The following is a 144179-nucleotide window of genomic DNA, read 5'->3' as shown; positions in this document are numbered from 1 at the left end:
AGTGCAGACCCACAATGGGTAGGCATCTGAAGCACAGATAGGGGATACTATGACAACACAAACAACATGCCACACTGGAGGCAAGAAGGCACCATGTGACAGCAAGGCATGAGAAAACAACCACAATGGCAGTGTGGAACAGCAGGTCTGCACAGTTCCCACAAACAGCCACCAGACACATGGATGTGCAACAAAACACAATACTGACTCGCCACTCACACACTCTGCATACTCACAAGTGACAAAAACAACAAATAGGAGTCAGACAGAACTGCAAGGATACACCAACGCACTGCACAGTGCACTACATACAACTCACACTTGTGCATACAACCACATCCACAGGGCTGAATAATCAAAACAACAGACATACAACTCCTGGGTGACACATGTGTGTAGTTCACAATGCAGGGACATGCACACATCAACACTCCCTACAAACTTACCCCTTCACACTGCACACCACCTGACCATCCAAGAGCACACATGGAAAGTAAGCCATGGGACTACGATGACTGGCCATCACAAGATGACCACACACATACACCACTGGGCAAACATAAAGGAAGAACACACATACATGTTGACCCTGGACAGCCTGCCTGCAAAACCGTGTGCAGAAACCCACTCAGTGCCGGCAGTGCCCCACAACCTGACATGTGTACAATATAGCCAACATGAACTAATCAAGTAAATGACAACTGCTGCACATTGTAAAATTACAGCATTGCCCCCACAAGTATCTGGTTCAGGAAGAACTGAAGACCCTGTCACCCCAGAAAACTGATTCGTAAGTGAGCCCAAACATTGACCATGTTTGAAGTGGCACGCAGAGCATGTGGCACAGTAAACCATCTACACACAGCAAAAGAACTTTATTCTGTAAGGCTACTGACAAAATAGACAACAGGAGCAACTGTCTTTATTCACATATTGCACAGCTAGGAACCATGACAAGAGAAGAGCAAGGCACAAAATGCAGAGCATGTCCATGAGAAGCTGCACAGGCAAGGCCAAAACAGCAGTGAACGACAAGTCCAGTGGCCAGGGCAGAGTGCAGAGTATGTCCATGAGAAGCTGCACAGGCAGGGGGCAAAGCACAAGGCCAGTGGCCAGTCCAAGGTGCAGAATGAGTCCATGAGAAGCTGCACAGGCAGGAGGCACACAGCAGTGAACGACAAGGCCAGTGGGAAGGACAAAGTGCAGATCATGTCCATGAGAAGCTGCACAGGCAGGGGGCAAAACACAAGGCCAGTGGCCAGTCCAAGGTGCAGAGTGAGTCTATGAGAAGCTGCACAGGCAGGGGGCACACAGCAGTGAACGACAAGGCCAATAGGCAGGACAAAGTGCAGAGTGAGTCCATGAGAAGCTGCACAGGCAGGGGGCACACAGCAGTGAACGACAAGACCAGTGGCCAGTCCAAGATGCAGAGTGAGTCCATGAGAAGCTGCACAGGCAGGGGCACACAGCAGTGAACGACAAGGCCAGTGGGCAGGACAAAGTGCAGTGAGTCCATGAGAAGCTGCACAGGCAGGGGGCACACAGCAGTGAACGACAAGCCCAGTGGCCAGTCCAAGGTGCAGAGTGAGTCCATGAGAAGCTGCACAGGCAGGGGGCACACAGCAGTGAACGACAAGGCCAGTGGGCAGGACAAAGTGCAGAGTGAGTCCATGAGAAGCTGCACAGGCAGAGGGCACACAGCAGTGCATGACAAGGCCAGTGGCCAGGCCAGAGTGCAGAGCATGTCCATGAGAAGCTGCACAGGCAGGGGGCAAAACACAAGGCCAGTGGCCAGTCCAAGGTGCAGAGTGAGTCCATGAGAAGCTGCACAGGGAATGTGTGCGACTGTACCTTTCCATGGTCAGCAACACAGTCAGGGGGTAACAATGTGCAGTACAGGCCCACCTGTGTGAGAGACAGGTGTGTGAGGGTGACTAACACTCAGACTTGGCGGTCAGGCAGACTGGCAGCTGGCTGAGTCTTGCGGACTGTCGGGGCACCTGAACGGGTAGAGAGTGGGGTAGAGCTATCAGTGGCTTGGCAAGCCAGAGGGCTCCTTGGACCAGGTGGCGTAGTGGCACGTGGAGCTAGAGTTATGCAGATGGGAGACATGGTGTGGCTGGGAGATTGTGGAGGGGTGCCTTTCCACTTCTTGGGGTTCCTAAATGGCTTGCCTGACTTTGGATCAATGGGAAGTGGTGTGGGCACAACAGGCACACTCACCACCAAAGCTGCATTAGGTGCAGGCGCTGGCACCCCCTCTGGAGATGCGCTGGACCCAGCAGAACGCTTTGCCTGGCTTCGCCTCTGCCCCCCCTTCCCCTGTTTACTAGGTGTTACCCCTACAGTGCCCTCCGGCACCTGCTTCACTGGGCTTTGAATGGGAGTCGAGGTGGTGGGTGAATCTGCCTTGGAGCCCTTCCTAGGTGTACCCTTGGCATGCACCACCTCCTTGGGGGGCACAGACACTGTATGCTTCTCTTTGCGCAATGCTTTAGGGGCATCCTTGGATGGGGATGCCTCTGAGGCATGTGTGCCTGAGGCCTGCTGCTTTGCTTTTTGTCCACTGGTGTAGCCTGACGGGCTTTTCTCCCTGCGCTCTGGGGTGGCTTCGGTCTTCTGTGGGGATAGTATCTGTGGCTGGGACAGCTTGGGTTGCTGCTACCGTGTGCTTCGTGTGCTGTATCGTGACTTTGATGTATGTGGACCGTGATCACTATCACTGCCAGGGGGGTGGACAAAGGGACTGGAGCTGGACTGTGAGTATGTGCCTGTTGAAGGGCAGACATCACTGTTGATGACCAAGCCTGCACTGTTCAGTGCAGCCCACCCACGTCTGAATGTATGCCCTCCATGAAAGCAACCACCTGGGCCAATTTCTTGTCATGGTTAATGAAGGCATTGAGGAGAGCTGTCTGGCCTACACACAGCTGGCACAAAAGTTCCACAGACTCAGCACTGAAGGCAGCAGGGGGGACAGGGGCAGGGGCAGCATTGCCAGGGGTGAAGGACACTCTTCCCCTCTTACTGAGGCGGATATGGGCAGCCCCAGAGGAAGTGGCTGGGAGGGTGGGCACTGGCCGCTGTGTGGTGAAGACAATGCAGAGTCCCCGTTCCCTGTGCCCTCCAACATGGATGCATCCCCGCTGGCATCAGATGATGTGGTGCTTTGCGTCTCAGGCTGGGATTCCTTCAGCAGACTCCTGTCCCCTTCTGAGGTGCTGGTGACATCTGTGTCACTCGGCTCCTGTGCAGCTGTTGTGCTAATATCACCCCCACTGGTGTCTGTCTCCTGGCCCTCCGTGACCACAGGAGATGCTGCATGAGAGAGAGAGAGATGTAGGGTCAGGTCAGTGACAGCAACAGAACAAACATATGCAAGCAATGCATTACAAAAGATGACCAAATCTACATGTTGCACACCACCCTGTGCAATCACATCATGCCAACTCACTACATAGACTCAAGCAGTGCGTGGAAACTGGAAACTCAGGCACGAGTGAGCCATGTGATGACCACACAGCACAACACCCTGCTTGAAGCTCTGTTCAACCAGACACACAACTAGCTCTGAGCACACCTAGGGACATGATGGGGGCACACTACTTGTTGCCAATGACAGATCTGGATGGAACAGGAGGGGACAACACAGACCCAGACTACAACATGACAGTCCACAATGGACATTAGCCCATGCCACCCACCATGTTGTACTGTGGGGACAATAGAATGGTGCACATTGTTGTCAGATGTGTAGGCCTCCCCAATCTGGGTGCATGCAATGGACGCATTGATGAAGGCACAGTCAGATCAGGCACACTGCCGTTCCCTCCCATGGGATTACCAAGACTACCCCAATGCAGAAGAAACCTGAAGAGCACAACTCAGAATGTAATGTGAATGCACAGCATCCAAATCACCATTGTAAATACAGATAGAGCAAATGCTTGTCACCGGCACCCAGCCCAGCAGCCACTTACATGCCACAGCATCACATTACCAACATCACATAGGCCAGCACTGGCACAGGCTCTGTACACATGCAGCCACTCCCAGCCAAAGTCACCCTCCACAAATGCTCACCCCTGGCTTGCTGCTGATGCTCCTTCAAACGTGCATCCAGCTCAGGCTGTGTCACCGCCAAGATGCGGCCCATTAGTGGTGTCATGCTGCGCCGTGACAGACACCCAGTGCGAGGTAGACGGGGGCTGTGCTACAGGGACACACACAGCCATCCAGCCAAGCAATCACTGTCCTGACTACAGCATGTACAACCTTCTGTGTCACTGTATAGCTGACAACACAACACAGGTCACTCATACATACATGTGCAGGGAGGCAAACCTGTGGCATTGGGTGCACACACCCTCCCCCTGGAGACAGCATGTCAGGCAGTGCATGACACTACCCCACACTCCCAGGCACATACTGCATCAGTCCAACTACATGTGTTGCCGATCTGCCCTCTCCCCCACTGTTGACAACTTACCACGACATTTGGGGCACCATATAGACGTGGGTACTGTGTGAGCACCTCATCCACCAGGACCTCCAGCTCCTCGCTCGTGAAGGGACTGGCACAGATCTTCTCTGTCCTTGCCATCGCTGTGGACATGAGACAACAGCGGCGGAATTGGGTGGTGAGGGGTCTCAGGCAGCAGTCCCTGGAGACAGCAGTAGGTGAGGGGTCACAGGCAGCAGTCCCTGGAGGCAGCAGCAGGTGTGGGGTCTCTGGCAGCAGTCCCTGGAGGCAGCAGCAGGTGAGGAGTCTCAGGCAGCAGTCCCTGGAGGCAGCAGCAGGTGAGGAGTCTCAGGTAGCAGTCCCTGGAGGCAGCAGCATGTGAGGGGTCTCTGGCAGCAGTCCCTGGAGGCAGCAGCAGGTGAGGAGTCTCAGGCAGCTGTCCCTGGAGGCAGCAGCAGGTGAGGGGTCTCTGGCAGCAGTCCCTGGAGGCAGAAGCAGGTGAGGGGTCTCTGGCAGCAGGCTCTGGGAGCAGTGGAAATGTGAGGCTCACTTCCACACATATATAGCCCACTGGGGTCGTTTCAAAGGTGCCAAGCTGCCGCAATTGGTGGTCCAGGTCTGCCTCTTTCAAATGCATCCAATGACTGCCCCCGCGGTGGCGGAGATCGCCTACCGTGATTTTCAAAATTGCATCATGCCACCGCTATCGAGCTTGCCATTGGCTCTAGGGCAAGCTCCATGGCGGTGACACACCGCAGTGGCCCGGTGTGCCCTAGCGCGATGGTGCATCTTTCAAATGCATCCAATGACCGCCTCCGCAGTGGCGGAGCACGCCTACCGCGATCTTCAAAATTGCATCATGCCACCGCTATCAAGCTACCCAATAGCTCCAGGGCAAGCTCCATGGCGGTGACACACTGCCGGGGCCAGGCAGTAGCTACCGTGATATGGGTGCCATACATTGACACGAGGCACCACAATTCAGGCAACGGAGCATGCCAACCGCCATTTACCCATGTCCCCATGCCTATCACTACCGTACTTGTGTGAATGGGGGGTGCTGGTGACACACCGCCGGGGCCAGGCGGAGCTACCGTGATATGGGTGGCGGAGCATGCCAACCGCCATTTACCCATGTCCCCATGCCTATCACTACCGCACTTGTGTGAATGGGGAGTGCTGGTGACACACCACTGGGCCAGGCGGTAGCTACCGCGATATGGATGGTGGAGCATGCCAACCGCCATTTACCCATGTCCCCATGCCTATCACTACCGCACTTGTGTGAATGGGGGTGCTGGTGACACACTCCCGGGGCCAGGCGGTAGCTACCACGATATGGGTGCCATACATTGGCACGAGGCACCGAGATTCAGGCGGCAGAGCATGCCAACCGCCATTTACCCATGTCCCCATGCTTATCACTACTGCACTTCTGTGAATGGGGGGTGTTGGTGACACACCGCCGGGGCCAGGAGCTAGCTAAAGCGATATGGATGGCGTAGCATGCCAAACGCCATTTACCCATGTCCCCATGCCTATCACTACTGCACTTGTGTGAATGGGGTGCTGGTGATACACCGCCGGGTCCAGGCAGTAGCTACCGCGATATGGGTGACATACATTGACATGAGGCACCGTGATTCAGGCGGCGGGGCATGCCAACTGCCATTTACCCATGTCCCCATGCCTATCACTATTGCACTAGTGTGAATGGGGGGTGCTGGTGACACACCGCCGGGGCCCAACGGTAGCTACCGCGATATGGATGGCGTACAATGGCAATGGCCATCTGACAAACATCAACAGTGCACAGTGCCCACATGGTCAATGGCACATCATTGTGCTCACAATGCCAATGTTCCATTTACTCTCTGTTGACTATGCATGCCATGTTTGTGTATGTGATTTTGTAGATTGGCCTGCACTCCCTCACATGTCACTTATGGATTTGATGGTCGGGTAGGCAGGATAGTGTTGGCCTGTGCTCTACAATGTGTAAACATGTCAAAGTGTTGAGGTGCAGTGACAATCACAGCAATGCCAGGCGGTAGCTACCGCGATATGGATGGCGGAGCATGCCAACCGCCACTTACTCATTTCCCCATGCCTATCACTACCGCACTTGTGTGAATGGGGCTGCCGGTGACACACCCGCCATGGCCAGGCGGTAGCTACCATGATATGGGTGCCATACATTAACACAAGGCACCGCGATTCATGCGGCGGAGCTTGCCAACCGCCATTTACCCATGTCCCCATGCCTATCACTACTGCACTTGTGTGAATGGGGGGTGCTGGTGACACACCGCCGGGGCCAGGCAGTAGCTACCGCGATATGGATGGCGGAGCATGCCAACCGCCATTTACCCATGTCCCAATGCCTATCACTACTGCACTCGTGTGAATGGGGGTGCTGGTGACACACCACCGGGGCCAGGTGGTAGCTAAAGTGATATGGATGACGGAGCATGCCAACCGCCATTTACCCATGTCCCCATGCCTATCACTATCACACTTGTGTGATAGGGGGTGCTGGTGACACACCGCCGGGGCCAGGCGGTAGCTTCTGCGATATTGGTGCCATACATTGACACGAGGCACCCCGATTCAGGCGACGGAGCAAGCCAACCGCCATTTACCTATGTCCCCATGCCTATCACTACCGCACTTGTGTGAATGGGAGGTGCTGGTGACACACCGCTGGGACCAGACGGTAGCTACCGCGATATGGATGGTGGAGCATGCCAACTGCCATTTACCCATGACCCAATGCCTATCACTCCCACACTTGTGTGAATGGGGGGTGCTGCTGACACACCGCCGGGGCCCAACGGTAGCTACCGCGATATGGATGGCGTACAATGGCAATGGCCATCTGACAAACATCAACAGTGCACAGTGCCCACATGGTCAATGGCACATCATTGTGCTCACAATGCCAATGTTCCATTTACTCTCTGTTGACTATGCATGCCATGTTTGTGTATGTGATTTTGTAGATTGGCCTGCACTCCCTCACATGTCACTTATGGATTTGATGGTCGGGTAGGCAGGATAGTGTTGGCCTGTGCTCTACAATGTGTAAACATGTCAAAGTGTTGAGGTGCAGTGACAATCACAGCAATGCTCGGCTCAATGAATGATGATCCTTTTTGCATGGCCTCTTCTGTCTGCTCATGCACACATTCATCATTTCTGTGCTGACTGTGGTCATTGTGTTGTGGATGTGTGCCATGTCAAAATGACGCATGAAGGTTTGGCAGGTACAGCAGCTATGTAGGAGACAGTGGGGTTGATTTGTTACACATATGCTAGATGCTATACTAAATGTGGCCATATCCCTATGTGCATTCACATTGACCAAGGTGCTGTTTGAGCTACTTGTTTTGTGTAAGTTGACAGGTGTGCCCTTTGTGTAGCTGACATTGTGTCCCTACATGTAAGCTGGTCTGTAACTCAATTTTGATGACAGTCATTGTTGTCGTTGTGTCATCCAGAACGTGAGATGCTGTGCCTATCTCATGATGTATTGCATTGACATGTGTCCACTTTCATCTCAAATAGGAGGAGGCCAAATCTGATTCATCACTTGACGGTGCTGGAGGACAGGGAGGATGTGGCGATCATCCGGAAATGCCGGCTGGATAGAGCCACCCTGAAACCCCTTTATGACCTGTTGGAGCCCCACCTGCAGCCTCGCAGGGCATATCCAACAGCTTTCACCCCTACTTACAATGTCATGGCGGCCCTGCATTTTTTAGCCACAGGATTGTTCCAGGAGACAGTGGCCAGTGCTAGTGGGATGTCAAAACTGATGTTCAGCGTGGTGCTGCATGATGTACTGTCCACCATGATGATACATGAGGACAGATACATCCATTTCCCTAGGAATTGCTAGCTGTGAAGGGAGACTTCTATCCCCTTGGACACATCCCCAATGTTGTTGGTGCCATTGATTGCACCCATGTTGGGCTTGTGCCACCACAGGCAAGTGAGCACATTTACAGGAATCGCAAACATTACCACTCCATAAATGTGCAAGTGGTGTGCCTGGCAGATGTGATCATCTCCCACGTGTGTGCCAAATTCCCAGGCTTGGCCCATGACTCCTACATCCTGTGGAACAGCATTGTGCCCCAGTTGATGGCTTATCTACTTCCCGAGCGTGGATGGATTGTGGGTGAGTATGCCTAGTCGTATGGCGTGCTGGGTGTGTGACCTGCTGCCCTCTGCCTCAGCGACATTGCAATGTATATTTCTGTTTTTCATATCTAGGTGACTCTGCATATCCCAACTGTCCCTGGTTGCTGAGCCCACTGTGGAATCCCAGGACCCCCGCTGAAGTCCACTACAATGAGGCACATGGGAGGACATGTTGTGTGGTCTGTTAAAGTCACGTTTCCGTTGCATGTACAAGACCGGAGGTGCACTGGCATACTCGCCCGGGAAGGTGTGTCAGATTGTAGTGGCATGCTGCATGCTCCGCAACCTAGCCATTCGCAAGGGGATTCCTCTGCTCCTGGATGATGGTGAGGATCCAAGACCCCAGCCTGCAAACCAACAGTGATGAGGTCAGTGGAGAGGAGGAAGGTGTTGACCTGCGTGAACAGCTTATCACACGCTACTTCACTTGAAGGTGGATGACAATGTGCAACATACCTATTGTCTGCTGATATTACTGTTGTTGTGAAGGGGCATGTGAGAATTGTAACAGCAGCCAGTTATAGACTCAGCGGTGGTTGGCAATGTTTCTGGGACAGGTCATTTGGGAACATCTGCAGGACGTGTATGTTGACACTTGTTGCCCATTGTGACATGTGCATGTTGGGTTATCCTGATGGTAGGGGTTGTGTGATGTCTGTGATGCCACACCCAGACCAGTGAAAGTAGTTCTGTTGTGTTTCGCTAGGTGCCTTCAACTTCTCCTTGTCTACATGCAGCCCATGCTCCTGGTACATTGTGATCATTAACCACCACAGGGGCAGCCCAAACCACCTGAACCAGGGGCATTCAATAATTATTCCAAACAGAAAGGTTCAGAGTATACAAATCAAAGAAAATATCAAAAATGCAATAAAAGCATAAATTTATATAATCAAAAAGAAAAAGAAAAGGAAAGAAAGAAAGAAAAAGACCCTAATAGAAAAACATACAAAATGTATTCAATAAAACAGCTCAGTGTGTTAAGCTGGTACATATAACATTAAAAACATATACATAACCAGACAAGTGGCAGACAAGGAGAAAAGTACATAACATAGGAGTTTACACCAATTTTCATAAAACTCCAGTAGACAAAAAGTGTGTCCTCCAATAGTTGCAGCCACAATAGCGTCGACGGCGTTTCGACCTTTGGTGTTAATCCATGGTCATCTTCAGGACAATAAATATACTGAGCATCCTAAACAAATAATCTAAAATTACATTACATCATAAACATTTAAAAAAGGGCCAAAAAACAGTATTATTTTACAAAGAGAAAAGAAAAAAGAAAAAGAAAGAGAAAAGAAAGTCAAAACTTGAGGAAAAATATTTTAGAAAGATCCAAGCAAGCCAGGTGCCAAAATTAACAATAAAAATAAAGAACCACCGGTGCAATAGAACTGATTCGGTTAACCGTGCAGGGAATATATAATATCCAACTTAAAACCAATGTGCAGTCAAATCCTGCCACCCATTAATATCAGAATGTCAGAAATAACTTACTTCTGTATTAAACAGATTGGATACCGCTGTTATTTTTTATTTCAGCGGTCGAGATATCAAAAGCCACTTGAAGAAATATCGAACCGTCAAGGAGACTGCGGCAACCTCAAGTTAGGGAGCCGATCATGAACGGTAATGAATTCAAGGAATAGTGGAGCGAACAAATCGTCCTCAAACTTCACCCTATTAAATCCATGCTAAATAGCACGAGAAAGGGAAGTAAACAAAAGGAGGGGGGGCGGGGGGGGGGGGAAAGGAGAAAAGAAAAAGGAACAATAAACTTAATTTAGTATTAAAGCTCATTACATGTGTAGCTTAAAATACATAGTCATGTGGGAAAGGGGTAGGAAGGGGATGTCGTCCTAGTATTAGGAATGACAAAGTCGACTATGACCGGCAACAAAGGGTAAAAAATGGCAAAAAAATATCTAAAGTACGAATATTTAATCAATCCTACTTTGAGACCTCGTGCCTTTCTTTTCTCTTCTTTTCTCTTTTTTTTTCTTTTTTCTTTTCTCTTTGTAAAATAATACTGTTTTTTGGCCCTTTTTTAAATGTTTATGATGTAATGTAATTTTAGATAATTTGTTTAGGATGCTCAGTATATTTATTGTCCTGAAGATGACCATGGATTAACACCAAAGGTCGAAACGCCGTCGATGCTATTGTGGCTGCAACTATTGGAGGACACACTTTTTTGTCTACTGGAGTTTTATGAAAATTGGTGTAAACTCCTATGTTATGTACTTTTCTCCTTGTCTGCCACTTGTCTGGTTATGTATATGTTTTTAATGTTATATGTACCAGCTTAACACACTGAGCTGTTTTATTGAATTCATTTTGTATGTTTTTCTATTAGGGTCTTTTTCTTTCTTTCTTTCCTTTTCTTTTTCTTTTTGATTATATAAATTTATGCTTTTATTGCATTTTTGATATTTCCTGGTACATTGTGATCATGTTGGAGACTGTACATCCTGCAATAAAGACGGAGCAGACACAACAACATGTGTGTAAGGATATTTTATTTGTAATGGTGAGATGTGAGGGGGTATACATTTCCATGGGGGGGTGGAGCAGTGAGTTGACAGTTGTGGAAGATGAGATAATCGAGTAGTCACCACATTGATGTGGTGACCCAGTCCAATAGAGAGATGCCATTCACAAGGCAGTCTGGGGAAGGACAGTCCAAAAAGTCAATGCAGTGGTGGAGAGGTTTTGCCATCATGGCTGGCTCTGTGACTGGTGTCTGGTAGGTGCTTTGCCTCCAGATACTCCCAGGGTCATCTTAGGACGGCTCCTTCGTCGTTTTGCAGGGGGGCCCTGCTGTGGGGTCTGAGGACTCACCCCTCTCTGTGGGCACAGAGGAGGATGGTGAACTGTCATCCTGCGGCCCACCAGAGGGAGGTGGAGGTGTTGTTTGTGGCGCAGGCCTGTCCCTCAGTACCACCACTTGCTGGCCCAAGAGGTCCACGATTTGTCCCATGCGGGTGTCGATGGACCTCATCAGCAGGATGAGCTCATGCAACAGTTCGTCCGACTGACCAGTTCGTCCCTGGGCCTGTTCGTATGCGCCCAGGACTCTGGTGATGTGTTCCAGGGATTGGGTCCCAGTCCCCTGGTGTCCGTGGGTGACTCTGCCCCTCCCACCTAACCTGCTGCCATGGACCTGTTGCCTCACCACTGTGGGCACCCGCATCCTCTCCCTGCCCTCCTCCGTCGGTGGTGTGTGCTGGTCATCCTCTGGGACAGAGAGGGTGTTGCAGGCAGCACTGGTGGTGGTGGTGGTGGTGGTGGTGGTATTGGCGGTGGCCGCACAGGCCATGATAGAAGGGGTCTGCTGTAAAGTTGTTGTTGCCTCAGATGTGGTGGGGGGGACGATGGGGTCCTGGGATCTGTTGCTCCCTGGCACACCAGATGGGCTGGCTTCGTCCATGGAATTATGGGAGTCAACATCCGAGAGTCCATTTACCGGGGGGAGACTGGCTCTGCGGGTTACTGGTGTTGTCCTCTGCATTGAGTTCTTGGTCACCTGTGGGTCAGATGGGAAATGGTCATAGTAGTACACCCGGAAAGCTTTGTGTTAGCTGTGTGTCATTCACTTTTTGTACACTGCACAATTGACAGATCATCACATTGTTTACTATGTGCACTACTGTGCTTCTTGGCATGATGCAGTGGTACATGCATTACTTGTCCATGGTGTTAGGTGTCAAAGCATACCATGCGACCCGTGCACAATTAATGATTACAGGGACTTGTTGCCATCTAGGGCCTGGCACAACATGTTATTTCATTGAGGACTCATTGTTGATTTGTCTGACCTGGCAGGCGTCACATCTGACCATGGACTGGCCATTGTCATCTCCTGCATACCTTTGTCCTGTCATGTGCATATCTTGATTTGTACCACAACGCATGCTTTCGTATTTTTTGAATGGTCCTTGTTGCACTTGCCCCATGGCGATGCACATGTAAATAGGTGCTGTGCATGATTGCGCCCTGACTTTCTTCTACTTGTGCATTGGTGTGTCACACTTTGGTAGGTCTGACAGTTTCCTTAGCTTACCTGTGTTGGCTACCTTCCTGTAAGTTTTTTTGGTGTACTGCAATGGCTTCCAACTGCTTCTGGGTTGGGTGAGGGGAGGGCTCCCTCCTGCTGAGGTGGGGAGCAGGGTGGGAGTGGTAGTGCAGGCCTCCCACACCCAAACACCCTCCCAGGGAAGATGGCTACCTACCGTTAGTTTGTTTGGTGTACTGCAATGGCTTCCAACTGCTTCTGGGTGGGGTGGGGGAGGGTTCTATCCTGCTGAGGTGGGGGGCAGGGTGCATGGTGGGAGTGGTAGTGCAGGCCTCCCACCCCAAAACACCCTCCCAGGGAAGATGGCTACCTACCTGTTAGTTTGATGAGGGTAATGTAAGGGATGCCACATGCTTCTGGGTGGGAGTGGGTGCTCCATCTTGCTAGGCTGTGGGACAGGGTGCATGGTGGGAGTAGTGGTACAGGCCTTCCACCCACAAACACCCTCACTGTGAAGATGGCTACCTACCTGTAAGTGTGATGTGGGTTGTGTAATGGCTGATACATGCTTCTGGGTGGGGTGGGGGGAGGTATCCATCTTGCTAGGCTGTGGGACAGGGGGCATGGTGGGAGTAGTGGTGCAGGACTCCCATCCCCAGATATCCTCCCAGGGAAGATGGCTACCTACCTGTGAGTTTGATGTGGGTTGTGTAATGGCTGACAAATGCTTATGGGTGGGGTGGGGGGAGGGCTCCATCTTGCTGATGCTGTGGGACAAGGGGGCCTGGTGGGAGTTGTAGTGCTGGCTGCCTGAACACATTACCCCATGGTAATGTTGTTAGCTACGTTTGGGGTGAATGGGAGTGGGTGAATGTTGGATCTGTGAGACATGTTTTTGTGAGTGTGTGGTGCAGATGGGTGGAATTGGTCCTAGGTGGTGTAGCTTTGTAGTTGTGCAGGACTGTACATAGCAGAGTGGTGGTAGTCATTTGTTTGTACTTACCAGCCTCCACTCCCCCGGCTACTCCTGTGAGACTCTCTGGATGCATTGTGGCAAGCATCTTCTCCTCCCGTGGTGTGAATGGTTTTTGTGGAATGGGAGGGCCACCGCCAGTCCTCTGAGCCAGCTCACGGTTCTTGCTCCTCCTCTCCTTGACCACCCTCTTCAGATCATGCCACCGCTTCATGATCTCCTTTTTTGATCTTGGGGTGGTCCCTACTGCATTGACCCTTTGGACTATCCTTGCCCACATTTGTATCCTTGTGGCTAATGGTGTCTGTTTGACCAGGCTACCAAAAAGCTGTGGTTCCACTCTGACTATCTCATCTACCATGACTTTCAACTCACTCTCTGTGAATTTTGGCATTTTCTGTGTGGCCATGGTGTGTGGTGTGCAAAGTGGTTGTGGGTGCAGGAGTGTGAGTGGTGGTTGTGGCTGTGATGTGTATGGTGTGTGGTGTGCAGGGGTTTTAGTTGTGCAGGTGTGGAAGTGGTGGTGGTGCTGTGTGTGGTGTGGCTAGTGATGTTGTGTCCTTTGCCTCTCCTGTCAGCTGGGGTGTGTGTCCCTTCTCTCCTGGAGTATTGCAAATGATAGTGGTCAGGGAAGGGGCTGGTTTTATAATCAGCTATGTGGTTGTGTCCAATTGGGGTATTACTGTCAGGTGTGTTGTCCTGGGATTTGTATGTTTCTTTTTGCCATGTGGTTGTGTCATTGGGTGTGTTTTGTGTATTTGGGGGGCATGACTAGTTTTCTGTGTGCACTTTTTGGCCTTCTTGTGGGTTTTTAGCTTTGTCCGCCATATTTTTTACAGATCGTCCGCAGCGGTGGCTATGCTTCAGCTCTTCCGTTGGCTCTCTCATTCATCCCATTGTGCTACCGCGGCGGTCGGAGACAACGGTATGTACTGCGGGGCTGTCGGGGATATCCTAATTTCCCGTGCGGTGTCTCCCCTATACTTGCAGCGGGTTGGTGTTTTTCCGCTGTGAATCCGACCACCACGGATGGATTTTGGCCATCTCTGCCCGCTACAGGTGGTTTTCCTTGGCCCCGGTCCGCCGCGGTTGGTGTTTTTGGGCGGTGTTTCCTATTTTGGCTGCCGGTTTTTCCACGGTGCCGGCGGGTAGTTGTTTTCTACTTCCGTGGCGGTTGGGGTGCTTTTCCAACCGCCATCCCAATGGGCCCCTAAGTCTGAAAGAAAAACTTCCAACTGGGTTGAATCTGGTTTCTGTATCTGACCTGTGCTTCATTGTAGGTGGCCTTAAATTATGCCTAGGTCAATAGCAACCAGATCACCACGGTTGACGCATAATGCTTTTTGGCACCATTTTCACATTTAAATATTTGTCATTAATAACTCCTGTTCCCCATTTTAGATTTTTGTTGTTTCTGTGTGATTTTATTTATTAAAATTGACTCTATTTTTCTAAATTGGTTTGGGATTTTTCTTGTGTTGTGTTTTGACTTTATTTCTGTTTTGGTACTGCATAAATACTTTACACATTGCCTTTAAGTTACAGGTGTCTTTTCTATGCGATAGCTACCAGGGAAAAGAGCTCAAGTTAATTCAGTGATTTTTGAGAGTTCACCCTAAAAAGAGCATTGGCTATTACTGGAAGTGTATATTAAATTGTGAATTACTCTTTTTGAATGTTGGCCAGTGGTTTCATAGCTCATATTTCACAATAAAAGAGGTCTAATTGTGAATTACCCCATAATTTAGTGTGCTGAGTTAATTTGCAGGATATTTAGCTTTCCCAGAACAAATAGAAATGGTAAATGTATGTCTAACATAGCGTTTCAGCTTTTACTGGTAAAGTTCAAAACACTTTCTCAATGACAGCACAGCTCTTAGAGAATTAATTAGCACTTCTGACAAGCTCACCTTGCAGGCCCATCCTTGATGCAAACATTTACAAGTGAATCCTTTTCAGTGTGAGATAATAAACGTTGTAAACTTAGAATCCTGTCAGCAAAACGTTTAACTGTCCAACATTACACTTTATTTTCTTTCTTTATATATGTCTTGCTGAACCTATACGATAGTGTCACTGTACTGCAAAAGAAAAGCACATTTTAGAATGCACCCATTCATTTGCTTACAATGTGCTTTGCATTTAATATGTGGCTTACATTAAATGAAACATTTGTATATATTATCACATTTCTCAAAACATTGTTAGATACCTGTGCAGTTATTCAAATCTTTCCAAATAGTACTCCAATCAATTAAGAAATCATATACAATAACAAATACACAAGAAGTAACATGTATAATATGATGTTTTGAGGGTCATGTAACATTTATAAACCACTCGGCCAAGTGGTTTATAAAAGTCATAAGACCCCCCTCAGCAGCTACATGGATCCATATTAAACAGTTGCCCGGTTTTACAAACTGGGTTTTTGATTGAGGGGGGTGAAAACCCTTCTCAAGCAACAACCATGGTCCTATTTAGTTTGAACCATAAAAGTCACTAAATTAATCAATGCCTCTGGTAGCTTGGCACAAAAGCAGTCAGTACTGTGTCATATATTTATGCAACACAAACAGTAACAAAGTGAAAACATAACACCAGAAAAATCCCCCACCAATTAAGAAACATAAAAAAAATCCAAAGATACTTCCAAATCAGAAAACTACACACAAGACTAACACCTAGTCAAAGTGCCTCAGCCTGCAATAAAAAAATCTTTATTTTATTTGACACCAAAAAAACAAAAATCCAGTAAGTAGACTCAGAGTTATGAATTTTAAATTTTTTTGTAAAAACTAGCACAAAAAAAGATCAGAGCGCAAACTTCCGTAAGGCAGATCAGGCTCATTCAGGTGCAAGGAAATATACTCTCCCTACTCTAAATGCTGCCCAGGTCTATTCAGCCAGCCCTGACTCATCCAGGAAAGGCAGGAACATGTCCACCCTGCCTCCCAAGTGGCTGTCTAAGGCAAATGCATATCCCGAGCCCCTGTCACTCCAAAGCCAGACAGTCAGCCCACAAACCAGCAAAGGCACACAGGATGACTAAGCAAGAAACACACATTTCTTGCTTCACATTCAAACACACAATATAGAAATCATCTTTACTAAAAGATGCATTTTTATATTCTGAGTTCAGGCATACTAAACTTTATCGTATCATGTTCCCATGGGAAGTTATACTTATAAGATGTTACAAAGTATTCCCCATGCTATCATATGGGACGGATAGCCTGCCCACAGTGAAAAACAAAGTATACTGAGTGTATTTCACTATCATGGCATGTCACACACACTAGTACATGTCCTACCTTTCACATACACTGCACCCTGCCCACAGGGGTACCGTGGACCTACATTAGGAGTGACTCACATGTAATAAAAGGGAAGGTTAGGGCCTGGCAAGTGGGTGCACTTGCCAAGTCGACATGGCAGTAGAGACTGTGCACAGACACTGCAGTGGCAGGTCTGAGACCCCTTGGCAAAGATGCTTGTGTGGGTGGCACAATCAGTGCTGCAGGCCCACTAGCGGCATTTGAGTTACAGGCCCAGGGCACACACAGTGCACTGTACTAGGGACTTAATAGTAAGTCAAACAAGCCAATTATGGAAAAACACTAATCCATATTCACAATTTACAGAGGGAGCACTGGCACTGTGACACTGATCAGCTGGGTAAATGGTATACCACTTTATTAGGGACTTACAAGTACAGTAAATATGCCAGGAGTGAGCACAAGCACCTTAGCACTGCTCAGCCATGGTAAAATGCACAGAGTCCTAAAGCCAAAACATTGGTTCAGAAGATAGGAGGGGTGAAAGCGAAACATTTGGGGGTGCCCCCAGCAAAGACAGTGAAGTCCAACACCCCTAAATGTGAAATAATATCTAGAAAACATAATTGCAGTGAAGAGGAAGTGTTTGAAGCATTAATAAACAAAACAGCATTTCAAGCAGCTTAGAACTCACAATCATGAAGAAGCCTTGATCGCTGTTTGCATGTGCTGTTGCTAAATTCCTGGGTTACGTGTAGGGTATTAGGAGAAAAGTCCAAAAGTCTGGATTGTGCTAACTTTATTATGTGTCTTTTAATTGTATATCTTTGCACTTTATCTTTTTAGATGGCTTATTGCTTTTTTCTTTCTCCTTTTTTCTTTTTAGGACGTTTTTAATGCTGTGTTTTCCCAGCACTGTTAACCAGGATATACGTTGTCATGTTTATGTTCATTAGCTTAGACGCAGCGCACATGCGCTGCTCTGCGAGACTTGTTGTAGTGGAGTATGGAATAGAAGGCCCACTCACTCTCTACCCAAATTTGTCATTGGCTTGTGTCATTGTCCTTCGTAAATGCTGGCTTTTGATTCCTTAGCAGGCTTGTTAGTCCCTCCTTAGTACCGCCTCATCTTCATTTGTTACCTCTCATGGCGACTGCCCCTTTACTGTGATTGATACATAGTATGCCTTCTATGGTCTGTCAGCACTATTTTCAATAATGAGTTGCTCTTACTGCAGGCAGCACATGGGCACCCACTTTCTATAACAACACAGGCACCCGCTTTCACTTTAACATGGGCACCCGGTATTATTTCAGGCCCCCACCCACCCCGTCGCTGCTTAATCTATCTCAGTCGCCTGCGTGTCTGTCAGAGGTTGTTCTCGTCTCGTTACCCCATCGTTCTGAGGGTTCTGAGGGTAAGACTTGTCAAAATACCTTTTGATCAGTTTGCACTAGATATTTTTGTTGTTGTTGAAAACTGTAAATTATGCAGCAGATTGTGAATTATGTGACAAGTATAACTATAATAAATATAAAAACTCTCTGATTGCAGAATTAGGCATAATGTGAATAAATACTGTAGTCAATTGCACAGTAATGAACAGACTTAATCGGTCCTACATTAAAACTTTCTGCAAAGTTATAGATTCCCAGTAGGCCTTCAAGTCTCTAATCTCAAAAGAATGAAAGGCCGAGTTGGCATGGTCGAGACTAGAATGTTTTACATTGAGTTCTCATGTTACCAACCTCAGACCTCTTACCCTGTTCAAGGCTAGAAGTTTTAACCTTGAGCCCTCACGCCACCAGCCGCCTAAGGATGAATGCCAAGTGTGCCCCGTGGAGGCTAGACCCCCCACCCTGAGATTATTTGTAGCCCTGGCTCTGTGGACTGATGTGAATGCACTTGAATAGCTCCTCACCTGTCCTTGGTGCTGCAGGGCCCATTGTGGCACGGCTCAATGGTCTTCTGCACGACCTGTGCCCGGTACAGGTAAAGTGGCCTGCACATGCCCAGGTGGTAAAGGAGACCTTCAACGTGGCGAGGGAAGAGAACATGTAACTGCGGTTGGAGGGGCAGCAGGAGAGAGACAGAGAGGGAGAAGATATCAGAATAAGTGCCTCGGCTCACTGCGGATGAAAAAGCAAGCGTGAAGCATTGGTGGCGCAGAGCTCACTAGTGATGCACCAGAGCACCAGCAGTGAATTGACAGAAAAAACATAAAAACGGACAGCACACAAACAGGTCTGACTAAAATGCACAACCAACAATCCACACTTTTGGCAGGCTCTACACCAGATTTTCAGATTACTTTTAACTATGTAAATACGTTCCATTTCAAGTCACTGTATTAAAACTTGCGGTACCCTTAACATCTGGCGTGGATGCCTCCCGCCCTCCTCGTCTGGGTTGGACATCTCTACTTCTGTAGGTATGTGCCATGGTCTATGCTTCAGTGTGAACAAATCCAAAGAGTGTCTTCTTCCTGGGGCATCTTGTCTGCCCGTTTCACCGTCCCTTCTGCCCCACCACTACACAGCCTTCTCCACTTCATCTCTTCTTTTCAAGGGTGTCACTCAGGCCCTTTTAAATACATGTTTGACAAGGTGTGTCCAGCTTAGGTCCTGAAGGGCCGGATTCATGCTAGATTTTCACGCTATCCACATCAGACAATTAAGATACAATGAACCTAAGAAGAACTTATTTGCATATTCAGTGGTTGTTGTGAGAAATAAATGTGCCATGGGTCCTGCCCTCCTGTAGCTACATTGGACACCCTGGGTTGTAGCTGTTGTTTTCTTATCAAGGCGCTGTGGACTTCATAACATCTCCTGGTTTGAATTTTATCAGTGCGGGTGCCGTTGAAGTGCACTCACTCCCACATGTCATGGATGACCAATGTAGGTGCAGGGGGTGCAGCATCCATTACAGTTTTCATGACAAGCACAGAGCATGTAGGGGACTTCCTCTTAGATGCTCCACCTCCACATCATAAAACAGACTCCCAGTCCATATAACAAGATACGCACAGTTTCGGTGAAGAAAGTCTTATGCAAAGGAGGGATTCCCTCTGGAATTCTTACTTGGAAACAACTTACTTACATTGAGGAAAAACTTGAAAACACATGTGTTTTAAAAGGCCCGGATCACACCAGAGGGGTTGACCCTCATTTGCTTGCGTCTAATTTGATGGCTTTCCTTCCTCTTTTGTTTCTCACGTCCTAAGAAGCATAGTGCTTTACTTTCATCCTAATTGAATGGCTTGTAACCTTCCATTATTTTTTTTTGCAGTTTTATATAGCACAAACTTAACCGGAATCCACGCTTTACATAAGCACCAGTTATATTACACAAAGACACATTGTTTTTTTAGGTGGAGCCTAGGCAGCTCATGCGCTGCTCAGTGAGTTATTTGTATTGGAGTATGGACTTGAAGCACACCCACTCTCCGCCCATATTTGTCATTGGCTTTTGTCATTGTCCTTCGTAAATGCTGGATTCTGATTCATTAAGAAGCTTGTTTGTCCCTCTTAAGTACTGCTTTGTCTTTATTTGTAACATCCCATGATCAGTGGCCCTTTTACTTTTGTTGTTAGACGGTACATCTTATTTAGTCTGTAAGTACTATTTTCTGTAATGCGTTTCTCCTACTGCAGACACCACATGCTCTCCTGCAACATTCAACGCAGTCAGCATGCCAGTCTAGGCTAGGGGCACTTTTGCAAAAAAATAAATCATTTGTTTGTCAATTTGATGAACACATGCTTTTTTGGTAAAAGCGCCCCATACCGCGCTTTCACTTTAATAGCGGCCGTGGACCTTTCTTTAGACACGACTAGTTTAAAGAAAGGGGCGCGGCCTCATTGAACGTGAAAGCGTAGTATGAGGCGCTTGTAAACAACAAGCATTTGCAATGCAATAGGTCTAGCATTTTAGAACCTTTGACCTATTGGTATTGTAAAGGCCAATGCCTTTTACTATTGCAGGTTTTTTAACCACATAACTAAAAGACATTGACATTTACAATGCCAATAGCTAAAAATCTCGTAAATGGGAGACCTATGCATTACAAATGCTTGTTTTAATTGTTATGTGTTTATGGATAATGAAGAAGAGACAACTTTTATGGTATATATATCAAAAGAAAGTTATTTATTACTGTATTGCATTTCAAATCCCTGACACAAGAACATCTGACAAAAATCAAGACAGATTACCCTTCCTGGCCATCATGACAAAAAACATGGCGAAAAAGATAAATCAGAGCTTTGCAAACTTTTCATGTTGTTGACACACTTTTTCAGACATGCATCATTTCGCGACATGGTAATTCAATTTTACTAACAAATCTGAGGGTAAACTAACCGCATATAAGAGATACGGACAAAACATAACATTTATGTCATATAAATGGTAATATTTAAATGTATGGGGAGGGGACGCAACATCTCTCATGAAACCCTTTCATGTATATTTTTTTAAATATATGATTTGTAAGATAGTACATACATTTCCAAGACTGTTGTCATTTATAAGTAACAATATGTAAATATGTGCAAGAATTTAAAAAAAGTATTTAACCAACAACACTTACTATTTTAATGAGATGTATGAGGTTGATAGAATGAACACAGCTGCTCAATATTTGGTGGAATATTAGATAAAGACACTCGCATTTTGTCATCAAGCATTTTCAAGCATCCACATTTCAGTGTCTTTAAGTCTTCATCATTGAAAAGGATACTTCACAAATGTATGTAGTAGAAAACTGCAAAAGCATTTTTAATGCTTTTTTTACCTATTTGGATGCATTTTTGAAACACAAATCTAAAAGATGTCTGAGTCACCCTCTTCATGCATCATTACCAGACTTTGATCATTTTTATTCCATCTAATTCTTCTTCTTCAATACGTGAAAAGTTACCAGTTGCAGTTTAAAGAAATTGATTTCTGATCCAATCATGGTCTTGGATTTCAACATTTGGGAAGTAATGATGAACTTTCTCTCGGAGCAATGTTAAACAGTTAACAATCTGACATCACATTTCAGCTCACACTCAGCAGTTTTGGAAAACATTTTAGAGTTGCCTTCTTTCACTTTCTTTTTCCAAATTGCTATTTTGTCTCTCATAGCACAAATATTGTCTACCACTGTTAACATATGTTCTCCTTTTCCTTACATATTGGTGTTAATTTTATTCAAATGTTCTAATATGTCTGCAAGATATGCCAATTGTGTGCACCAAAGTTTGTTTTGAATTAGAAGCAGAATTTGTTTTGCTGATTTTCCTCAAAAGGTTTAAGCATCATTTCCCGCAATTCGTATACACGACAAAGCACATAGCCTCTTGAGTGTCTGTGTGCAGTAGAAGCTTTTTTAATCTGGGCCCCCATTTGTTCACAAATATGAGCAAATAATCTTGATTTAGGAGGTCTGCTTTTAATGTATTTGACCATTTGAACCACTTTGTCCATAACCTTTCTTAATTCATGAATGATGCTGACTGCTTCTTTATAGATTTTGAAAGCTCAATAAAGTATTCTACTGGTTTTTCTGACAAGTGACTGTGTTTTGAGGTAAAATGTTTTTTAAATGTATGTGTCCCATACTTTCATTTGCAAGTATAGCCCCGCAAACTAAGCAATGGGGACAAGGATTGTTTTCATTAACAGAAAATGCAAACCCCAGTTTCATATAAGCTTTATTGTATAAACAAGGATTTGAGATTTTTCCTTTACACTTCTTACATACTGAGGCAGACTGTTCAGTTGATTCTTGTGTACTTTCCTCAGTAGCTGCTACATTTTGTTCATTGCAAACATCATCTTCCCCAGCTTTTTGTTTCTTGATTATAAACGTATCCATGTTGTGTTTTTGTTTGCCGCAAGTGTCAAGGCATGGACCGGTCCAAAAATGACTACTTAGAATGAGGTCACAGAAAGAATTCAGAGGATAGCAGGAGGTGAGGTAGGAATTGGCTGCATTTACTATCACACAATTGGGGAGTTTTATTTTTTCACTTTATCTTCAATCAGGTGATGCCCTAGCTGTGGTCTGAAGAGAGCCACTGGGCATGATAAGTGCGGGTGTCAGACATAGTTTTAATTTGTTCATGCTCTTATGATGGCCTAGAGTTTATGATGGCAAAGGAAATCATTAATAGTCCAATACCAAGATGGTCTTCTTTTGTGGCTCCCCGGGTGTGCTTGTCAGGATGCACCTCAAGAGAATATGGCTGTACAAGAGGGTCACTCTTCAAACATTGGTCTTCCCACAATGTTCTGCTATGTGAGGTAGTTGGAGTTACAACAGGGTAGTAGTCTGTCGGTCAACTCATGCTTCAACTTCCCAAGCCTACTCCTTTGGTGTTCCAACATACACACAGGCACTGGATGGTGACACCCCACACCGCTGGCGATGCTGCTGGTGCTGGAAGCTTGAATGGGTCTGCGGGGATGGCAGGAGCGAGCGCAGCAGGAGCTACAAGCATGTGGAGCTGAAGGAGCTGCCACATGGTGATACCCCATGCCACTGGCAATGCTGCTGTCACCCCCCCGCCAGAAGCTTGAAGAGGTCTGCGGGGGGCAGCAGCAGCGAGTGCTGCAGGAGCCGCCGCAGTCTTTACTCACTGCCACTGCAGGATGCTTCAATGGGTCTGCGGGAGGGCAGCGAGCGCCGGATTGCAACACACCACGCCTCTGGCGATGCTGCTGCCAGCCTCCCCCTGCCGCTGCCAGTAGGTTCAATGGGTCTGCAGGGGGGAGGCAGCGAATGCTGCACTGCAGGAGCCCCTGGCTGGTGACACCACAGTCTGTATTCACTGCCACTGTTGCTGCCAGATGCTTCAACGGGTCTGCGGGAGGGTGGCAGCGAGCAGCAGAGATGCACCAATTCTAACCACAGCTCACTGCCACCACAGGAGACTCCTCCTCTTCCACAGGAATAGGTAGTGTATCAGTAGCATGCACAGTACCGTCCTGCATGATGCCTAGACCGCATCGAGTGACACACTTACACATGGCAGCTGACACTCTAATGTGTCGCAACACACTATTTGGAAAAGCTCTGGGATGAGTAATTAGGTTCCTACAATTAATCATGACAGCCACCACAAAATATGGAAACACTTTAATATGATATACCATCTTTTTATCAGAATACAAACATCACAGAAAGTCATATTTAATAACCCAGAGAAGGGATTTCTGAAGGGGAGCTGACTTGAAAACCTTATTAGGTCAATTAGAGTCAACAGGTTTCTACAAAGCAGTACGGTTTAATCTGAAAACTTGGGAAACACAACAAATGAGCTTCAAAATAAATGTAACAAGACCCATAACATTAAACAGGATTACATGGAACACCACATGTTGTACATCTTATACTGTTCCCTTGCCCACTAGCTTGTAGGGGCACCACTAAAACATTAAAGATCAGGCATCGGGACCAATACAGAACATACACAAAGATGAAGACAAATTTTCGCTTTCAGATCATTTCAACAAATACCATGAACATGAGTAAACCTTAATGGTTTTTGGAATAGACAATATCCCTAAGAAGAACAGTGGGGATAATCAGGAGTTATTACTGAGACTGAGAGAAAGACTTTGGATTTTTAAACTTGACTCAGTCAAGAGAGGTCTCAAAAAAGAAATTGAACTACACTAACCATTTCCTATATCCAATGAGAGACATTCCCTTAAAGAAATACATGATCTTTAATTTAAAGATGTGCTCAACGTACACAAATACAGACTCTTGAATGTTTTACCAGCAACTAATTTGATGATTCCATCCACAAGAAGCACATCCGTAGACTATCTAGAGATACAGCTGTAGGAGAATTAACATGCTCTACTTGCATCCAATTCTTGTTTTTAATTGTGCCAAAGTGTTATCCAAATAAAATTTAAGACATTGGGAATTCCTTTAGGCAATTTTAATTGAATAGCTTTGTAGATCCACTATCAAGATCGCTATCCAAAGAGCCTCTGCCTACTACAAAGGTTGACCCCATCCGAATGTATTTAAACTCCCCATGACGACTCCTTGATGAACAATGCCACAGAATTTTCGTGGGTGAGATTCATTTAAAATACCCTGTTCCTTTACTGAGGGACACAGATTCTAGGGACAGTTAAGGACACTGATGATTATATGTTATTAATGCTACACAAATCATTCACCAATTTGGATAAAAATCGAGAGTGGGCTATCTCTCTATTGATTTGCTGAATCATGCCATGAGCCACCTGCCCCTATTGCTAAATTGGAGCAGGGTGCAGGGGTGCGTGCCCGCTAACCCCCTCCTCTGACCCACAGCACTGTGTGGTGGTTATGATATTGTTGGTAGCATTGGTAGTGGAACTAGGTATGGCATCATTGGTATTGTTGGTAATATTGATGGTCTTATTGGTGGTGACATTGGTCATATTGGCAGTATGGGTAATGTAGGTAATTATAGTGGTATTGAAGGTGGTGTCAGCTGTGATATTAGTAGTATTGGTAGTGGTGGTATTAGTGATGGAGGTATTGTTGGCATGTGATATAAGTGGTGATATGGCACTGGTCGTGTAATTGATGATGGTAATGTGGTGGTGATATTATTTGTCTTGCTATTGATAGAGCTTACTGCAGGAAAAAATATTGTTTTCTGTATACAAGGCATTTAAGAGATATTGATGGTGAGGTTAGCAGTATTGGTGGTGTATGACATTGGTGGTGTGTATGGTATTGTGATGGTTGCGGTGATGGTCTTGACAGGTATTGTTAGAGGCATTGGTGGTGTGTTAGGCTTGGTTTCCCTGGTGCGGTTTCCCCAGACTTTATGCCTTTATCTCCTGCTTTTTTTTTTACTATGTGATGGATTTCGTTTTCGGCTGGCTTAGATGCTTTGGGCACTTTGCCACTGCTGATCAGTGTCAAAGTGCAGTGCTCCCTGTGTAAATTGTAAATGAGATTGGTTATCCCTGATTGGCATATTTGATTTACTGGTATGTACCTAGTAAGTAGCCCAGGGCCTCTAAATCAACTGCTTCTAGTGGGCACGCAGCCCGGGCTGTGCCACCCACATAAATAGCTTTGTAAATGTATCCCGGACTTGCCACTGCCATGTCTGCGCACACAGTTTTAAACTGCCATGTCAACTTGGCAAGTGCACTCACTTGCCAGGCCCCAATCTTCCCTTTTCTTACATGTAAGGCACCCCTCAGGTAGGCCTAAGATACCCCTGGGCAGGGTGCAGTGTATGTAAAAGGTAGGACATGTGCACATTGCTGTCTCCACCTCATGCTCATGTGGTCATGCTGCACCAGAGAGGACAAAACTGGTTTGGACTGAGCTCAGAGACCCTTGCCACAAAGGGTATAAAGAGAAAATGTAGTATAAATAAATAAGGCTCCCGGTTTTCAGTTTTTATGGATTTTTACAGATACTTACAGACAGAAAACAAAGTGTTTCCTGTCTGTAATTATTTTTAAAAGCGGAAAAATGCAGAAAAGTGTGCTTCTTGTGGGTGACTCTCCATGCTGTTTTTCGTGATTTCTAGAACAACAACTGAGCAGATAGGCAGCATGGAAGTTAAAAATAGGTTGAGATTTCCCTAAATGTAGGTATATGGTAATATATATTTGTATTTGTAATTATAATGCTCAAATTTACCTGGAGGTGTAGTGTTTTGCTATATTTGGCTGCTTAATTTGCTTAAAAATGACAAGCAGCAAAGTATGAGTGCGTGTTTACCAGTTAAATAAATGTGGAAATATACCATTTTATGACTCCATATCTTTGTAAATCACAAAATAAATATGGATAAATACCAATAAGATGAGCAAAAAATAAATATGGATAAGTTCAGATGGAAATGTTAAAAAAAAAAATACTGCAAAACTGGGAGCCCTAATCATAAACCACAGAGAATTAGACCATTTCTGGACTCAAGAGGAACCTCTGCCAAGGAGAAGAGCTGGAGAGCTGTAAGGAGGAGTACTGCCCCTTTGCTGTGTGTGCTTTGCTGGGTTGGCCTGCAGTTGCTGCTTCTGCCAAGGCGAGGACAAAGACTGGAACTTTGCTTTGAAACAGCTTGAAGAAGAATCTCCAAGGGCTTGTGTGTGCTTGAATCCTGTTCTGAAGTCTCAGGGCCAATAAAACTTCCCCTGCAACCCACTGACTAGCACATGGACTCCTCTGTGGACTCTTGCATTCAAAAGGGCGCCAATTCCAGTTCCTGGGCCCTGAGAATTGTGTGGTTGGTTCTGCAAAGGAAGAAAAACAACCCCGATGCCGTCAGCAACTCGCCAGTGACGCCGCGACCAGTACTGAGGCCAGGGGCACCGCTTACGAAGTGGCTGCACTGAAGTTCCAACGCTCTTTGACGCCCGCAGTTATCGGCCTTTCCGCTCATTCTGTCGGAGCCAATAACCGACGAGGGTGACTTCACAAACTCTTAGATATCGCTTCGCCGACACCACCTAACTTTCTCTGTCCTGGATTCAATACCTCACCTCCTCACAGATTTGACGCCTCGCCTCCCCCGTGGCAACCGGGAACCGGTCCCGCCTTGTCACCGACGCCTCACCTCCACGACACCATGCATCATCTACTGACTTTGTTTCCAAGGTAACATTGTTTGGGGGGTCCGTGTGACTCCTTGCCCAACTCCACGCGCTTCTTGGTCGGCGACGTACTTTGGATTTATGCCTGTCATGATGTCGTAATAGCCCCTGCTGGAGCTATTTGTTGCTACAAGTGCTATTTTTTAAGTAACTGTTATAAAAGTTATATTCTTGATAAATTTCTGTTGGATTTTTGTTGGTTTGGTCTTGTTTGGATTAAATACAGATACTTTATTTTTCTAATCTGGTGTAGTGTCCATTTGTGGTGTTTTAACTAACTGTGTTACTGTGTGTTTGCGTACAAATACTTTATACATTGCATTTGGGATAAGCCTGTCTGCTCATGCCAAGCTATCAAAGAGTTGAGCAGGGGTTATCTAAAGTGTGTAACTCCCTTATCCTGACTAGAAGCAAGGGTCCCTACTTAGACAAAGGTGCAAACCTATGCTAGTTCGAAACCCACATTTTGAACATGGGTACATTGTGACTATGGCGATGGCATTAGCAGTAGTTGCTGGATGCTTGAATGTGACAAGAATTGTGATGCTGGAGAGTACTTCTAAATGTAAAATAGCCCCTCATGCATTGCAAGCACTCCATGGTAGGCAGAATGAGCCAACAAATAGACCATAGCAAGAGTTATGAAGGAAATACTCATCTCGGCCGATCTAAGATGTGTTTGGCAACGTTTACAGTCCGTATCTGAAAACAAAATCCAGAAAAGCATATAGTTAGAAGGGGCTGACCCAGAAACCACTCTATGTTTATTGTAAGCAAAATGTTTTGCAGCCAGCTAGCTGCACTGTGAACTGACACCTAAAAAGGGAGCTAAATCCAAACCCCCTCCAGGTGGCGAGTCTCCCTTCCCCGCTCCCCCCATCCTTCAAAGCCAACTGCGCGCTTTTACCTTAAATCACCACTGACAACTTTCTTGGGTGCCTGAAAAGGTCGCAGTTTATTCATATAACAACAATTTATATATTTACATCACATTGTTCATGGTTATGTACACATTGCATTATAAAACCATGTCACTTCTTTATTTATTTTGCTCTTTAGCATTGTCTCGCATTATGGACCCAGCCTTCTCAATAACCTGGGAGGGGAGGGACCCTTTTTTGGGCTTCTGATTTACGGGTCTAGGCTTCAGCTTGCTACCGATTTGGTGGGTGTCCGTCAGGAACTGTTCGGGTCGCAAGTGCCGTCCCGCTCGCCCTGTACCCTTTCGTGGGCTCTCCCTTCTCCCAGAGGTCCCTGCCGTGTGGCATCCCAAGGACCTTTCTTGAGCCTCTATACTACTTTCTTGCGGCTGAGTCCTTTGCTCTCTTCTCCTTCTGAAACCCCTACCGTAAGGCATCCCAAGGGTCCTGCGGGAGCATTAACTATAATCTTTTATGGCAGCATGCCCCCCTTTAGCTCCCTCAGTGCCCCTGCTGTGCGGCATCCCAAAAACACTGTGAGAGCCTTCCATCTATCTTCTAGTGAGTTCTTCTCTTTTTTACTAATTTAGGGGCATATCTACAAGGCGGAGATAGAAAGTTATCGCTGCTTTTGTGGCCGTTTTCGGCCGAAAAGCGGCGATAATTTTATCGCTATATTAGCAAGGTCACACTATTGTGTGAAACCTTGCCTTAGCGCCTGAATTCCTTACGCCCATCTTTGCATTTCTAATGAGATGCAAAGTGGGCGTTCCTCCCCAGGATAACGGGAGAAATGTCACTAAGCGACATTTCTCCTATTATCAAGCCTCACGCAAATCAGCATAGCGACAAGAAAAGTAGCGATAACCTCTGTTATCGCTACTTTCCTTACGCCTGCTTTGAAACTGACTTAGCCATGATATCCTATGGAAGGTGGATATCATGGCTAAGTATGTGAGACCCTATCAGTAAGCTATCGCCAAACTTCGAGGGATTATCGCTGGGTTTCCAACGATAATCACACGCTTGGCAGTTGGTGCTAGGATTTTATTGCTTTTGAGATAAGCGTTGCTAATAGCACGCTATCTCAGCGATAAAAATCCACGCTAGCCAGCGATATTTATCCTAGCGCAAAGCGCGCTTAGCGATAATTATCGCTGGTTGTTGCTGATATGCCCCTTAGTTAGGTTAGCTCCGCTACCCCTCCACCATGCGGCTGCGACGCCCGTCTCTTAGGTGTGGTGGGTGGGATTCTTCTTCCTTTGTCCAAAGTAGGGGGGATGTGTGAACTCCACTGGGCCGTATGATGCCCCCTATTATCCCCCCCTTGCTCCTTCGCTCGCCCCCTGATTGGGGGGGAGTTGCTTCTTCCGAAGCGGGCTAATACTGGCCCCCGTCGGCCTAGCCTATATGTTAATGTGGGGGCGGGTGGGGGAGGGCCTCCCGCTCCCGAACGGCGTTTTACCCGGGCCTCTATTGGGTCCGACTTCGCCTCCCCGGCCCGGGTCCTAACCCCCTCCAGGTGGCGAGTCTCCCTTCCCCACTCCCCCCATCCTTCAAAGCCAACTGCGCACTTTTAACTTAAATCACCACTTACAACTTTCTTGGGTGCCTGAAAAGGTCGCAGTTTATTCATATAACAACAATTTATATATTTACATCACATTGTTCATGGTTATGTACACATTGCATTATTAAACCATGTCACGTCTTTATTTATTTTGTTCTTTAGCATTGTCTCACATTATGGACCCAGCCTTCTCAATAACCTGGGAGGCGAGGGACCCCTTTTTGGGCTTCTGATTTACGGGTCTAGGCTTCAGCTTGCTACCAATTTGGAGGGTGTCCGTCTGGACCTGCCCGGGCCAAGGGGCCGTCCCGCTCGCCCTGTACCCTTTCGTGGGCCCTCCCTTCTCCCAGAGGTCCCTGCCGTGTGGCATCCCAAGGACCTTTAGTTAGGTTCGACGCCCGTCTCGCGGGTGTGGGTGGGATTCTTCTTCCTTTGTTCAAAGGAGGGGGGATGTGTGAACTCCTCTGGGCCGTATGGCCCTTTCATTTTCCCCCCCGGCTCCTTCGCTCGCCCCCTGATTGGGGGGGGGGGTTGATTCTTCCAAAGGGGGCCAATCTTGGCCCCTGTCGGCCTAGCCTACATGTTAATGTGGGGGCGGGTGGGAGAGGGCCTCCCACCCCCGGACGGCGTTTTGCCCGGGCCTCTATTGGGTTCGGCTTCGCCTCCCCGGCCCGGGTCCTTTCTTATCGAGGTGTCTTATACAAATTTTAAAAATGGTCTCTCTGTGAAAGGAAAGAAATTAGGAATAAAAAGAGAAACACATATGAATGCTGTTTAGAAATGCAATACGCATTTTTCTTTTCTTTTTCCCTTTTTTGCTACACTCAGCATATTAAGAAACGCACCAGAATAACAAAATAGTTATGCTAGAACGTACAGTTTCTTTCCCAGCAGATAAGGTATAATTAACAGCCATTTCGATTCAAATTGCTTACGTACAAACTGTACCCAGCAATGTCTTTTAGAAGAAGCATTTAACGTTTTTTCACAGGATACGCGTGAAATTTGTTTTTGACATAAAAAGAGGAGACTTATATTTAAGCCTGGAACCTAAGCATTAGCAAGACAAGATGGCAAGGAAAGAAACGCGCAAAGCCCTTATTAAAGTAACTGGGGAGCCCTAGAGCGCCCAAACCGAGGTGTGTGTGGGGGAGGCGGTCTGCTCCAGTGCTGACAGGCGCGCGACTGCAAGTCTAGAAAGCGCGCAGCTCCTCGGCGCCGCAGCTCGGAAGACGGAAAATGCTGGAATAAAATGGATATTAGGCTCGCTTGGCAGAAAGCCATTTAGCTAATTGTTACTTGTTGACTCTCTGAGGAGTTTTTGTTGCCACTTGCACATGTTTATGTGATGAATACAACAGGCTAGAAATACATAATTAGAATAACATCCTATAAAATTAGAGAATTACCCAATGACATTAACAAGCGCTGGTGGCTAGGAAACCGAGCTGAGCGCCGTCCTGCTGCGACGTAGGCCGTCTGCTCGTAGGTCTGCCTCGTCTGGATCCTGACGTGCGAACAATGACAGTGATCGGTTGCTAACATTTAAATATGAAAATGACAGGACCTGCAGAGGCCCTACAGCCAAGCTCGTCACCACCTGCCAGACTGAAGCAGCGCCTCTCTCAGATTTAGAAATCTGACTTCAGCATTGCAAATACCTGCCTGTGTAATCGTGACAGCCCAGGGCTATATTTGAGTAACATTAGCGATCACAATCGCCTTGAAAAATCCCCTTTCTATTCCCGCTTTTATAGCCAACCCGACAAAAGCTGGAACAATCTATGTTACTTCTGCACGTCTGCATAGCGAGGACGGGTTTATTATTCGCAGCTTTGGCGCGTGTATTCTCTGCTTCGTGTAATAAAGTAATGCGTTCACATTCAGGAATGGTGCTCACAGGTCCATTTGTCGAGGTAAACGGAATCGCACATTGTTCCTGCGGGAGCTGTTAGAACATTTCTCACTAAAGACATTCAGTAGTAATAATGCGCGGTTCATTTGTTTGCCTAAAATGATATTATTCCGGAGTCGCAATTTGTTTTTGAAATCCACGGAATGAGACACTGGTGTGGGGGAAGCGCTACTCAGCAGAGCGTGACATGGGGCCGAATGCAAGCATACTAGGTACCAAGGTACAATGAAAAAAACAACACCATTAAGCTGTAGAGGGCGCCTCAAGCCTTTGGCCGGGTGCATTGCACCTGTTGCACTAATGATGCGATAGGGATGTCCAAGACAGTTATAATCCCCCTAGAAAACTACCACTGTGGGCACTGTGCAGGGACAGGCATAGACGGACGTCCTGGACTTCTACCGCATTGGGGAGGTTCTTTCCATACTGGGATGCATAAGACTTTCGGATCCTATAAATAATCACACCGGGTAGCTGACTATGGGGCAGATTTGCAAGCCCCGTGCGCCACTTTTGCGCCGCCGTTGCGTCACTTTTGTGATGCAGCGGAGGTGCAAAGCTAGCACCATGCTGCAACAGATTTACAACGTGACGCATCTAGGGAGATGCGTCACGTTGTAAAGCTCTGCGCCAGAAGTAGGCGTTCCTGTGCAAGGGGGGGGGGGCGTTCCGTCGCAGGAACGCCTCCTAAAAGTGGCTGAGTGAAATCTACAAGATTTCACTCAGTCACTTTTAGGCCCATGCTGCGTCAAAACCCTGTGCCTGCCTGAAGCAGGCGTGAGGATTGACGCAGCATTCACAAGATAGGGCCCCCCAGAGCATTGCTGGAGCTGCGTCGCGCCTGCGATGTAACTCCAGCAATGCGCCACTTTTACAGCACAGATGCGTCACGCATCTGTGCCGTTTTTGCCCCGTGGTGCGCCGCATTGTAAATGCGGCGCATCCATGGTGGCGGAGCTGTGGCGCACAATTACTGGCGCATCCCTGCTGATATGCAGGGATGCGCCACTTATTGTAAATATGCCCCTATATGTTTACCCTTTACTGATCTTGACATTGAATATAAGGGCGGTGTCCCCTCCAGGAGCACCAGTAGTAGCTTGCGCCGTCGTCAACATTGCTTTATTTGCCTGTGTCCATTGTATGGACCATATCAACGCAGATTCAATTTCAGAGCTCTCAAAACGGTCTTCTCGTGATTTTATGAACTGGCGAACGCCAAGTCGAGCCATCTGTTCTCAATTCATAAAAAACAAAATACAATCAGTCGAGGGTTCTCGGTCCATTGATGCACTACAACATTTTAGGCTTAGGGGATTTGTCTCCGTGAAGATGCTTCATGGAGACACATTCTAGACACAAGACCTATCTGCCAAGCCTGCCAGCAGGGACAGGACTATCTTGTGACACTTTCACTCAGAGCAGGAAAGGGTAATAACACAGAATTGTGGATGGTCATTTGTCAATAGCAGTGCTGTCACACCAAATTGACAAGGTAAAGAAAGGTTGAGAGTCCTATGCCTCGCATGCACCCATTTCTGAATTAGCACAGGACAAATGTCACATAAAGAGTAATCTAAGGATTGTCATAAGTCTATACACCCCCCCTAGAACACAGACGTCATTGGAGCCCATAACTCTTTCCACAAAAGACAACAGCCCGAGTTTTAGTTGTATAACCTGTCCAAACGTTGACGTCACAATAGCATGCCAGGGCATCAGGTTGTTCTTGGAGATTAATAGATGCCCACCGGTCTAATAAAACTAGATAACCTGCAGAAATGCTTTGGTATCCTCAGGGAAAAGCCCGAGAGAGATTTGTGAATGGAAAGTTCTCAGAAACAAGTAAATCGCACAAATCTGTTTGTCCCCAATGGAATCAATCATAATGTTGCCTGATTGAAAAGCACTGCATTAACATCAGTGTCAAACATGATTGTTTCCACATGCCCATTTATTAAAGACGTTAGAAATGCACTCCGCTTGATAAATTAAAATGTGTCATAAACAGCACCTGTGTGCTAATGACAACAGGGAGCAGACAGGTTTTGTGCAAACTGATGATTAGGTTTATAAATCACAGAAACACGGCTGCACATTTCACAAAGAGTGGCACAAACACGAGGAAGCCAATTTTTGCAGAGCTGCACATTGCTAATGATGCAGCCCCTGGTGGTAGAACGAAGTGCAAAAGACAAGTGAGGCAATTAGCGCTCTACTCTGTATTGTTGCATTGATAAAAATGGAACAGAAACAGTTGGGACCTATTTTTAGCTCTGAGCTTGCTTCTGAATTAGTCCAATAGATGGGAGACAGGAAAGACTTATCATTTTGTACTACTCTGTACTCATCATACGTCTTTGCAAATGGCAGTCTGTATTCAAAAGCAGTTTAGCGGAACGCAGTGACCCACGTTGATAAGTGCAATCCTGTTGTAACTGGGTTTTGTTTTAATTCTGACTATAAAGTGTGTTTTTTCAAATGTGGCATTTTAAATATAAATATAACCTCAGGGTACTAGAGAGAATCATGGTCAAGACATCATGACCAGCAAAACAAATTGCAAATACAAAAATTTGAATGAAAACTAGCTGTGCTTCATGGTTGTGAAACTGAGCGCGCTGCACATTGCAGAGTGTACGTTCATATACATCATATTTCTATTAGTATCTTCTTTACTACTGTAGGAAGCGGGCTCTTAATGTGGAATGCCAAAAAGAGGTACACCTTGCAAAGAGTCCAGATATTCCCTTACTACTGTGCAGGGGCTTACTCTAGCAATCCCAGAGCGCTCTTCTAGGGGGTAGTGTGGTCAAGCAGGCTTAGTCTTATCAGAGAGGAGTGTTAGACATCTGAAAATACACAAAATAGTCAGTAAATGATGCACACGACTCAATAAAGAGATCCACAGCAATTTATAAAAATGAAATGTATCTATATATGACTTTAGGCACCAAGATCATCAAGATCAGGTAAGTACTTTTTAAAATAGCAGGTTTGAAGAAAGCAGGTTTTTTATACTTTAAATCGTAATTGGAGCACTTTGCGGGAATGTTAACCTCTGTAGGAAAATCATGTTTTGCATTTGGACACTCAACAGCGACTTAAGGACTTAGGGTGAGTATAGGGCAAGGTCCAAGGCTGCACCAAGAGCTCACTTCAGGCAGCACTGTCTACGGAGATCGGTCCGTCAGGAAAGAGGCTGCAGGCTCTGACAGGGGGACCAGTAGGGCTGAACCAAAAGGGGGGCTCAATTCTTGCGATGCTCGAGGATACGGGAATGCCTTTGGTCCTCATCTACAAGGGCGACGGGTGCAGAGGTGTCTTTATGTGTCGGATTTTCGACACCTGGTGCACTTGCGATAGAGGGGGCCTGCAAACAGAGGCTGCAAGAGGTATCTGAAAGTCTACAGTGGGCAAGTCCAAGGTGGGCTGTGTCTCTTGAGGGCCAGGGGACCACGCTGGCACCATTGGCCCACTTTAGCTCAGTCTAGGAAGGATGGGTGCAGTGGTGTTTTGCAGTGTTGGGTTTTTGTGGTCCGGAGCACTCATAGTCTTCTTTGGGGAGCCTGCAGGATGCAGGGAAGCAGCTCTGCTGCTCCACGGGAGTTCTTGAGTCTTTGGAGAAGTGCTGGCAATCGTCCAATGCTTTGGAGGATCAACAGCTTGCAGGGGGAAATTACTTTGGCACATTTGTCAAGAATAGGCAAACAGCCCAGCAGGGTTGGTGCAAAGTCAATTGCTTCTTCTGCATTTCTTGCTTTTGCGGCTTTTCAGACCTTCTTCTTCTTTTGGTCATCAGGATCTGAGTTCCTGGTGACAGGGCTCCGCTAAATACTGAATTTAGGGGTGTTAGGGGAGTGTAGGGTAGTAGACAATGAAATACTTACCCATTGGGTCACTACGTCCCCTATATGACCACTTCCTGGGGTTAGTGGGCATAGCCCTGTCCCAGAGACCCTAAATTTGCCATCACCAAATGGTCACTTCTGAAAACTTGCACCCATTTCAGGTAGCCCAGTTCAGGGAGGTGCTCGCCTAAGGGTGGATACACCAGTCTTGCCTAGCTAATTTTCCACCTGTTAAAGTGCAAAAATTCTCTGGGCAAAGGGGGTTGGTTTCCTCTCCTGTGAGAGAAGCAAGATTTGCATACCAAAAGCAGTGGGCCTCTTTGAAGCACCCCCTGCTTGAGCAGGCTTGGTTTATGACTCCAGAGAGCAAAGGCCCTCACAGTTGGGAATCAGAAACTCATCTCTGTTGGCAGGCTGGTTAGAACCAGTCGGTCAGAACACCAGTGGCAGGTTCGTTTTCAGAGGGAACGTCTAAGGTGGCCTCTGTGTGCATGTATTACTCAATCCGGCACTGGCATCAGCCCAGGTTTATCAATACAAGATGTTTGATACCAAATATCCCTTTTTTCAGTGAAGCCATTGTTTAGCTGGGTGTTGGACTTGGCCCTTTTTTGCAGGGTCATCCCAGAACTTTTTACCTTCCTCCTGTATTTTTTCTGACCTGTTGTTGGCTGTTTTATGACTCTGGGCACTTTACCACTGCTGATCAGTGCTAAAGTGCATATGCTCTCCCTATGGTAAATTGATGTCTGGATTAGTGACTGCATGATTGGCTGGTTTGGTTTACTTGTCAGACCCTAGTACAGTGCACTGAGTGTGCCCAGGGCTTGTAAATCAAATGCTGTTGGTGGGCTTGCAGCACTGGTTGTGCCACCCACAGAAGCAGCCTGTAAAAGTGTGTCTCAGGTCTGCCATTGCAGAGCCTATGTGCAGTCTGGTACTTCCATGTTGACTGGGCAAGTGCACCCACTTGCCAGTCCCTAAACCCTCCCTTTTCTCCATATCAGACACCCCTATGGTAGGCCCAAGGGCAGGGTGCATTTAAGTATAAGGTATGACAAGCCCAGTGGGCGTAGCTAGGGTGGGGCGGTGGGGGCGGTCCGCCCCAGGCGGCACTATTTTGGGGGAGGACAAAGGCATTCAGCTAAGGCTCGGCTTGCTTTCGTGGATGTTCGGGGACGGGCAGAGAAGGAATAGGACTCGGGCAATGTCCTCTTCTTTTTTGTGCTGGCAGCTGTCCCCCCCCTCTCATCCTATTATTCCCTCTCTTTCTGTCTTGCTCCTCACTTACTGAAAACCGTAACTTGAAGAAACGGTTAACAACCTCTCTTTCCTTCTTTCACACGTTGCTTCCCTGTGAAATGGATCCAAAAAAGAAAAACACTCTTGCGGGAAATGCCCTTTTTCTGACATTTTTCTATTCCAAAGTGCAGCGGGATGGAGAGAAATAGAAGGTTTTTAATATGAAAAATAAATACATAACTAAATAAAGCAAGACAGAGTGGGTGCAAAGTGGCCAGATTGGTTTTATTCACATCCAAACACATCAGCCTCACTTTACAGAGTTTGACAGTGAAGCGCTACTTTTGTTTTCTAGTCTTTCTTTGAACAGCATTGTTGTCCCCAGGTGGGGAAGTGTACCATTCCTGGAGGTACGCAATACCTGGTTGATGGGTGGATTGGAAAATAGAATGTCTACCATGGCTCTGTGTTTATGGATGTGGTCTTTTTAAACCATACTGCTTACGTTTATTAAGGATATAAGCAATGGACATTGAAACGGTTCCCTTCAGGGCCCTGTAGTCATGTCCTTAACTTTTCAGGTAAAACCACTCGCTGATTTCTGAATAGTGAGTGAGAGATCGTTAAGGTAACCATGTTGTTTCTGCTTACATTTCACATGCTTTACTTAATCTTGCATTCCCCATGAGTGTTTGCTTTTACTTTTTTTTTTAGGCAGCATATTACTCTTATCAAGTGCATAATTTGAATTGAGCCACATCCAAGTGTTTATAGCGGGCACAATTAGGTTGTAGCTGAAGGCAGTGCGAGTTTCTCTCAGTGGGGCAGTATGGTGTTCAGTGGGGGAGAGTATGTAGAACTATGGCCAGAGCTGTCCTATTTGGAACTGGGGAATGGGGTCAGCCTTCATGACCAGTCCACCAGACCACTCTACTGAGGGAGCATATTCCCATGCTAGACCTTACAAGGCCTCACTAGACCTTAGAAGGCTTGATGTCTTAGCACAAGCAGGTGTACCGTAGTGGTGTCAATTGTGAGTTAACCTTGAAGGCCTGTCCACCACAATCCATACTGAAGTTCATCTCCAGTCTTGCGGGCAGGCCTACGAAGCAGCACACCCTAGAGCAACAGTGATCCAGCCACTGTGACTCTGTCACTGAGGTCACATGAACCTTGAACAGGTTAGGGCGATGCGAACGGTGTGACCGAACTGGGTACCTATTTCGGGTGGGTGCGTTGTGTTTGCAAGTATATTATGGTTTAAAAAATACTTGCTGCCTCCTTCCTGGCCTCCAGCATTTTTCAGAAACAATAAAAATGTCATGATAACTTCGGTGATTAATGTTCTTCCTAGAGAGAGATCCGAGTTTTGTCTAGTGGAAGGGTTGACTCCTGGAAAGGTAGTACAGAGGTTTAATGTGCCTGCTGCAAAGAACATGTACCATGCAGATCACAAAGTGCACTGCTTTAATGGGGGGACCATGATGAATGGTCATTTAATGTCAGCTGTAGATGATGGATCCCTGAACGTGTCATGTATGTGCATGTTTGCATTGTGCTGAGGGGATTACCAGGTAATTGTTCACGCAGCTCTCTGATGGATGTTACATGCGGTTTTTCTGAGTCCCCAGATAGATCATGCAGTCTGTGTGTTCTCTTCTGTACTGCCACTCACTGCCAGTCACCGGTGTATTCAATTGTGTAGCCTTGGACCGTGTCATGTATGTGCATGTAACTTGCATGATCGAGGTAACTATTAGCGGCGATACTACGTGTCTCTCGGTCCTCTTTCAAGTGCTTGCCATCCTTATTCCCCAGCAACTCCCTCTCCCCCCTCCCCCCAGGGGCGGCAATCTGAGGGATAGCCCCGGGCGCCGCAAGCTCTAGCTACGCCTCTGGACAAGCCCTGATGTGTGTGGCATGTCCTAATAGTGAATTACAGCCATTTTTGTTTTTCACTATTGCAAGGCTACCTGTTCCCTATAGGCCAGAATGGGCAGTTTGATTATTACATCTTATAATCCTAACTGATTCAGGGAACTAGGTAGAAATTCAAGTGTAGTATGCCTGAACTCAGAATGATAAAATACATCTTTTAGTGAAGTTGGTTTTAACATTCTGTGTTTGAAAATACCACTTTTAGAAAGTAAGTCGTTTCTTGTCTAACCATCCAAGCCTGCCTTTTCTTGGTTGTGTATTCCTTGTCTGGAGTTTGAGTGACAGGGGCTGGGGGATTCCAATAGACAGGGTGAGTCAGCATAAAGCTGAAAAGAGAGATCTGCATGTAGAAGGGTCGGAGGAGTTGCACCTGGGACCTGAATAGGGCTGTGCCTTCCCTCCACAATGCTGGCTCCACCTCCTGTGGTGCGTCTGATGTCCCTGTCCTGCACTGTGAAAGGAAAGAAGGAGTCATGTAAACAGAGTGCTCCAGGACTGTGTATAAAAAGGTGGACCCAGACCCCAGAATTTTAGATCAATTTGGGAAACAAGAAGAAACTTTTGCTGAGGAGAGGAACCAGAGAGACTGAGGAGAGACTATCCCTAAGCTGAAGTGCTGCTTGGGGGATTGGCCTGCAGTGGTTGCCTGACTGCCAAAGAAAGGAGAGAGGAACTTTGTGTGTACTTTCATCAACTTGTGAATGATCTCTAAGGGCTTGAGATAGAGCTTGCCTCCTGCTGAAGTCTCAGGGACAACAGACTTCACCAACCAGCTCCCTAAGAGTCTTTTGGAAGTGCCTGCTGCTGTGCTGGACTTTCTGAGGGACTGCGTGTCGCAAGGAGCTGGAAGCGCGACTCACGAAGAAGAAGTGGGTCGCTGCCGCTGTCGTCGCATCGCTGGAGAAGAGGATCGACGTCGCATCACATACCGCCGCATCAACGGAGAAGCATGTCTCTGCCGCTGCAGCTGTCGCATCATCGCCGAAGCGCCTCGCATTGCCGAAGAACAGTGTCGCTGTCGCACCACCGGGAAGCGTGTCGCAGGGCCTGTCATGGCTCAGAAGAATCGTTGAGTCGCCACACGGCCGTCGGGTGTGCACGCATCGTGTCGCATCAAGAAGAAGACGTCATCTTTGTCTCATTGCACTGGATCTTCATCACATCACGGCGTTGCGGGTTGCATCGCCATGGAAGTGCAGTAAGAAACCGATGCATCCCCTCCCCTCGCAGAGAAGAACCGACGCATCCCCTACGCACCAGTAGGGACCCGACGCATCACCGTTCTTGCGTGTAAGGAACAAACGCATCACCTTCCCTGCAACACTTTCGTTGTATAGCGTTACGCATCCTAAGGTACATTGAGCTCAAAGTGTTGCATTTACCATCTTAAGAAAATTAAGCTATTTCTACCATTTTTAAAGTACAGTATTGTGGATTTTTGTCGTTTGTGGTCTTGTGTTAAGTCTATATAAAAATACTTATTTTTATACTACAACTTGTGTGGTGTCCATCTGTAGTGTTGTCACTGAGTTACTGTATGTGTTCACAAATGCTTTACACACTGCCTCTGAGATAAGCCTGTTTGCTCATGCCAAGCTACCAAGGGGGTGAGAAGGGGTTATTGTAGGAGTGTACCCCCTTACCCTGACTAGACGCAAGGGTCCCTATTTGGTCAAAGGTAACTACCTCTGCCAACTAAAGATCCCCAGTGTTAGATCCCCCAGATCTAACACTGGGGAACTCATTGTCAGGATCGTACGTGTGCTCACCTGTTGGTTTCTGCAGAAGCGCCCTGGAACTGATGATTAGGTCCACTACTTCCCCAACCCCGTACCGCGCCTATCAGACTCTAGGCTGCAATAGGAGGTCTGGGGAAGAAGGGAAACAAAACAAGGAAAGTAGGGATCTCTCAGCTTATGGCACCAGCCAGGAGTCCTCGCACAAATGGAACTGGAAGGAAAGAACAAACAATGTATATCTATACTCTAGGAAAGGAAAATTAATCTAGATAAACCCCTATTTAGAAAGATACCTTAAAGCCACCCTTCTTCCTCTAAGACAGGACGGGCTCCACCTTACTAGGGGTCTGAACTATAAAGGGACAGAAGAACATGTAATTATTACAATGTAAAGTCTACTGGGAGTAAAAGAGACAAACAGATCGTAATGCTTACTGGGCGGAGTAAATGGAGCATCCAGGTAATAGGAATCCAGATATAAGCAAGAACGAATTTCAGACTGCTCTTCCTTCAGAGAAGTCTGCCTTGGCCTAAACTCATAACCCAACAGGATACTGGAATCCACAAACAGAAACGATAAAGAAAATAAGGCAGCGAATACTCGCTGTTACCGTATCCCCTCTGGCAGTTGCAGTGTCCTCTTTTCGTGACTGTTCCAATAAGGGATATGCGGTGTGGAAAACAAATAGAATCAAGTCTCTTCCACCAATATCAGGAATGTTCCATGAACAATTATTGGGGGTTTTCAGTATTTTCCATAGTCTCCCACAAAGATAATTGACAGCCCCGAAATACACGCGAGTAACACCAGGTAATCCGACCGGTCGATGGAAATCCAATCCAGTCGACTAGTGAAACCCCCGATGCACTCTACCTGTTTGCGGAACTGCCTTTCACCCCGTGGTCCGAACAACGGACAGATACTGGAATAGTTGAAGCACTAGCAAGCAAGAGACTAAGGGCAAAGGATGCCGCGGCACTGACTCTCTGCACAGCACCGTGCACTCCGAACAAGGGAACGGGTTCTTCAAGGCGGGTACAAGACGTCCGTTCAGGAACGCTGAAGGCACCGTAGGACTCTGTGGCTTCTGGAAACGGAAGTGACGCAAAGCGCATTCCCCGGCGGAAGTCAGGCTTTTGTTGGCTGCCTGACCTCCTCGCGCAAGCGGTTAGGATCCCGATGTCTGTAGCGGAATGAAGACGGCAATCCTGACACTCATTTCTATCAGTATCCAGCACATCCTTGTAAAATGGATTCCCTCTTCACTTGTACTGACAGCAATGGACCTGACCAGCACAGGGCATACCTGCTGGTGCAGTGATGCCCTCTCATGTAGTATAGTGTACCCTGCCTTAGGGCTGTAAGGCCTACTGAGGGGTAACTTACCTATACTGCATGTGGTGTCTGTATGGATGTCACACAGGCTGTGTACCATGCCGCATTTTCATTTTCGTCAGAGTTAGAATCCGGGTTCTCTGGTTGGCACAGGTAGGTACTTGTGACAAGCAGGGAACCTTTCCTCTAGTCAGGGTAAGGGGTTACACTCCTAAAACAACCCTTGCTCACCCTCTAGGTAGCTTGGCGCGAGCAGACAAGGCTTATCTAAGAGCGTTATAGGTTAAGCATTTGTGAACACATACAGTAACCCAGTGACAACACTACAAATGGACACAACACAGGTTTTTATATTAAAAATAAGGATTCTTTATATAGAGTTACCACAAGACCATTAAACGACAAAAATACACAATACTGTTACTTTAGATGGTAGAAGTTTGCTTAGTTCTCTTAAGTTCTTAAATGCGACACTTTAAGTCAATGTACCTTAGATGCGACATGCAGGGCAACGAAAGTGTTGCAACGATGCTGATGCGATGAAGTTTTTGGTGCAAAGAAATAAAGACGTGAAGATCTTCCAGATGCGTTACGCTTCTCCGATGTTGCGAGAAGACTCGACTTGATGCGTCAGCTACAGCGGCGTCACCCTTTAGGCGATGTGACGACAGCGGCCTTGGCAGCGGCACTCTTCACCGACGTTTGCGAGACGCTTCCGCTCGATGCGATGCTGCAGCGGCGACACCCCTTTACGCGATGCGACAACAGCTGTTCCGACGGCAGCACGCTTCTCTGTGGATGCGAGGTGCTTTTCTTGATGCGGTGCAATGCGACAACTACGATGGCTGCGATGGCGACACGCTTCTTCCTCGATGCGAGACTCTTCTCTTGATGCGGTGCAATGCGTCAGCTACGATGGCTGTGATGGCGACACGCTTCTTCGGCGTTACGAGACACTTCCGGAATGATGCGAGAAGCTTCCGCTCGATGCGATGCTGCAGCGGCGACACCCCTTTACGCGATACGATGACAGCAGCTCCGACGCTGGCACGCTTCTCCTTCTTGTGTCGCGCGTCCAGCTCCTTGCGACACGCAGTCCCTCAGAAGGCCCAACAACAGCAGCAGGCACTTCCAAAGAACTCTGGGGAGCTGGGGGATGAAGTCCACTAGTCCTGAGACTTCATTCAGGGGGCAAGCTCAGCACAAGCCCTTGGAGATCTTTTAAGCCCAAGTTGAAATAAAGTCTTTGTAGTCTTTCTCCTCTCCTTCCAGCAGCAAGGCAACCACTGCAGGCCAATCCCCCAGGTCAGGGACAGTACTCCTCCTTACAGCTTTCCCAGTTCCTTCTCCTCAGGCAGAGGTTCTTCTTGTCAAGCAGGGTCTAATTTCTTGGGAGCAGGGTCCCAATACTTATACCCCTAATTCCTTTGTTCCTCTGGGGTAGAGGGGCCTTTGCCCAGTCCAAACCAGTTCTTGAGCACTTTGTTGACATGACTCTGCCTTTCTATTCAGTGTGCAGGGCAGAGACATCAGCCGCTCCACAGGAGGTGGAGCCAGCATTGTGGTGGCAGAGCACAGCCCTATTCAGAGTCCAGGTGCACTCCTCCCACCCATCTGGATGTCAATCTCTCCATTCACCACCAGGCTACCTAGCCATGCCCCTCACACAAACCAGACAGGCAGATACACATCATAGCAGAGGCGGGCTGAAATGGTTAGGCAAGCAAATACCAACTTTCTAAAAGTGGTACTTGCAAACACAGAATATAAAAATAAACTTCACTAAAAGATGTGTTTTATTATTCTGAGTTCAGGCATACTAAACTCGATTTTCTACCATGTTCCCTGGGTCTGTTAGGATCATAGGATGTAACAATTCTAACAGCCCATTCTGGCCTATGGAGAACAGGTAGCCTTAAAATAGTGAAAAACGAAAATGGCTGTAATTCACTATTAGGACATGCCACACACATCAGGGTTTGTCCTACCTTATGCTTACAATGCACCCTGCCCTTGGGCCTACCATACTAATATGAAGTTAAGGGAAGGTTTAGGGACTGGGAAGTGGGTGCACTTGCCCAGTCAGCATGACAGTACCAGACTGCACGCAGGTTCTGCAATGGCAGACCTTAGACACATTTTACTAGGCCGCTTCTGTGGGTGGCACAACCAGTGCTGCAAGCCCACCAGCAGCATTTGTATTTACAAGCCCTGGGCACTCCTGGTGCACTTTACTGGGGTCTGACAGTAAACCAAATAAGCCAATCATGGAATCCAACCAACATATACATTTAAAATAGGGAGCACTTGCACTGTGGCACTGGTTGGCAGTGGCACAGTGCTCTGAGCAGCTAACACCAGCAAAACACATGAGGCACAGCGACAAAAAGTGGAAGGGAGACTTACGCCAAGGTGCCAGGTCTAACAGTCAGCAACAAGACAAACACGCTACAGTGGCAGTTTGCATGACATCAGTGGGGTGGCCCTTAGGGTGGCACCATTCATGCTGCCACCGTTAGGGACCCTCTTTAGCACCTCTGGCCTTGGTCAAAGGGTGGGGTTTGAGGAATGGGCACTACACCAGTGGCAGTGAATGTATATAAAGGTAGGCAAAGTAATCATCTGAAGTTACTCAGATTTCAGCTGCAGATGCACTGATCAATTCACACAGACTGCACAATGCACATACATGCTAATAGCATCTTCCGTGTCCATTTGACCTTTTTGGTACCTGTGATTGGCACAAAATTCATGTGTCTATCACATGCAACACTGCAGAAAACAAACTGAAAACGTTTCTACTAGTCCTGTCAGCCTTGGGGTGGTCTTCAACTAAACCTCCTGCTTACCTAACTCAATTTTTGTGCTGAAATTTCGTCTTGTTGGCCTTGGGACTTTATGTACTTTACCATTACTAACCATTGCTAAAGTGTTTCTGCTCGCTCCCCTAAACATGGTTTGATTGGCTTACACCTGCTTGGCATATTTAATTTACATGCAAGTCCCTTATAGAGTAACAAACCATATACCCATGTCAAAATTAAATGCTACTAGTGGGCCTGCCTGCAGCACTTATTGTGCTGTCCACTTAAGCAGCCCCTTAAAACATATCCCAGGCCTGGTATTGCAGCTTGACTGCAGTTTTAAACTGCCAATTTGACTTGGCAATATAACCTCCTTGCCAAGCCTTAAACTCCCCTTGTATCACATACAAGGCACCCCTGACATAGGCCCTAAGTAGCCCATTGGGCAGGGGGGCTCTGTAATTAAAAGGGTGGACATATACCTGTAAGCTTTACATGTCCATAGCAGGAGAGTCCGGAAATACTATACTCTTCAAAGGACCTTTCTAGAAACTTCTCCCACCTTCCATAGGAAGGGCACCAGGGTATAATAGGACCTTCAGACCCACTCTTCAGTTCACTTCTGTACCTGTAGAAGGACGCTTCATGGGCTGCCTGCTGCTGTGATCTGCTGTGCACTCTGCTAGACTGCTGTTCTGTACCTGGAAGGACTGCTTTGCTGCCTGAAGCCTGCCTTCAACCTCAGAGGCAGCCATTGAGCCCTGCATCTTCACCCAAACCTAGGACTACCAAAGTAACTCCAATGGCTAGTTTGCTGGGCTCCTATTAAGAGCCACAGGGACACACATCATCTTGAACCCGCACCTGGACCAACACTGAGGGAGTCCTGAACCCCCAAGCTGTGTCTCAGCAGTCTTGGACACTTGGTTGGGATTCTAAAGGTGCCCAGATGGTCAATCCAAAAACTGAGGACTTAAAAACTTATTTTGGCCAAAAACTGCTCTGAGAACCAGGAGGAGACTGGGAACAACCTGCTTTCCTGTCCGCCTGAGGTACATTGCTGGACTGATTGACTTCACTTCTTCTTTCGCTACATTCATCTCCACAGCAGCATATCCTTTTCAGCGATCCTTTGCCAAAAGGGCTTCTGAGTCCCTGGAGCTGCCTTTTGCTACATCCTTCTGCCTCGTCTCACAAGAAAGTTTTGACTTCCAAAAAAGAGACTGAGTCCTTGCATAGAAATCTTCACTGTGGCTTTGACCCACTCCCCGACAACAATGCTCCCTCCCCGAACACCTCTTTCAGTCCTGCCATGCTGATCTTTACCTTCTCAGAACGTCTTCTTCACATTTTTCTCACAATTTCAGAAGGTATGGGCTGACCAGGCCCAATCCACCTCTTGTATCTGAACAGCATGTTGTAAGTGATGATACAGAGTCCATCTGTACATGTAGGATGTTCCTTTATTAGAGGCTCGTTTCCAGCATAGATGATCAGGATAGAAAGAGTAGATAGATAGTACAAAGACAACCCCACCAGGAGCAGGCTCCCAACAGCTCAGCCTGAGTTGACCAACTGCCACTGTAAGCCCAGAGAGACACACAGGCATTCCATGATGTCATGATACATTCTACAGAGCTATACAGTGGAGAATAGTAGAGAAGTGATTTACAACACATCCTCCTTCCTTAGGGAACGACAGCAGAAATACAGAGAAAGATATGCAAGATACCTCAAATATAACATTAACATGAAAGTACAACAATGAGATGCACATATCTAATAGTGTATTACAAGAGATAACAGAAAAACCACTAGCATGAGCAGGTATGCAATAAGAAGCAGGAAAACTAAATACCTTAAAACTGCAAATAACATTGCATTACTACAACACACCCCATCCCCCTCCCTTAGGGAAACATGGCTTAGATGAATGAAACCCATGCAATGGAGAGTTATCACACCCACAACCTCCCCAAACACGGGTACACCACAAGATAAACACCCTGGTAAACAAAAGTGAGTGTAGGCACTGACCCTTGGGAGAAAACGACATCCCCAAATAAAAGGCACAACAGAGGTAAGATACGGTCCAGAATACCTCCACAAAAACAACAATACACCAGGGAGAAGGCATGCTGACACTGATAAAAGTCTGTTAAGGGTAAAGGAAGAGATCTAAATACTTCCCCCTCAAAGTCCTACGAACTTGAAACAATTGACCACGAGTTCCAAGTAGGCGAACTTCAACCGGAGCATAGTGTCAACATGAAAAGATGCCCCGTGGGCAGTAACCCTAGGAACTAACCCAACAACCTCCACCAAAAAAAAACCCCGACGTAGTACAAACCCTGGAAAATAACACAACCTCCTCTAAATAGGGTACAAAACAGAGTACTCACCCTGGAAAACAAAATTACAACCTCCCCTAAAGAGGGTACACCACAGGGTATTCGCCCTGGAAAATTAGAGGCACCCCCACAACCTCCCCAAAGACACACTCTGGAAAAGAACATAACCTCCCCTAATAAGGGTACATTACAGGGAGAAGTGCCCTTGAAAAACTGCACAACCTCCTATATAAAAAAATATAGAGAACACTATGGAAAATTGGAAACAAAAAACCCAAAAAATTATAGGCGTTGACTACCCCCACAACCCGGAAATGAGTACACTCTACATACGAAGACTAAATCGGGACACACACCGCCCAAAGGCCCACTACACTTGTGAGCTGTACGTAACGCTCACTGTCTAACAACACATTAGGTAAAACTGAAATAGAGCACAGACAACTGACTACCCACAAACAACACAGCTTCCCCTAAATGGTGCTCACCGATATAGTGCGTAAACCACCCCTAACTTAAAACTACCACCTCTCCTAGATAAGATACATCACCTTTGAAAATTTCACAACCTCCCCTAAATAGGGTACACCACAGAGCACTCACCCTGGGAAACAAAACTACAACCTCCCCTAAATAGGGTACACCACAGGGTACTAACCCTCGAAAACATTTCACAACCTCCCCTAAATAGGGTACACCACAGGGTACTCACCCTGGAAAACAAAACTACAACCTCCCCTAAATAAGGTACACCACAGAGTACTAACCCTGGAAAACATTTCACAACCTCCCCTAAATAGGGTACACCACAAGGTGCAAACCCTGTAAAACTGCAAACTAAATTAGAAGCATTGACTACCCCCCACAACCTCCCCTAAGTAGGGTACACCACAGGATATTCGCCCTGGAAAACCATACAACCTCCCGTAAAACTGCAACCTCTCCTAACTAAGATACATCACCTTTGAAAATTTCACAACTTCCCCTAAATAAGGTACACCACAGAGTACTAACCCTGGAAAACATTTCACAACCTCCCCTAAATAGGGTACACCACAGGGCATTCACCCTGGAAAACCCCACAACCTCCCCTAATTAGGGTACAAAGAGAGTAATCGAGTAAACGTCACCCTAAAAAACAAGTTGAGGCACTGACCACCTAGAAACAGCTAAGCATTAACCGCCTACTGAAGAGGCTATGTTATAAACTGAGTGCCCCCACAAAAGAAAGATATGCACAACTACAGAACATGCATCATCAGTATAAGCATTACCCAAGGTCTCTACACACAACTCCATTCTAGCTTGAAGTTTTTTTTTTTTTTAAATGAACACTTAGTCTTGGTTGCAATACTGTTACTTGTACATTTGTCTCCACTCGGCTCTGATATTGGGACCTATATCCCCGTTGTCGGTTCTGTGACCATTGTCCTCTCTGGAACTGGTTCTATGACCCTGGTACTAGTTCTGTGAACTATGTCCATTGCCGGTTCTGGGACCTTTTGTCCCCTCTGCTACTGGTTCTGGGACCTTTGTCCCCGCCCGATACTGGTTGTGATACCTTTGTCTCCTCCATGTTCTGGTTTGGCTCTCAATAACCATTTCCTTGTTCTCATCACCTTCAAGTAGCTTCTATATTTGCTAATTGCCAGCTCGCGATGTACCAACAGTGCATCCAAAATATTTTAGATGGATATTAACATCATGTAATCCGCCAGTGTAATTGCATTCCTCATGGCAGTGATTGAGAAATATCTCATCATGCAGACAGAATTGAATGAAAACCCTTCAAGTTCAGCACCCAAAACAAATGTGTAAATTTGACTGAACACGCAATACACCACCAGCACTACAACAGTCTCCTTTTCAACACCTCATACCCTGTGTTCTGACATTTTGGCGGCATCAAGAGGATCAAGAGGATACTCATTTTAGGTCTTCTTTGGTGACTTTACTAATTTATGTGCTTTTGAAGATCAGCACCAAAACAATAGCTGTTCCTGTTCTTGACATTCCTGGTTTTAAACTCATTGTCTTTGCTCTGTGTTCTTTTCCACAGTATTATACTTTCCTAGTTCTGAACTTACAGTCATGCCATGTGAACTTCAGCCTCTCCAGACATATTCCAGTGGAAACTTTGATTATGAGTGTACTGCCTGTCCTACCACCCCGCAAATAGTTTTAAAATAAATAACAATGTATTTTCCTCTTGAACGAGCTCTTAGATGTATTATTTTTTTCCCTTACTTGTGATAATTAAAAGCTCCACAAGGTGACAGTGTTGTAAGAAATTTGATGCTGTGACAGTCCTCATACACCATTACGGGTGGAATGCAGCGTATACACAATAAACCTCGGGCTTGACACTAAGTTAATTGTGTTGCGATCCCGATTTCCTAGACAATTCTTTCGAAGCGCAGCATTCAAACAAAAGGACAGCAATTACTCACTGTTTCCTTTCCTCACGTTTAACTGCTTTGTCAAGTTTATCTTCCTGTTAATTACACTCCGTGGCATTGCGTTCCGGTAACCTTGGGAACAAGATACCAAAATGGCTGCTCAACGTTGCGTGACCTTGCGCCATGACGCACTGAAAGTCCTTCTCAGGTCAGATTCTGGATGCTGATGACGTAGCACTGTGAATGCGCCGGTTCTCCGCTAGGACATATGGAGATTCCACGACGTCATCATTGTAAGAATGGCAGCTCCGCAGGAGGAACACTCGGCTGGCAAACGGTAAGATCAGTGAATCGGTCCGTGAATCAGTTCAGGGCAAACGAACACAATGCTTAACCTAAGATTACCGGTGCCGCCAATTACCAAGTTTTCTCAAACACGGCTGCCTCATAGGTGCTAGACATACCTTCCAGCGTGTCACCCGATCTCCTAATGATCCCTCTAGCGGCTTGCCTTTACTGCGGACAACAAATTCCCAAGTCTCTTTCTAAATTGGCTCCATTTAAATTAAATGCAGGTTTCACTCCAGTAAATCACCTATTCTGACCTGTGATCTTTCTTTCAGCGACGTAAACGTCTTGGCTTACAGTTGATAGCAGTTGAGTACTGTGACATGTTTAGTGTATGGCAGTTTGTCTCGACTCGCAGTACACAGCATGCTTCCTGTTAACTTTAATTTTAGTTTCATCTCCCTAAATGGCGCTCGCGGCGAATATAGAAATATTCAAACATCACTGATCAGATGTCTTGCACGGAGGCACTCGGGCATTGTCAGACTGGTCCTGTTTGCGGTCAAATCATTCCTCAGTACACAGTTAAACAGGACGTACTAGAAGCCAACACATTCACCGAACCAATGGCTTGCGCTGCATGCAGCTTTACCAAACAAACACATTAATTGCCGATTTCCTCACCAGTTGAATAAAAGTTGCTCACCGCAGGATGCTCAGATTGTCCCAAGAAGTCTCCCTTCCATTTTCTAAATACACCGCTGCTCTCACGATAAGACTTTGGTGACAAATCACTGAGGGTGCAAACAAGTCACGACACTCCCAGGCAGACTGAGGGCTCAAATACAGCAAGAGGACACCGCAGGCTTGTTGCCAGGGAGACTGTGCCCTCTTGAAGCCTTACAGGTGACAGCAGGCTCCTTAAAAGTATGGAGACAAACGCCCAGGCTGCAGGCTGTCCAGATGGTACAGGACACTGGTGGGGCTGTCTAGGGCGTTATCTCTCAGTTTCAATTGACGTTTTGAAAGTCCTTAAAGTATTTAACTGCTTGTCCTTTAGTTCCTTGGTTGAGCTTACTCCTTACTGCACACGTAGGTTCAAAATCGTCGCCAAAGATTGTTGTAAATGATGATACAGAGTCCATCTGTACATGTAGGATGTTCCTTTATTAGAGGCTCGTTTCCAGCATAGATGATCAGGATAGAAAGAGTAGATAGATAGTACAAAGACAACCCCACCAGGAGCAGGCTCCCAACAGCTCAGCCTTAGTTGACCAACTGCCACTGTAAGCCCAGAGAGACACACAGGCATTCCATGATGTCATGATACATTCTACAGAGCTATACAGTGGAGAATAGTAGAGAAGTGATTTACAACACAGCACCCCGCCATGGTCATCCATATTTTTTTACTTTGACCCGATCTTGCATAACTAGATGTCCAATGTCAGCACCATTATCATTCAGGTTCTAGTTTTTAGTAAATACTTTAAAAATTCATAACTCCGGCTCTACATGTGTGGGAGACAGCAAGATGGCGGCTGTCTGAATGCGGCCGTTGGGAGCCCTCCCTTTCTGCCGCTCCGCAATCCATGTTTTCCAGCCCTCTCTCTAACACAGCATGCAGCTGAGGAAGGCGGGTGCTGCTGCCGGTCAGATGGACTGCTACGGGAGGATTTCCGAGGCAGTTTTACTTTGGGTGGTACAGGCTCATCGTGTGTGGTGCTTGGTGGGTGGCCTCATTCTTCAGCCACGTTATGGCTATTAGCAGCGGTCTCCTCCCTACTAACATTTGTGAAATGCCTCCTGTGAAGGCAGCCAAAGTACAGAAAACCTGCATGGAGACCGGGGCAATCCCCAAAAAAACCTTAACAAAGGGGGACCTCGGGTGTTCAGCTAAAGGTCCTGCTGTGCTGGAAACAGGAGGCACTTGGAACCTGGACCATCCGAGATGACGGGAGACAACACCAGGTTCCAAGCGGGTCCGCTCTGAGACAAAAGGTTTTTCAGAGGAGCGAACTCCTCCCGAGCCCCAAATCGGCCACCCACACTCAATCATAGTGTAACTTTTTCATACATGCCCGTAAGTACGCAGTTCACACACCTTAGCGGGTGTGTAGGTACTAATTGTTTTGTTTTTCACTTATCACGTGGCACCACATCTTTTGCCACTCATTTATTTTCACGGTCCTGGAGAAAGCCCCTCCTACATACCCCTGTGGGCTGAAACATGTAGACCCAACACATAGCCAACTACAAGATAATAATTTCTTCTCTAGTTGCATTTCACATACTTTTTAATCATATCCTGAGCCACCAACAATAAATACTAAGAGGCAAGGATTCTCAGAGATATTTTTATTCACACCACTTTATATTTCTGCACCACACCTGCTCTGCTGTAATTAGACGTCGTAGCACAACCGGGGGGCATTCGGCCACCCGGTTGGGACTCCAATGATGAAGCATGACACCAACCAGGTTGGTGTGTGAGGGGTCTTTTAACAAACCCAGTTGGTCCCAAACACTGCCTATCAGTGAGAGTACCACATATAGATTGGGTTCGTCCATCATTGTTTAAACATATATTATACAGGGGATACGGATGCACCCCTTTCCTTCCCTCGCTCTCCCTTTGTTTTCTACATACATTTCAGGTAACCCATCGAAGTAGCAGCATGTCCATGTGAAAATGACTCGCTGTGTTAAAAGTACACTGACAAAGTAATTTTCTCCTTCCTTAGCTCTCCGCGTCAAATGTATGCCGAGAAAGTCAATTACTTTGTAAGTAAATTGACCCGATAAACTGCACGCTCTAATAGAAAAGAAAATAATCTTACTTGAGAGTCTTGTTTCCAATTTGAGAAAGTTGGCTTCCTAGTAACGGCTTCTGTAGTAGTCCAAATAACTGCTGAGTTATGTAGCTGGAGTTGAGCTGTTGGTAACCCAGTCGTCACCAGTGTTAAATAGTAGGTTCCTTGGTGAGTGAAGACACAGGAGTCTGAATATTTTCTGAAGTTGTTTTAATCTCAAGTTGAAGGTGTACAACAGCTCAGCCACCCAACTGGCAACAGGCTCATCTCAATACAGATAAAATATTCTAACTCTGAGTTAGGGCAGCTTTTACATTCCAGAACACATACATGTCACTAAAGAATCCTGATAACTACAAAACACATAAGTATCTTTACAACAGCATCCATTCTAGTCTTAAATGCCACACCAACTGACCTCCTACCCTTATTACCTGAGCTGAGGTGGGGGCTTATAATAAGCCAAACTCTCCAACTGTAAAATTAGCTCAAATACAAATTCTAACCTTCAAATCATACAATAAGGTTACATGGGGGTAAACATCTGTGACCTAAACAACATAAATACTTCTGTACTACATTTGGCCGAATGTTAATGTGGTCTGAACAGCTGAAAACTGTCAAAGCAAAATGCTAGAAATCAAGTGGTGACATACATAGGTTTTGTCATACACATGACACCGTCTACAGCACATAGGAAGATTGAATGCATGTTATACTACACCTCAATTGCCTTCAGAGAGCTTTGTAGCAATAGTTGATGAAGAAGTAAATTCTATTAGATCCAGCTTTGGTTTTTGAAAATCTACTCACCGCGGTCTTATTAAAGTGCAATTGGGCCATTTGTGGCTGCTTTTAGTGGATCAGACTGCTGTGCTGTATTCTTACAGTGTGCGAGCATTGCCCCCTCCTCCCTCCTAGCCCACTTCTCTCACACCAGAAAGGCTGTGGCCTTGAAGTATAATTAAACATTTTAATAAACAGGCTATTTAGGCTGCTTCAGATGCTTTTATATTTTGTTAAATGGAAGATTCCAAATATGTTTTATGGTTATCAGATTTTAAGGTAGTCTTTTTAAGAAATGTAGACATGGGGAGGCATAGGGCATTGATTATGATCATTAGGTTCTATACAGTGTGAGAGCTGCAATATGCAAAACGGCATGATTGTACTTGCTACAATCAAATATTTGTTATGACCTCTGTAGCGCATGCTACTCAATCAACATCTTGAACTCAATCTAGTACATCAGTGTAACTGTGTTGGATATGTTTGTAATTTTAAAATAAATAATATTTGGAGATAAATGCAATTGCTAATGTATGAAATATAATTATACAATTCAAATCTTATGAAAAGCCCCACTTGATGTAAATAGTCTGTATTGTCACCTATTCCTAGTGCTGTGCTGTCCTCCATTGCTGCACAGCACAGTTAAATCTATTTACATTTTTGGGTAACCTGGGTCTCCGGTCCAGGTCTACAAGGTTTGAATTCCCAACCAACGGGTGCAGGAACTGAGTTCAGTACACCATCGCTTGAGTGGGGAAGACCAGGTTACTGTAGTCCCTCACAACCCACTGAATATTCCTGCTGGTGTGGTTCTGCTTTTTCTGGGTTACTAACAGGGACTTAAAAAGGGCTCAGGGATGCAGTGGTAATTCAAACCCAATCTCGTTCTTAGAATAGCACACTCAAGCATTGACCTAAGAAAATACACTATACATTTAAAAGTGTTTTATTTCAACAGTTTTATCCTGTTGCTTAACACGAGTAATAGCCACAAAGAATATAATTAAAACAGTACTAATGCATGTTGCTAGCACTGAGAATAAAATGAACAGCTTTAACATATTTAGTATATTCCTAACAGCCTACCACCCTAAAGCAATTTCAATGCGCTAGACTATGAGAGCATGGAATAGCTAGATTGTCTCTAGTTTTTCGGAACCAAGTTCACTGCATACCTGTTCACAGCAGATCATCTTTGGTTATCAGACTTCAACTGAGAGAGAGTTTTCCCTCCTGAATATAAACACATGATCAGCTGGGATTAGCTCCTCTTAACAATGGATCATGATAACTTAGTGTGAGGTATCTCTCAAATTCAATAGTCAATTTAAGGGGTCTATATAAGGATGACCATTGACTTTTAACCAACATTTGGGAACTTTCTGATAATCTGAAATATAACCGGTCTAAATCAGCATGAGGCAAATACGTCAGCTCTGACTAAATGTCGATCTTACATGTCGACTGTCAAATATTGAAACAGAGATGTCACAGAGTTTGTGGCAGACTTATGGTGCCTGATGTTATAGCAAAGTCGTTGATTAGACGAAATGACACTTTCACAAATTTGGCCAAAGATAATGACAGGTTAAATGTAGACCAAAGGTAGATAGACTAAGTAACATTCTCATTTTGGAGTTTGACTTTGGGAGTTCATGACAACATACCCACACATACACAAATACAAGCAAGGTACAAGGAAGGAGGGTAACATTAACAGATGAAGTGGCACGCTACATTGAGTTGAACAAAGAAAGAGCAGGCATACAAGAGATAGTGAAGGGTACTGAAAAGAGCAGGGACACAAGAGGTAGTGAAGGGTACTGAAAAGGGCAGGGACACGAGGGATGATGTAGGGAGCTAGGAAAGAACTGAGGTTCAAGAGATGGTGTACAGAACTCAGAACAGTAGAGACAGTGTATGGTGCATGGAAAAAGAGAGGTGTAAGAGATGAGGACTATAATAAATATCCAGTTCTACAAATAATTATGTTACATATAGGGAAATATAAGGGGCAGACATAATGATGTTGTCTACAACGAAAGAGTAGAAACATAAGCAAGCATTTGGGAATTCAATCATCTGTGCAAACAGGCACATCTAGTCTTTAAACAGAAGAAGGAAAGAGTGGCCCATTTCATACAAAAGCAAGCAATAGTTCCTTGGTTAAGATTGACAACTGGCAGTAGAACAGATGGTTTACTTGCTTATGAAGCACAGATAATGATCAAGCCAAGTAGGTTTCAAGTAGAATATTGAACATATCAATTATTGCCAACAGCAGCCACGTAAAATGGTTTATTGTTAATCTTTAATGACCATAACAGAGGAAAAGTGAAAAATAGTGTTTGACATCTGGGTGCTTGGACTGTAATATTGCAGGATTTTTGTTTCTAGTTTATACTTTATGGAATCCTTCGAAATGTAAAAACTTTATAAGACAAACATGATGTTACTTTGAGATTGGCTATGACAAGAAAAGTGTTTGTCAAGCAGTGGAATGAATCAAGTGCAGGAAAACAACCTTCTGTTCTCAAACAGAAACTCTTGTTGACATGACTCCAATCATAACAGAGGGACATAAAAGTGTACATACTCCTTTGTACATTACACAACCATAAGACACAGTTAACAAAGCTATCTGGCGACTTCAGTTCAATTTATGTGCGCAAAAAGGTAAATTCACCATTGTAAACCAGCGTCTTGCATTCAGAAAACATGAATTTGTAATTATAGTGCAATATACTCACATGTAGTGTAATGATAGTTTGGGAGTAAATCTCCTCAGACGTGGGGCGTAAACTAGGTGAGTACCAACAAACTTGCACAATTGTGGCTATTTACAAACTTTTGCAAGCCGCTTCCCAACCGGGACATTCTCCGAAATGTATTCTTTTCAAGGGCGGAAGTGTCTGTGTGATTGAGTGGAAAAGTAGAGGGAAACCAATGCCTAAATGATTGGAGTAAGGGCAGAGGGGTTTCTTCACGTGAAAAAAAATCCCCCTACAGAAATAAAGAAATTAAAAGTTAAAAGTGCAATTACATTTTATCAAGGATTTACTAAAAAGCTAATTTTGCTCACACAAAAACATAATTCACAAATTAATTTCAGGATAAATAACGATTTCTGAAAAAGATGCTGAAATATATTTCCAACAGAATATTGTGAATCAAGGTCATGACTTTGGATGCTATCGTTTTTTTGTGGTTTTTTTTGTAATTTTTCTCTACATGCTCATTTAGAGTGAATGTCTTTTATGGGTTTATCTCTTTTTCGGGGTGGTAGGTCTCTTCATTTGCTACCTGTTCCATTCATCCTGAATCACTCTTCCAATAATCATTCAATCCAATATCCACATCTTTAGTTCTGGATATCCCCAAATGCACAAATGCTTAGTTTTGGGAGCATCTCTTAAGAAACCTTCATATCATGCACCATTTTGGATGATGATAATTGGACTGCCTCTAATTGGGTTTTCATTTATCATTTATTTATAGTTTTACTTTTTTATTGATTTATCAATGCACATATTAAACCGAATCACTTCTTGGTACATTAGAACTAGGGTGGTGTTAAATTAAAATTCTGTTTGTGAAGCTTCAAATATACAAAACTTCACTTGTTTTTTAGTAGATTCTTCCTACAATAACCTTATTAGCATGTGGATTATCCTGCGAAAATGTATAAACGTCGGATCAAGTTAGCAGTACTGGGTTTTTCATCAATCCTACTGGAAGAAGCTGCACCCCACATCTCTGGGAAGAATCCCCTCAGTCAATACCATCTCTTTGGTGGAAGCTTTGTTAGGTTGTAGCCTTCTTTGTCCATGCCAGTTTTCACAACTACATAACATACCCACACTGATGCACCAAAAAGTAATCACTCAGATTCAACAAATAAATTACATGCAGATATTGGGCTTCATGTACAAAATACTTATCCAGTATTGGATCTTTAATAGATTCACATGTTTGAATCATCACCACCGTTGAGGTGGGAGTCTCACGGTAAAAATACATATATCTATATATATATTTAAATCTGGGGTTCTGGGGTAGCAAGGGCTCCTTAGACTGTGCATCCTACCTTGCAGACAAGTAATGAAGCACACAGCCACATTAAGAATTCTAACCAAAAATAATAGGCAATATCTACTCAGAGTTCTGGAGCACACATTAGGGACCAGGCTTGCTTTCCAGTTGAGATATAAATTAACGCCGGACTGCTTGTGCATTACACTTCAAACATGTATATTCGATATCTTGTGGTCCAGAAGGGGCCAGTGCGTAGCAAAATAACTAATGTTGTCATTGTGATCTTGGTAATTCACATAAAAGAGTAATGTTCTGAAACTATGGGAGCATGACCTAGCGTCAAACAAACTCTAAGTGTGTTTTTGCAAATGACAGTTACCAAAAGTCCTTTATCTACTGCTTGAAAAAGAATGAGTAATTTGGAGTAACTGTGCCGAGGCTGTGGGAAGAAAAGTCATTTAAAAAGCAGAGGTCAAAGGCTGGTGAGGCAAATGGCCTTTAAAATGCGGGCTGAGCCACGGGTGCCATTTCCCCGCAAGCATAACAATGCTTGCTTTAACCACGCATATGCATGGTTAAGGCAGATAGCGGTCTAGTATCCGGGTCGACGAGGAGAGGAGAGGAGAGGAAGAGGAAGCATTGGAACAGGAAGCTCCGGACGCGGACAGGAAAGTGGGGCTGGGGGCGGGTTTGTGGGTGGGGGTAGTTTAAAGGGGTGGGGCTCGGTTTTAGGGTTTCAGGGCAGGGGGTAGGGTAGTTTTTGGAAGGGGGCAGGGTTTTAGGGTTCGGGCAGGAGTGGCGGATTGGGGTGGTGTTAAGGGCTGGGGCTGGGTTTGTGGGGAGTTTTTAGAGGTACGGTCTGGTTTTTAGTGCTCAAGGTTGGGAGTTGGGTTGTTTTTTTAAAGGAGGGCAGGATTTTAGGCCTCAGGGTAAGGGACAGTTTTAAGGGAATCACGGGGGTAGGTTTTAGGTCTCAGAGCGGGGGCTGGGGTCAGGGTAGTTTTTGGTACAGGCAGGATTTTAGGCCTCTGAAGGGGTAGTTTTAAATGCAGGGTAGGGTCGGTTTTAGGGCTCAGGGCGGAGGGGAGGAAGGGGGATAGGATTTTAGGGCTTAGGGCAGGGAGGGAGGTCGGAGTAGTGGTAATTTACCATGCATATCCCTTTAGCGAAAATGCCTTTACAATGAATTTCGATGTAAATGTATGCGTGGTAAAGACGCATTCGTGGGTGGGACATCATTGTAGAAGCACCCGTGCGTGCTTCTGTCATACAACTGCTGGCAATGATAAACAGTTTCACTCAACAATCAGGAAAAATGAATCACAACACATATGGCTACTGATTTTTCATTTCTTAACGTCATCACTCCCTCTACACTATTCATTCTTTGGGTTCTGTATTCTCTTTAATATGCATGCTTACTGCTTCAGAAAAGACTCTGAAAAACTCTCTTTACTATGTGATTGTTATTCAGATTTGCTGCTTTGAATGCTATCAGGCTGTTCATCTACTTTCCCTTTTGCTCACTTCTAATCCGTGAGCACTGTGGTTAGATTCTTCTTTATTTTCAGCTCTGGTTTGCATTGTTATTACATTCATTCACTTAGCATTTACAGCCTTTAAAAACACAAACATCAACAAATGATGCACTATGTAATTCGTTGTTTTGTAACTTTTTTGTACAGATCTCTTAGTATGTCTCAAAAAGGAGTTTTTTGCTTCAACGAAATCCTACTTTTCCTGGTATGAAACACTTAGGCTGAATTTTGTACGAAGACCTAAGACTAGGAGGCATTTTAGAGCAACCATCAACTTGGTCACATGCTATGTGGTGTAAATAACAATTTTACACAGAAGAAGAGACACTCTGGGGCATATGTACAAGAATATGGCGCAGCGCGGTGGCAGATTTTGCCACGGCGTACTGTGTAATTTCCAAAACGCAGGGTTGCACCGTATTTACAAGAATATGGTGCACTCCTAGGTTTTCCCTAGCGCTGGTGCTAAAAATAGCTACCTAGCACCAACACAGACACCCTTGCGCCATAGTGCAAAGGTGTCTGCGTTGCAGGGATGACTTTTTATCTGCAGGAAGGTATCCCTTCCTGCACAAAAACAATCATTAATGGCGTTTTGCTCCTTCTATGTGTGCCACAGAATGCAGCACACAAAGAAAAAGCAAAAACGAGGAGAAATAAAAGTATTTGGTGCGCCAATCCAATGCCTGCTTTGGCATGGCACTCGTTGTTGGTGCTGCTTCGGACTTACAGATCCTTGTAAATCTGGGGAAGCGTAAAAAACAATGGATGTTGCAGTGGAATACCCACAGCAGCACCCACTGTATCCCCTTTCAAGCAGATACCTGCCTGAAAGAGTACCAAATTTACAAAGCGGCGTTAAGCCATGCAAAGTGGCTTAACGCAGGCTTTTTAAATATGCTGCACTGCATTGCGTCACCAGAACGTGGAAAAAAGTGACATTCTGGTGGCGCAATTCGCTTGCACATATGCCCCTCTATTTCGAGTGCACTCCCCAAATTGCAGTTGTTACATCATTTGTTTTCTTGGCTTACGAAACAGAGGCCCTCTGGCAGCTGGGCCCCTAATATTGGGTTGATAGTACCTCTTGTGGGGTGGGCGATTTAGTGCAGGGACATTTCCCACAGCTGACAATCTTTATAAAGTCACTACGGATATAGCCAAAGTTCAAGCAATATAGGGCTGTAGGGTAGATAGTTTCTGAGATTACTGTAACTGATATTCTAACGTTCTTTAAATCTTTGAAAACAAACAGTGTACCTAAAGGGATCTAACATCATGTTAAAAACATATCAGATGTTACTAAATTTGAAAATTTGACCTAAAATCTCCAGGATATATGCATAAACTGTTGTTGATTTGAGATCTGTTCTGGCCTGCTTAACACACACTGTTTACTCCATGACCACGCAATGCAGTGGTCCCCTAAAAACCATTTAATAAAGTTATGGGAGCTCATTACATAAAATATTCCCACTCCAAGGCGAAGCTGTATTTTACACTGCTGCAGCAGTAATCCTAGGCCAAGAGGGATCATATGTAGAAATATAGATGGGTAACTGAATAATAATTAAATGTTTACTGAGGGGGTTCTGAGAGACATCAACTAGACAGTGATGTAACTTAGAATCCTGAAGTGCACAGCAACCCTTTCATTCAATGTTGCGCTTCTAAAACGCTACATATGTATATATAGGCACCCACACCATCTGACCCTGCTTTCAAAAGCTATGCAGGCCTAGATGAGTCATGGGGAAGCATACACAACATAGCCACAATTGCCTTAGTCTCCTAGGCTGTGTTACATTGGGTGTCCTGGTACACATTATCATCTGGTCATACCTCCCGCCCCCACCCATTAATAAGAAAGTAATATCTGACTTCCTTTCATCCTCGCACATCACTCTCCACATTACCTTCCATTTCAAATACCTACCTGGTGTCCGCCACTCACTGTCCTAAACCTTTGCATTTACCCTAGCCTCCTCAACCCAATGTTTTATAAAACCTGGTCCCCTGCCACATTTTCACACCAACCTCTGTAGCTTCCCATCCCTAATTGCCTGAAGCTGTGTTCTGTGCTATCCATTAGCACAAGAAGCTAGTACTGAATTGATATTAAAGCTAGGAGAAGACCCAGCACTGCTATGGTCCTGTAAAGTGCAAGGTGCAAAGCAGAGTGGTCCTCCAGGAGAACCTCCTCATGGCCCACCTGCTGTACTAAAGGGGATTTGGAAACCTCCCCCACCAATATAGGTGATAATGATGCAATTCCTAAACGTTATGAGCTCGGCTGTCGTTTGATAAACCTCATAATGCAGGATAAGATGCTTTGTGGGTACAAGAGGCTTAGAGTGGCAAAAACAGCTGCTTCCCCTCCTAACCTGGACTCTATCGTCATTAGTTAAACATTTAACAGTAAATTCGAGGAATACCTGAGCTAAAGTTTAAGCAAAAAAAAGCAGCCATACACACATGATAACATATGCTACAATAGGGCCAGCCTAATTGGCATCAGCTGGTGGCTAATTTGTGCTCAGTGGCAATAAAGTGCTGAGTACATAACAGGTGTGGAACCACAAGGCCTAATCTTGGCGGGATAGGGGATAAAGGCATTGTTATTCTTACTACACACCTAGCAACACAACTACAAGACGCAATGTGTGCACACCCACAGCCCACCATTTGCACTTTCCTAGAACAGAAGGCCTAAGGCCCTACTTAGCAAGGTGTGTGGCCTCAACCTATTTCTTTTTAAATGTCAATAAACTGCACCAGCCAAATATTCAGCTTAGTGTTCTGAGAATTTAGGGACTCCATAGTGGCTGATCTGCAAGTTCTTATTCCTTGGGCTTTACATTTGTTCTGCAGCAGGGCGCACCACTGCGTGTTTAGGCAGGAGCAGAGGATGTACAGTAATGTTTCCTTTTTCTGATGGTATAAACAATATCTTGAGTCCTCCCATTGCCCTTTCTCCTGGCATTGGGTTTGAAGTCGAGGGTGGGAGCACCCCCAGTTATGGACATTAGCGTACTCTTAACATTCACAGCGTAGGCTGCCTCAAAGAGGGACGGACCCTGTTGCTCCTTGTACGAGTTTAGCACCAGCCATCCTCGAGCTCACTTCGCTAATGTTATTTTGCCTTCCCATCGACTTTTTAGCCTAATGCTTTCATTTACCAAGACTTGCTCACTTGTGTCTAACTGCCAGTGCTTAATCTAAGACGGTGGTTTTGGGTGCTCGGGACTGGCGCATAATTGTCAACACCGGTACTAATGACAGTCTGCCACATAGTGGCGCTGTTTGTGCAGTTTAGAGCTGGGCACAGCAACTGTTTATGAATTCAATGTACATCAAAAATGACTAATAAATGCCACCAAAGCCATTTCACATAGTTGTTGGAGCTGGGAATAATCTGAATTGTCTCACTTGCTGGAGTGCAATGGTTAGTAGTTGTGTTGGTATTGTCATTAGCAGCGCTGGATGGGGCAATGTGTAGTGCAAGCTGTAATGGCCTCCTGACGAGAGCCCTAACACCTATGATTTTACCAATTAAGCAGGGCTAACTGTCAAACGTTCACTGAGGCCGAGCGCCTTGATGCAGCCCTGCAAATATCTTTCAAATACATCTGTCCCTCTTTGTAGGATGATTTCGCACCAAACAAAAGAAGATAGTGAGTCCTTAGCAGCACTCCTCAGTTTATGACAGCTTTTTACAAAGGCCCCTGACCTGTCTAGGGATTGTCTTACCAGTAAAAACCCGAGTCTGACTTGTGCAGGCTGTGCCGACCTCGACAGGTGGAAAATTGCTTTTAGATTTGTATTGTACGCTTTCCCGGGAAGCTGGCATCTTAACCTAGCATATTTCACCTCCGTATTAAAGCTTTGGGATCAGTTTTGATTAAAATACTGTGACTAGGGGTTTAAGGTTGTGTCCTCAGGGGGATTTTGCTAGGGTCAAAAAGGCAAAATTTAGGGCCATTGATTTCCCACCAATAACTGCCTTTTTCCTAAGTGGCCCTCGAGTCAAACTTGACCCCCAAGCAGACATAGGTGTTTGTTTCTTCTATCGGGGATCCGTTGAGCAGTCCTTTGCACTGCTCGGAGACGCGCCGGTTTAGCGGGATGACCTTGTTTTTTTTAAGGTTTGACTCTAACAGATTTTCATCTGAAAAAAACGCTAAGCGGGTATTTAATCTTTGTAACCCTACTTGGGTGTTACTAAAAAGAAGCAGGTCGTCCACGTAGAGGATGTTGAATAAAGGCAGACCACTGAGGCTCAGGAGCAGGACATCAACGCATCAAGGGCTGGATATAGATCTGAGATGTACAGATCGAATAGAAAGAGCACAATCATGCTCCCTCATTTTCAGCCAATCACTGTGCCCACCTCCCTCGACAAGTAGGTCCCATCTCCGACCTTAATCTTGACCCAAGTATTTGTATAAAGCAGACTGATTGCCCTCAATAAGTTATATGGAATCCCCCAATGAGGAAGCTTTTCCACACCTTATTCTGTGGTACACAGTCAATCTCTGCTTTAAAGTCGACAAAACACATGTACAGTGGCAAGAGGGTATGACTTGCTCTTTTCATAACCAATCCTACAGCCATTAGGCTTGATAGGGTCCTTTGATTCTTTGTATATCCCATATGGTTTAAGGGCAACCTACCTGTTTCTTGCACCCACGGCAAAAGATCTTGTAACAAACAGTAGCATTGAAAATTATTTAAGATCCAAGCCCAACAGTGCCATCAGATGGTAGTCACTTAGGGACGAGGCTGATCCTACTTTAAAAATAGGATGGATGTTTGTACCTCTCCAATTGTTTGAAATATTCCCATGAGCTGGCACGGCATTGAACATCACAGCCAGAAAGATTGCCCATATAGGTATATTTTATTTCAGAAGGGCTTGAGAGATACCATTCGGACCAGGGGCGCAGTTAAGGAGCATATTCTTACTAATCTTGGTGATGCAGTATATTCTAACGGAATGAGGGAACTGCTTACCACTTGGAGGTTTTCTGAGGGTGGTCCAAGGTGTAATTTCAGATGCTCTGCCCAGCCACCCTCACTAATGTTAGCATTGTTTGCTGCCCCCCGGCCTTTATCAATTTCATTGATTTGTTTCCAAAACGTCTTCAAGTCTTTTTTTTTAAACATATAAAAGCTTGGCCTATAGGACCACGTGCCTGTTTTTTACTTGAAGGACCAGACCTCCAATTTTTTTAAGGGTTTTCCTATCATTGCATAAAGATTTTAACAAGATTTGGTTTTGAGGGAACAGTGTAGTTGCCCGAGGGCTCTACCAATTATTTATCTTAGCAATCAGATAGCCCTCGGCACATTGGGACTACTTTGACGGGCAATGCTCGCCCCTTTATATGAGCTTTTAACTCAGTATTTTGCCATCAGGTGATCGGAGAAGCATTCCCAAACTGCTATCGGGTTTGGCTGTTTGGTTGTGGTGGCTTCAAGGATCTCTACTGCGACGGAAGTGAGGTCACGAATGGAGTCAGCGATCCACTTTAGGCGCTTTAGATCTTCAGTATAAGTGTCTTGTTGCAGAATTCTGGTTGGGCTGAAGCTGTTCTGATTGGTCGAAATGGTTTGGGGATGGTGATCACTCTATGAACAGTAAACGATTAATTACTTGACCATATAAGCAGCAGTTTGCCATAGAATAGTCCAGATATGAAACTGTTTTGTCTGACATACTTATCTATAATGGTGACATATCACCCGTAACCATTCAGGACTATTAAATCAGCCAGCTCACAGGCTCTCAACTGTCTTTCCCGATCTTATCTTGATGCCTGTAGCATGAGTAGCATTGGTCCAGCTGGGCCCCAATTGAATCAGCATAGTCCTCATCACAGTGCTGGAAGAGGTTTGAATTGATATCTCCAATAATTAGCAAGGTTGCTGTCAAACAGACATTTTTTCAGCTTCTGAAACAGATTACAGATTAGTTGTTCACTATCGCAGATTTTCCTTTGGGTTGAATATAAATATTCACAAGTACAAAAGGGGTTTCAGCTGCTGTGACCAGCCCTTCAAGCGCAAGGCCAATAATCAGGGTCCTTGTATGTAGAACACTGTGATCTTTGCAGATAGCTTGGAGGCCACATATATGGCTAGCCCAATTTTACTCTTACAAAGGGGCTACTTTTGCATGCAAACCTGACGTATTTCACAATCCATTTGATGGGGCTGTTGGATAGAGCCCATGTCTCTTGAACCTCTATAATGTCAAATGGTTGCAAATAATTCAACAGAGTGGGACATCCTCAGTTTTTGACAGCAATCCTCCCAGATTCTAGAAGCTTATAGTTGGACAACTTTGTTCCTAAGTAGTGATACAGCTGATAAGCTTCTGAATCTCTTTGATACATAACTCTTAGTTTAAAGAAAGTTTATTTGTTATAAACATAGGATATAATGCAATAAACAAAGAATTACATATATGCATAAATAATAATATTGTAAAAATGGGAGGGTAAGGGAGAAAAAATAAAATAAAAAATAGAGCAGAAAGAAAGAAAATATGGGAAAAAGGGGGAGAACAACCATATTATACATGATATACAAAAAGCAACAATTATATATAATAGATAAAAATTCCTACATATACTGAAATATTCTATAAACATAAGATAAATCGTAATTAAAACATTAGTAAATGCAAATTCAAGGAGGTTTGGACTTCTTCAATACAGGGGTTATGTGCTGCTAGCTTTTTAGCTGAGGCGTTTAAGAATTCAGTAACGGGCATCCAAAGTGATTCTCTTTTAAGAGCAAGCGAGATTGAGTGTACATAAGCTCTATCTAATCTATGGTTATAGCAAACGCCATACCACCATGCTCGAAAAGATACTGCTGAGGCATTTTTCCATGATTTAGTGATCTGTTGAAAAGCAACAGCAATGAGCAAATCAATAATATGAAAGGAAGGGGACCAAACTTCGAAGATACTACCTAGGAAAATATGTGTAAAAGAAAAAGGAATATGGGAATGATGAATGAGGTTAATCTGCCGCCAGACTTGGGTCCGGAAAGTATGGATTGCTGAACATTCAAAAAGCATATGTTTGAGATCTGCTGATGGAGTGTTACATGACTAACAGGAAGAGGAGATGTTATGGTCAATTGTATGTAATTTAGCTGAAGTAATGTAGAGTCAATTATAAATAAAAAATAAAGTTTGGGTAATGTTAGCTGCTCTAGAGGATTTCCTTACTTTAGTCCAGATTTTATTCCACATTGGAATAGGGAAAGATTCACCCAAATAAGATTCCCAACTGCATTCTATGTCAGATTTATTACGTGGAAGAGGAATATCCATACATTTTTTGTATCTTAGAGAAGCCGAAGAAGAGTTAGTTAAAAATGATGTGGTAATAGGTGTTAAGGGAGTAGAAGTATAAGAAGTGGAGAAAGAATCATAGGAGGTCTGGGCAACTACTGTTAAAGATATATATTTAGAATGAAATGAAGAGGGTAGAGAGAAGCGAGATTGCAGTATTGAAAATGGTATGCAGAGGCCATCTTGAAAAAGTTGGTGAGTTCATTTGAGACCATAAGATAACCATTCTTTCCCAAAAATATATTTATTGTCAAGTCGAATATGTTTATTGTACCAAATTGATGAATTAAAAAATTGTGCACGTTCATCTAGAGCAGAAGAGAAAAGTGGTTGGAAAATTTTTCGATAATTTTTAAGAATAGGGTGGGAGAATGATAAGGGTACATGAGAAAGAAAAATAAATTCTTCAAAGCAGATGTGATGAAAAAAGGCTCTCTCAATGTCTACCCACAAAGGAGAAGGATGAGAATCAGTCTCTCTTTCAGACAAGGAGGAATGCCAAAAAAAAAATGAGGTGTGATGAGAGTAAAAGTCTGGAAAATTAACACACCCATATGTTTAGGTTTTTTAAGTTTACTAAGAGACATCCTAAGAGGTTTGTTATACCATAATATTTTTGAAAGGATACCATATATAGATTTATAGAAAAACTTAGGAATGTTAATAGGAATATTAGATAGATAGAACAATATCACTGGAACCAGCATCATTTTTATAGAATCTAATCTACCCCACCAGGATAAAAATAAGGGGTGCCAACGTGAAGTAGAAGAACGTAAAGTGGATTATAATTCTTTTAAGTTTAAAGCGACAGTAGCTTTAATAGAGGGAGTAAACCAAATTCCAAGATATTTTATTTTATCTGGGTTCCAATGAAAAGAGGAAGATAAGAAGTCAACGTGAAAACAGAGTTTGTTCACAGGGAGGATCTCGCATTTGTCAGCATTGAGTTTATAGTCTGAAACAAGGGAAAAGTCAGTTACTTCTGATAAGAAAGCTGGTAAAGAGGATTGTGGATTGGAAATGAATAATAAAATGTCGTCAGCGTAAGCTGAGATTTTTAGTTGATTAACTCCATAAGAGAAACAAGTAATATCCGTATTAGGCCGAAGTTTGAGTAAAAATGGCTCTAGAGAAAGGATAAATAAAAGTGGAGTAAAGGACATCCTTGCTGAACTCCTCGAAGAAGGGACAAAGTGGGAGATACAAGACCATTAGTTAAAATCAAGGACCTGAGAGAGGAATAAAGTAAAGAGACATAATTAATGAATTTTGGGCCAAAACCAAACCATGCATGGGTTGGCAAAATGAATGCCAACTGAACCTATCAAAGGCTTTCTCAGCATCTAATGAGATTGCTGCTAAAGACTTTTTATATGATTTAGATCTACTTAGAACGTTAAAGAACAGTGTTGTATTATCCGATAAATGACATCCTTTAATGAAACCACATTGCTCTTTTCCAATCAACTGAGGCAAAAAAGAATCTAACCTAAGGGCAAGGATGGGTGTGACCCACTTGTGGGACACCCCCGCGCCGCACGGCCACCAGCTGCTGTGTGTGCCCCCTCGCCTTGCCCTCTGCCTCGCTGCCTGCCTCGCTGCCGGCTGACGCCGCTGGCGTCTGTTTTTGCTTGTTTTGTCTAGCATTTGTGCTTGTTTGAACTGCATTTTCCTCCCGTGTTAGCAGCTTTTGTCTGACTTTTGTGCCTGTATTTTTTCTAGTCAGTTTCAGCCCTTTGCGTTCTCCTGCCTGTCTGCCCGCCTACCTCGCCGCCCTCCGCCTTCCCTCCCCGCTCCCCGCTTCCCGCCACCACCGCTGACCACGCCCCTTTTTCCTTTCTGTTCCCTCCCCGCTCCCGCCTCCCAGCTGCCCCGCCCACCCGCGCACTTCGCCTTATATGGCGACCGTGCGAACGCGCAGCGGTCACGCGCAGCGGGCACACCAAAGGTAAGCCCGTCTGCGCCCGTCCGCGACCGGACCGCGCCCAGCGCCAGGACCCCTGGCCAACGAAGATCCCGACCGACCCGCCTGACGTACTCCGCCGCCACCCTCACCGCTCTCAACACCAGCCGACTCCCAGAATGCCATCAAGCCACTCCACGACGTACCCACGGACCTTTCAGCTGCCACGCCTGCAAGTTCACCTGCATCCGGACCAGCCTCGCACCAGCACCCACCAAGTCGAACACCAGCAGCACCCACCTCAAGTGCATCCTGCTCAACACCCGCTCCGTCCACAGACACGCCATCGAACTCTGGAACCTTCTAGACGCCACAGCCCCTGACGTCGCCTTCCTCACGGAGACCTGGATGAACGCCTCTTCAGCTCCCGACATCGCCATCGCTATCCCAGAGGGCTACAAGGTCGTCCGGAGGGACCGAAACGCCAACCAGATGGGAGGAGGCATCGCCATCATCCACAGGAACACCATCCGTCTCACGACCAGCACCGACAACACCCTGACCAGCGCCGAACACCTGCATTTCCAGATCCACACCAACCCGAACACCACCCTCAGAGGCACCCTGATCTACCGACCCCCTGGACAACGCACACAATTCAGCGAGGACATCGCCGACTTCGTCAGCCCGCATGCCCTCCCCTCCGCCGACTACATCCTCCTGGGAGACCTCAACTTCCATCTGGAGAACAACAACGACCGCAACACCAGCACCCTGCTCGACAACCTCGCCAACCTGGGACTCAAGCAACTGGTGTCCACCCCCACCCACCTCGCCGGACACACACTCGACGCAGTCTTCTCATCCAGCACAGACATAGACTTCAGCCACGCCACAGAGCTTCAATGGACGGACCACAGCTGCGTCCACTTCACCTTCAAGAGAACGACGACCCACCAACACCAGCAACAGGCAGCCCGCAGAAGCTGGAACAAGATCACAGCAGACCAGCTCACCACCTCCCTGAACCAGCACCCTCCTGCCAGCTCAGCGAACCCCAGCCAAGCCGCCGACAACCTCACGAAGTGGATCAGCAACTGCGCGGACGAACTCGCCCCACTGAGGACCCCGCCTAGCAGACCCGGCAGCAAGAAGGCCCCATGGTTCACCGACGAACTCAAGAGCTCCAAGAAGAACTGCCGAGCCCTCGAGAAAGTCTGGAGAAGGGAACCGACACCGGACAACAGGACCTCCTTCAAACTTGCCACCCGGAAACACCACCAGCTGATCCGCGCCGCCAAGAAAACAGCATTCAAAGACCGGTTGGACAACAACGCACACAACTGCAAGGAACTCTTCAACATCGTGAAAGAGCTTTCCAACCCCAGCGCAGGAAACAACGACATCACCCCATCGCAAGACCTCTGCAACTCCCTCGCTTCATACTTCCACAACAAGATCGCGGACATACATAACAGCTTCAACAACCAACCAACGCACACCATGACCGAACAACCACCCCCCACCACCACCCTCCACGCCTGGACCCCGATCAGCACCGAAGACACCATCCGCACGATGAACTCCATCCACTCCGGATCACCGACCGACCCCTGCCCTCACCACGTCTTCAACAAGGCCGACGCTGTCATCGCACCCCACCTGCGAGACATCATCAACACTTCCTTCGACACCACCATCTTCCCTGAGAGCTGGAAGCACGCCGAACTCAGCGCCCTACTAAAGAAACCTACAGCGGACCCCACCGACCTCAAGAATTACCGCCCCATCTCGCTCCTCCCGTTTCCAGCCAAAGTCATCGAGAAGACCGTCAACAAGCAGATGGCCGCCTTCCTCGAGACAAACGGATCCCTCGACCCCTCACAGTCCGGCTTCCGAGCCAATCACAGCACCGAGACCGCCCTCATCGCCGCCACCGATGACATCCGAGCCCTGATGGACAATGGAGAAACAGCGGCCCTCATCCTCCTAGACCTCTCTGCGGCATTCGACACGGTCTGCCACCGCACCCTAGTACGGCGCCTCAGCAACATCGGAATCCAGGACAAGGCGCTGGACTGGATCATCTCCTTCCTCGACGGAAGAACACAGAGAGTCCGCCTACCACCGTACAAGTCAGAGGCCTCCGAAGTCACCTGCGGCGTCCCTCAAGGATCATCTCTGAGCCCCACCCTCTTCAACGTCTACATGAGCCCCCTCGCGGCCATCGTACGCAAACACAACCTCAGCATAATCTCCTACGCCGACGACACCCAACTGATCCTCTCCCTGACCAACGACCCCGCCGCCGCCAGATCCAACCTGCACGAAGGGATGAAAGAGGTAGCAGAGTGGATGACGACCAGCCGCCTGAAACTGAACTCGGACAAGACGGAGGTCCTCATCCTGGGCTCCTCACCCTCCGCCTGGGACGACTCCTGGTGGCCTCCCGCCCTGGGCACCGCACCCAAACCGACAGACCATGCACGCAACCTGGGCTTCCTCCTGGACTCCTCCCTCTCCATGACCAGGCAAGTCAACAACGTCTCCTCGGCGTGCTTCAACATCCTTCGCATGCTACGGAAGATCTTCTGGTGGATCCCCACCGAGACCAGGAAGACCGTCACCCAGGCCCTCGTCACCAGCCGACTGGACTACGTGTAGCGATCACCCATAACACAAGGCTTCGTTACACACCCATGCCAGGTTTTCGCCACTTTCATAGTTTGTGCCCCAAAGACTACGATTCCCAGCAGGCCATGGGGCGCATCTCCGCGCCTGCAATACATAAGCTCCGCCGCCAGGAGGGTAAGGTGCTTGACAACAAGAAGCATGTCAGGATTGTAATGGCGGATGGTGCTCCCCGTCGGAATTCAGCTAGAAGCATTGCCGCATATAGTCCAGTGTCGGGCCGTGTCCCGTCTCCTTAGAGAACCTCGAGGAAGAAGTATCCGAGTTCCATCTCCTCACAGGAAACGTGAGCGACCCTTCGAAAACCGGAGTCAGGTACCGCGGAGAATTGCTCCGTAACATTTTCCCCTGCTTCTCCGAGTTCCTTCCCCGTGTTTGCAGCGTTCTGTGGCTTTACGTGCCTTCCGTGTACAAACATTGAGTGCAGGAGGAACGAGAAGTCCCGTTCGTATTTCCCCGTGTGCGCTGTGATAGAGTGCATATTTCGAGACTGTTATTTCATTTCCTAGAGTTAGAAAGGGCCAGATAGAATTATTTAGTATTCACGCGCATACTAGCAGCAAGACTTTGGACCGAAGTTTGTTTTATGAGGAGTTTGGCATGAAGTGGTTTCCATCCGGCTGCCATTGTACTCCGTTCTAAATACCCTTGTGTTGGTTCTTTATCTCCACGATTTTCATTTGTTCTGTTTTCCCTTCCTGTGCAGTTTGTCTTGACCCGGGACTGAGTGAGACGACATCACTGTCCCCGCTCGACGAACAAAGGCTATTCAGGAATCCTTGCGGTGTCAAGGACCGTCGCCATTTCGGCTCAGCCAGAAACAAGCATAGGATTGCACCCCTTCCTTAAGTTTCCCCTTCCCTGCATCCCCCAGATAGCGTCTCTCGCAGGAGGGTTTTCTATTCCTCTGTTGGGGGCGCTGTTCAAGGGAGTCAGGGAACAATTCATCGTCCCTGCTGGAGCCCTGGAAATAAGGTTAGTGGCGTTATCTGTAGTACCGTGTGCTGCTGACAACCTGACAATCCTGACACTACGGCAACGCCCTCTACGCCGGTACCACCGCCAAGCTCCAGAAGAGACTCCAGCGGATCCAGAACGCCTCAGCCAGACTCATCCTCGACATCCCACGAACCAGCCACATCTCCGGACATCTGAGAGACCTTCACTGGCTCCCCGTCAACAAAAGAATCACCTTCCGCCTCCTCACCCACGCACACAAAGCCCTACACGACCAAGGCCCGAGCTACCTCAACAGCCGAGTCAACTTCAACGCTCCCAAACGCCACCTCCGATCAGCCAACCACGCCCTCACCGCCGTCCCCCGCATCCGAAGAGCGACTACAGGAGGAAGGTCCTTCTCCTACCTGGCCGCCAAGACCTGGAACTCCCTCCCGACCGACCTGCGCCTGACCCAAGACCACCTCTCCTTCAGGAAGAAGCTGAAGACCTGGCTGTTCGAGCAGTAGCGGCACCCCCCCCTCCCCCCCCCCCCCCAGCGCCTTGAGACCCTACGGGTATGTAGCGCGCTTTACAAGTGTCACTGATTGATTGATTGATTGATTTTTGCAAAGATTTTGTAATCTAAATTAATTAAAGAAATGGGTCTATAATTCTTACAAAGAGTGTTGTCTTTGTTGTCTTTTGGGAGTAGGCAGATCAACGCTTCTTGAAACGATCCTTCCGATTTTTTAATAGAAATAAAATATGGAAATAATTGATGTAATTTGAGAAGAAGAAAAAGGGGGAAGTGCGAATAAAAGTTAATGGTAAACCCATCAGGGCCAGGAGCTTTTCCTTTCTTAATAGCATGAATAGCAGTAAGAATATCAGTAGTTTGAATATCTTCTTCCAAAGAGGAAACATCTACATTAAGGGATGAAGGTGGAGGAATAGAAGACAAATAACGAGTCATATCAGCCTGCTGAGCAGGAGACTCAGGAGTATAAAGTTGTTGATAAAAATTGGAAAATTCTAAAAGAATGTCTTCATTTTTATGTACTATGGTATTAGTTGAGGTTCAAATAGATTCAATCTTGTTGCGCCTTTTTTGATTTTGAGATAATTGGCAAGAAGATTGCCAGCCTTGTTTTGCATGCTATAATATTTAGCACTAGATTTAAGTAAATATAAGTTGGCAGATTCAGTGGAGAGTTTGTTAAAGGAAAATTGGGCTTTGATAAGCTCATTCAAATCAAAAGAGGCTTTTGTCGAGAAATATGAATGTTCTAATTGTTTAATACGGGAGGTGAGCGAATTCATGATTTGGGCGGATGCTCTACTGTTTTGTGCTACAAATGCAATAATGAAATCTTAGAAGCAGCTTTGAAAGTGTCCCAGATAAGAGGAGGGGAAGTATGAGGAGATTCATTTTCTAAAAAGAAAGTGTCTGCAAATTTCTGAAAAGCAGGTGTAAATTTAGGATCGATTAGAAGGGCATTATTAAATCTCCATCTTCTAGTACCTTCAATGGGGGGAGTCAATTTAAATTTAGGGTTACAGGAGCATGATCTGAAATTAATATAGATCCTATGTCCAAATGGGAAATATGCTGAGTAAGAGCTTTTGAAATAAATAAATAATCTATACGGGATTGTGAGGAGTGAACAGGTGAAAAGAAGGAATATTCTTTGAGAGTGGGGTGACATAACCTCCAAGAGTTCACTAGGGATCTTTTAGTTATAGTAGACGTGAATTGAGTGTGCATGGAAGAGGGGATAAACTTAGACTTGGAGCACCTATCTAGGAAGGGGTTCATAACCATATTGCAATCTCCTCTCAGAATTAAATAATCATCAGCGTATAACATCAATTTAGATAAAATCTGAGGCCAAAAGAGCTTATCTGGAGTTGTGGGTGCATACACGTTAAAAATAGTCAGAGGAATTTTATAAACAAGTAATGAAACTGAAACCCATCTACCTTCAGAATCAACATCTTGATGTAGAAGTTGAAGATCTAAACGCTTGTGACAAAGGATAGCTATACCATTACACTTACCTGAACCTGGAGATGCATAAACGTGACCCACCCATTGGCGTTGAACTTTGTTAATTTCCTTGCTTGTTACGTGAATCTCTTGTAGTAAAGCTATATCCCCTTTAAATCCAGCAATATGAGATAAAACCTGTTGACGTTTGTTGGGGGAACCCAAACCTTTAACAGTCCTGGATATACCTTTTAACAACATTTATCTAGGCAAAAACATTGAAGAAAACCTAATATGAATTGTAAATATTAAAATGTAATAATATATCATAAATAGGGCTCCCGGTTTTATGGTATTTATTTTGTTAACATTTCCGTCTGTATTTATCCATATTTATTTTTTGGTCATTTTTTCAGTATTTCTCCATATTTATTTTGTCACGAGCAAAAAAAAAGACGGTGTAGCTAGTATTTATTCACATTTATTTAAAAAGGCAATGAGCACTTGGTTGTTATAGATTCAGATAGATTTATGCAGATGGGTAAATGGATTACTGCTTTTAACAAAGAGATTCTTTTGTTACTTGCTGTTAATAAATGTAAAACCTTCTAATATAAGACAGTGAGCTATGAATGACCTTGTAAGCCTCACTGTCTTATGTAACGCATCCTATGCAGTGATTTACACATGATTTATTGTATTGTTTTTGCATTTATATAGCGCTTACTACCCTTTACGAGTCATTGAAGCGCTTTTTATTCAGTAGCATGCACACAAACTCAGTATAACCCCGCAGGATGAGCACAGGCATTGACCAGTAAAGGTTAACACCGTCCTCACTTTTAATGTCCCCACCGCTTCTTGCTCATGGAGGAGCCTCCCCAGACCGAAAATGCTGCGGTACTCTGAAGACTCTGACTGCAGCAGGACGATCTCGGCGGGCACTCATAATTTAACCTGAGTGGGTCAGGACACGAACGCTGGCTTGGATACATCAGCTGCACTCTCGTACCATGCCAGTTGAACTCTGTCTTTTGGCCTGAGGTGTCTCCCCTTCGCTGACGTTGAGGATGGTATGTGTTGGGTAATAACAGTTCATTCAACTGGGTGTGCCTGGAGCATAGTTGGAGTCCATGGTGAAGGTTCATGAAGGTGTTGTGGGATCGACTGACACCCCTGTTAGACTACCTTGCTGTATCCAGTAACCTGTCGGCAGGGCAATGTCTTGTCCAACTCTCCCACCTGGGGAGGCCCTTTGTCGGGTTTGCCACGGGACTGCTTGTAAGCTGAGGTGGGGCTGTGTGTGTGCCGACGTGGGGCAGCTGCAAGACCACCGAGGAGCCAGTACCCAGTAGTTCGCACAAACCTCAGGGGTGGCTGAGTCTTGGTCAAGACATGCTCTCACTGCCGCAGCTCAGGTGTAAGCCAGGTTAGCAGTTAGTTGCTGGGTTTTCTTGTCGGCTGGTTTGCAAACGGTGTAGGACTCCAGTCCATTGGTACTCGATATAATAGTGTTTGACGCATTTGATGAGGATGGGCGTGATGGCGTTGCCAGTCGTGTTGAATCTGGACAATAGTTGGTGATGACTTACGGTGATGGTTACAGGCCTTCGTTCTTGAGTCAATCACCAAGAGTGGGGGTGGCCAGGTGCTTCCATTTCTTTTGGGGAGACATCTGCATCCTTGCACTTGGACTTCTTGAGTTAGGAGAACGTCGACGACAGTGGCGTGATGGACAGGCGGAGGAGACGTGAGGCATGAGACTCTGTTTGTGCAGGGTTGCGGCTTACCATCAGTCTCCCCCTAGGCGGTCGCCAGTTCATCGTCGGGTTGTCACCCACTTTGCTTGCTGTTGGAGTGCTGGGATGCGCACCTTTAGCAGCTCAAGTCCTCTTCAACGTGCGGCCCGGCCACTCACGACTTCCCCTTCTGAGTTTGGTCAGTTGTCATATTCATAGGGTGGACCCTCCGCTCACACTTCCATGTTTCCTGCTGAGTGCGGTGTCATGCACACGGCAATTATGATGTGGTTGCCATTGGACCTGGACGACAGGTGGTGATGATCTTCTTGGAGAGGAGATTCCTGGAGGGACTTTGCAGCTACATGTCTCTGCCTTGCTGAAGCTGTTCTTTCACCTCTGGCATCTGCTGTCAGGAGCAGGAATGCCGTCCGACTTCGACGGCCGACACTCGGGGATGGACGGTCGCACTTGGAAGTGTTGGGGAGAGACGCGGTTCGCGCTTGCTGCGGCTTACGTTTGGGTCTCCCGGGGGGCTGTCTCCAGGGATGTCGTTCCGCCCTGGTGGATGTCTGGTGTCTCTGGGTGTGGTCTTGGCTTGTGGCGCTAAGAGTCCTCGTGCTTCTCCTCTTGTTTTCTGTAGCGCAGCTCTTCATGGTGACAGGTTTGTCACTCTTCTTTGCGATTCTTCTTCCGGGTGCAGTCGCATGCACCTTGATCCAGAAAGGTCAACAGGGCCTATCAACTTCAATGGTCTCTGGACCATGTGGGTGAGACTTCCGTCGCTCTTCTCTGCTGGGTGGTGGACAGCCACTTGTCTCATGTACTCCTTCTTCAGGCAGCTTCTTGAAGCTCCTACTCCGGTTGTTCCCTTTTCTGGGAATGACTTCCACGGGCAGTAGGGAGTTATGGTAGTGGCTGGCCACTTGGGAGTGTGCGACTCTCCTCTTGCCTGTCTTGGGTCACCGGCAACTCAGTCTTGAGGCAGTGTGAGGGAGGACACTGTGCTGTGTTTGGCCCACCCGGGGCTTCGTTGCTGCTGTGGAGATGTAGAGGATCTCCCTGCTGTCTCCAGCATTGCTTCTTTTCTTTGGAGAGGTCTCTTTCCCTCCTGGGCATTTACCTGTGCTGACACACTTCTGGGTGCATGTGTCACGCACCTCGGACTGCTCACTCCTCGTCTTCTTCTTGGGCACCCTCTTCTGGCACCTGGCGTGCCTGCTCTTCCTCCTTGCGGTGGTGGTCGTTCACCACCAGGGGCGTATGGCGCACTCTTCTCGCTTGTGGTGGCGTTGGGCAGCCACCGGTGGTGCGTGCTCTGCGCCAGTCTTTCTTGTGCTTTTGGCGGGGAGATCTATCTTGAGACGTTGCTGTCTGATCTATCCTTGCTGGTGGTAGCTGTCGTTGCCGTTGCTGCTTGTGTTTGGCTTTACATTTCTAGTGCCTCCCTGCGGGGTTTCTCAGTCTCTCCCCGAACTTTGCAAATGTGGCCGGCAGTGCTCTTGTCTTACACCGACAGAGTTCAGGTATGTAGAACTGGTGAGACATTCCTCCATGTGCACCTTGTCATCCTGGGTACTGCAGGCAGCTTGGTTGTTGTAGATCCTCAAAGTACAGGGCACTGCAGGCCCCTTTCATTCAGGTACTTGCCCCTTTATCACCTCAAAGCTTCACATGCAGGCTATCTTGGAGGCTGACTCGCTGGTCTATTCTTTCTGGGCCAAGGATGATTGGGGTTTCACGAAGCACACCACTTCTTCAGTGCTGTGGGCAGTTTCTTTGTAAACAGCCCGTCGAATTACTGCTGCTATGCTTCCCAATGGCCACTAGGTGGCAGTGTAGCACTTTCCACAGGCACCGGCAGTCTTTTCTTAATTTGTGGGCCTTTACCTTTGCTGCTGAGGCCGGTTCTGGCCTCCTCTCCGAGTCTGCCTGGGGGATGGAATGCAGGCCATGTGTCCTCAGCTCACAGTTGCTCCAGGTCCAAGTGCAGTAACGGACCCTGCTGCTGGGGTCTGTGCTTCCGAGAGAAGGTGAGGTTCTGGGGGTATTGACGGCTCTCACTGGCTCTCTTGGGCTCTGTTGGCATTATGGGAGGCTGCAATGACTCTCCTCATGCTGTGGGCCATGCCGCCCATGTAGCCAGATTTCCCCATGCACCGCGCGGTGCATCTTCTGCATGGTATAGCGGGGTGATTTGCAGGAACTGTTCTCATTCTGCTCATGCGGGCACCGCTGGGTGTAGCGTTTGGTTTGGCACTGGTCTATCAAGGGTGCCTTGGGTAGGGGTGAGGCTTGTATTGACCGCGCGCTCTTGTGGCAGTGAGGACTGAGCACCGGCATGCGGTGTCTGCACAGCGGTATCGCGACCTCTGTTGCCTGACCTGCTGGAGGTGCACTGCAGACCTTGTCTGGCTGGAAGACTGTTTTCAGTGTTGCTTCTCACCGGGCCGCTGTGTATTCTCCCTGTACCGCATGGGTACAATCGGCTTGTGTTCCAAGTACGGGTGCGGCTGATTGGTCATGGCACTGAGTGCCATCGCTGTTTGCTGGGCTTCATGCTTGTCCTCAGTAGCTGCAGGAGTCGGGAGTCGTTCAATGGAAGCAGACTGCGTTGGGCCCGAACCAGAGACTCGCTGCAGAGGTGGGTTACGGGCCTTTAGTACCTGGGGGTGGGGGGTCTCCTCCACTGCCAGTAGGCTCGTCTTGAGCGGGTGCGGCTGCCTTACACAGCCTCCCTCCGCTGCTTGCAGGCAAGGCAATTGGCATATGTCTGCGCAGGCCTACAGCATAGGGACGGTCTCACACCTACATCTGCTGCTTAGCATTTACTCCGCCATCGAGCACTTCAACCGGTGGCCTTCCCCCGGGTTCACCACTCCTTCCCCTCAGTACTTTGGGACATACCGGGGTACACGAACGAGTTGGCCAGCAGCGTGCATCGGTTCTTTCTTTCCAGATGCACTCTTTTGTCTCTCTTGTGGGCTCTTCGTCCGATGTACTGTCGGTGCAGTTCTTCTGTCTGCTCTTGTGACAGAAGCAAGAGCTGCCTCTCGCTTGTTGCAGGACTGTCGGCAGCGTGGTGCTAGCTGCGATACCTCCCCTTACACACTGATGACTCTCTAGCTGTGTTCTCTTCACCTACGCCGTTGTGCTGGCAACAGGCAGGCTGCACTACCCCCCACAACGACCAGTAAAACAGCTGCCAGGTTACACACAGTGCGAACCTCCTTGTCGGCAATGTTGTGTCGGGCCCTAGGCCCACCTGACTATAATGACTGACATACACACCAAGGGTAGTAGGGTACTATAACTGGCCACGAGCACGTGCACCCGGGCCCTTTTATTAACAGGCTCATGTCACTCGTGACGCCTGTAATGGATGGGTGTCGGGTGCATGTGTGCCCACTCCCCCAAGTGAGTGGTTAACAAACTCTGTATCTGCTGAGACACTAGAACGTGTCCAGCAGGACACAACAAAGGGCAATGACAATCCAATGGAAGAAGGTCTACAGCCACCTAAGGAAAGAAAATCTCTTGCAACCTCCTCTAAAAAAACACAGTTTCACACAGCAGGATAATTACAGCAAAGTCCTTTGGAAAGAACAAAGGGGTCTAGTGTTCAAACCGGACAAGAAAAATAAAATGTGAAGGTGACTGAGGAAGAGAGTGCCTGTGAATATGACATTCAGCTGAAATCACATGAAAGTGAAACGCATATAACTTTCAAAATATCTAAATTTTATTTTTTCTATTGCCATGATAATACAAAAAAACAGATGTTTATTGGCTTATGCTAAATCACGAAAGTACGCCCGCCGTCCTGCACAAATGATGCAAATGTACATACATATTTATAAAATGTAACCACGTCATTGAATTGTTCAGAATTTCGAGGGGCGCTATGGTGCCATTTCTTGACAGTTTTGATGAAAACATCTCTTCCATCAGCTTTCAGGGTCACATACTGAACGCAGGAAATCAATGTAAATAACTAAATACGTTATACATCTACAGCTTTTTTTATTACTGAATAGAGCTCGCTAGACCGTGTGCGATCTATTTTCCTAAATTACAGTTCCCGGTTTCGTGCAGTGTGATTTCTATTCAGAGTCAGAGCTTGCAGAACAGCCTTATTTATCCAGAAGTCTCACGGATAGATTGCTTAAGTGAGTTTTCTTTCTTCTAAAGCATTGCGATTGTATTCCTATATGTTCTTGGATGAAATTATCAGACACACATGCAATGTGGTTGGAACTTGGCCAGTATTCACTCGCAGGTCAGTCACAGGCTCCCTACGATAAAGTTCTTAAACGAAGGAGCTTTGCAGGCCAACACTAAATCTAGTGCCAGTTTATATGGCATGACTGGGGGTGAGTGCTTGCAATGTTCAACACTCCGTCCATCATTTCCTTTGGTTTTTGCTTTGTTCGCCATAAGTTGGCAGGGTATGCTCAGACGTGAGTCCCTTGCTCACTTTGCCACTGGATTCAAGCAAGCCTGGCTGAAGATGGCTGAAATGCCAGAAACCGGTCCTAGGAAGCTTGGTTCCGGTCCAGGGAAGACATGGCTTGGCAGTTCGGGCTGGACTGTTCCCATAAGGCACAGGGTCAGACTGATTTGCATATGGCCATGTCTGAACTGGGGTGGCAGAGTGGGCTAAAGAACAGTGATGGATTAAACCCAGATCAGTTGACTGGGGGTGAGTGCTTGCAATGTTCAACACTCCGTCCATCATTTCCTTTGGTTTTTGCTTTGTTCGCCATAAGTTGGCAGGGTATGCTCGGACGTGAGTCCCTTGCTCACTTTGCCACTGGATTCAAGCAAGCCTGGCTGAAGATGGCTGAAATGCCAGAAACCGGTCCTAGGAAGCTTGGTTCCGGTCCAGGGAAGACATGGCTTGGCAGTTCGGGCTGGACTGTTCCCATGAGGCACAGGGTCAGACTGATTTGCATATGGCCATGTCTGAACTGGGGTGGCTGAGTGGGCTAAAGAACGATGATGGATTAAACCCAGATCAGTTGACTGGGGGTGAGTGCTTGCAATGTTCAACACTCCGTCCATCATTTCCTTTGGTTTTTGCTTTGTTCGCCATAAGTTGGCAGGGTATGCTCAGACGTGAGTCCCTTGCTCACTTTGCCACTGGATTCAAGCAAGCCTGGCTGAAGATGGCTGAAATGCCAGAAACCGGTCCTAGGAAGCTTGGTTCCGGTCCAGGGAAGACATGGCTTGGCAGTTCGGGCTGGACTGTTCCCATGAGGCACAGGGTCAGACTGATTTACATATGGCCATGTCTGAACTGGGGTGGCAGAGTGGGTGTTAGAATCCGGGTTCTCTGGTTGGCACAGGTAGGTACTTGTGACAAGCAGGGAACCTTTCCTCTAGTCAGGGTAAGGGGTTACACTCCTAAAATAACCCCTGCTCACCCTCTAGGTAGCTTGGCGCAAGCAGACAAGGCTTATCTCAGAGCGTTATAGGTTAAGCATTTGTGAACACATACAGTAACCAAGTGACAACACTACAAATGGACACCACACAGGTAGGTATATTAAAAATAAGGATTCTTTATATAGGATTATCACAAGACCATTAAACGATTAAAAATACACAATACGGTTGCTTAGTTGGTAAAAGGTTGCTTAGTTTCTCTTAAGTTCTTAAATGCGACACTTTACGTCAATGTACCTTAGATGCGACACGCAGGGCAACGAAAGTGTTGCAGCGCTGCAGATGCGTTGAAGTTCTTGGTGCAAAAGAAATAAAGACGGGATCTTCCAGATGCGTGACGCTTCTCCGAGGTTGCGAGAAGGCCCGATTCGATGCGTCAGCTACAGCGGCGTCACCTTTGACGAGATGCGACGACAGCGGCCTTGGCAGCGGCACTCTTCTTCGACGTTGCGAGACGCTTCCGCTCGATGCGATGCTGCAGCGGCGACACCCCTTCTGCGAGGTGCGGCAACCGCGGCTCCGACGGCGGCACGCTTCTCCGTGGATGCGAGACACTTCCGGTCGATGCGAGACGCTTCCGCTCGATGCGATGCTGCAGCGGCAACACTCTCTGCGAGATGCGACGGCAACAGCTCCGACGGCGATACGCTTCTCTCCCTTGCGTCGCGCTTCCAGCTCCTTGCGACACGCAGTCCCTCAGAAGGCCCAACAACAGCAGCAGGCACTTCCAAAAGACTTTGGGGAGCTGGGGATGAAGTCCACTGGTCCTGGGACTTCGTTCAGGGGGCAAGCTCAGTTCAAGCCCTTGGAGATCTTTAAGCACAAGTTGAAATAAAAGTCTTTGTAGTCTTTTCTCCTCTCCTTCAGCAGCAAGGCAACCACTGCAGGCCAATCCCCCAGGTCAGGGACAGTTACTCCTCCTACAGCTTTTCCAGTTCCTTCTCTTCTGGCAGAGGTTCTTCTTGTTTCAGCAGGATCTGATCTAATTTCTTGGGAGCAGGGTACCAATACTTATACCCCTAATTCCTTTGTTCCTCTGGGGTAGAGGGGCCTTTGCCCAGTCCAAACCAGTTCTTGAGCACTCTGTTGACATGACTCTGCCTTTCTATTCAGGGTGCAGGGCAGAGACATCAGCCGCTCCGCAGGAGGCGGCGCCAGCATTGTGGTAGCAGAGCACAACCCTATTCAGAGCCCAGGTGTACTCCTCCCACCCATCTGACTGCCAATCTTCCTATTCACCACCAGGCTACCTAGCCCTGCCCCTCTGGGTTTCCCCAGCCCTGTCACTCACACAACCAGACAGGCAGATACACATCATAGCAGAGGCGGGCTGAAATGGTCAGGCAAGCAAATACCAACTTTCTAAAAGTGGTATTTGCAAACACAGAATATTAAAATAAACTTTACTAAAAGATGTATTTTATTATTCTGAATTCAGGCATACTAAACTCGAATTTCTACCATGTTCCCTGGGTCTGTTAGGATCATAGAATGTAACAATTCTGACAGCCCATTCTGGCCTATGGAGAACAGGTAGCCTTACAATAGTGAAAAACGAAAATGGCTGTAATTCACTATTAGGACATGCCACACACATCAGGGCTTGTCCTACCTTATGCTTACAATGCACCCTGCCCTTGGGCCTACCATAGGGGTGACTAATATGAAGTTAAGGGAAGGTTTAGGGACTGGGAAGTAGGTGCACTTACCCAGTCAGCATGGCAGTACCAGACTGCACGCAGGTTCTGCAGTGGCAGACCCTAGACACATTTTACTAGGCCGCTTCTGTGGGTGGCACAACCAGTGCTGCAAGCCCACCAGCAGCATTTGTATTTACAAGCCCTGGGCACTCCTGGTGCACTTTACTGGGGTCTGACAGTAAACCAAATAAGCCAATCATGGAATCCAAACAACATAAACATTTTAAATAGGGAGCACTTGCACTGTGGCACTGGTTGGCAGTGGCACAGTGCCCTGAGCAGCTAACACCAGCAAAACATATGAGGCACAACGAAAAAATGTGGAAGGGAGACTCACGCCAAGGTGCCAGGTCTAACAGTGGGCTAAAGAACGGTGATGGATTAAACCCAGATCAGTTGACTGGGGGTGAGTGCTTGCAATGTTCAACACTCCGTCCATCATTTCCTTTGGTTTTTGTATTATTCCAACCAACACCACAACTATTGCCAGTTTATATAGCATGGGATTCAGCCAACCAACACCACAACTATTGCCAGTTTATATAGCATGGAATTCAGCCAACCAACACCACAACTATTGCCAGTTTATATAGCATAGGATTCAGCCAACCAACACCACATCTATTGCCAGTTTATATAGCATGGAATTCAGCCAACCAACACCACAACTATTGCCAGTTTATATAGCATAGGATTCAGCCAACCAACACCACATCTATTTCCAGAAAATATATAGCATGAGATTCATCCAACCTAGAGCACATCTATTGACTGTTTATATAGCATGAGATTCAGCTGTGTAACACAGGCCCAACCTCCCAGGGTCCCCCCTCTATCCCTGCATATACGGTAAGAGTGGTTGATGTGTGTTGTATGGTTCTGAACCCTACGAGCATGAGATTGCTGTGCCACCTCTGTGCTGTGGTCCTCCAGAACAAGTGATTTTTTGCAGTGACATTTGAGCACATGAATGAATTGAATTGCTGCTAAATAGCATCCTATGTGCTTGATGTTTTAAGTTTCTATTAGGTGTGTGTTTGAAGTGTATTTTCAATTATAGGATTGCACCTTCTAGGAATTCACGAAATGCAAGCATAAGTTAACTGTTGTGGAATAGTACCAGTGAATAACTGAAGTAGGCCTGAAGTGTGAGCGTGAATTAATTAAAAATCATGCAAGGATCCGACTCCTGATGAAAGTCAAGGTCCCTAAAGGGCAGTGCTTAATTTGTAAAAAATAAAAAATGTGCCAGAGCCCTCATCAGGAGGCCATTGCTTCTTGCGCCACCCAATGCCTCTGCCAGTGCTACCAATGACACTACAAACCCAAATACTTTCCATCACACTCCTACAGTGTGACAATTCAGACTATTACAGGCCCCCAAAGCTATAACAATGACTTGGGTGGAAGGTATTAGTCATTTTTAATATATATTGAAGGGATAAGCAACAGTTGTTGTCCTTATTGCTAAATCAGACAGCGCCACCATGTCGCAGACTGTCATAAGTGCTGTGTTGACAATTAAGTGCCTCTGCAGATCACCGGGAACCACTGGCTCAAATTAAGCACTGCTATAGGTATCACTACACTGCAGAAACATGTCGGTCATGTTATGCAGTAGGAATTATGCTCCAAGGCATTGCAACTTTGTTTTTTAATATCTCCTGTGTTCCAAATAATTAAAGGAGATTTCTTGAGAAACCCCATCATTTTGCATTATGCCACTGATGGGATTCTAATGACCAACACCCAGGGCTTTAAGTAGGCCAGGTCTCACCGGGTCTGAGCACCGGCAGTTTTTTACGTCTCACCTAGCGTTGCAGCGCGCATGCGCTGCCCGCTCTGCGAGGGCTATTGTGATCGAGGAGATTTCAGAAGGGGACTTGAAGCCCCGCCGTTCATTTTCATTGGCTGGCGTCATCGTTTATGTAAAACAGTGGCCTCTGATTGAAACTGAAGCTTTTTTGTTTACGCCCTGTCTCCTTTTCGTCCGGCCCATCCGGACTGAATTGTCTGCTTGCCGGCTGTCGTGACTGAATTTCTTATCTATAGGGGGCGTGTATGTTTACGAGTTAGTCTGTGTGTCTGAGCAACTTTTTACATAGCTTTTAACCACTAGCAACTCTGAGCAAAGTTTAAGCCGTAGCCATTTTCTGCCGTTTTTCCTCCATCTGCGTAACTGTAGGGCAGGGCTGCTACCCGCAGAAAGATTTTTATTTCAGGGATGGGTGGAGGTTTAAAAACGAAGGCGGGGAAAGGACGTTTTTTAGTTGTAATAATTTTATTAATGAAGTACATATTTCAAAAATTATTTTTATGGCTTTTGCTTCCGCTCGGATCGTGTTAGAACGCATGTTCATGTGCGAGTTACGTGCACTGACTGTGCGGTTTGGCCCGGTGGAAGCCCTGCGAAGGCTGTAGTTGGTGGGCGCCCGTGCTTGCGTTTTGGTTTCTTGGTGGCTATCCGCCATCTTTTCTGTGCGGGTCTGTCAGGGAGACGGCGCATTGCCACGAGTCGACGAAGACGGCGCTGCAGACACAGGGAAGACACAGGGATTCCCGCCTCGGCCTCACACTAAAGCTACGCACCACAGACTCTTTATTGCCCATGCATGAATTACAAAAGCGGAGCTCCGGTGAAATGGAGGTTTATAAGGCGAACCGTTCTCCTCCCCTTGCTGGCTGCGCCACTCGGAGTTTCATCTCTGCATGAGTTAAGGAGAAAAAAAAAGCTGCGCAAGCGTTGGACGAGCCTACAAAACACCATCACACTTGCAAAACCCTTCAAATGCGTTTTTTAGATAACCCTTCTACTAAAGATTGGTTCTACCTTTCTATCATAAAAGCATGCATCTAAAACATTGCCTTTTATTTCTGTTAATACATGTGCACCTATTCATAAAGTGATGAAAATTTGCTAAAAGAGGAATTAACATGACAGTAGAATGCAGTATGGTTCGATACACTTCCAAAATGGACACAGTATGGCCACAATCAAAACAAGCATTTGCAATGCAATAGGTCTCGCATTTACGCAGTGTGACCTATTGGCATTGTAAATAACAATGCCTTTTATTTATGTTTTGGTTTTTAAAACATAAATAAAAGACATTGTCATTTACAATGCCAATAGCTTAAACTCGCATAAGTGCGAGACCTATTGCGTTGCAAATGCTTGTTAAAGAGTGCCTCGAAACGGGTCTCTATCGGGCTCTGTTTTGTGCCCTGGGACAGGCGGTCCGTTTTTTTCTGGACTGCAGTGGGAGCAGGCACATTGATGTGCGCGTGCTCACACTTCTCACTAGTGGAGAAGTTACGGCATGATGTCATGCCCGGTGAGCGCTGTAGGGTAAGGGAAATCCTTTAAAGAGAGTCATTTTCTCTCTGGATTTCCCTTCTCTTTTTGAAACTCAGGAGCAGCAACATTGTCGTGGTGTCACCAGGACTTTCAGTGGAAACTTTTTCAATATTATGTACAAGCCATAGTTGCTGCTTATTTATCTTATGCAGCTAACAACCATTGACAAAGCCAATAGTTCTGACTTGTTGTAGGTATGATGTTACTTTTATCATATATCTGGATGCAATGACAGAAGCAACAAAATACAAGTTGGGTGGCATACTATGCCAAGCACAGATTTGTAGCTTACGTGTTTTAAGCAACGCCCTTAGTTACATTGGCCATGCCCCTTCAAGAGGACCACACAGTTTTTTCATCCCACTTAAAGCCATTCCAACACCACCACTATTCTCATGTCACATCGAAAGGGATTCTGCCGACCAACGCCACTTCTATTGGTAGTTTATGTGGCATGGAGTTCCTACTGACCAACACCATCTCTATTGCCAGTTTATGTGGCATGGAGGTTCTACTGACCAGCACCACCTCTATTGAGAGTTTATGTGGAATGGAGGTTTTACTGACCAGCACCACCACTATTGCCAGTATACCTCTCAAAGGGTTCTGATGAATTATACCAATAAAAGTAGCGCTATATCTTTCTAATATGATATAACCTTTTTCTGAATAGGAGACCCAGGTCGACAGGTTAGGATTAAACAGCAATCAAGCAACAAAACAAAATACCCTGAGCATGGTTGTGACAGAGGGAAAATAAGTAACGACTCTGCAGGGACAACACAAGGCAGAGCATGGCTCGCCAGAGCCGTCTTAACGCATGGGCACAATGGGCAGTTGCCCCGGAGCCCCATGAGAATAGGGGACCCATGCAGACCAGAATTTAACACTAATTTTCGTTAAACATTTTTATTCCTGTGAGTGGTTGTGTAGGCAGGGCTCAGTGCAGTGATTTGGCGCGGGGTCTGTAATGCTGTTGAGACGGCCCTGAGCTTGGCCATATATGTACATGTCTCTGCGGGTCATATCTCATTATCCAGAGGCCACTGGATGTCTGAGAATGGGGTTAGGTCACTTGGTAATCAAACGTGTACAGGGTACATAAGTTAACATTTCACTAGATGTTACCTCAAAGTCAGGACAGGTAGAAAGCCTCAACATTGCAAGATTTTCTCCTACATGAAACTGACATGTCAAATTGGGTGTGCTGCTGTGCTGTCAGTGTGGCGCTGGAATAGGACCAGGAACGCGTAAAATTGAAACAAACGACCCGTTTCCCTTTATTAAAATCTGCGTTGTGGATTGGTCCGACTGTCGGGATTTTGATTCCTGTTGACGATGGCGAATCTTGGGTTCGGCCTGGCAGAGGGGAAGGAAAACCAGCCTTTTCTTCTCTGACCTTAATGCTCGCGGTCCGGAACATGATTCCCCAGCAGCAGAATAAATCAGCGCGAGCCCTGCGTGAAGGTCAAGGTGTTTACGTAGCTTCGCCCTGTGCACCCTGTTACTGATCCAGAACAAATATTGAGCCACCGCTATTCTCTGAGGAGAAGAGTGAACTCTTTTCGTTTCTTTTTTTTTTTACTTCTCTGTAATTGATCACAATGTAACTGGCTGCAGCAGCGCCGAGCACTGATTACCACCTTTGCACCCGATCTGCTCGCGTCCATTGTCATCTGCAAAGTGATTTCAGACAACCACAAACTCCAAACCAGAAATGCAGTTAGATAAAAAAAAAACGCCTTTCAACTCCCGCCTTCCGTGCGCCTGGTGTTGATGCGATTGTGCATAATTAAGCAATAGAGCGTCTCGTGTGACAAATTGGATACCGTCTCTGGATCCTGCCGTTGTTAAAAGGTTCACTTCCTGTCACCGCCATCAACCTCTTGTCTTCAGGCAGGGAAGGCGTGCTTCCATCGATTGGATTTAGAGACAAAATGCCTCCAAAATACACTGGCAAGAGAATGCTTCATGGTAGAAATAAAGACAGTTAAACCCAAATGTGCTTTAAATTCATATAAACGACTTTTCCAAATGACTTTCACATGGAACCCTGTCCGTCCTTCCTTTGTATTAGAATTACAAATAGTATTTATCTGAAATAAAGGCAAAATATGAAACAATAACGACTGAGAATACATATTTATAATATAAATGTATACGAGTAACACTCGACAGGCAGCAATTCCACATTGTCTACCGATGTAGAAACGCATTAACGTGCACTTTAAGGGTGAAATGCTTAGCTCGGAAAGAGCACTTATTCTATTATTGCTCTATAACAAAATCAGTAACATGAAAATATGTATTTTCTCACCGTATTCTGAATTGCATTCTTAAAGAAAGCATGTTAAAAACTAGCTTGCGGATAGTGCGCTGTGCTTTTGATGTCACCAACAGTTTTATTAAATAGTACAGTGCCCCCTGCAGACTTTCCACTGCACTGCATCCCTGTTCGCCGGATTCTCTTCTAAGCAGTGATACACCGAGTACGACAATTTTAGGTTTAGTAATTAAAAGGAAAGATGCATGGCCGATTAGACCACCTGTATTTCTCTCAAGCTTCACTGAGACTTCCACGGAAATGTACTTGAGTAACTTGTTGTGTTTTTTAAACTTCTTTTTGTATTTCTCATGGTTTTTATTATTTGTCAGTATTCTTGTGTTTAATATCATTTTACCATTGTGCTTTTTATTTATTGTTCTTTTTTACTTTTTTGAAAATTCTATAAAAATGATTGGAGATTTAAAAAAAAGGAAAGATGCATGTACAAACTTGAAGAGCCAAATAATGGATCTTTCTATTTGATCAGACTTTCACATGCCTAGGCAAACTATAAAGACCTGATTTAATTCACAGAGAATCAGCAATATTGTTAACAAAACTGATTTTTAAGACTAAATCAGCAATTCACAGTGTTACATTTAGAACACGAAACAACCAGGGAGCACAGAAATAGAAGAAGTTTGGATAAATGTTCACTGAATAAAAAAATGAGTAAATGTCCAAACAGATTTGAGTCCACAAAGCTGGGAATCTCTTAGAACAATCAGCAACATTTAAGAGGACTGGCCTTGAAGTGTACATTAGCATCTAATGCGGTCAGTAATAGAGGCCCCCCCTCACCTTCCCCTCCCCCACCCCCAGCAGTTAAGCAGACAGCTTCTTTTTTACTATGTAAAAAACGGAAAAATACATTATGAGCTTTATGCTTTAGTAAACTCCTTTAGCACGCGTCATAGTTGCCAAGGCCATTCTGGTTGGGCGTTTACAGTTAATCAGACTCGTTCAAAGATAGTTTTAAAGGCGCTGATAAGAAAAACCTACTGCCTCAGCAATTCTGATTGGCTCGTCTACAAACAATCTGAGCCCGTCGGTAAGCTCACACCATTCTGACTAGCTGCTAAACATCCAATCAGTATAGCTGTGAACAGACTACAGCGCCATAACTAGTTCACACCCATGGAGATAAAGCAGTCTTGTCCAGGACAGAAATCCGCCCCTCTGCATGCAGTTTGGACTTTGGCAGTTATTCCCCAAATATAAACTGCTTCACAGGCACCTAATATATTAACGGATTTCGCTCTGTGCATATTTTACTTAATCGTTTCTCTTCAACAACCAACCAACGCACACCATGACCGAGCAACCACCCCCCACCACCACCCTCCACGCCTGGACCCCGATCAGCACCGAAGACACCATCCGCACGATGAACTCCATCCACTCCGGATCACCGACCGACCCCTGCCCTCACCACGTCTTCAACAAGGCCGACGCTGTCATCGCACCCCACCTGCGAGACATCATCAACACATCCTTCGACACCGCCACCTTCCCTGAGAGCTGGAAACACGCCGAACTCAGCGCTCTACTCAAGAAACCAACAGCGGACCCCACCGACCTCAAGAACTACCGCCCCATCTCGCTCCTCCCGTTTCCAGCCAAAGTCATCGAGAAGACCGTCAACAAGCAGATGGCCGCCTTCCTCGAGACGAACGGATCCCTCGACCCCTCACAGTCCGGCTTCCGAGCCAACCACAGCACCGAGACCGCCCTCATCGCAGCCACCGATGACATCCGAGCCCTGATGGACAATGGAGAAACAGCGGCCCTCATCCTCCTAGACCTCTCCGCGGCATTCGACACGGTCTGCCACCGCACCCTAGTACGGCGCCTCAGCAACATCGGAATCCAGGACAAGGCGCTGGAATGGATCATCTCCTTCCTCGACGGAAGAACACAGAGAGTCCGCCTACCACCGTACAAGTCAGAGGCCTCCGAAGTCATCTGCGGCGTCCCCCAAGGATCATCTCTGAGCCCCACCCTCTTCAACGTCTACATGAGCCCCCTCGCGGCCATCGTACGCAAACACAACCTCAGCATAATCTCCTACGCCGACGACACCCAGCTGATCCTCTCCCTGACCAACGACCCCGCCGCCGCCAGAGCCAACCTGCACGAAGGGATGAAAGAGGTAGCCGAGTGGATGACGACCAGCCGCCTGAAACTGAACTCGGACAAGACGGAGGTCCTCATCCTGGGCTCCTCACCCTCCGCCTGGGACGACTCCTGGTGGCCTCCCGCCCTGGGCACCGCACCCAAACCGACAGACCACGCACGCAACCTGGGCTTCATCCTGGACCCCTCCCTCTCCATGACCAGGCAAGTCAACAACGTCTCCTCGGCGTGCTTCAACATCCTACGCATGCTACGGAAGATCTTCTGGTGGATCCCCACCGAGACCAGGAAGACCGTCACCCAGGCCCTCGTCACCAGCCGACTGGACTACGGCAACGCCCTCTACGCCGGTACCACCGCCAAGCTCCAGAAGAGACTCCAGCGGATCCAGAACGCCTCAGTCAGACTCATCCTCGACATCCCACGAACCAGCCACATCTCCGGACATCTGAGAGACCTTCACTGGCTCCCCGTCAACAAAAGAATCACCTTCCGCCTCCTCACCCACGCACACAAAGCCCTACACGACCAAGGCCCGAGCTACCTCAACAGCCGAGTCAACTTCTACGCTCCCAAACGCCACCTCCGATCAGCCAACCACGCCCTCGCCGCCGTCCCCCGCATCCGAAGAGCGACTACAGGAGGAAGGTCCTTCTCCTACCTGGCCGCCAAGACCTGGAACTCCCTCCCGACCGACCTGCGCCTGACCCAAGACCACCTCTCCTTCAGGAAGAAGCTGAAGACCTGGCTGTTCGAGCAGTAGCTGCACTCCCCCCCCCCCCCAGCGCCTTGAGACCCTACGGGTATGTAGCGCACTTTATAAGTGTCACTGATTGATTGATTGAGCTCTAGTTTAGTTGTAATAAAATGGAACATGTTTTCTACAGGTGGGTGTGTGGATTAGCTACCACTGGGTTTTTGGAGGTCCTAAGGGTGAAATTCTTTCTTTCAAGCAAGGTGGCATTATCTCTTTTCAGAAAAGATGCGAGATCATATTTCAGTAAGGAAAGAAAAGATTATGTAAAATGTTCCGTATTTGGAGACTGCCCATTTAATATATTTTCCAGGCACACCACTCATATTATTAGAAACCCGTTCTGTTTGCAGACTTTTTTTCCCTGAAGAGGTTTCCACCAACAAGGTGGGAGCACTTTCTCCACAAGAAATAAATGCAGACTGATACGCCTAGGTAGCATGGTCAATTTGCCACCATTTTCTATATGTTTCAAAGATGAGCCAGAACATTGGGGTTTGTGTTTTGGAGAAGTAAAATAAAATTTCCTGCCATTTAAGAGTTTTCCCCTAGATCGCTGGAGTCATTGATTTTTTTCTGCCTGGAAATGTGATGTTTTAGTATGGCAATTTTGGGCAAGAGAAAAAGCTACCATAGCTTTGGAAGGACTGCTCCAAAGTAGCCTACCTTTCCAATGATGTGTCAACCTCAATTTAATGATGAACTGGGTCCCAAGATAAGATACAAACAATCAAAAATATCAAAAATATAGTCATTCATTTCATTTCATAAGGCTTTATTCGGAACAAAAAAGCAATGTCCATAAAAGCACACATATAATAAAAGACAATAACAGTACAATTACAATCACATTAGACAGCTGATATATAAAAAGAAACATATAATACAGGCAAGGGCAAAATAAATATTTAAAAACTCATACTTTTCCTAACATTGCTAGCTTTTAGTAGGAAAGTAGCAGTAAAAAAACAGATGTCGGGGTGGTGCAGATTAAAGAGCAATTTCATAGAATCGTGTACTGTCCTGACACCAAACTTAACAAAAATGGGTTTTAAAAAAGCTTTACGGAAGTTCCCATATAATTGACACAGCAAGAGAAAGTGCATAGTGCTTTGTGCTGAGAAGTTATCACACGGACAGGGACCAACAGGCTGCTTGTTCACGGAAGGGAAGTGTTAGAACCGGCGGTCTCTAGTTGGCAGAGGTATACACTTCTGACAAATAGGGACCAACCAACTCTAGTCAGGGCAAGGGGATTACACACTCAGATAACCCCTGCTACCCCCTTGGTAGCTTGGCAGAGCAGACAGGCTTATCTCAGAGGCAGTGTGTTAAGCATTTATGACCACATACAGTAATAAAGTGAATACACTACAGATGGACACGACACAGAAGTTATTATAAAAATAGTATTTTTATATAAGGCTTAGCACAAGACCAAATAACGACAAAAATATACCACAGTCTTAATAAATACTCTTTGGCAGGAAAAATAATAGTTCAAGTAAGGTTTCTTCTTGGCAAATAGTTCTTTAGCAAAGTATTCTTCTGAGCACGGTTCTCTGGCAACAATGTAACCCCCACAGGAGTCACACGACGTCGAGTCTACAAGATTCCCAAGGTTCGGCGTCGACCGCGAGAAGCGCTACGTCGAGCCTGGAGTTGCAACAGACCCCACAAGTACAGTACCTTGAGAACCGAAGAAAACGATGATCCACGGCGTCGAGATGTCGGCGTCGAGGTCGGCGTCGATCGTGCCTCGGAGTCGGGTCAATCCGCAGCGGTGTCGAGGGATGTCGGGCCGGAGCAGCGCTCACGGCGTCGAGAAGGGGGTCGAGTCGATGCGATCAGCAGCGGTGTCGGGACGGGGTCGCTTGGAGGTGGAGCCGATACTCACTCCTCACTGGCGTCGATACCGGCGTCGAGACGGTGTCACTTGGTGCCGGGGCCGAAACCCACTGCTCACTGGCGTTGCTGCTGGCGTCGAGACTGCAGATTTTCCCTTGTGTACTGGAAACAACACTTTCCAGCAATTCAGCAATTCAGTAGATGGTGAAGTCCTTTGGCCCTGTGACTTCAGCAGGAGACTGGCACTCTTCCAGTCCTTGGAGATTTCCTAGCAAGTGTTCAGAGAGTACACACCAAGTTCCTCTCTCCTTGTTCCTTGGCAAAAATAAAGAAGCAGCTTTCAGGTTCCTCCACAGCAAAACAGCACTCTGGCAGAAAGGGGAGGCAAGTCCTTAGATCAGCAGGCTTCTTGTCCTTGGTACAGGTTTCCTTGTCAGAAGTGATCTGAGTTCTTGGTTCAGGGGTCCTTCTCTTATACCCCTTTTTCCCTTTGTTCCCTTTGTCCAAGCAGGGAGATTCCCACCAGCTCAGGTTTGTTGGGGGTGTTGCCAGGCAGAGGCACCTGGCCTATTCACTGAGCAGGGCAGAGTCCTCAGCTGCCCAGCAGGAGGCGGAGCCAGTATTGTCACTGGCAGGAGCAGGGCTATCAGTCGCCCAGCAGGAGGCGGAGCCAGTATTGTGTCAGGCAGGGCAGGCTACTCTTCCCTCACTCTATGTGTAAACGCCCCATTCACCCCACACTGACTCATTCAGACCTCTGGAGCCACCCAGCCCCTGACACACACACCAAACCAGCAGAGACCGGTAGATAGTTGGACAAGAAAATAGCCACTTTCTAAAAGTGCTATTTTCAAACATAGAATTTAAAAACCATCCATCCTAAAGGGTGTGTTATTAAATTCTGAGTTCAGGGATACTAAACTCGACTTGCTACCATGCTCCCTGAGTTAGATAGATTATAATGGAGTTAATAATCAGTCTGCCCAGTCTGGCCTATTGGAGGCAGGTAGCTCTTCAATAGTGAAAACGAAAATGGCTGTAATTCACTATTAGGTCATGCCACACACATCAGGGCATGACCTACCTTTTACCAACAATGCACCCTGCCCTAGGGCCTACCATAGAGGTGTCTGAAATGTGGCAAAGTGAAGGTTTAGAGACTGGTAAGTAGGTTTCCTTACCAAGTCGACATGGCAGTCAGGGACTGCACGCAGGCGACGCGGTGGCAGGCCTGAGACACATTTTACACGCTGCTTCTGTGGGTGGCACAACCAGTGCTGCAAGCCCACCAGCAGCAGTTAACTTACACGCCCTTGGCACACGCAGTGCACTAGACTAGGGTCTGAACAGTAAGTCAACCAAGCCAATCATGGTAACACCAATCAATGTAACAATTTAACATAGGGAGCACTTGCACTGTGGCACTGATCAGCAGTGGCACAGTGCCCAAAGCAATAATCCAGCAAAAACATCGTAAACAGAGGAGGCAAACAGAAAAAAATGGAGGAGAGACTCATGCCAATGATGCCAGGTCTAACACGTGTCCCCTCCAGCTGAAATGTGGGGAGAACTACCCTTCACCCAGGGAGTCCTCATCACTAAGGCGGAAAAATCTGGACAGACCATCAGCATTGGCGTGATCTGTACCAGGGCGGTGTTCCACCGTAAAGTCCATCCCCTGTAGGGAAATGGACCACCTCAACAGCTTTGGGTTCTCACCCCTCAGCTGCATTAACCATCTGAGGGGCCTGTCGTCTGTCTGAACCCGGAAGTGAGTCCCAAACAGGTAGGGTCTTAGCTTCTTCAGCGCCCAGACCACAGCAAATGCCTCACGCTCTATCGCACTCCACCTTTGTTCCCTGGGAAGTAACCTCCGGCTGATGAAGGCTACAGGTAAGTCTCGGCCCTCCTCATTCATCTGTGCTAGAACAGCCCCCACACCATGCTCTGAAGCGTCTGTCTGGACAATGAATTCTTTTGAAAAGTCGGGTGCCTGGAGGACCGGTGCTGTACACATTGCAGTTTTCAGGGTGTCAAAGGCGTTCTGACAGGCGTCAGTCCAGATCACAAGTCTCGGCTGCTTCCTGGAAGTCAGCGAGGTCAAGGGGTGCACAATGTTGCCATACCCCTTGACAAACCTCCTGTAGTAACCCGTGAGACCCAAGAAGGCTCTCACCTGAGTCTGGGTTTTGGGCGGTTCCCAAGCCAGGATGGTATCTATCTTGGGTTGCAGGGGGGCCACCTTGCCACTCCCTACTTGGTGCCCCAAGTACACCACTGAACCCTGCCCAATCTGGCACTTACTAGCCTTGATTGTGAGGCCTGCTCTGCGCAGGGCCAACAACACTTCCTGGAGGTGGTGCAAGTGTTCCTCCCAGCTGGCGCTGAACACTGCTATATCGTCCAGGTAGGCGGCGCTGAAATCTTCCAGCCCGGCCAATACCTGGTTAACCAACCTCTGGAATGTGGCAGGGGCATTCTTCATCCCAAAGGGCATCACACGGAACTGGTAGTGCCCATCTGGTGTGGAGAATGCAGACCTCTCTTTTGCCCCATCAGTCAAGGCGATCTGCCAGTACCCAGACGTTAGATCAAACGTACTAAGGTACCGGGCAGCCCCCAACCGATCGATGAGCTCATCAGCTCTGGGGATGGGGTGCGCGTCAGTCTTGGTGACCGAATTGAGTCCTCGGTAATCCACACAAAACCGAAGTTCTGGTGAAGCACCAGGCGCTGCAGCCTTTGGGACCAAGACCACTGGGCTGGCCCAAGGACTGCTAGAGGACTCAACCACCCCTAAGGCAAACATCTTGGAGACCTCCTCCTTGATATATGCTCTGACCTTTTCAGTCACCCTGTAGGCCTTGTGCCTCACAGGAGTGCTGTCCCCAGTGTCGACATCATGGACACACCACTGAGTGACACCAGGGATTAAGGAGAACAGATCAGGGAATTGTACCAACAGATGGCGACAATCTTGCTGCTGCTCAGGGGTCAGTGTGTCAGAGAGGACAACACCATCCACTGACCCATCTTTTTCTTTTGCACACAGGAGGTCAGGAAGAGGCTCACTCTCCTCCTCCATCCCAGCATCTGTGGCAAGGAGCATGCCCACTTCGGACCTTTCTAAGTGGGGTTTTAACCGGTTGACATGCAGGACCCTTAAGGGGTTCCTGGGAGACTTCAAGTCCACCAAGTAGGTGACATCGCTCTTTTTCTCCACAACCTCAAATGGTCCAGTCCACCTGTCCTTGAGCGCACAAGGTTCCACAGGGGCCATGACCCAAACTTTCTGACCAGGTTGAAGCTCAACCAGAGTGGCATTCTGATCGTACCACCGCTTCATCTCTTCCTGGCTGGCCTCCAGATTTGCCTGAGCAAGATCTCTGAAGCGCCGAGTCTGGTTCCTAAAGGCCAGCATGTAACTATATACATCCTGGGGAGGTTTCCTGGGAGATTGCTCCCAGCCTTCTTTGACCAGACTCAAAGGTCCTCTTACCGGGTGACCATACAAAAGCTCAAAGGGGCTGAACCCTAGAGACTTCTGTGGCACCTCACGGTAAGCAAACAGCAGGCATGGCAAGAGGACGTCCCATTTACGCCTCATTGGTTCTTCAAGACCCATGATCATGCCTTTTAGGGTCCGGTTGAATCTCTCAACCAGCCCATTACCTTGAGGGTGGTAAGGAGTGGTAAACTTGTAGGTTACCCCACACTCCTTCCACAGAGACTTCATATAATTCGAAATGAAGTTGGTGCCCCGGTCTGACACCACCTCTCTGGGGAACCCCATGCGGGAGAAAACACCCATCAGTGCCCGTCCCACCACGGGGGCCATCACTATTCGGAGAGGGATGGCTTCCGGGTACCGGGTGGCATGGTCCACCAAGACCAGGATAAACCTGTTGCCCATGGCTGTCTTGGGGTCCAGTGGCCCCACAATGTCAATTCCCACTCGCTCAAAGGGGGTACTGACGACGGGAAAAGGTTGGAGGGGAGCCTTCTGCTTCCGCCCACTTTTCCCACTTGCCTGGCAAGTTTGACAGGTCCTACAATGGATATCTGAATCCCTTCTCATCTGGGGCCAACAAAAATGGGTGACAAGCCTGTCATAGGTCTTGTCCTGCCCCAGATGTCCAGCTAACGGAACGTCATGAGCCAACCCCAGTAGGAAGGCTCTGAAGCGCTGGGGTACCACCAGCACACGGGCTGACCCAGGTTCAGCAGCCTTAGGCTCGCTATACAGGAGGTCGTTCTCCCAGTAGACCCAATGTGATCCTGACTGATCACCTGTCGTTTGGGCTGAGGCCTGCTGCCTCATACCCACAAGAGAAGGGCACACTTTCTGTTCAGCACAAAATTCCTCCCTGGAGGGACCACCATCCTGCTGCCAATGGGTCAGCTCGGGCAGGTCTCCCAGTTCGGCCACTTGTTCTCCTGTCGGTTCCAGGGCATCCCCCTCAGGGTCTGCTCCCTCCTGGACCGCGGGAACGATGGGGGACGGTTTCCCGCGCCCCCTGCCTCTTCTCTTCACGGTTGGGACCTGGGCCATACTTTCAGGCTCCAGGGCCCCATCAACACCCTTACTGACTGACATGGACCAGGTGGTCGCACACACCCACTCAGGCAGACCCAACATTTCCAGATGCGATTTTCTCTCCACCTTAGCCCAAGGGGAGTCCTCCAAATCATTGCCCAAGAGACAATCAACAGGCATGGCGGGCCTCACAGCAACCTGAAGAGTACCTGAGACCCCCCCCCCACTCAAAGGGAACTTGAGCTACCTCACACTGACTCTGTGAGTTGTCAGCAGCTACAACGGGGTAGAATGCATGAGGGACCACCTGCTCTCTGGACACCAAGTGACACTTGACAGCTGTCACACTCGCTCCGGTGTCTCTGAGAGCTTCCACCCTATGGCCATTAATGGTCACCCACTGCCTATATTTCTTAGTGTTACTAGGCAGAGGGGTTGGAGGGACCATTTCCACGTCTCCTAAAGAGACCAGGGACATTTCTGCGGGACCCCACCCACCGGGGGCACCCATCTCCTCCCCTCCCAGGGCTACACTCGCTACCTGCCGAGGGGGTGCACGCGGCGGTGCATTCGAATCCTTCATGGGACACTGGGGATCATAATAACGGTGTCCCACCTGCTTACAGGCATAGCAGGTCATGGGGCCCCTGTGAACAGGTTTACCTGTCGGGGCCTCTGGCTTCTTTACAGGGGGAGGCTGGGAACCCTTCCCTTGGTTCCCTTGGGGACTACTTTGGGGCCCTTTCTGAAACTTCCTCTGTTTACCCCTGTCCCCCCCACTCTTCTGCTGGGGACCCTGCCCACCTTTGGCTGAGTCTCCCACTGGACCCTTGTGGACCCTGGTACTGACCCAGCGGTCCGCCTCCTCAGCAAGTTTTCTAGGGTTAGATAGCTTGCTATCAACAAGGTGCTGGCGTAGCTCTGGAAAACAGTTATTAGACAAGTGCTCCCAAGCAAACAAATCATAAAGAGCATCATAACTATCAACCTTGCTACCCTTTATCCAACCATCCATGGTTCTGCAGAAAAAAGACACATATTCAACCCACGTAGTACCAGGCAACTTCTTACATTCTCTAAAGGTTTGTCTGTACTTTTCTGGAGTTAAGCCATATCTCAGCATTAAAGCATCTTTCATATGAGTATAAGACATCCTATCCTCAGCAGGAAGGCTCAACAAGGTATCTCTCCCCTCGTTTGTAAAGCGGCTCCACAACCCCGTTCCCCAATCCTTCTCAGGGACCCGGTGGGCCAACAATGCTAACTCATACGCTTTAAACCATTGGCTAATATCTTCATTCTTACTGTAATCCTTGATCACATCTTTAGGAAAATAAAACCTACTTTCTGCAGGCACAGATGGAGTGCTGCCACCAGAGGGATTCAACTCTAAACTCTTAGTTTTAAGCTCCATCTCCCTCACCATCTTCTCACGTTCAAACGCTAATTTCTCTCTCTCAAAATCTAATCTTTTGCTCTCCATTTCAGCTTCTCTCTTGCTTCTTGCATTCTCTAATTCCAACTGCCCTCCTAATTTAAGTTTTGCCATTTCTAACTTGTACCCCCTCTCCTTCTCCCTGTCTTCTAATTCTTCGGGGGAAAGGCTCCTAGAGGACGCACTACTGCCTGGAGATGACACTGGCCCACCTGTGGGCTCTTCCTCTTCCTCTTCTTCTTCCTCTTCCGGTACCACCACCGGATCAGAGGGATTTCTGGCCTCTAACCAGGCCTTCAGCGCTTTGAGGAAGCCCTCTTTCTTTGAGACACCTGTGGTAGGAACTTTAAACTGCTTGCAAAATCCTTTTAGATCTTTTAGCGTGTAGGAATCTATCTTCTCCTTATCAAATTCCCCCACAACATTCTCCACAGGTGTAGCAGCTCCGGCATTCTCCATGGTCAAAACTGGCAGTGTTTAAAAAAATAAGCTCCAGGAAAGCGGAGAACAAAAATAGAATATCCTACCAAAAACAGATTGTGGCTGCGTTAAGGTCTGCTTTCACTATGTAGCGTACACTAATCACTGCACATGAGTCATAAATGCAAAGTTCAAATCCTCACCGCTGACCACCAATGTTAGAACCGGCGGTCTCTAGTTGGCAGAGGTATACACTTCTGACAAATAGGGACCAACCAACTCTAGTCAGGGCAAGGGGATTACACACTCAGATAACCCCTGCTACCCCCTTGGTAGCTTGGCAGAGCAGACAGGCTTATCTCAGAGGCAGTGTGTTAAGCATTTATGACCACATACAGTAATAAAGTGAATACACTACAGATGGACACGACACAGAAGTTATTATAAAAATAGTATTTTTATATAAGGCTTAGCACAAGACCAAATAACGATAAAAATATACCACAGTCTTAATAAATACTCTTTGGCAGGAAAAATAATAGTTCAAGTAAGGTTTCTTCTTGGCAAATAGTTCTTTAGCAAAGTATTCTTCTGAGCACGGTTCTCTGGCAACAATGTAACCCCCACAGGAGTCACACGACGTCGAGTCTACAAGATTCCCAAGGTTCGGCGTCGACCGCGAGAAGCGCTACGTCGAGCCTGGAGTTGCAACAGACCCCACAAGTACAGTACCTTGAGAACCGAAGAAAACGATGATCCACGGCGTCGAGATGTCGGCGTCGAGGTCGGCGTCGATCGTGCCTCGGAGTCGGGTCAATCCGCAGCGGTGTCGAGGGATGTCGGGCCGGAGCAGCGCTCACGGCGTCGAGAAGGGGGTCGAGTCGATGCGATCAGCAGCGGTGTCGGGACGGGGTCGCTTGGAGGTGGAGCCGATACTCACTCCTCACTGGCGTCGATACCGGCGTCGAGACGGTGTCACTTGGAGCCGGGGCCGAAACCCACTGCTCACTGGCGTTGCTGCTGGCGTCGAGACTGCAGATTTTCCCTTGTGTACTGGAAACAACACTTTCCAGCAATTCATCAATTCAGTAGATGGTGAAGTCCTTTGGCCCTGTGACTTCAGCAGGAGACTGGCACTCTTCCAGTCCTTGGAGATTTCCTAGCAAGTGTTCAGAGAGTACACACCAAGTTCCTCTCTCCTTGTTCCTTGGCAAAAATAAAGAAGCAGCTTTCAGGTTCCTCCACAGCAAAACAGCACTCTGGCAGAAAGGGGAGGCAAGTCCTTAGATCAGCAGGCTTCTTGTCCTTGGTACAGGTTTCCTTGTCAGAAGTGATCTGAGTTCTTGGTTCAGGGGTCCTTCTCTTATACCCCTTTTTCCCTTTGTTCCCTTTGTCCAAGCAGGGAGATTCCCACCAGCTCAGGTTTGTTGGGGGTGTTGCCAGGCAGAGGCACCTGGCCTATTCACTGAGCAGGGCAGAGTCCTCAGCTGCCCAGCAGGAGGCGGAGCCAGTATTGTCACTGGCAGGAGCAGGGCTATCAGTCGCCCAGCAGGAGGCGGAGCCAGTATTGTGTCAGGCAGGGCAGGCTACTCTTCCCTCACTCTATGTGTAAACGCCCCATTCACCCCACACTGACTCATTCAGACCTCTGGAGCCACCCAGCCCCTGACACACACACCAAACCAGCAGAGACCGGTAGATAGTTGGACAAGAAAATAGCCACTTTCTAAAAGTGCTATTTTCAAACATAGAATTTAAAAACCATCCATCCTAAAGGGTGTGTTATTAAATTCTGAGTTCAGGGATACTAAACTCGACTTGCTACCATGCTCCCTGAGTTAGATAGATTATAATGGAGTTAATAATCAGTCTGCCCAGTCTGGCCTATTGGAGGCAGGTAGCCCTTCAATAGTGAAAACGAAAATGGCTGTAATTCACTATTAGGTCATGCCACACACATCAGGGCATGACCTACCTTTTACCAACAATGCACCCTGCCCTAGGGCCTACCATAGAGGTGTCTGAAATGTGGCAAAGTGAAGGTTTAGAGACTGGTAAGTAGGTTTCCTTACCAAGTCGACATGGCAGTCAGGGACTGCACGCAGGCGCCGCGGTGGCAGGCCTGAGACACATTTTACACGCTGCTTCTGTGGGTGGCACAACCAGTGCTGCAAGCCCACCAGCAGCAGTTAACTTACACGCCCTTGGCACACGCAGTGCACTAGACTAGGGTCTGAACAGTAAGTCAACCAAGCCAATCATGGTAACACCAATCAATGTAACAATTTAACATAGGGAGCACTTGCACTGTGGCACTGATCAGCAGTGGCACAGTGCCCAAAGCAATAATCCAGCAAAAACATCGTAAACAGAGGAGGCAAACAGAAAAAAATGGAGGAGAGACTCATGCCAATGATGCCAGGTCTAACAGGAAGGCAACCAGATTATGCACAATCCCCATTCTTAATCTAGTTAAAACAAACTGATGAGAAACTCTGGTCACTTGGGTCAAATAAGGTTGATAACCCTCCATTTCATTCATATTGCTGTAACGCACACAGGTGGAAAGAATGCCAGTATTGCAGGCCCGCCTCTCAGTTTTACACATCAAAAAGATTTGCTTCATTTCTGACTTTGGAATTTCTGAAGCCCCATATCTATCAGTTTTAATATCAAGGCCATAGATCTCCTGGAAACTGTTGATAATATATTTAATCCATGGGATCTTTAAGTGGTTATCAACAGTGAGACAATCATTAATAATGGCTCTGTTTAAAGATGTCTCTTCTTTCAGCCAAATTGACCGCCACAGCAATAGTGGCCTCAGGAGGATCAGATCGTTCATAAATGGAATACCAAGTTCTCTATGGACTAAGTCATTAGAAGCAGATTTGGGCAGACACAAAAGTCTTTTTAAAAAGACATTCTCCTCCACCTGTAAGCACCCGGCCGGGGCAAGACCCCAAACCCCCGCCCCATAAAGGGCGGTGGAGAGGCATCATGACTGAAAGATCTTAAGCATATTGCTTATCCGTTTATCCCCTAATTTAGTGGCAAAAGTAAAGACCCCATTAGCGCTCCTTACCATCTTAGCTCTAACATTTATATGCTCGCTGGCCCAACTGCAATTCTTGGAAAAAGTGATACCAAGATAACTAAAATTATCGACTTGTTGGACCCTATGTTCGTCTATATAATAAGAGTGGGGCTTACTCTTCCCCGGCCCACACTCCATGGTATAGGTTTTGGTTTTATTAATCACTAATTTTCTGGATTTAATAAACTGTGAGAACCCATCCATTAAGCGTTGAAGGCCTATCGGGGTCCTGGACAGTAACACGGCATCGTCCGCATAGAGTAATACCGGGACACTGATATTATTAACTCTAGGGGCGTCTGCCGCTACCGTCTGTAGGACGGAGTCCACTTCATTAATGAAAAGGGTAAAGAGCAGGGGGGCAAGAACACACCCCTGTCTTATGCCCCGCCCAATCAAAAATTTGGTGGTACACTCCCCACTAGAACCATATCGTACGCTAGTACGTAGTTTGACATAGAGTCGGGCCAAAAAAAAGACAATACCCTCAGGGGCCCCCATTTCAATCAATTTGGCCCAGAGAATTGCATGGTCCACCATATCAAAATCACTACTCAAATCTGCGAAGCAGAGATAAATTGAGCCCTTCTTAGCCTGGGTGTATTTCCCGATCAAAAGTTCGAGATTTAAACATTGCTCAATCGTCCTGCGTCCCTTTTTAAACCCATACTGGCAATTTGCCAGGATGCCATTGGTTTCTGCCCATTCTTCCAGCCTGACCAAAAGTACCCGGCTCATTATTTTCACAGAGGAATCCAGCAGGGAGATGGGACGATAGTTCTTCATGTCCCCCCGATCTCCTTTCTTAAATATTGGTATTATAATTGATTCCTCCCAAGTTGGGGGTACCCCAAAACAAACTGCTGCATTAAAAACTTTAACCAACATGGGTCCCCATACCTCCGGGACTAACTTATAAACATCGATGGGCACCCCATCGGGACCCTGAGCCTTTCCCCCTTTATTTGCACCGATGCTATCTAAGACCTCGGTGATGCTAATGTCCAAGGGGACAATGGGCCAACAGTCATTATGATTACCCAAGGCTTTATCCGAATCAAAAATTGTAGAAAAATGGGAGATCCATGTTTCCATACTGACCGTAGATGTTAATTCTGGTACCTTCTCATCTTTTAAAAACGGACAGTTAACAGTGGCCCAAAATAGTGTACAGTCTTTCCTTTCAGCAGCCTGTGTCAATTTATCCCAGGCCTGGTGTTGTAACTCCGTCTTCCTTCGCTTAACTGTTATCTTATAATTTAATCTAAGCTGGGACACCTGGCTCCTAACTCTAGGTTTGGATGCCAGTGCATCTTTAAGCTCTTTAAGTGCAAGGGTGCAAGCATGGTTGAACCATCCCCTTTGCTGATTGGACTTACGCTCAGCTGATTTGGTAAATTTTTGATCAATGATAGAATTAATTCTAATAAAATGTTGAATAGGATCGGTAGTGACGTCAGCCTGCTCAAGAATCTCAATAATTTCAAGTAAGCAGCTATTTATAATTAGATCAGACGTCATTTCCGCTTTGTCCCCTTTCCATCTTAACCTTGTACCATTTGGTCTATGTGGTTCAATATTAGCTATAACCCCCGAATCAGGTACAGGATTTTCATTCCATAGAGTGACCTCTACAGTAATACAGTTATGGTTGCTAAGCAATTATATCCACGACCTTAGGTGCCAAACTCCAGGGCACAAGGTTCGATGACATACTGATAAAATCAATAACAGTATTTACCCCCTCCCTAAAAATGTGGGAATACTCTCACCTAGATCATTCTTCTCATTGACCAATATTTCCATATCATGTGCCGCTAAGAGATTGTTCAGGGATTCCCCATACTTATTATGAGGGAAATGGAGATCCGCATCCCCAAAGCGGTTAGTGACCCCACACATACAATGGTTGGAGAGGGGACATACTGCAATATTAAAACCCCCCGCCATAATAAATTCAAACACAACATTTGAACCCGCTATAATATCAACCAGAGCACTACCTAGTGCGTCTACCACCAGGTGCCTGGTGCTGTCAAAGATGTTATTATAAAAATTGATTAAAAGAATGTTTCTTCCATCCCCCTGAGAAAGCCATAAAATCTGGGAATGAGCCCCCACTAAAACATGTTTTTTAACAATAATGGGTAGTTTGACAGAGATCAAAACCAGAAGCCCTCCCTTAGCTCTACCAGAAGTAGATGCCGTAGCAGGTAACTGATAGGAGACAAAACCATTGTAACCGGAGAATTTTTTGCACCAAGTTTCCTGGAAACAAAAGATATCGAAAAGGTCGATAAATTCTGACCACCCCAGACTGTCTTCTTTAGATGCTAACCCCGCAACATTCCAGCTGGCAAGAAAACTACTCGAGGACCCAATGGATGTTTCAATAACTTCATACTGGATAAGTATGCTTGGACTCGGACAGTGGTTGTGTACTACAGGCAAAACCCCACTACCCCCCTCAGCATCACCCACGAAGCTGGATATCGAGCAACAATCAAGAAGCACACTAACGTTAGCCGGGAGCCCTGTAGTAATTCCTTCTGACTCTACTCCACAGAATACTGTTCCAAATTCAAGCAGCGCCACATCAAGATCCAGTCAATCATTAGAGTCTAAACCACTCAGGGATTGGTACCGGTTGGATGTAACCACCTCAAACCTACTGGACACACTAGAGGCACAGCCTCTACCCCTTCTAAAACCGTTAGGGGGCTGATCAATTAAATGTTGATAGAAAAATCCCAAAGGTCTGAGTAAAATTCCCTGTTCGTTCAGGGGTCGAGAAGTGGCTCTGAACAAGGTAGTAGTAGCAAGTTGGGGATTTTTAAAGTTAACAATTACACAATCACCACTGATACTTTTGTGTGAGTTCCCTATCCAATTGGCTCGGATAGTGGTTAGAATTTGATCAGACAAAGCTACTGGGAAACCGCACTCTCAGTTAAGCCAAGCCACAGTTTTATACTTCAGAGATTCATGAGTTTCTAGGTTACTACGGGTCCCGGTGTCCGAGAGTGGTGGAACGTTAGTTAAAACTACCACAGATGGTGCACAGTCCAGGGGTAAGTTAGGCGTCGAGTAACCATATCGTTTAGACTTCACTTCGATGTTCCCTGGCTTATCCACTGTCACAATTTTAGTTGGAGTACTTAAACACACCATTGGGTTCGGTACAACTACATTAACTGGGCATGATCCCCCATTAGGTATCTTAAGGGTCTCCATTACAGGGCCATTGACCTTTTTAGATTCTTCTGGGCTAACCTTTGTCCCAATATGTGAATTCAAAAGGCCTCCCAACCTCTTTATTTCCCCCGAAAAAGTATCAAGTTTGTCCATTAAAGGTTTAATAATGTTGTCAAACTTTGCATCTATAATGCTAATCAAGAGCTCTAGCTGCTCGGGGTCTAGTTTTTTTTTTTTTTTTTTTGAAAAACCTTTATTGACATTGCAAATAAAGACAAGTATGGGCCTACAACCCTCGGGGCCGGCCGCTAAGCAGTGAAAGTAACAGCAAGCAGATTCTAATCACATGCAGCACCTCGGGAAGCAGATTCTCCATGCTAGTATTCTCTTATCCACTGAACAGCCCAAGAGGGAAACCAGGATATAAAAGGTTTTCATTTTACAATAAAGGATAGAAGGATCAGGTGCCAATCAAGTTCTCAGCAGCGAAAAATGGCAGGCAGAATAGTGAACGTCAACAATAAATAGCAATCTATCAAGTCAATGGCGCTGAAACAGGAGGTTCAGGATGTGGAGGGATATCACGAGCCGTTTGCGCCTGCAGTCTCCTGCCCTAGGACCCATAAAACCCCACGGAAATGGGGCACAAATGAAAAACAATGATTGGCCACAAAGGAAACCTACCGCACTGACCCCAGAAAAGAAAGACAAAGAAGAATAAGAGAAGAAAAAGAAGGCCATAGAAACAAAGTAAAGGACTATAGAAGCCCCTCCCCCAACCCCCCACCCTGCACCTCTGCAGATGACTACGGCCCCCCCCCCCGCAGCGTGCCTGTCGCCCCAGAACCAGACCCGAAATATAGAAGAAAGAGAAAAAGGGGAAAGAGAGGAAACCCCCCCTAACAGAAAAGGGGAGAGAGTAATAATAAACTGGAGGAGGGCCTTCAACCATGCCCCCGGCTTCTCCCTCCCGCACAATATCTTCCTCCCCAACGCAAACAGTAAACAGCAAAAGTTCGGCCATATCTAAGAGAAATGGGGAGCATTATTCACCGACTACACTATTAGTTACATCGTGAAAGCACACAACCCCCAAGCCCGCCCGCCTATTAAATGACAACCTCTGAAGGATCAGCCTTATCCTTGGTCACTCTTTGCGAATCCACCAATGCATACCCATCGACCCATTATAATGTCCAAGGTTACAAGGAAGAGGAGCATCCAAAGAAGACCAGGAAGGGACACACACATGTGGGGAGGACGTTTCGGAACACCAACACAGTCATCGTCATGGAAGATCACCTTTCCCAGTACTGCCCCAGGGCCTGCGCCGCACACGAGGTCCAGGAAGGAGGAATCAGCCAGAGCAGGCGACTGTCGCGTGAAGATTGCCTGGATCGCCGGAGGCCGCGCGTGGGACAAAGTCACCACCTTCCGCTCAAGTCCAAAACCTCCGGAACAGACCGACCCCACAGCCAGCCAACCACACGCTGCCACAGTGTCCAAAGTTTCCATCTGTCCCTTATTCACAGAGGCGGTCACGGTACTTTCCTCCTGTGGAAGGTGAGACAGAGCCTTATGTACCTGGGGACAGGCCGACCGCAATTGTTCCGACGCTGACGCAATACCATCAAGCTTCCAGTGGCGGCTGGTGGATTTTGAGACTGGTGGGGCGAATGCATAATGAATCAAAATATGCGAGCGCGCGTAGCGCGCGAGCTCTGCGACAATAAGGAGGGTTCGGGGGGGGGGGTTGTCCCCCGTGAAGAATTTTTTTTAAAATTGGCATCTTTTTGGTGCAATTTTCAGCACTATTTCTGTGATAAATGGACTAAAACTTCAGTTCTTCTAGGCATTCATGAGAGAAAACTCATACATTGTTTCAGAGAATTTCTGGGTTGACAAGCAAATCTGACTTCTGAAGAGGGATAGGGTACTAAGCAAGACTGCTATGGCTCTACCCTTTCCAATAGAAAACACTAGGTAGCGATGTGAACAAGTTCAATTGACAAACCTGGGGTCTAGAGAGGGTCCCACTCCTGAGAAAGAAATTCAAAAAAGGATTGCCAAATGGTGCATTTTAAAGCAAATGAATGCAGCGATAAAGCAAGGCTTATTAAGCAGTGGGAACGTATAGTCTTGAAATTTTAAACAAGTTTAGCTAGAGAGGCAGTTGCAGGGAGAGAGGATACAGTGAGGGAGAATGCATTGGTAGAAAGGCTGCACAGATGGAGGATGCAGGGTTAGAGAAAACACAGATGGAGGGTGCAGGGATAGAGTATACATGGAAGAAGAATGCATTGGTAGAGGATGCACAGATGGAGGCTGCAGGATTAGAGAATACCCAGAAGGAGGGTGAAGACAGGATTCATGGACGAAGGATGCGGTCGCAGAGGATCACAGGGTGCGTGGAGGGGGTGCAGTTGCAGGAAACATGCTGACAGTGGATGCACGAAGTGGAATGGCGAGGCTAGCTGGCTGGAGGTGCTCAATGCTTTGCTCTTGTTCACTGGTAGGTATCAGCCCTCGTCCCTTACCCCCGCAGCACCCAGAGGCACCTGACTGCTCCTGACAGATGTTACTCATTCATTCCTCGCAGCCTGTGCGATTCTGCTGGCCACCAGCTTGGAACACGGCCAAGGAGCAGGGTGAAGAGGCGCTAAAAGTCAACCCATGTTTTTGGCTTCAGTGTTTTAACTAGCGCGTGGTCTGAGGCTGTACAGCTGCCTTTGAGGTCTGCCATTCGCAAAAACAGCACTGGTGGCGTGAGTGGCAGCTGGGATCAAAGACCCCCAGCATGGAACAGGATGACCCCTGCTGTTCATGTTCACATTCATGCCACACACAGAGCTTCACTGCTTCATTATCTAGGGCAGTGATCTGCTGCCCTGACATTGCATTCCTCTGAGATTAGCCCTCCCCTCCTTAACCCTGGAGCAGCTGAACAGCGAGCGGCTGCCTCTGGGAGGGTGGAGGGGGAGAGTGCCATCGGACCAGCCCACGCTACGAGCCTGCTGGCACCCAGTGCTTCGACTAATCACTTCTAACAACAGTTCACACTAACACCGTAGACTAATCACTTCTAACACCAGTTCACACTAACACCGTACACACTTCAATGCTGCTCATTCCCTGGCAGCGAGAGGATGAAATGCTGCATCAGCCCTGCATCAATCGGACCAGCCCACGCTACGAGCCTGCTGTCACCCAGCGCTTCGACTAATCACTTCCAACACAGGTACACAGTGACCTCAGAACATCCTGGAAACACCTAGAGATTTACACATTTTGGCAAATGTACGCCTAGTGTTCTGCTTACTGTTTCTAATTTCTTGCAAGCTTCTCCCCTTTCCGTGCACCGTCCCGTGGCTGTCATAGCAATTGGTAAAAACAAATTACATTTTAAAAAAATGTCACTCCTATGCTGCTCCCGTTTGCTCTGGCAGAAGCTTTAAAAAACACATCACTCAGCACAGCTACCTCCAGCTAAGAGAGGCATTAAATTGTGCCCAAGGAACCCCTCGACAAAACCGGGCCTGGGTTATGCAAGTGAAAGTACCATAAAAGAAAACATAAAATATTTAAAAAGTACAGAGTCAGGCAAGGCTGGAGTGGCCTCCACCCTGCAAAGGAAAGTACAGGAGAGACCATGGCTCAGCCTGTTTCACCACACGGAAGCTCTCGCGCTTTCAGCAAATGCGTGATTTACTACATCAATGGATTCAATCAATCTTCTCAGGTCAAGAAGACAAAAAGGAGACCAGAAGCAATTCGAGCGTAAAACGGATTTTCAAAGGTGCACATACAAAATGCGCTTTAAAGCGGGTATAAGACGCGGCGCCATAATTAATTAAATTAATCAAATAAACTTACCAGGCATCCCCTCTGCCGGTCCTGCGTCGTGGAACTAACTTCTCCCCGCTCTTTTGGTTGACTGGCAAGTGGCAAATAAGAAGACTGGATGCAACTGGGGGTGACGTCTCGGCTGTATCCTGGCATTTGACAGGGCATAGGGCAACTGTACGTCACCGCCCGAGCAGGATCCTATCTTCAGGCTCCTGAACTACACTAGGCATGCGCAGCATACCTAATGTAATGTTAATGGAGTTGGATGGTAAAATAAAAAAGCGCTCTACTCGCAGTTGCGCAGTTGGAGTCTAGACTCCTGCTGCTCTCTCGCCTGCCTGCCTGTGCGTTTGTTGACTCATGCGCACTTGAGGCTGTGAAGCAGCTGCCAGCACAGGCCGGAAATGTAAACAGACGAATTGTCAAAGCTGTCAATTCGTCTGCTTACATTTCTTGCTGCCTGATTAGTGAGCAGTTTTTCTTGTTGATTGCCTTGTGGGGCGCTGCCCCAGCGCCCCCTATGGACCAGCCGCCACTGCAAGCTTCCTCCCCAAAACCCGTGCGCCGTGAACCAGGGTGGAATGAAGGGCTCCGAGAGCATCGAGAAGGTCACCGTACCCCAGCGCGGCCCCCCGCGCTCGCTCCGCTACGCTCCTCTGCGCCACACACTCCCAATCTTGCTGCGACCCAGTGTACAGGATGATAGAGTCCATCCTATCAAGATGGCCGCAGGGCAGGGCCACCCCGGATGGGGAGAGGGTCTCAGGCACAAGCGCATCAAGTTCCATGTCACTGCAAACAAGGGTCCGGAGGCAGGCAAAAAGTGTATCCAGTGTGTGGTCACAGGTGACAGTCGTTCTCCCCCTGGGCCAGTGTCTGCGAAAACCGGGAGCAGCCCGCGCAAATCGGGATGAGCCACAGGCCGCGTCCGATCAGTTCACTGGCGAGGGTCCAGGCGATCGCCGATAACCCCTGGAATCGTCACCCCGGGTATGCACCCGTCACGCTATTCTCGGTGATAGGAGCGACCACAGCGAGATTCAGGCCAATATTCGCGCCGCTTCGGTATTCCGACTCCACCCGGTCACCAATGGCCGCTGTTGTTGAACTGCAGCCCGGCCATGTTGTCCACCCGAGGTCCCGGCTCCAGGGCCGCACAGGCCGCAAACTTCAAATGAACATTTCTCGGGCGGTACCGCCGCTAGAAGCTTCAGGATCACACGATCGGTTGCCGCTCTCAATCACCAACACGGGCACGTAGCGCAGGTTGAGGATCTCATGCAGGATATCTGTGCGGGATGCGGAGATTCACGGAGCCGGGAGCCTACGCTGCCATCCCGGTCGCCATCTTGGCTCCTCCTCCTCTCGGGGTCTAGTTTTACTTGAGAGTTGTTAATTACTGTACCTGGGTCACTGACAACACACTTGGATGGGGGGTCAGATCTTTTTTTGTTATGATTCCCCCCCCGTTTTGGAAAGGTTATCCTACCTAAACCCCTCCCTGATCTTAGTACTCTCTGGGCTCTCAGAGCCGGAGAGCATGAAACTGGTGGTACATGGGAAGACTCTGGCGTGATCAGGTTGGGGTCTAGTTCTACATGGGTAACCGTAGTTGGAAGTGCAGGAAACTCCAAGTTACCACTAACATCCCCTGATGAGGTGGGCAAGGAAATAAATGAATTGGGAGCACTAGGTAATGGAGCAGAGGTACTCCCCCGACCCAAGGATTGTCGGCACTCTTTATTAATTTTGTCAACTACTTTACCAAGATAATTGTCAAGGGTAGCTGAAGTAGGACGTGCGTTCTCCTTGTTAACTTTAGACATATTTGGCTCTCTAAATGTGCGTACAGCCAAATATATGGTTAAAAAACCGAAAAAAAGCCTTAATTAGGAACAGCCAGTATCCCTTAATGCAATTATGTTAAAACACAAGTCTACAAGCAAACAAACAGGTAGGCAAATGAGGCACAATAACAGTCCCTAGGTAAAAGACCTAATAGTGATATGTTCTATTATCCAGTTCTGTTTAGGCGATTTCAAAAGGCCAAGGACCAAAATCTGTGGCCCAGCCCAGCCTCGTACTGCCCCGGACGGCCACAGATGGCCCGCCCTTTGCCCGGGCTTAGCCCGGCGTCCGCGACGCGGAGGGAGCTGCCGCAATTTAAGCGCCTCCGGGCGCGCTGGTCCTGGAAGTGGGTGGGCGGTGCAGGATGTTGGCGCAGGGCTTGCTGGGAGCTGTAGTCCCCCCCGCTGCGGCCGTGAAGCTGGAAATCAACGGCGGCGGGAGGAACAAGCTGCGTCAGGGCCCCAGCAGCAAGTGAGGGGAGGTATATCTGCCTGGTTCCCTCCTCGGCCCGTTTTGATTTTGAGAAGGTCCCCGCTCCTTAGTGGAAGCTGCCGCAATTTAAGCACCTCCGGGCGCGCTGGTCCTGGAAGTGGGTGGGCGGTTCAGGATGTTGGCGCAGGGCTTGCTGGGAGCTGTAAGTCCCCCCCCGCTGCGGCCGTGAAGCTGGAAATCAACGGCGGCGGGAGGAACAAGCTGCGTCAGGGCCCCAGCAGCAAGTGAGGAGAGGTATATCTGCCTGGTTCCCTCCTCAGCCCGTTTTGATTTTGAAAATATAGTCAAATAAGGACTGTAGTAAGGACTCCCTTAATACGTACATACATTGTTAAGTTAGCATAACCACGTTAGAGGTTAGAAAGCCATCTTGCTGCTTTTGCGCACGACACTGCGTTTACATGTTATTTCTTAAACAAACTGCTGACTCGAGCCTTGCCTCACACGAGAGCAATCTATTGTTACCATCCCGAGCTCTGCGCAGCGACCTTGGTCTGTACATGGTGTGACAAACAGTCTGGATTATTACACAATGCATGTTTTCCACTCTAGGTTGATCGACTCACTATTTAGCCATAACACACGAGCAGCTGCAAATACCTGAAAGTTGGTGCTTTTAATATCACAGACATCATGTTTATTATTCAGACCGAAGACGAGCCTTCCTGCGAGAAGACTCCTGATGCTCCTGTGATGTGATTTCACTAAGCTGATCTTTGAGGTATGGGGTCCCCTATTCAAGCCTAAGAGACCTTCTACTAGCATAATAATAATATTAGCTTCTTAGTAAAGGGAAGGTGGTAGTATCCACTGTCATTATAACATGATCACCCCTTTTATATTCTATGGTATTGTAACGATGCTGATGGTTTTGATTTTAATCATTTGTCTGCTTGTATTAGCCAAAGTACTGCATCTTAGGACACGTGGTCTATAAAAATAAACTCTTTTTATTTACACCGTGTCTCTGTTGATTATTGTTGTGGACTGATGTGAGAATAATATACGAACAGGTATTTCCGATTCCCACCATTCCTGAGAGTATACTGAGTCGCTTGTTCTGGGTTGTCTTTTCATTGGGACCGCCGAGCTAAATCTCGGATAACGAATGGGACACTTATGCTAGCCGGATACTGGGTTCTGGGTTCTGAGGTGAGTTTCTGGTACACCACAATTCACTGAGGTCCTGGGGTTCTACGCATAGTTCTGTGTATAAGCAGAATCCCTGCAACATGGCGCACCTAACGTTTGGTCTATGAGTTGAAACGCCTTAGTAGTGCTTGTATTAGTCCACAATACCCTCATTCTTGTTTCCGGATAACAAGTCTGACGGATTTAAACCTACCTAGTTCTATTGATATAGTTTCCTTCAAGCTTGATCATTAAAAAGGTTATTGAACCCTTGTGCTACTGATAGCTTCGAGTGTAGTTTGTCCTAATGTCGATAGATATAGCGGCACATAGCCGTGCAGCTCTGAAACGTCATTTGACGCAGTATGGGGTGCCGGACACTGGCATGGACGTCATCTTTGTGGTGGGAGCCGATGCGGCATATCCATATGAGTTGTTCTACTCTTGGGTGACGATTCCGGCGGTGAGTGCGGTTGATAATACCTTCCATTCTTACACTGCAACTGCTGTGCCAGCGAACTATGTACCATATAGGACACAAGAAATACCAATATCTGCTTGGCAGCATCTTATTTGGTTTAATGGCGCCCTTCCCCATGTGGCTATACCGCCGAGAATGGGCCCTTTGTCAATTGCGGGGGCCACTTGGCCGGTACTAGCCGGATTTACGCCTCATCCCCGTTACCTCACAGTGACGGTGGCTGAGTTGCGTGTACTACACACTGCTCTTATAACAGTATATAGGGCATTAGTGCAGTATGTGTCGCGCAATATGCAGGCGGGGGTTCCTGCGGTTGCGGGACAACCTACTGATCACCATGCGGTGGTCATTAGTCCTGTTATGGTTAATTCTGTTATGGGCAAGCGCCCCCAAACGAGGGATGATTTTCCCTTTTGGCTTGCTGAAAAATTTGACCAGATAGAAGCGGTATACCCAAATACATCTCCTGTGGAGAAACACAGGATCCTTACCATTAGTTTGCCTAAAGACTTGGTCCCCAACGTAGAGGATTGTGTTAATTGGGGCAAGGTCTTTGCAGCGACGTACGCGCAGTGCTTTGGCACTCCGTCTATGATGATGCTGCCCTCCGTTATCAAACGTGTTCAAGAGAACCATGGTGCGGAGTCTGCGATAGAGTTAGGGATGCGGCTCCTCGGACAATTTGACCTGGTGGCTACCATGATAATGGGAAACCTTAAGGGTGATGCTTTGCAGTTCCAGGTTCGTAATGAACTGAGGCGAGTTGCTGAAGAGGATAAACCGCAGGAATTTGCGAAAATAATCGCTGGTGCATACCGGGATTTGGGTCGTAGCTCTTTAGGAGTTAAGCCTGTAATCAAAATTCCCGATCTAAAACAGCAGGGTAAGGCAGAAGCCTCTGGTAAGGACGACCGACCAAGTTTTCCAAAACAGAATTGGCGGTCTAAACAACAGGGAAAGCAGCAGCAACAGAAACAGGGCTCTCGGCCTGCCTCTCCCGTACAGTCAAGTAGTGAACGCACTTATGATCTGCGCGATCGTGCTACTATTAAGTCTCCTGATAGATTTCAGGTTTCTGAACAGCGTTCTCCTCGTTCTTCACAGGAAACATCGGCTACACAGTCCGGTGGCGGAGGCGGTGGCAAAGGTCGGGGTGCTCCACAACAGCGTGACCAACCCCGACAGACTGAGGGTAAAGGCAAGCAGGACGAATTTGCACGACAAAGACCCCCGTTTCAGAAGAAGAAAGTGGCGGCTCTGACGGCAAGGTATGCCTCAGATAGTGCGGACACAGCTTCGGAACCGGACATGGGCGCTGACGCTACTGGACAGCGCAGCGGAAATTACCATAGTCCGTCAAGCTCTGCGTCCATTTCTGGCGGTGACAGCAACTGATATATTGGTTACTGTTGAAACAGCTGACACCAGAGTGGCTCCCCCTGACAGACTTTATGAAATAGTCTTATTAATTGAGGGTGACATACAACGTACAATAAAAGGGATTTTTTGGGATAATCTGACCACCACCTATGATATCCTCCTAGCGGAGGCAGATTGGCCTCCAGCTTTCATTTTAGAGGCTCCTAGAGGGGAGGAGGTAATCCTCCCGTCCTTTGCGCACACAGTGCCTAAGGACCAAGCTGAAGTGTATGCTGGGGAGTGGGCGCTTGCGCTTGCGCCGGCGGTGTATCGTACTCAGGTGGGATGGGACCGATTGTCCCCCTGCCATGAGATTCCATTGCGGTCTATGCCCCAGCCTCAACCACAATATCCCATGCGTCGTGAAGCTAGACCCCACGTCGCGACAATCCTTGAACAATTGGAATATCAGGGTGTTATTGAAACTTGTGTGTCCCCTATGAATAACCCTTTATTCACTGTAACGAAGCCTGACGGCTCGTACCGTTTAGTTTTGGATTACCGGCACCTAAACTCCCATTGCCGGACCTGCGCGGTACAAAATACACATAGCTCGGCTTTAGTCGACAGTCTCGTGCGTAAAAGGTTTAAAACGACACTTGACATTTCAAATGGCGTTTTTAGCCACAACCTGTCCACAATGAGTAGCCAGTGGACGGCGTTTACTTCGGGCTGCAAACAAAAACAGTTTACAAGATTAGCCATGGGTTACAAAAATAGCCCTGGCTTCTTTTCTGCTCGCGTGGTTTCTCTCTTAGAAAGAATTGACCCCGATGCATACTCCTATGTTGACGATATCTATCTTACGGATGATGAGCTGATGCCACATCTGTCTCGAGTCGACAATATTATAGTGAGTTTTGCTGACTATGGCTACAAATTCAATTTTGCGAAGTCTCACATCGCAGAATATACAGTGTTGTTTTTGGGCTACGAGCTCAATAATGAAGGTAAGGGGTTAGCCCCCCACTTTCTGGAGAAGTGCGCATGCTTAAGTGCTCCTACGACACTGAAGAAATTGCAATCTCTGCTGGGCTTTCTGAATTTCGGCCGTACGTACATTCCTGATTATGCCCAGCGTATCAAGCCGCTTTACGCCTTGGTACAACCTTCGTTTTCGAAGTCTAGCTGGCAGCTAGAACACTCTGCAATTTTACAGTCTTTACAGGCTGACCTTCTTGCTTCACAATACTTGCTGACACGTGATAACCGCACTAACCTGGTAATAAGAATAGTACCAGGCGCCGTGGGGTTCACGTATTTGACGTTTAATGAGGGCGATACAGTCCCCATTGCGTACAAATCCCACTTGTACACCTCTGCTGAATTACGTTTTTCCACGGTCGAAAAAGTTCTGACTGCTGTGCAGATGGCGATCCTCAAGGAACGCGCACTGTCGCATGGGAAACAGATTCTGGTTGTAACACCATATCCTGCCTTAGAAGCAGTGACTAAGGCAAGTGTACCAAATTCTAAAGCTTTGCATCCACGGTGGATACAATGGGCCACAACACTGACGTCGCCAGATGTCACTTACATCTTTGATGCCTCATTACAGACTCAAGAGTACTTGCAGTATGAATTCGTTCATCCGGCACCTCTGTCTTTGCGCCCGCTCGAAGAATACCATTGTGTCATATACACTGACGGGTCTGCGCAGCCCGCAATTGGATCAAAGCACGCTTATTCAGCGGCTTGCGCAATTGTCGTGGGTACATTCGTAAATGGTGAATTCCAATCTGATGCAGTGCATACGCAGTCATTGGGTGATTGTACCGCGCAATTAGCGGAGCTTCGGGCTCTGGTGCTTGCACTGGAGTTTGCTGATCCCCGAGTCACTACTCTTATAGTGAGTGACTCCTTCTACTGTGTCCAGTCCTACAATGACAATTTACACTTCTGGTCTCAGAATGATTATCGAGACACGAAAGGTAGCACAATTAAGCATAAAACGCTTTGGGTTCGAGTGGCAGACTTTAAAGAACGTCTCCCTCTCGTGAATGTTATTCACACTCTTGGTCACCAACGACTTGGTGTCCATGCTGTCGGCAACAGCTTAGCTGACGAGGCAGCAAAAACAGCAGTGGCTACATACTTAGTGGCAGCAGTTACAAGATCCAAAAGTAAGATTGATGATGACATCTTGGCAGCTATTGCTGCTACAGAGAAGGGAAGTGATTACCCGAAGGGTTTTCCCTCTCGTTATATTTATCATTTAAGTCCTGATAACGTCCCATTAGTGAGGATTAACGACGTTGGTGACAGAATTATTCCCAACGCGGACTGCAGACCAGCACTGATCCTAGCTGCGCAGGAGGGGTTGGCGTCAGCCCACGCCGGTGTGTCAGCTACAATATCTCTGCTACAACAACGTTACTGGTGGTTTGGTTTATATAAACAAGCGCGTGCATATGTTCTTGATTGTGACATTTGCCAACAGATTAAACCTTCTACTGTTGCGCGCCCACCACAGACACAGCTGTACATCTCTAATAAGCCATTTGGTTGTGTTTATTTAGATCACTGCGGTCCTTTTTCTTCTGATACTGCGTGCAAGTATATCTTGGTTGCAGTGGATTCGTGCACACGTTTTCTTTGGGTATGGCCACAAAGGAGTGCTGACTCGCGGACTGTCATCAGGGATTTGCGTGTCTTTGTGGGAACTTTTGTGTGTGGTACCTTCCATTCTGATCAGGGCCCTGCGTTCGCCTCTAAGGCTTACAAGGAGGCTATGAGAAATTTGGGGGTCCTAGTCAAATTTTCGTCCCCCTACCGACCTGAGGGAAATAGTGTGGTGGAGCGAATGAACCGTGACTTAAAGCAATCATTGACAGCACGTGTTTTAGGCACAGGCCGGAACTGGCTAGCCCATTTGTATAACGTCCAAAGTGCACTTAATAATCTCCCTAGAAGGTCTCTGGGTGGGCGGACCCCGTACATGATGCTCTTCGGAATCAGAATGTTTGTTCCAGACCTTGATGGTCTAGACGTGGCGGCGGCGACCGCACCCTTTGACGTAGATGATCACTGTGCTGTTTTGCAGACTCTACAAGAAGCCAGAGACTCTCTTTCGAAAGAACACTTGCCCTCCACATCTGAAGCTGAGGTTCAGATTCCGGTAGTCGGCTGGCTACCCCGAGTTGGAGACCTGGTCCGTGAGAAGGTGGAGAACAAGAAGGAGTTCGGCCCCTCTTATCGTGCACCGGTTCCAGTGCTTGGAGTGCAGGGTACAAGAACAGTCATTTTACCTCCACTTCCTGGTCGAAAAGAAAACAGGTACATCTCTATTGACAATGTCAAACTTCAGCGAGTGGCCGATACTTCTTAGTCTGGCTCCAGCAGTTTCATGCCAGACGATGCAAAGAAATTCAACGTTGGTTCCTGCTTCTAACACCTTGTCTGATGTTGCCATCGAGATGCAGTCAGTTACTGATCCCCTGTTAATACCACCGGCTGGTGGTCTGCCCGATGACACTGAGTATGCTTATCCTACAAATGATCACTCGCCTGTTTTACAATCTACGGCGCTGGACCAGTCCAGTTTCTCCTTTGACACTAATTCATTGCCCTCCACCCCACCTTCGAACATTGCTGTTTTTGCTAGTTGGTTTAAAAGACATTTTTTGGTGGCCCCTTGGACATACATCTGGTTAATGCTTTTCAGTATTTTTTTGTTTATGTCCATTGGATTTGTAATAGTGTTTTTCCGTCTGGTGGACGGTCACTATCTCAAAGAGAGATCAGCAATTAGACTTATCAATGGAACTTTGGCCCCCCACTCCTCGTCCCACATCATGAAACGGGACCAGACTTTTGTGAATATTACTGCCTGGCCCGTCATGGATGGAATCGCATGGGATGCTGTTAAATTTCAAATTCATGGGCCTACAGAGGTCATTAATGTACCTAATGTATTTCGTGTTTCTATGGGTGATGTAGTTAAACAGAACATACGTTCTGATGATTGGGATGTACACGCCATTGAGGCACTGTTTTCAGATTTGAAATATTATGCCGCTTTTGATGCTGAGGATTTGTATGAAAATGCGGCTAATTATGCAGAACAGTATTGTTTTCAGCATTATGGCAATCACTTCCTGCATAAAGCGAATACATTTAGAAATTTTGTAAATTTTACCCAATGGGAACACTGTCCCACCCCCTCTTTTGGCAGTTCACATACATTAGTTGATAAGTATACTTATTTTACTGATTTCAGTGTTTCAGACCCGGCATCCTTTTATTTTAAAGTTAAGCCTGAGTCTGCCTCAAAGGTTAGACTGACACACACCAAATTGCTTTATTCTAAGTCCTTTATGGATGAGCTGTCAATCAAAGGTTATGATCTATGGAAGGCTACTATTGATCTTAAGTCGGTTTGGGGTTCCAAACCGTGGCAGGTTCAGGGAACTGAAGCTTTACACCGTGCCTGTCTAGTACCAAATCATATGTTGTTTTTAAATTCAACCATCTTCCAAACCACCTGTTTCGGATTGGCCACTTCTAAAAAACTAAATTCGCCTTCTGTGCCGGATCTGGGCGCTTACCCAAATTGGGATAATCACACAGATCTGTCCCTTCCTGCTTTGCAGTCATTAGTTTCTAATTCATCTTTCAATATTTCAAAATTTAGTAGTGAGGGATGGTTAATTTGGCAAAGCAGTTCTGATACCTGTCAACGTCGTTTTCTAGGACTGAAGCCGGGGTATACTCAGGAACGCGTAGACCCACGGTTTGAGTCGTCACATACAGTAACTACATATTCTGTAGGGAAATTATGTCAGTCCTGGCTGCGACATTCCACCTTGGCATCTGTCAAAGTTCATTTATCAAAATTACATGACAAAATAGATTTGAATGATTTTGTTAAAGGTCCTGTGGGTGGCAGATCCAAAAGATGGGCGTATGCTATTTACAACGAAGTATGGAAATTGTCGCAAATTGAGGCAGCTTCACGATTGAGAGCTATTGATCAAGCTAATATGGAAAAAGTATTAGCAGTTATTGATAACAGCATTAGCATTCTTTCTTCTCGAATTTATACATTAGATAATATTGTTTCTTCAATTGTTGATATTGTGCATGATGATATGTCAGTATTGTATCATGGTCAAAACCAGTTGCGTTCTGTTATGCAGTTTGCATGGACATTACAAACGTTGAAGGCAGGGAAGGTCCCCTGGGACTATCTGAATACAACATCATTATTTCTTCCCTTTAACCTTACTGACAAACAGCAGTTCATGTCCATGAAAGATGCTTCATATTCCTTGTTACATATTGAAAAGTTGGAGCCGTTACCTTTCTCTGTGGCGGAATTGGATTCAGCAGTGTGGTTATTACATGGGTTGATAACTCTCCCATTCGCCCTTTTTAAGTTTACCTCTTGTATGAAACACTATGCTCTGGGTAGATAAGAACAGCTGGGTACCGCTTTCATACATGAGGTCTGGTCCCTCCCTTTTACGTATAGATGTACAAGAGACGGTACTGAGGTTTATCTGAAGGGTGAGGAATGTACAACGACACCTGATCATTCTGTAGTATGTAGGCACATTCAGTTGCACAGTGCTTGTAATGTACACGCCCCGAATTTGGCCTGCGTCCTCAAAGGTATCCCGGTACCAGTGATTACACCATCATTCACGCTGCTTGCAAACGGTAGTTATTTGATTTTAAATAATGAAGCTTGCTGCGGGATGTTAGTGGGAATCCCATATATAGTAACTGTATCACAGAGAGTTGTCTGCTGCAATAATGTTCTGTTTCCTCCCCCGCATGGGCCGCTGGATGTTTCCATCTGGCCTTCGATTCCAACCTTGAAAGCAGAGTTCAACAAGATGAGCAGAATAAGAGCTCTTTTGTCCCAAAAGGAGGTGCCATTGACTTCCTCCCGAGAAACATTTGTCCTTCACGTAGCAAATACGCGCACTGAGGTACAGGCGCTTTTGAATACGGACCTCCCCCTGCATTTTGGTGCTTTGATCCAAACAATTTTCAATGCCTCGTCCACAACCGGCCTGGCTCATTTTTTTAAACTTGTGGGCTCGGGCCTCGTGACCTCTTTCCAAACTATTTTTGGTGTGATTCCGGCATTTTTTCATTCTATTTTCTCGAGCGTCTTTGGAGGTGTCCCGTTAATTCTGGCGCTAGTGGCAGGTGTGCTACTTTTACTTTTCATCCTACGGAATGGCTGCTCTTTCTGTGCCACACGACAGCCTGTCCCGTCTGCAGCTTCTTCGTGACAGGATGCTTGAATACTATGGCGTCCTGCCATTGGCGACTTTGAGCCTGGCATATGGATTATCCTTCCGGTATTCCTACTTCACCTGCGTGCAACCTGTCTTCCACTGCCTAGATTGTCCCTTTGAATGGCCTATGGATTTGTGCTTAACCAACATGGTGTCTCCGGACCCGGATTATGATCTACTGATGAGGCCCTTAGTGTCTCACGAGTTCGCCTGTTCTGGTGTTCGGATTATGGCCTGCGGTGCGGCGCATGGTATCCTGGGTAATTGGGACATCGCGAGGGCGGCATATGACTTCTTGGATATGAGTTATTTGGAAGTACACGCTGGTTGCCCTCTGATGGTGCTAGAGGCTCCGCTAATGGAAGAACATGTATGTTCCTTTTCTTTGATTAACTGGATGGCTGAAACCTTCAGTGGCCGTGCCAATGATTTTCTGCTGGAAGCAGTGGCCACATATGCTGCATATACATTCATGGATTGAGTGAACTGTCGTCCACTGTTTTCCTCACGTGTCTTGACCAGTCCCTGTGCGTCTGCACTTCTGCCCGGTGAGGCGTTTTTTCATTTTTTTCACCCCCCACTGCACGTTTGAGGTTTTTTGTTTTTTCTTTCCACTTTTGGTTTTTTCATTCTCGGACTTTGCCTGAACTGAACCTTGTTTTTTAAATTGAATACGCCTTGTTCTGCTCTGTCGCACTTGAACTCTGCGTTCTCTCTTTTCTTGCATACTAAGTGGTGCTTCGATCAAGGGGGCATGTAGTAAGGACTCCCTTAATACGTACATACATTGTTAAGTTAGCATAACCACGTTAGAGGTTAGAAAGCCATCTTGCTGCTTTTGCGCACGACACTGCGTTTACATGTTATTTCTTAAACAAACTGCTGACTCGAGCCTTGCCTCACACGAGAGCAATCTATTGTTACCATCCCGAGCTCTGCGCAGCGACCTTGGTCTGTACATGGTGTGACAAACAGTCTGGATTATTACACAATGCATGTTTTCCACTCTAGGTTGATCGACTCACTATTTAGCCATAACACACGAGCAGCTGCAAATACCTGAAAGTTGGTGCTTTTAATATCACAGACATCATGTTTATTATTCAGACCGAAGACGAGCCTTCCTGCGAGAAGACTCCTGATGCTCCTGTGATGTGATTTCACTAAGCTGATCTTTGAGGTATGGGGTCCCCTATTCAAGCCTAAGAGACCTTCTACTAGCATAATAATAATATTAGCTTCTTAGTAAAGGGAAGGTGGTAGTATCCACTGTCATTATAACATGATCACCCCTTTTATATTCTATGGTATTGTAACGATGCTGATGGTTTTGATTTTAATCATTTGTCTGCTTGTATTAGCCAAAGTACTGCATCTTAGGACACGTGGTCTATAAAAATAAACTCTTTTTATTTACACCGTGTCTCTGTTGATTATTGTTGTGGACTGATGTGAGAATAATATACGAACAGGTATTTCCGATTCCCATCATTCCTGAGAGTATACTGAGTCGCTTGTTCTGGGTTGTCTTTTCATTGGGACCGCCGAGCTAAATCTCGGATAACGAATGGGACACTTATGCTAGCCGGATACTGGGTTCTGGGTTCTGAGGTGAGTTTCTGGTACACCACAATTCACTGAGGTCCTGGGGTTCTACGCATAGTTCTGTGTATAAGCAGAATCCCTGCAACAGGACTAAATCAATAAATGATTTCTAGGGCAGAATGACAAAAAGTAAGGATTACAAAAAATAAAAGGTAGGGTACAGAATAATTAGAATTCAGGTGTGTTGGACTTGGCCCTTTTGGCAGGTTCACCCCAAAACATTTTGCCTTCTCCTAGCCTTTTTCTGTAACCTGGTGTTGGTGATTTTAGGCCTGTGAGCACTTTAGCACTGTGGTCCGGTGTAAAGTGCGTGCGCTCTCTGTGTATGTGTGGTGAGAGTTCCCTGCCCTCCCATAGGAATGCATTGGGGATGAGTGTGTCCATGGTAATTCCTGGTATGAGATGAGTGCAGGGTCGTGTTTAGTATGTATGTATGTATGAACTCGTGAGGATAAATGCTGCGCAATGGTGTGCGCAGATTTATGGTGACTGGTGGAGAAATGCCACTTTTAGAAGTTGGCATTTCTGTGTGCTATGTGTCTGCCTGCCTGATGTGAATTGCATGTCTGGCTTGTGAGTGACAGGAGCTGAGAGGAGTGGATGGCTCCAGGAGGGGCAGGGTGAGCTGAATGGGATGCCTGGCGGAAGAGTGGTGGGAAGGGGTAATCCCCTGACTCTGAATAGGAGGGTATCTTCCCTAGTGAATGCTGGCTCCACCCCCCTGTGGTGTGTCTGATGGTGAGCACCCACGTAACAATGGGGAAGAGGAGCCCTGTCCACAGAGTGCTCCAATTCCCCCCTGAACCAGTAATTCTGCTGGTTCCCCAAGCCCTGTGCTGGCACAGACAAAGGAAAAAGGTGTATAAAAGAAGGGGCTGTGACCCCATAAAGGGGTTCAGTTCGATACTTGGGAGCTGTTCCTGTCTGGCTGGGGGGACTGGCTGCTGCTGGGGCCCAGGAGGAACCGCCATGAGGGCTTGCCTCAATGGGCCCAGCGTTTGCCCCCTGAACATTTGCTTTAGCGCCTTGGGAGCGCTGGACTCTTATGTGGTGGAGTGCTATCTTTTAAATTACCACCCAAGGGGAGCGCTGGTGCCTAGCAGCATGCTGCTGCAGAGAGGGACGTAGGGATTCCCCCGAGTTTCCTGAGAGTATTGTGTGCACACCCCACATAGTAAATACTTTGGCAGCAGAGCGGGAACCCACCTCGCGCTGCCGCTGCCGAGAAGAGTGGGAGCCCACCCTGCTTTATGCCCAGTGAAACGGCGGGTGTCCACCACGCTTTATGCTGATTCCTGAGGCGGGTGCCCAACCCGCGTTGTCCGCCCTAGCGGGTGCCCACCCCGCTGGATATTGTTTTCTGAAGAGGGAGCCTAGCCCTCATTGCCGCCGAGAACAGGGAAGAAGCCGCGATCCGCGGCCCGCCTGGTTGTGGGTGGGGCCTCGTGGACGGAAGGGGAAGGGCCCTGCAGCTGGAAACGAAGCGCCATGTTCGAAGACCCAGGCGGGAGCCCACCCCGCACTGGAACACGCTGCATAGGAAGTCCGGAGCCGTGCGGGCTCCACACCCATGTCCTGGGTCCCAGGAGGGTGCCCGGGTGAAGTGAGAGGTGGCGGCCGGGGCCGCCGATGCAAGTGGGGGGCACCCATGAGTGAGGAGAGCCCCGCGTGTGAAGGCGCCGCTCCAGAGCCCAAGGAGACGTCTGGAGCCTTGAAAGGCTCCCAGTGTAAGTCCAGGACCTGAGGGAAAATGAGGTGCCAGGTCATGCGAGGCGGAGGAGATGAGACCAGGGGAGTTCTGCCCGCAGCCCCGAGAATGGAGCCCAGAGGAGACGGAGCCAGCAGCAGCCACTAAATAGCTCGGTGAGTGGGGCTCAGTTGTACGGTGTTCGGGGGGGTGTCGGGGCACGTTGCCAGTGCCCACCCCCTGTGACCGTGCCTAGGGTGCCCGCGCTGATTTTCCAGCTGCCCCCTGACAGTGGGCAGCTGCCACATTTGGCATACTTCTACTTGGAGTCCCAGTGGGGCTCGAAGGGCATAGTGATTGCCCGCATGTATTGTGCCGTTACCCAGCTGCCACACCGGACAGTGGGCAGCTGCAACGAGGGGGCCATGTTGTTTCCAGAGCCCGTGGGACTCCAACGAGGGGCACAGTCGTTTCAGGGCCCCACTGGGGGTCCTGAGGGCCCTGCGGGGTCCATGCCCAGTTGGCCACAGGTAGTAATAGAGTCCTATTGAGACTGGAGAGGCACAATGAGTGCCAGGCCTTCTTTACATCACAGCTGCCCGGCAATTAGCAGGCAGCTGCACCGTTTAGGCCATTTGTTGTGACACAGACCCAGTGGAGGACCCAGGAGGCACCATAGTGCCATCGCCACTATGTCTTTGGGGGCATTTTTGTCCCTTGTGATGAGAGGGGAGTTAGGAAAACTCCTGCCCTGTCCCAGCACATTTTCACACTTTTGGGATTCTGCTGCATTGGTAGCCAGTTGTGACATTTTGGGACAGAGGGCATTTGAGCCCCTGTGAGAGGCCAGTTGGCCTGCGGTCAGTTGGTAAGGTGCTGTGTACACTTTATCTGGGCTAGGGAGGCCTATTGCGTAATGTGTATTGCATATTGTCTTTATGCTTGTGATGCCCAATGTCATGTTGTGATGTTTTGGGGGTAGTACCTGTTTGCGTAATGTGTCTATGCTTATGGGGTTGGTGCATAATGTGTTTATGCTGGTGAGGCCCATTGCGTAATGTGTTTATGCTGATGAGGTTTGGGCCTGGTGTGGGTTTATGTCTAATGTGATAATGCTTAGGTCATTATGGTAACAGTAATTACTGGCTGTGTTTTGCATTTACTTACCTGCATTCTGATGGTTCAGACTGTGGCCCGATTGGCCTGGTCCTGTATATAATCCCCTGTGAATATTACCCGTGGCAGTTGGCACAGTGTAAATGTGTGATTATGTTTCTAATGTGTTTATGACAATACAAAGGCACATTTTTCATATAACCTTGTGTGGAGTTTCTTTTGTGGTGTGCCTAGTGTGTTGCTGCTGTGAGTGTGTGTTGCGCAAACACTTTACACATTGCCTCCGGGATAAGCCTGACTGCTCGTGCCAAGCTACCAAGGGGGTGAGCAGGGGTTATCCTTGGCGTGTCACTTCCTTGCCCTGACTAGACTGGTGGTTTCTGCCTGGCTTTGGCGCAAGCCTTAGCCAACCAGAAATTCAATTTCTAACAAGGTGTATAAATCATTGCCAAAAATTCCATCAGTAAAGAAAAGTAGCAAATTCGAGGGAAAATGCAAAATACTAAATGTGAAACAAAATGGACAGCATCCTTAGTATCACCTAAAATATTCTGGCTCACTTCCAAATTCAAAGGTTTATATAGGAATATTTTCATGGAAATACTTTGAAAGTGCAAATGCATCATAATGTGAGCAAAATAATAAAATGTTAGCAAATCAAATCACAAAAATGTTGACACTCTTATATTGTCACATAGCTTTTCCACCTGAGCAATATCCCTTAGTAAATATTAGATTAGCCCCTTTCTGACCTGATGTCATTCGCAGATGTCTGAACAAACTGGTTACAAAACAAAAGTGAACTGCAATACTGCATGCAAGTGGGAGAGTCCTTGAAAGAGATACAACACAGATCCCATGTTAGAGAGCTTCCTTCAAGGACATCATCAATAGAAAATAAACAAATGACACTGCTTGACTGTGTCCAGCAGAAATAATCAAAAGTGAAGGTGACAGAGTAAGACATCCATTTTGAACAAGCAGGTGTTGAAGCCTAGTTAGCATAAGCCAGGAAAATGCACTTTAACAAGACATATTAACATTAGTTCAATTGGCAACAGTATCATGTCAGTGTATACATGTAAATTAGAGACTAAAACCACATTCCGGTCATTGTTAATTATGTACAAAAACTATAGAATGCACAAAAAACTCCCACACCCCTTTACGACCAGTAAAACAGTATGCACAAATGGGTAGGTTTATTAAAGTTGAATGTTGATAGCCTTAATCTGGGAATGACTATATCGCCTCATTAAACCCATACCAGCCTGTTTCCCCTGCAGGGTCCAATCATAAAACACAACACATTCACATAATAGGTTCATGAAATGCTGAAAGTACAATTTGCGCATGCTAGATACAGTGTCACATGAAGATGAGACAAGTGTAGTAGAAGCACCATGAAAGCGTGCTTTAAAACATGAAGTGAAGAAAACATGCATATAAGACAAATACTAATACATTTAAACAAAGTTGAACTAATACATTTCTTATGCATATGTTGCTTATTAACGTATATTGATGGAATTTTAATGTTAAGGGAAGTGACCGTGTTTTTCATGCTTTCTGTCAGTGTGCACCATTTAGAAAAGTTGGTGTGAAAACGCATAGAAATGAAGTACAAGCTTGAAATTTTGCCTAATAATACTAGAGCATCTATAGTTTATGAAATTGTAAAAACTTTTTTTGCAATATGAATTTAGAAAAATATGCACTTATATGAATATTGTGAATATGTTTGGTAGTAGAGTATTTCTAACGTTAGCAATTTTCATGTCATACTGACTGGTGAACATTCTACATATTCTTTTTGTGAATTGATTTAATTTCGCTATATGTGGTATTGGATTAGAATACACTCATTTAAACAAACTTAAAGGCAAATTCAAAATGCAATTTTCTAATGCTGACCTTTCCCCTGATTTAACACAATGTTTCATTTTGCGCTAGTGAAATGTTGCTTTATTTGTTCTGTACATGTGTATTTCCTGACATTCCTGAATGTTTTTTGAATGTTCACAGTGATTTGTTCCTGTTGGAACAGCATTGCAACTATTACTTTTGATAGCAACTTTGTATTTCTTTTCCACCTGTGTGGACTTTTGAATCTCTAGTGTCTCATTACTAGCATGAGAAAGCTTCACAATGTTTCAAGTATCTCAGGAGACATTACATGATTCCGATCACACAATGGTCTTTAGATGGTGGTGTGATGCCACCTCACTGGGACAATCTTAAAAATGTCATAAAAGAAGAAACCCCAAAGGAGGGGCAACGAAGACGGCATTGATTTTTGATTCTCAACACATGACCGCCATTCTGATTTTCCTACTCGAGACCCGAATGCTATGCTGATCTAATTTTGAACTAACTTTTGCTTTTGGACTGCCTGGTTGATGCTACAGTTGGTGGCTGATGGACTCTTCATTCCTTTGTTGCTTTATTTATGCCAATGGACTCGCCCTGAACTTTAATTTTGAACCCTTTTCCCATATTCGTATTACTTGAGCTGTTAAACATAGAACTATCCTTCTGCCTTAATGGTGGTAGGACTCTGTACTTCCATAGTTGATTCTGATTATAACTATCTGAGAAAGCCTGCTTAAATGTTTGGCCTTGTTATACAAGCTATGATATTCTTCAATGAACTTCTGAAGAAATCACTCATGGCAATGAACTTTGAATCTTTAATACAATAACCAAATAAATCTTATATCTGTCTGAGTCTATTATTGAGTCCTATTGGTTCTTCTATTCAAACTGTGCTGTTTACTAATGACTTAAAGTGTTGTAGACAGAACATCAGGTGCGTTTTGCATTGATGTTGCAAAGCTTTTCGCCTGCATAATCCTTACTTGATTTAACTTCTTCAGGAGGTTGGGTCTCCCATTTGCTATGCTTTATTTCTACAGCATGGTGTTGAGAGTGGTGTACCTAAATCTGATTTGAAATTTGTCAGTTGGCTGTCAATTAATGATCCTCATTGGACAGCTACTGTGGTGTTTGGTTACCCTAATTTCCACCCCTCTGATTTTTTTTTACCACGCTTACACTACAACAGACCTTTTCAGAACCCAGCACCCTTACGATGAGCATGAGGAAATAATAAATAAAGACATAATCACACATACCATGAGACCCCATGCAAAAATCAGGGCACATTCTAAACTATGTCACAAACTCTGCAAAAGTCAGTCCTGTCCATACTATTAGGCATGGGGCAGCAGATACAGAATAATAAAATAAGCCACCCAAAGGCAGCTCAGAACAGCAAGAATAAAGAGTCTACTGCACAATGTCAGTGACTGATTATAAAAATGCCATGATTAAGAGGAAAGGAAGCCAAAGTGACAACTAGTGGTGTGAAAACCAAACTGCATGCTCTAAATTAAATCTGAACTTTAGAGCATGCCGTAAGACAGAGTGAGACACGAAGAACATCTGATGGCAATATAAGCATGGACAGAATTATTTGAAAGCAAAACACTCCAGAAAAACATGAGAAATGCACAAATACATAGACATATAAGGAAAATAATGAAAACAACTCATTAAATAAAGTAATTGATGATCTAGCGCAGCCAAACACATCAGTTTAACCGCACATCAATAAAAAGGGGAGAAAGATCACAAACCACTTACAATGCTACTGCAGTGCCACAGCGCCAGCCATCACTTCACCCAGGCACTATGGAATCACGTTGGACAGTATGACGAAGCAGATAAAAAAAACTGTTTGCAAGCTAGAGAGGTAACAATAGCCCAAAGAAGAAAACCTACTTCTACACTAAAGGGCGAAGAAGTGTACAGTTTTATAAGAAGCACTCTAAAAATAACTCCCGACCACAAAACAAAGGAGCACTGAAAGCACTAAGGGCCATATGTAGGTAACATACTATTTACCGATTCATAAATACCGAATTTTACCGATTCTGTATTTATGAATCGGTAAATAGTATGTAGGTAAATAATCGGTAATTATTAGCGATTCGGTAAATATCGGTATTTATGAATCGGTATTTACCGAATCGGTAATAATGCATCCCTTCCCATTCATTCCTATGGGCCTGGAGGCCCATAGGAATGAATGGGAAGCCATTTACTATTACTGATTCGGTAAATACCGAATCGGTAATAGGGGAGTCATTATCATGGGTGGCAGGGTGTCACATTGACACCCTGCTGCACCCCTGATTCGTGCATGTGTGCACATGTGGCGCACATACATGCCCTAAGGGCATGTATGTCTGCCACATGGCACTTTTAAATCTGCAAAATATAGCTTTTTGCAAGGCATTCGTTATTTATCACCAACCTGTATTTGGTGGTAAATACCGAATTCTTAATACTAATATTCACTCTTTTGTGTGCTCCCTACATATGATTTCAAGATTCGGTAATTTACCGAATCTGTATTTTACCAATTCAGTATTTTACCGATCCATTACCGATTCGGTAAATTACCGAATCCTGAAATCATGCCTCCTACATCTCAAATGCCTAAATACCGGTCGGTAACGGGATATTTACCGAATTTCGTCCGTTACCGACCGGTATTTAGGTACCTACATATGGCCCTAAGTGAATAATTTCAGCCACAGACTAACCTAGACTACAAAAGATACAAATCCACTAATACTTGACATTGTGCAGCCGAAAAAATTGGTTAGTTTCACACACGTTTGCATCATCATCATCATGTACATTTAGCATTCCATCACTAAAGATATGTGGTCAAACTATTTATGAGAGTTACTTATCACAGCTCCTCAAGTGTATTTGTCATCCTAACCTCATGATAATAGAGATCATTACTATAATACCCAGACCTAGACCTTGGAAATGGTCTCACTTAAAAGACCTATAATGACACTTCCAACCTTATTTCATCTGAGAAAGGTCAGCAGTTAAAAGGCTGGTGCTGAGGGTGGCTGCACCTTTACCACTATAGCCGTAGTCTACCCAACCTATGTAGTCTTTCCCATGGTGTCGGTGGGATTTTTCTCTGAAAGTGCACCTGCCGACATTGTGGCCACTTTTGGAATAAGCACTAGAAAAGCCAATAGGATTTGGTGATGCGAGAGCTATTGGCTTTGTTAATGTTAATGTCTTTCAGCCATGTATTCAAAGAGCACACCTCGTAAGCAGGTAAGCTGTGATTTAACGCCATTTTCTGGGTGTCAGTGGCAGAACTGTAAATGTTTCAAACCAAATCTGTTTCCTCCTTGCCCACCCTCGGGAGTGCTCTCACTGTGAGCAGCAAGCACAAGTGTATTAAATAATTGCAAAATGCTGGTGTTACATGAGAACATTTAACAGTCTGCCCGAAAGGCAAAAGTAAAAAAAAAAAAAAAGGAACACACATAGCAAACCTTGCCAAAGCCAATTGGTCTCACCAATGCAAGAGCTATTAGCTTTGACAATAACTTCTTGCCATGTGGTGCAGCAGCATGACTATTGTGCAACATTGCAGTAAAGAAATGAAAAGTAGTATGACGGGGACTTCACCGGCAGAATCATAGCACTTTTTTCTTTACTTTCAGTCATGCTGCACAGCAACTGCATTGCATTACAAGATGGCTAAACAAAAGCCAATATCTCAGCGTAGGCATGGTTGATTGGCTTTGTCAATGCTTGTTTTACTGTTCCCTGTAGTTCACCTTACAATGCTTAATTTTTTCATTCTCATCCCACTACACCTTTTCCTAGAGAACGAAAGCCTGATCTTGTGGCAGCATCAATGCTTGCTGTCTTTATCCCTAAAGCAGTTAATACGTATATTGGTTCAAATCAAGCCACCACATGTTTTAAGCACATTGCCTGGCAATAGTGCCTACTGGAAAATGTATAATGACCAGAGATATGTGTGGAGTGATTTGTGCTGCTTGTAACCACTAGCTGAATGTTCAGCTGGATTGCGTGGCATAAAGAGCATTTTCCCAACCCAGGAAAGGAAGGGAATTCAAAAAGATAGAACTAAGGAGGATCTCAGAGGTAGCGCCATTTTTTGTTTTGCCAGTGGCACTGTTGAAAGAATGGACCAATGGCCACCTTGAAATGGGTGGCTTATCACGTAATGATTTCACTTCAGAATGAGGACACAGGTAGGAGCAGTGGTTTTGCAACTGTTTATCGGAGAACACAGATTTTTAACTCCAGGGATTCAAACCATAATAGAAAAAAATGATCAACCTCAAGTCCCTTCACTCCAGCCTGTGGAACTCTACGGCCAGCTCCAGAAACATTACCTTAGCTAAGCAGTAGATGGCGCCTTTCATGCATGTTAATGCAGAGGCAGAGGCAGCATATGTGAGGCTGTGCCCTGACGTGCTGTAAGAGTTACTCGTTAAACAAGGCAGAAGATAGAATAACCTTTCAATTGCTTCCTTTGTTTGTCAAAAGCTTCATGTAACTATAGCCAAATGGGACCTGCTGAAACATCCAGATTGCTACAAATGTGATGGGAGAGGATGTTGCTTCACGCCAAGATCTGTCGGCTTTGGAACAGGGGAAGTGGGATCGAGTCTCGGTGTCGGCCCAACATGCTGTGATTCTAGTCAAATCACTTACTCTCCAATAGCCCTCCAATACCTTTGGTCGAGTACCTGCTGTTTATACTATAAAAAAGTTGAATAATGTGTGCTTTGGATACCAAGATGCTTCTAGTAAGACGCTCACTGTTGAGTGTTTGAATGTGAGAGGATGTGGATAGGGTTGGTTTGGGGCGGGTGGGAGAAGATTATGGAGCACATGAAAACATCAGCACTCGTGGAGTGATGAAACACAAAGAAAGAAAGAGCTCCTAAAATGGGAGCAGTGGATGGACACAAGTGCTTGGTCCATGCTCTGGGGGAGGGCTAAACACAAGAATAGGCACGATGCATGCATGCCATGGACAAATGGGGACAAAGGATATGAGGCAGATGATGGAGTGAGCAAATGGGAAGCCAATGGGTGGGCTGAATCTCACAGATTAAACTCAACACGTCTCTTCAAGACAGCTCTTGCGCTGTTTAGCTGATACCTGAAAAAACAATCCCAGCATACTCACAAGGGAATGGTGTCATTTTGTCTGGTCAGCATTATTTTACATTTACAAAAGATAAACTCAGAGAGAGGGGATTGGTTCTTAGAAAAATTTAAATTATTGTCTTTGAAGTGCTCAGAGTTTTCTCCCTTATATTAGAAAACTATTCTGTTTAAGACTCATGTTACTTTTTTTTTGTTTGCAGTTTTATATAGCACAGATTCAACCCAACGACATTGTAGTGCTTTTCATGAGCACCAGTAAAATTACATGAGAACACCTTTTTTGTAGGCACTGGGGGATTAAATGATTTGCCCAGAACCACTGGCTATTGCACTGATGTCAAAGACTCAAACCTGGTTCCCCAGCTCCAAAGTCAGCAGCTCTGGCCATTAGGCTACATCCCCTCCACCTTGTCATCATAACCTATTAATAAATCACTATATAAACAATTATCCATACGTACATCTGAACATTAATTTAATCATAAGGCAGTCATTACAAACACAAGTGCTTGAAACTAGTGATATCTCACTTTGCTCACTAGAGTGTATCGTGAAGATAAAAAACGAATGACAAACAGATGAAAAGATACTTGGTAACTACAGAGATCGTTATCTCAATTATTTAGAAATTTCTCACATTATGAATGTTTCATATGCATTAAAGTCAATGGCTTTTGGATCCACAACGAATTCATGGACAAATCATCAGGACATATGGCATATAGGAGGCCATGAGGTCCGGGGAAAGGAGGAAAACTAAATTGGTTTGGGGGGCTGTCGGAGCACCTCAACCAAGATCAGATTGCTCAAGAAGCCAGGCAAGAGTAGGGCAAACAGGCCAGGAGATAAGAATCTCATCCCAGTAATTTCTTCACAAATGATGTTATACAACATCCGCAAAGAGACGTCTGCCTATAAGCAAGTACAATTATAAGGTTTTGATAGCACTTATGTTTAGAGTATCCTAGTCATTTGGTCGTACAACAGAATCCCAGTAAAATATTCTACTTGATGTCCTTTAATCCCTTCCCCGCTCATGACGGAACCACTCCGTCATGAGCCACGGTTGCGCTGTGCTCATGACAGAGTGGTTCCGTCATGCTACGGCCGTTGGCGGCCGCTCCGCCCAAGCGGCACTAATTCCCCGCCTGTGCGGGCGATTAGCGCAGTGGGCGGAGACGTGACGGAACCACTCCGTCATGAGCACAGCTCAACCGTGGCGTGGCTCGTGACGGAGTGGTTCGGTCACGAACACAGCGCCACCGCACCTGCCCCCAAACCTCCCCAGCGCCGCGGCGGAATTCCTGCCGCGGCGAAGGGGTTAAGTGCCAGTCAGGGCATTGTGTATTAAAAGCCCTTCAACATATATGCAGTTGACCACACAGGGTTTAAATGTAAATGGTACAATCTTGCACAAAATCTCATCAACAGTCAGAGCCCGTTGACACAAGTGCTATGTTAAAGTTTCTTTTGTTTAACCACACATGCTCCCAAAGCCCACTTTAGGACATGTTGAGAGAAAAGTACAGATCTATCCCAGCCAGTATGCAATACCCAATGCATTTTGCTTTTGTTAAGGTTCACCTGCATTTTTGATTTTTGGATGAGTTTGTGAGACTCCTATCTTGTAGGGACTCCTCAAAATGCAGAGCTGGCTTCTCAAAGACATCCTTTAGTGTGCCTTAAGAAGTAAAGACCCCCCATTAGTCTCCCAAGCTGCACTCTCATTGGGTTAGCCCCCTTAAATCAACCATGTCCTCCGGTGGCAATGCGAAGGACCCTGGGCTAGTGGAGCAAACTGTTAATTTAGGAAGTTAACATTAGCCTTGAAGTACAGTCTTTAAAACTTAGCACATAAGAATTTGCATTAGAAACCATGACTAGTTGCATGAGACCACCCATGCGCCTGATCTCAGATATTCAAGATGGACATTTCACCTTATATGCTGAACACTAGTAAAGTCCATCTTTTTTCCCAGCTCTGCAATTTTGTACTGGTATTGCTCATATATTTTGCCGTTAGGAGCTTGCTACGCATCACTTAGTGCATGTACTCTGAACCTTAAAATATGCGTTGCGGCACACATGAAAAAAACAAAAGGCCAATGATTGTTTATGTACAGGAAGGTCCCCCTTTCATCATATTTTTAAAAAATGCAGTTTTGCAACTTCTGAAGCAGTACACGTAGAAGTTCAAAACGGCATTTAAAGATTGCTTCTGTGCAGAAAGGGGGATCTTCCTGCACATAAACAATCTTCGCCTGCATGCAGATACCCTTGCACTATGGTGCAAGGGTGTCTGAGTTGGCGCTAGGCCGCTAAGTGTAGCGCCAGCGCAGGGGGAAATGCAGGGCTACACCATATTCTTGTAAATATAGTGGAGCCCTTCGTTTCTGAAGTGGCAAAGTGAGGCGTTAAGCCAGGAAGGCTAACGCCTCACTCCGCCACTTCCCTTGTAAATATGCCCCTGTGTGCTTGGTTACTGGCGCTATGTACAAAGTCCTGTCTGTGGTCTTGGTGAGCCTGGCGGTAGTCTCTCATTGACCGTGCCCCCACAAACAAACAAACAAGCATTTGCAATGCAATAGGTCTCGCATTTGTGCGAGTTTGAGCTATTGACATTGCAAGTAACAATGCCTTTTACTTTTTGTTTTAACAACCTAATTAAAAGGCATTCATTTACAATGTCAATAGCTTAAACTCGAGTAAATGTAAGACCTATTGCATTGCAAATGCTTGTTGAACATGTTAACATTGGCGGGGTAAAGACTTAACATGGTAAGTTTCAGTTTAAATCCCACATAAAGCAATAAGCCAAAGAAAGATAACCAAGAAGACCCCTTAGCCCATGTGCGTTTAACCCAGTACGTTAGAGGTTCTACCTGAGCCTGTCTTCACCTGTAGAGCTGCCCTAATCACCCCACTTATAATGAGCTAGACCCCACAACCTGCGAGGAGAGGTTATCACCAAACATCCGGTCCTGGGCTTTCATGTGACAACTTAATGCCTTTTGGGACTTGTAGTCTTTCATTGCCTCCATGCAGCCCAGTTGGTCTTGCACACCTGTATAATGGAAGCACAAGGTGTGGAAAAGCCCCAAATATCCAATTGTCGCCAAAGAAGGAGAAAGGAGACTCCAATGTCGCTGGTAAAGTCTTGAATTCCTTAAGACCTATCCCACCAAGACAGTGTTTTAATAGCGCCATAGTCCTGTCAGCTTCACAATCTTCACCCTCCAACACATCAACATACGCCAGAAACATTGCTTCCCAGATATACCATTTAATTTGGGGTTCACCGGGGATTGCTAGGAAGGAGGGAGGAGGTAAAATGCCAGTCATTGCGGAAAAAAAAGTTATTGCTGCACAAGAAGTAAGTGGATCCCTATGCAGTAAAATTCATGCACTCCAGACTTGTTTAAAATAAGCTCTCGTGGACACGTGTGTAGAAATGTGTGCGTGTCACAGAAGAGAAAAGCAAACCTGCAGCGGGGCTCCTTCTGCGATTAGACTCTGTCAAGAAAAGCCTGTGATTGTGAACAGCTGAGTACTGGGCTGTTAATGGATCATTGCAGTAAGTGTGTCTGTTCGCCTAGAAATCCAAAGTGGCTAATACCAGAGCTGCGTGTGAGAGGATCCAAGCAGGGACATCGAAACGGAGTAGGCAAAACCGGAAGAAATTGCTGGAGATCCTTAGAGGTTACGTAAGCGTTTCCGGATCGTCGCCAGTGTGGAAAAGCCCCAAATATCCAATTATCGCCAAAGAAGGAGAACGGAGACTCCAATGTCGCAGCACGCCTTTATTAGGTCCTCTCAGAGAAGTCAGGTAAAGTTACCAATACCGCTAACCGCCACCCGCCATCCTATATCCCTTCCCGCAACATTCAAAAGATGCCCCCACACACGCGATCACATTTGAACTCGGCACGTGCGCTGCTGTGCTCGAGTCCACTTCAAATGACAAGAAGTCACACATGTAACACAAGGGGCCTGATAAACAGAGGGAGGGAGCAAGCAAGGGGGCCCGACCGGGGGAGGGAAGTAAAGTGAAAACACGCCATGCGCGTGTTCTGCTAAAACGCTATGACCCGTACTCATGCACATCTCCTGTCCTCCGTACGCGTGTGTGCACATCTCCTGTCCTCCGTCTCCGTACACATGCACATCACCTGTCCCTATTCTGCCCAAAAACCGACGACAATAGTTCTCGCCAAGGCGAGTAGCGCATGCGCTGCGTTGCTAGGCGACACCTAAAAAGAGACTGAGAAGTGTAAAAGAGGTGCACAGAAGGGAGAGGGATAGACAAACTAATACCACAGAAGGATATTGATCTCTATATCATTATAGCTGACATGAAAGTAAATACAAATTAATTTACTTAAAGCAAGTAGTTAATTTCATCGTACAGATTCTTTAAATCTAGTATTCATTTCTGTGCTGCAGTGAAATCCTAACTGGAATAAAATATTAACAAGTCCAAATGGTTTCAGTAACCATGAAAGTAATTGTACTGTGCAGTCATAAAACGTAATGATGCTTATCTTTGTTAAGATTTAACGCCTCGTTTTGCATCAAATCTGCTTGAAATATGCAAAGGCAATGTGTAACTTTATGCCCTTAGCTTGTATTAATGTTGTTTTTCCTGCACTATCAGATGACATATTGCAACGTTTTTTCCAAAGTCACATCACAGGCATTCAATTAAATGTTAGCGCCTTCTGGTTATTCTTTAGTGTGTTTGTTTTCATTTTTATTTATGGGCATTTCGAAAAGAAACAATAAACAAGGTAATAACACAGGAATAAGATGGGGGAGGGAAAAGGGGGTGGTAGTAAACATCCCTCACATATCAAATCATATTCCCTTGTAGTGGAAAAAAGCAGAGGGACAGACAGCATAAGGGGGGAACCATCACTATTGGGCAAAAACTGAGAAAACCAATACCCTCCGCAGCAGATGCTCAGGAGATAGGCGAGAGAGGTCGGTCTAATCCTCAGAACAGGGCTTTAAGAGGGCCACTGTCAGCGGGGGGGAACGGTGGGTCTCCATTACAGTCAAATTCACGGCACTGGACAAAGTCACATCGCTCCTCACTGACTAAAATAAAGTAGCACCAGAGGCCCCCAGATGTCCTGTGGACAAGACCGCGCCATCATAAGCTTCAAATAATTCATAAGCTGCTCCTGGCAATATGCAGCATCGGCTACCCCTGTGGATGGCCACCCTCTGTTTAGTCAGGAGCAGTAGCAGGGCAGTGAGGCCTTAAGCTTCAGGGGGAATCCCCTTTGCATAGCCCAGAAGGGTCACCTGTGGTGTCCGCAGCGGAAATGACCGGTGCTCTGGGCCACCTTAATGTAAACATTGGCCCAATTGCTTGCTACATTAGGGCAGTCCCAGGTGAGGAGGAGGAACGCAACATGCAGCGTGCTTCTGCAACCAGACCCATTGGATGCAGTTGTACAAGTGTGCGATAGAGTCTATGCAGGAATTTAAAGTGTATGAGTCCAAGTCTGTATTTGGGCGTCAGGGCTGTGTATTGGCAAAAGCAGTAAATTCATTGTACTTCAGAGATGGGGGAGGGAGGGCTGGATTGGGTCTAGTTCCCTGTCAGCGCTGCAGGCATGCACACTGGTGCTCCTCCAGCATTGCAGTACACAGGCAGGTGACCAGTATGCAAGGAGAGGGGTTGGTTAGTAAATGGCCTAGAGAATGCAGCGTGGCAGGCAGCGCAGGAAATGTATGGTGTAGAGCTTGGCATGTGGCGTCGCCTACATCAGTGTGAATCACCTGCTCGACACAGCAGATACAAAAACAAATGGGGTATCCGCGACACTTCGCCAGGGGTCGTCATTACAGATATTTCGGAGGGCGGTAGGAGGTTTGAAAATTCTGTATGTTGCATCCAGTGACAGTTCCCCGACCACCCCCCTTTTTAAAGTGATGGGAGATGGGTGCTTGCGGTATGGCATCTGAATGTAAGTGGGAAATCTGTATTTTAAATTATCTTAATTTGCTATTGACCAACAAAAGTGTGACTCTGGTAAATTAGTGTCACCTACGTGTGCCTGAAACTGCAAATATGTGTAACATATTTACAGATTTGTGTGATGAAAACATATGTAATGCAAAACCGTGTGCTGACCCAATTTCATAGTCGTGTTTCCCTCACAGGGTTACAAGCTGGGTTTAATAATCCTGTTTCAACCAGACTTTTTCTGTGCTGAAAGTTTTTTTGTGTTCAAATATCTTCATCGCATATTGAAAGAGAAATACATTTATGATGTATTAACAATACAACAAGACAGATTGAAATATAAATACCTTAGTTCCGAAAATTTTGAGAGTAAAAAGAGTTCATAGCAAGAATCATTACACAGGGATAAAAAGTATGGTAAACATATCATCATTTAAAAAAGGTAAGCAAATAAATATCATGACATATATTAGATGTTACAAAATTCAACAGATAGTATGAATCTCAGATATATGAAACAGTGAAAGCAACTGCAAATATCATGTCAAACATATACTAGTTGTATTGCTTAATAAATAAAAGACGATCAATAGGGGGAGAAAGTAGAAATGAGGAAGAGAAGAGAAAGATTACTGAAGAAAAGAACAGAAAAAAAGAAAAGATAGAAATGCGAGATGTGGGAGTGGACATCTGCTCCGATAGGAGAGAATACATTAAAAAGTGGAATCCAAAGGGTACTGAGCTACCAACCCCTGAGAAGACAATTTCATATAGTTGTCCAGGGACCACCATACATTACTAGAGATGGAAGGCAAGTAATGCTTTCCCTTAACAAAAGTATGAGCTCCACGTAGGTATGAGACCCATGTCCACCAGGTATAATAAGAAAGCAGATGAAAAGACTTCCATTCCATTAGTAAAATTTTAGCAGCTATGGCTAAAAGCAAATCTAATAGTTCCAGATCCATATTGTCAAGAGGTAAAAGAATACCTGTAGCCCAAGGACCCAGTAAGATCATAGGCAAGGAAAGCACTATAGATATATAAAAAATTAAAGATAAGTGTTTCTGTATTGGATTCCAAAAGGAATATAGTAACGTACATTCAAGAAACATGTGAGAGTGGGTGCCTGGTGCAAGCTTACAATTCCAACAGAGATCACTATCTCGTAATTTCAAATTATGTAAATGAGCCACGTCCAATGTAGAAGATTTAATGTAAAGAATTTAGATTGGATAAGTGAAGGAGCGATTTTATTACATAGGGATAATTTCCCAATCAAATACAAAGTATCTTGTAAAATATGCTTAAAAGTGTCATCTGCAAAATGATGAGACCATTTAACAGAAGTAATCGTAGATTGTGAAGGAAGTGGAGTGGATAGGAATACATTTTAGATGCAATATGGCCTGAACGTAACCACATAGACAGGAGTGAGATAATACCAGAGTCCATAGATGGGATATTTTAGCAATTTTAACCTTTAGTTTAAAAAAAGAGTAAAAATCCATATTGCAAAGACTGTATTTCTTGGCTAAAGAAGAAAAGGGAAGCGGATCATGATTAGAATCATATAAGTCCTTTACTAATCTAATGCTTTTGGCAGCCCACAAGGAGGCTATACTAGGATTGACGTCAGTAGAAAGTTTAGGATAATGCCATAAGAGAGACCATCTTGACTTATGTATAGGTTTAGAAACCTTTTTTGTCAACATATGTTATTGCATTGATGGTGTCTAATAGAATACGTTGAGACTGATTTAAAGTAAGCTTAAAAGCTGTGAAAAAAGAAGGAGTGGAAAAAAGAGTGCAAAGTTCCCGTCCAATGTAAATCCAAGGGGGTACATGTTGTAAATCCGGTAAGAACCAAAGAGCACCTTGGGATGCTTTAAAGGAAATTTGATACAGATTCCAGTCCAGAAGATTACAACCACCCAACTCATAAGATTTCCTGAGTTATTCAAAAGTAATTCTAGCTCTTTTATCGCTCCATAGGAATTTTGAAGAGATTGAATCAAGGTCATGGAAGAAGGCAGAAGAAAGGTTTATAGGTAACATAGAAGATAAAAAATTAATAATCGGGTTAATCATCATTTTAAGAGTTTGCAGTCTTCCCCACCAAGAAGTATATTTAGGAGACCAGGTAGATAATAGGTCCTTAACCTTGGATATAATATGAGCTTCATTATAGGTGATGGTGTCTGACAAGTTCTTACAGAACCAAATCCCTAAGTATTTAATAAGAGTCGATTGCTATTTAAAACCTCAATCACCCATGTGAGCAGGAAAACACAATGCGGTTAAAGGGAATAATTCCATCTTTCCTTTGTTAAGAGTGTATCCAGAGACAAGCAAAAAATCCCTTATGATGTTAGAAATGACGGCAATTGCTGATGCGATATCCTCTGAAAAAATAAGAACCTCATCAGCGTACGCAGCTGTTTTAAGAGTATAAGAGCCAAATTGAAACCCCTTAATGCCCTTGTTCAGATTAAATAAGTGAAGCAGTGGGTCTATGGATAAGAGAAAAAGAAGGGGTGAAAGAGGTCACCCTTGTCTTGTGCCCTGACAAAGATTAAAAAAGGGAGATTTGGTACCACTAATTCTGATATTAGCTTTTGGTTGCGCATAAAGAGACATGACCGTATTAATAAAGGAAGCACAAAGGTTGTGAGAGTCTAATACTGCATGTAAAAAAGGCCAGGAGACTTTATCAAAAGCCTTTTCGGCATCAAGGGCGATCGCTGCCGATGGCAAAACTGAAAGATTTGCCTATTTCAATATATGACAAAAGGTCCGAATGTTGTCTCTGGCAAATCTCCCTTTTACAAAGCCTGTCTGGGAATCATGAATAAGATTGGGAATGTGACACTCTAAATGTTTAGCTTCCATATTAAATAATGAGATTGGACAAAAAATCTTACGATCAGCATGATCCTTACCCTCCTTTGGTATAACAACAATAGTAGCCTCAGGAGCCGTACCAGAAACCTTACCAGAAGCAACATAATCATCGAAAATCATCTTAAGACATTTGATTAATGAAGGAGTAAATGTTTTTTAAAAGGCGATAGGAAAACCATCCGGTCCTGGAGCTTTCCCAGAGCGAGTATCCTTAATAGCCCAGATGATCTCTTCAATCTCAGTTGGTTTTCCTAATTCTTTCATGTCAGTATGAGAGATAGTATTAGTGGGAATCGACTGAAGAAACTTTTGACAGGTAGTCATGGTAGATTGATTTTTAGGAGTGTATAATGTTTCATAACATTTTCGAAAAACTCCAAGAATTTCTTGGCTATGAAATAATTTTGAACCATTTTATCATTAATGAGAAATGTGAGAAGTATTGACATTCGTGTTTTGATGTTTTAGCGTGGAAGCCAAGAGCTTACCAGCTCTATTCCGTAACAATAAATGACAAGATTTTTCGGCATGTACACCAATATAAGCTCTTTTAGGGGCATATCAACAAGGGCTTTATCTCTGCTTTTTTGGCTTTAAAAGCCAAAAAAGCAGAGATAAAACTAGCACCCTATCAACAACAGGGTGCTAACACGCAAATTTGCATGTTAGCACCCTTTTACTCTGCGCTTCCCCTTGGATCTCTAATGAGATGCAAAGGGGGCGTTCCAGAGTAAAATAATAGGAGAAATGTCGCTAAGCGACATTTCTCCTATTATCAAGAATGTCGCTAACCCTGTTAGAGACAAAAAAAGCAGCGCTAACCGCGGTTAACGCTGCTTTTTTACGTCTGCTAATTTTCAGACTTAGCCATGATATCCTATGGAAGGAGGATATCATGGCTAAGTTTGCCTGTCCCTATCAACAAGGTAACGTGTGATTATCGCTGGGTTTCCAGCGATAATCTCACGTTAGCCTGTTAGCGTGTAGATTTTTATCGCTATTGAGATAAGCGTTGCTAATAGCACGCTATCTCAGCGATAAAAATTCACGCTAGCCGGCGATAATTATCCTCACGCTAAGAGCGCTGAGCGATAATTATCGCCGGTTGTTGTTAATATGCCCCTTAGTAACTATGGAATTAAAAGAGTATTTCAGGTTTTTTTATATCCTGGAGGAGTGATTTATCGTTTTGATTGTCTAAATAGTTCCTCTTTGCATTTAATATCATTCCCCAAGGATTGAAGGGATTTTCTAATGTCACTAATCCTACTGACCATTTTTTTAATAACATGACCCCGTATAGTACATTTAAATGCATACCACAAAACTACTGGGGAGTTGACTGAAGATTCATGATCCTTAAAGAAGTTATCAATTTCCACATTAAGCTCTTTAACTTCATCATTATCTTCCAAAATTTCTGTATTGAGAAGCCAATTACAAGGACCTCTCATATCTGTGAGATTAAGAATAGTTAAAGAAACCGCCACATGATCAGAAACCACTATTGGATGAATCATGACATTTATAGTATGTTTTGAGAGAGAGGCATCTACCAAAAAAAAATCTATGCAGGAAAAGCTAGAAATTGGCGAGGAGAAGAACGTGAAGTCACTACCTGTAGGATTATGCAATCGCCATGCATCAACCAGATGAGGAGATGAGCACATGTTGAGTAAATGTTTATGCGCCCTGGGGGGGTCGAAATTTAAACGCAGAATGTCTATCCAGGATCAAGAGGAAGATTAAAATCCCCGCCAACAATTGTTCTAGAATTCTGTGGAATTTCAGTAAGTTTTTTATGAATGCTACGCTAATAAAGTGGGTCAATCATATTTGGGGCATATCAATTCATAATGTATAGATCTTCCGTACCATTAGTCAAACGACTAAGTAGCCATCTACCACTGGTGTCATGCTCAGCCCAACAATAGATAAACCAGAGTTTTTGGATATAAGGGTACAACCCCATTATTTTCTCAGAAGCCTCAGATCAAGTAACATTAACAACCCAGGGGCATATCAGCAAGCAGGTGTTAAAAAATTATTGCCGCTTTTGCGTCCGTTTTCGGACAAAAAGCGGCGATAATTTTATCGCCTTATCTGCAAGGTCACGCTATCGCGTGAAACCTTGCCTTATCTCCATTTCCCTTAACGCCCATCTTTGCATCTCTAATGAGATGCAAAGTGGGCGTAATTGATATTTCAATAATGAATAATAATACAAATAGATAATAAACACATATAAATAAGTTATCATCAACACAGAGTAACAAGAAGGTCAAGAAGTCAGATAGAAAATAGAATAAGCAAACCAAATAGAAAAGACAAATATGAGGTAGAATAAAGCAAAGGAAAGAAAATAGAATATGGAAAATGTAGAAGAAGATCCTTAAATTGTCATAAGACTAATAAG

The sequence above is a fragment of the Triturus cristatus genome, chromosome 3_1 (assembly GCF_964204655.1).
Source record: "Triturus cristatus chromosome 3_1, aTriCri1.1, whole genome shotgun sequence".
In the NCBI taxonomy this organism is placed as follows: domain Eukaryota; kingdom Metazoa; phylum Chordata; class Amphibia; order Caudata; family Salamandridae; genus Triturus; species Triturus cristatus.
The sequence above is the reverse complement of the archived record's forward strand: the minus strand, read 5'-3'. Positions refer to the sequence as shown.